Consider the following 142,589-nt stretch of genomic DNA (forward strand, 5'->3'; position numbering starts at 1 on the left):
ATGATGGGAAACTCGCTTCGATGGCTGGCTACAGCCGCAGCAGCTGTCTCATAAAGCTCTGCTCACGCTCCAGCCAACAGAGGCAGGACAAAGAGCCACCCAGTGAGAGCCTGCGTTGCAATTCGCAATACATGGTTTTTCAGTGGATTCTGCTGCCCTGACAGTCTATTTCCTGTAATGTGCACATCCAGCCTCCCTGGCTGACCTCAATGGGAGTTAGGTTCTCCGTGCCCACAGGACAGGGCTGGCCTTACCATGAGGTGAACTGAGATGGCCACCTCCGGTGCCAGACTGTCGGGGGGCGCCACTAGGACCCAGAGTGTAGAAAATTGTGTCTGCTGCAGGTGCCTATGTATTCTCTCTGCTCGAGATGCACAGAGATGGTGGAGTGCTGTGCTGGAGGAAGGAGGGCACAAGAGACATAACAGGCAGGCAGGTGAAAAGGTGAGAGGGAATAACAGAAAGCAGCAGGAGCTGCAGGGAGAGAGAGGAGGAGGAGCCTCTTGTGTACCTCTCCAGCACCCCCAGGAGCCTGGACTGATTAACACCAGCTTCTCAGGGAGCTTCCTGTTTCCTGCTGCTTCCCTGAACCCACTTGAGGAGAACAGGCAGTCAACTGAAATAGTAGGAGCCAGTTAGGCCCTTAAGACGCTGATATCTTCCCTCACTCAGACTCTGCTACCAGCCTGCTTATTTGTCCCCTTCAATTGAGTGTTGAGAGCCACTATAGCTGGCACAGAACAGCCATCCTAGTGAAAGAAGAAAACGCCCCTCTGGGGCAGCATTCAGAAAAAGAAAGAAAGCAAAAAAAGTTTTTCTATCTAAGCAGGAAGGAGCTCTCCTGAGATACACAGACACAAATGTTCATGGTGAACCTTCCAGCCCCAGTGAGGATGTGAGTGGTGAGGAGATGCCTGATCTTCCAGTTAGTCAGAGTGCAGGTGACCTGGCAGCTACTGCAGCATCCATATCGTAACCACGCACATTCCTGAAGAAAAGTGTAGCTCAGAGAAGAGTGTGGTGGAGGCGCAAGAAACAGCTGCTGCTAAATTTAGTTCCTTAAGTCTAAATGATCCAGGACTGTGTACCCATTTGAGCAGTAGCCTGAGGGACTTCCTTGTACTGCATGGGCCACAGCAAGTGAAAAACGTCATGTTCCCCAAAGACAATGAAAATAGAAGCTTCCATCCAACACATTACTGGCGTGAGATTTCCAATGGTGACAAAGTGGAGAGGCCTTTGTATATACTCAAAAACCCAGAATGATGCATACTGTTTTTCTTGAAATCTCTTCCAGTCTAATGTTCCAGCAAAAGAAGCTTTTCTATCTAAGCAGGAAGGAGCTCTCCTGAGATACACAGACACAAATGTTCACGGTGAACCTTCCAGCCCCAGTGAGGATGTGAGTGATGAGGAGATGCCTGATCTTCCAGTTAGTCAGAGTGCAGGTGACCTGGCAGCTACTGCAGCATCCATATCTCCATCTCAAATGGGTGTAACCATGCCCATTCCTGAAGAAAAGTGTAGATCAGAGAAGAGTGTGGTAGAGGCGCAAGAAACAGCTGCTGCTGAGTTTAGTTCCTTAAGTCTAGATGATCCAGGACTGTGGACCCATTCGAGCAGTAGCCTGAGGGACTCCCTTGTACTGCATGGGCCACAGCAAGTGAAAAACTTCATGTTCCTCAAAGACAATGAAAATAGTAGCTTCCATCCAACACATTACTGGTGTGAAATCCCCAATGGTGACAAAGTGAAGAGGCCATGGCTTATGTACTCAAAAACCTAGAATGCTGCATCCTGTTTTTGTTGCAAACCCTTCCAGTCTAATGTTCCAGCTACATTGGGTTCTACAGGAACAAAGGACTGGAAAAATCTGGCTAGAAATCTGGCATGCCATGAGAAGGCAGCAAATCATCAGAGAGTATTCCATAGGTGGAAAGAGCTTGAGATGAGAATAAGGTTAAAGACCACCATAGATGGTCAGCATCAAGAGAAGATTGCATCAGAGTCTCTTCAGTGGCAAAATGTTCTGAAAAGGCTCGTTGCCATTGTGAGAATGCTTGCTACCCAAAACCTAGCACTGCATGGCACTTCAGATCAGTTGCATGTGCCAAGCAATGGAAACTTCCTTAAAATTGTACAGCTGATGGCTGAGGTTGATTCTGTACTCCAGGAGCATCTAAGAAGAGTCACCACCCAAGAAATGGACACACCCCACGACCTCGGAAATACAATTCAAAATGACATCATATTGTTACTGGCAACAAAAGTGAAACAGAAGATTGTGGCAGATCTGAAGTCAACAAGTCATTACTCTGTTATTCTGGACTGCACACCTGACATCAGCCATATGGCTCAACTGACTTTAATGGTGCATGTTGTAACAACAACAGAACCTAGTGAAAATGTCCCTGCAATGGTGACCGTCAGAGCATTTTCTAGAATTTATTGACAGGTTTCAGAGTAGCAGCCCTGTTAGTCTGTATCCGCAAAAAGAACAGGAGTACTTGTGGCACCTTAGAGACTAACACATTTATTTGAGCAGAAGCTTTCATGGGCTACAGCCCACTTCATCGGATGCATAGAATGGAACACACAGAAAGAAGATATTTATACATACAGACAGGGCCGGCTCTAGGTTTTTTGCTGCTACAAGCAAAAAAATTTTTGGCTGCCCCCTACCCCAGCCCTGGGCTCTCCCCCTCCCCCCCCGCCCAACTACCGCCCCAGCCCTGGGTCACCGGTAACTCGCTCCCAGAGCGGGTCATTCAGCAGGAATTTTGGATGTGCACAGAACACAGACAGGATTGGTTCCCATATGGTTACAGAACTGCAGTAAAGTGGAACAATTTTCAGCTTGTGTGACTGGAGGATATCTGGATGCCTATTATAAGACTGTCCTACAGAAATGAGAAAAAGTTGAGATGCCTTTATTATTCTTTTGTTCCATTCTTTGTTTCTATGGGGAATACACTATCACGGTCTTCCTTTTAAACAAATAAAACTAAAACTTAAAAAAAAAAAAAAAGCAATGGCTGTTGAAAATAGCAATTCCAGTCCTAATAACCACTGGGAAGCATTTCTTGCTCAATTTTATCCTACTTTTTCTACAGCAAGTTACAGTGGATCAGTATATTTGATTTGGGGGAAATGAAGTAACAGCTGCCCAAACTGAGCTTGAGCACTCCTGAGTTTTGAGGGGTTCAAATCTGGAAGGCAGGTGCTAGATTCCCTTTCTGAATATTAGCTAAATCTGGAAAGGAAAAGTCAATTTCTGTTTCCATGGCTCAGAAGTGGAAATCCTCCTTGTGCCTGGTACTGTATCTAAAGCTGCCCAGGTCTAGGTCCTCCCCTCCCTTAGTTTTCATTTTAAATTCTAGTGGGATCCACATACCTCCCTTGCTAGGCTTCAGATAGACAGGTGCACTGTCCATTTAGTCCCCGCAATTCCTTCTTTGGGGGAGAGCCCAGGGCTGGGACGGCAGGAGGTGCGGGTGGGGGAGAGCCCAGGGCTGGGGCAGCAGGAGGTGTGGGCGGGGGAGAGCCCAGGGCTGGAGTGGCAGGAGGTGTGGATGGGAGCCAGAGCTGGGGCGGCTGGGGATGCGGGGGGGGGAGAGCCCAGGGCTGGGGCGGCTGGGGATGCAGGGGGGGGGGGAGAGCTCAGGGCTGGGGCGGCAAGAGATGCGGGTGTGGGGAGAGCCCAGGGCTGGGGCAGCAGGGGGTGTGGGTAGGGGCCAGAGCTGGGGTGGCTGGGGATGCGGGGGGGGGGAGAGTCCGGGGCTGGGGCAGCAGGGGAGTGCAGGTGGGGGCCAGAGCTGGGGCATCAGGGGCTGTGGGCGGGGGAGAGCCCAGGGCTGGGGCGGCAGGTGTGGATGGGGGCCAGAGCTGGGGTGGCTGGGGATGCGGGGGGGAGGGGGAGAGCCCAGGACTGGGGCGGTAGGAGGTGCAGGTGCAGGGGGGGGAAGAGCCCAGGGCTGGGGAAGCAGGGGGTGTGGGCGGGGCGAGAGCCCAGGGCTTGGGTGGCTGGGGATGCGGGGTGGGGGAGAGCCCAGAGCTGGGGCAGCAGGGGAGTGCAGGTGGGGGCCAGAGCTGGGGCAGCAGGGGAGTGCAGGTGGGGGCCAGAGCTGGGGCAGCAGGGGAGTGCAGGTGGGGGCCAGAGCTGGGGCAGCAGGGGGTGTGTGCAGGGGAAAGCCCAGGGCTGGGGCGGCAGGAGGTGCGGGTGCGGGCGGGGGAGAGCCCAGGGCTGGGGCGGCAGGAGGTGCGGGCAGGGGAGAGTCCAGGCTGGGGCAATACAAGGGTTGGGGGGCGGCAAAAACCTAGAGCGTCTCTGTTCCTACCATTCACAGCAAGCTGCAGATTTCAGTTCCATACTCCTTCCCCCTCCCTTTCCTCTTGCTAGTGGCCAAGGGAATGCTGGGAAATGTAGTTCTTTCCCTGCTCCAGGGCTGGCTTTATAGGCAGGGAGCTAACCAAGGAACTACAGCTCCCAGGGACCCCTGTTGGCTCTCAGCTCCCATGCTGGATTCTTGCGCCCCTTGCAAATCTGCCGCCCCAACCAACTGTTTGCTTTGCTGGTGCTTAGTGCCGGCCCTGCTTCTTAGACATTCCCTAATTTCCTTACATATCTGGGGTTTCAGAGAAGCAATCTCTAGGTATGATCTGATGGTTTTTCATATCTGGCTTAAGCTTCTCACAAAATAACTGCTCCCTGTTCCCCTCTTTCCTGGAGAACCAGAACACACAGACAAAGGGAAGTTTTTTTCCCCCCAATTTTAAAAAGTTCTAGCCCTCCCATTGGTCTTTTGGTCAGGTGCCCACTCCTTTCCTTTTACCTGTGGGCTTATTAACCCTTTACAGATAAAGCAAGTAGAGAACAACCACCAAGAGGGATTCCATAGCCAACTGGCTGGCTGCATGTCCACAAAAGGGAGCTACCCCCCCTCTCTCATTTATAACAAGCCCTGAGGCTACTCTAACCTGTTCCAAAGTCTGAGCTGGGATCAAAGCCAGGCTAAGAGTCAGGGAAACTATAACTGGCCCCTTGAAGGCCTCTCCTTCTCTGCTGTGCTGAGCACAATTTGGCCACAGCAGATAATCTGGTCTATTGCTTTATAAAGACTCTTTTATGGACAATAAAACTTTACTCCTATAACGTAACTGCGGATACATTTGCATGTGTGTTGATTCAGATTTCTTCTGCATTATGTAAACATCACTCCAGCTCCTATAGCAACAGCCTCCATGTGGCCAATTCTGCCAGTGCTGAACACCTTGTAGTAATCTGCAAATATTTAAATTATACATGATTGGCTTGTCAGTTTTGTCACATATGTTTATATGCAAACGGATCTTATGCCTAGCGCTTCCAGCAGCCTCTGGGAATGTGTCAGAGCTGAACATTCAGTACCGTTTGTAGGTCTTGTCTGACCTGAATGTTAACTGTGATTTCCCCTATGTGAACACTACATCTCTTCTAGGTCTGAAGACCAAGATCAAAATTCAAATATTTAATTTCCTCATTGACATTAATTACAATGGCTTTGTGCTGGAATCTGAAATTAAATTTGTGGCAGCTAAACTTTGTCAGAGCCTACATGACATTGGAAGTGTACTGAAATCTGATTGAAAAGCATTTAGTATGGACCAAAAAAAGAAGGTTTCAGAGTAGCAGCCGTGTTAGTCTGTATCCGCAAAAAGAACAGGAGTACTTGTGGCACCTTAGAGACTAACAAATTTATTAGAGCATAAGTTTTCGTGGACTACAGCCCACTTCTTCGGAGGCATGAAGCTTATGCTCTAATAAATTTGTTAGTCTCTAAGGTGCCACAAGTACGCCTGTTCTTTTTGCAAAAAAAGAAGGTAACAAAAGGTCAGTGGCATGAAGTATTGACGTCTTCAAACATCCCAGAGTTCAAATAAGGGTTGGATATTGAAATAGCCAAATCACACACGACAGAAACACAGTTACAATTAGCGATAGACAAATCTCTAAAGGTTAGGAGAACGTCTCAATCTTTTCCATACTGTGACCTCGTGTCACAACTGAAAAATATTCCAAGCCTCTTCATCTCACCCTGCAGTAAGGGAGGAGGCATATGGCCCCTCTGGACTTGGTCACATCCCTTTCTTGGGGCTGCAATCCCCAGCTTGAGAATCCGTGGCTTAACAGATACAGTTTGGATACAACCGTAGGTCCCGTCCTGCAAAAATATATGCACATGTTTGACTTTACATAGACAAGTTGACTTCAATGCCACTACTCACATGGGTTCCATTCAGCACATGCCTAGGTTTTTGGGGAGGCCTGATTTTATACACTGTTATTTATACAAGTTCGGTTCCTAAATGCTTAGCAGTTAAATACCAAATAATAGCAGAGATTAGCAGTACAGGCAAGGAATGAAGGGTATATTGTCAGATGAGACCGGAAAATAGATGGAGAATGGACGAGATGGAGGAAGGCTGCAAAAGAGAAGGTAGCTCTTACAGCCCTAGTGACAAAAAGATGTGGTGGGGAACAGAGAGGAGAGTTTAGCGGCTTTAAAAGCAATCACACTTTGCCTTGACTCGCACCCTTTGCAAGAACACGTGAATGCGGTTGCATGGGATTTGTGTACTTAGTATTAAGAGAGCCCTGAGGAAAACTTGCAGTGGGAGTAAGAATTTCCTCCTGGCCCTTTCCCAGGACAATCCGTGGCCCTAAGCATATTCCCATATGTCCCCTGTGGCCGTGCTCCTGCTTGGGTTGGCAATGGCAACCAACACCAGAGCCATTTGGTGTGCTGGTTGGCCACCTGCCACCAGTCCTCTTAGGATAGAATGGGTTCCCATCAGGGCCGGCTCTAGGCACCAGCCCTCCAAGCAGGGCCGGCTTTAGGCCGATTCAGCCGATTCGGCTGAATTGGGCCCCGCGCCAAGAGGGCCCCGCGCTGCAGCTCTCCATCCTGCCCCCAGCTCACTTCCCCCTCCTCCCCTCGCCTGAACGCTCTGCCCCCTCCCCTGCTTCCCGCGAATCTCTGATTCGCGGGAAGTCTGAAAAGACGCAGGGGCGGGCTGGCAGCACAAGGTAAGCTGGGGTAGTGGGGGCGCGAGAAGGGCTCTGGGGAGGCATCGCCCGTTCCCGACGAGCACGCAGGCCCCAGCGGCTCTGGCCCGGCTCGGGTCCGGCCCGGCCCGGCCCCCGCGGCGCGGCTTGGGTCGGCTCCGGCCCAGCCCCCGCGGCACGGCTCTAGCCCGGCCCCCGCGGCGCGGCCCTGCTCCGGCTCAGCCCGGCCCCCGCGGCGCTGCTCGGGTCCAGCCTGGCCCCGGCCCCAGCCCTGGCCCCCACGGCGCTGCTCGGGTCCAGCCCGGCCCCCGCGGCGCTGCTCTGGCTCGGCCCGGCCCCCGTGGCGCTGCTCGGGTCCAGCCCGGCTCTGGCCCGGCCCCCGCGGCGCGGCGCGGCTCCGGCCCGGCCCCCGCGGCGCAGCCCGGCTTCCGCGGTGCTGCTCGGGTCTGGCTCGGCCCCAGCCCGGCCCCCGCGGCGCGGCTCCGGCCCTCGCGGCGCTGCTCGGGTTCAGCCCCCCCGCAGCGCAGCTCTCGCGGCTTGGGTCCGGCCCGGCTCCCGCAGTGCGGCTCCGGGTCGGACCCAAGCCCGGCAACCCCGGCCGGAGCGCGGCTCGATTTCTGGGGGTGGGGCTTGCAGCAAGCCCCGCCCCCAGGAATCGGGCCCTGCTCTTGCTAAAGCCGGCCCTGCCTCCAAGCACGTGTTTGGGGCGGCACTTTCTAAGAGGCGGCATTCCGGCCTCCCTTTTTTATTTTTATTTTTTTTTTTTTTTGCATGGGGCGGCATTGCCGGGAGCCGGCCCTGGCCCAGCCACTCGCCCTGCCAGCGGGAGCTGGGATCCGCGCCCCCTGCCCAGCCCGGCGGCGCCCTGTACAGCGCTGCCCTGGGGAGACTTGGCGCGGCAGCACGACCCCATCTCCCTCCCTGCATCCCGGGTGCCGCTTCCCTTCCCCTCCCACTTCGGGAGCCCCTCTCGCGGCTGCTGCAGCCGGGGCTCCCGGAGAGTGTGAGGAGCGGGGGGGGGGGGAAGGGAAGCGGCGCCTGGGATGCAGGGAGGGAGATGGGGTCCTGCTGCCGCTGCCGTGCTGAGTCTTCCCTTCCCCCCCCCCCCGCCGCTCCTCACACACTCCGGGAGCCCCTCTAGCCACCGCCACAGCCCGGGCTGCAGCGGTCACGAGAGGGGCTCCCGGAGCGTGTGAGGAGCGCGGAGGGAGGGAAGTGGGGTCCCCTGGAGCCAAGCCTGGGCTGTGGCGGCGGCGAGAGGGGCTCCCGGAGTGTGTGAAGAGGTGAGCGGCCGGCTGGGCTCATCGGTGCTGAGCAGGTAGCCCCGCAGACGGAGATCCTCGCCTTCCCACCCGCCGGGGCTGAGCCAGGGCGCGGTGAGGCTGAAGAGCAGCAGGTACGGGGGGCTCTCCAGGTCCTCGGCTGCCAGCATGTCAGGGGTGAGGGCGGTGAGCACGAACTGATCCACCTTGGCCACCAGCAGTCAGAACAGGGATAAGAAGAGGCGGGAGGGTGGACACCAAGATCCAGGGGGTGCCCCAAATTTTCAGGTGCCCTATGCAGCCATGTATGCTGCGTATGCCGAAGGACGGCCCTGCCCAGGGTAGCGTCACAGCAGCAGCTACCTGTGCAGCAGGCCAGGTGGCATTTCTAGTCCACGCCTATAGTAAAGGGAGCTAGTGTGTAAGAACTTGGTGAGCCTTCCTAGGAGCCCCTGTCCAGAGTCAGTGCCTCCATCCCAGCCCTGGCCATGGAGCTCTGGACCAGCCGCTGCCCCTGTCCCTGTCCCAGCCCTGGCTGCAGGGCTCTGAACTGGACCAGTGTCCCCATCCCTACCCATGGGGCCTCTGGACCCAGCCGGTGCCCTGTCCCCAGCACTGGCCGCAGGGCTCTGAACCTGGCCGGTGCCCTGGTGTGACACCCTGGCACCCCCTTATTCACCACTGTTCTATAATTAGGATATGTTTTGCACAAAGTATGCCTTGTGAGGTATCATTCTAAAGGTCTTGATCTCTAGACACTAATATCTCGTTGGATTGTATGTGCTATCATCGTATATGAAATTGCTATGTATGTGTTACTGAAACACGTTTTGAGGTTGAAAACACGCACAAGCAGCCTTTCAGGTACAACAGTAACAAGGCCAAACAATGTTAATGGCTTATTGAGGAAATGCATACATGCACAAGAATTACTCCAGGATCTGTGTACAATAGAACCTCTCAGAGATAGCACTACAAAAATGGGAACTCTTTGACCAGGTCACAGCAAAAGAGCTGTCCAGCAAGTGGAGAGAAGAAATAAAAGGAGGAAAATGAAATCATGGGGAGCACTCATTCTCCCTACAACACCACACCTGGAAACATCTAATGAATAAAGACTGAACTGGGGGAAGTGATGGTCCCAGGCTAAAGGGATTTCTAGTAGGGCTGTCGATTAATTGCAGCTAACTCACATGATTAACTAAAAAAAAGTAATCATGATTAATCGCACTCTTAAACGATAGAATATCAATTGAAATGTATTACATATTTTTGGATGGTTTTCTACATTTTCAAATATATTGATTTCAATTACAACACAGAATACAAAGTGTACAGTTCTCACTTTATATTATTATTTTTATTAGAAATATTTGCACTGTAAAAATGATAAACAAAAGAAGTAGTATTTTTCAGTTCACCTCATATAAATACTGTAGTGCAATTTCTGTCCTGAAATTGCAGCTTACAAATGTAGATTTTTTTGGTTACATAACTGCACTCAAGAACAAAACAATGTAAAACTTTAGAGCCTACAAGTCCACTCAGTCCTACTTGTTCAGCCAATCACTAACACAAACATGCTTGCTTACATTTATGGGAGATACTGCTGTCTGCCACTTATTTAAAATGTCTTCAGAAATCTTAAAAGAGCAACATTGAGATGCAGAAACTACAGAACCCAAACCACCAAATAAGAAAATCAACCCTCTGCTGGTGGCATCTGACTCAGATGATGAAAATGAACTAGCATCAGTTCTCTCTGCTTTGGATCGTTATCAAGCAGAACCCATCATCAGCATGGATGCATGTCCTCTAGCATGAAGGGACATATGAATCTTTAGTGCATCTAGCATGTAAATATCTTGCGACGCCGGCTACAACAGTGCCATGTGAATGCCTGTTCTCACTTTCAGGTGATATTGTAAACAAGAATCAGGCAGCATTATCTCCTGCAAATTGTAATCAAACTTGTTTGTCTGAGCAATTGGCTGAAGTAGGACTGAGTGGACTTGTAGGCTCTAAAGTTTTACATTGTTTTATTTTTGAATGCAGTTTTTTTGTACATAATTCTATATTTGTAAGTTCAACTTTCATGATAAAAAGCAACAGAGGGTCCTGTGGCACCTTTAAGACTAACAGAAGTATTGGGAGTATAAGCTTTCATGGATAAGAACTTACTTCCATGATAAAGAGATTGCACTACAGTATTTGTATTAGGTGAATTGAAAAATACTATTTCTTTTTACAGTGCAAACACTTGTAATCAAAAATAAATATAAAGTAAGCACTGTATACTTTGTATTCTGTGTTGTAATTGAAATCAATATATTTGAAAATGTAGAAAACATCCAAAAATATTTAAATAAATGCTATTCTATTATTCTTTAACAGTGCAATTAATGAAGATTAATTTTTTTTAATCGCTTGACAGCCCTAATTTCTAACCCGTGTATGAAAACCTGGGAAAACCGAAACTGCAAAGCAAAGGCAGCTTGTGCCTTAAGAATCTTCCAGCCTTTTTATCACTCAGGGTGAGAATTTGCTAATTCATATCCAATCTATTTAGGATATTAAGCTTAGTTTGCGTTTTTTGTTTATTTGCTAGGTGATCTGCTTTGATCTGTTTGCTATCACTTATAATCACTTAAAATCTGTTTCTTGTAGTTAATAAACTTGTTTTTGTTTTAACCTAAACCAGTGGGCTTTGACTGGAGTACTAGGGGAAAATCTCTGCTTGGTTACCACAAATGTGCATTGTTTTCTTCACAGCGAGGGAGAGGCTGACTGGGTATTAAACCCATATACTGGCCAGATTTGACCAGGGCAGGACAGTACAGCTCTGGGGTCTCAGGCTAGGAAGCTGGTGATTAGGAAGCTGCATGTAACTGCAGCTGGGTGTGTCCCTACCTGTATGTATGCTGGTGAAAGTGCAGGCTGGAGGGCTTTGCAGCTTCTCACAGCAGCACAGTGTGAGAGGGAGCCCAGGCTGGTGAGTAGGGGGGCTCGGTGATACCCCAGTTCCAGGTGGCACCTTGGGGGGATCCCATCACACCTGGCCCCAGCCCTGGCCGCGGGGCTCTGCACCCAGCCGGTGCCCCTGGCCCCGGGGCTCTGCACCCAGCCGGTGCCCCTGGCCCCAGCCCTGGCCCCGGGGCTCTGCACCCAGCCGGTGCCCCTGGCCCCAGCCCTGGCCCCGGGGCTCTGCACCCAGCCGGTGCTCCTGGCCCCAGCCCTGGCCGCGGGGCTCTGCACCCAGCCGGTGCCCCTGGCCCCGGGACTCTGCACCCAGCCGGTGCTCCTGGCCCCAGCCCTGGCCGCGGGGCTCTGCACCCAGCCGGTGCCCCTGGCCCCGGGACTCTGCACCCAGCCGGTGCCCCTGGCCCCAGCCCTGGCCGCGGGGCTCTGCACCCAGCCGGTGCCCCTGGCCCCAGCCCTGGCCCCGGGGCTCTGCACCCAGCCGGTGCCCCTGGCCCCAGCCCTGGCCCCGGGGCTCTGCACCCAGCCGGTGCCCCTGGCCCCAGCCCTGGCCGCGGGGCTCTGCACCCAGCCGGTGCCCCTGGCCCCAGCCCTGGCCCCGGGGATCTGAACCCAGCCGGTGCCCCTGGCCCCAGCCCTGGCCGCGGGGCTCTGCACCCAGCCGGTGCCCCTGGCCCCAGCCCTGGCCACCGGGCTCTGAACCCAGCCGGTGCCCCTGGCCCCAGCCCTGGCCGCGGGGCGCTGCACGCTGGTTTCTAGCAGCAGGGGGCGCTGCAGCGCGCGGCGGCCGGAGTCGGGCTGCCCTCGCACCACACACCTACAGCGGCGCGCGCCGCCCCATTGCCGTGGCTCGGAGCGAGCCCCGGCGGTTGCCGTGGCGACGGGGACAAACAGCGGCGCCAGGCGGAGCGCGCGGCGGCTGCTGGCAGGGCACGCGCCGGGACACACGCACGCGCGCGGCGCTCAGCATGGCGGGCTGGCAGCCAGGTGGGTACCGGGACCTGCTGGGGAGCGGCCCCTTCCCGCCGGCCGCGCTGCTGCTCGGTGTGCGGCTGTACGGAGCGCGACAGCGCCTGGCCATGCCGAGCCTGACCCCGTCCCCGGGGCTGGGCTGGGCCCCGGAGCGTGCCGAGCTCTAGGGCAGCGCGCTGCAGTGCTCCCTTTACACACCATCCGAACCCTGCGTTCATAAGTAGCGCTGCCAAGAGATTAAAACAATGAATGGCAATTAATCAGGCTGTTCACTTTAAATTTATTTTTGATTACAAATGTTTGCACTGTAAGAAGACAAAAGAAATAGTATTTTTCAGTTCACCTAATACCGATACTGTAGTGCAATCTCTTTATCGTGAAAGTTGAACATACAAATATAGAATTAGCTACAAAAATATGTCATTCAAAAATAAAACAGTGTCAAATTTGAGAGCTTGCAAGCAGGGGCGGCTCCAGGCACCAGCACAGCAAGCGCGTGCCTGGGGTGGAAAGCTGTGGGGGGCGGTGTGCCGGTTGCCGTGAGGGTGGCCATCAGGCAGCCTTTGACGGCATGCCTGTGGGAGGTCCGCCGGTCCTGCAGCTTCGGCGGCAGGTACGCCGAAGGCACGGGACCGGCAGATCACCCGCAGAAATGCCGCCGAATCCGCGTGACCACGGACCGCCCGCAGGCATGCTGCCGAAGGCCACCTGACTGCCATGCTTGGGGTGGCAAAAAACATAGAGCCGCCCCTGCTTGCAAGTCCACTAAGCCCGGAGAGTTGTTCTTAGCTATTGCTGTTAAGGTGTGTATGATTCTTTCCATGGGGGCCTAGCTTACCATGTCTGTGCTCCAGTCTTTGGTCCCCTTTTGGATTTCCATGTTTGTAGTGCTAGTCTTTCAGCAATTATTAATGCACTGCTTAGCCAAAGTTTTTCACTTTATTCAGCTCCCAATTAATATCCATTAGGTTTTAAATTACCTGTTTAGCTTGTAACAAATTTTATTTCATTGGAAAAAATTAACTCTGCCATTCACTTCTGCCTAAAACCTACTGGTGTAGGAGCCTTTCCAAAGCCTATGGGTTAAGTTGGCACCTACTGAATCATGGCACCAACCTTTGTCTGACTTAGTGGCACCTGTTTCGATCAGTTGGATAGGGGTCCAATGCATCCTCCATATGATTTTCTGCTGTATTAATCTTAAATGGAGGTCTAAGGAACAGTTCGGAGCACTGGCTAAAATTTGTTTCAGTTGGTTTCAATCCTAGTTCCTCCTCCCATTTCTTTTTGGGGGATTCATGTTTATTTCAAATTTTCTGGCCCAGTGTGCATATAGCGTTGCCATAGATTTTGGTAATCTGGGTAATATTTGGAGGAATGAAAGCAGTTCAGGTGAGTCAGGTTAGCTCAGGCATGGGACCAAACAGATGGGAAAGGGCATGTCTAACTTGGGAATATTGCCACTCCTTCTTAGGCTCTAGATTGGACCTCAATTTTAATATTGTAAAAGGGTGGAATATGTCATGCTAACTAAATTGGCTGATAGTCAAAATTCCTTTCCTAAGCCAATCTGGCCAAATGATGGGGTTGCCTGCTTGTTACAGGGTGCACTCGCCGCTGGTGGAGCTTTCTCCTGGTTGACCTGGGGATTTGCTCTGGCTCGGTGGTGTGCCCTCCTCCGGCAGTGTCTGTACTAGTCCTGTCTCACCCTGCAGCCCCCCTCGCTCCAGGAGCCTCTTCTTCGTCACTAGTCCCTCTGGCCAGGTCACTATGTGGTTTCCCCTTCTGGGGGTTACCCAAAATCCTTCCACGCAAACAGTGTCAGGCAGTCTTTTCTGGCCAGGCACGGATGGTACCACTTCCTCAGTGGCCAGTAGGGGAACCTGAGCCCACCTATTACTCCAGGTTCCACTCCAAGGATCCTACACCTGTGGCCTGCTTTCCCACAGCCCTTGTTGCTCCTTCCCTGGACTCCCTCCTACAAATCCTTTGTCTAGGTGTACCAGCCCCAAACCCTCCTCTCTCTTATTATGGAGTGACTACAGCCTTTCCTTTTCTGCTGCCAATTTCCTGCCTTTATAGCCCCAACCCAGCTCAGACTTCCTCATTCAATCAGGGGATTACTTGGCCACCTGATTCCTCTCAGCCCTCCCTCTTGGGTTAATTGGACCCCTTCTTAGTCTTCATTAACCCTTTGGGGCAAGTGTGGAGTGAACACCTGTCACTGCTATACAGAATTTTGAGTTACCCCCAGGGAGAGGCCTTGCTATGTAGAATGGGATGATTTTTAAAGTTAGTGGACACAGTACTTCAAATATTTCTGGCTGCCACAATAGTTGATAATTACTCTTTAGGAATCGCTAGTAATCCGAGTGCAGTGCATTGGAAAGGGGGGTAAAGGAACAACCAATTCTGCTTCCAGCTGGAGCCAATCTGGGGCTCCATGGCACCAGGGAATGAGCCACTGTGCTGCTTGGCTAAGCATTATTGCTGGATGTAAAGTATAGACTTGGGAAATCTAAATCCACCTGTTCTGCCAGGGAGCTGTAACCTGTGTATGGAGATTCTGAGTTTGTTACCCGCACCCCACAAGAAGGACCTGAACCTGGTGTCGAGTTTGGTAAAATAAAAGGGAGGAATATGACTAGGGAGGGAATTCAGAATAATAAGGATCCTGGGAGGGGCATTCATTGTAAAATATTTATTGCTCCCCAAAGGCAGATAGGTAGTACCTACCACCTATGGAAATGGTTTGCTAACTGCATGATTAATGGGGCTAGGCTAACTTGAACTATGTTTTTAATTTCCCTAGGGAGCAGGATGCCAAGATATCCATGAGGATGGTCTGTTGTGAGCTAAATGTCCCCATAGGAGCCACTTCCAATTAAATCTAATGAGATCTTCATTGCTTCTGATTTATCCCAATTTATGTTTATAGCCAGAGAATTTGCCAATGTTATATATTGTTTGTAGGAGATTTGGAATAGACTGATCTGGATTTGTAATAACTAGGAGAATGTGGTCTGCATCTAGAAGGATTTTTGTCTATTGACTCCCTGATTGGATCCTTTGGTGTTCCCTAATTAGTATTGCAAGTGGTTCTAATGCCAAATTGAATAGGATGGGGAGAGGAGAAATCACTGTCTAGTTCCCTGAAACAGAGCAAAGGAGAGGGTTAGAATAGAACAGTGTTATCCATGAAATAAAGGATTTCCCCAAACCAAATTTATCCAGGGTAAGAAACAGATCTTGCCAGTTCACTCTGTCAAAGGCTGTCTCTGAACTGAGTGAAATGAGTGCATGGGAATTTCTAGAAAGTTGGTGGAATTGCCATAATAATAATAAGTGGATGTGTGTTATCTGAGCCAGGCCTTTTTAAAATAAATCCTTCCTGAATGAGGTGAAGCATTTCACTTATTACTTTTTCAAGTCTCTTAGCCAAATTTTTTAAAGTATTTTTAGATCAGCATTGATTAAAGAGATGGGTCTATAATTGTTACACTTTTGCACATCTTTACCCTGTTTAAGTAGTACGGTAATTAGAGTTTCCCTCAGAATAGGAGGTACCTTTCTTGAAGGCTTCTTTGTAAATGTATAGCAGCATCGGGGCCAGAATGTCTCTGAGCTTTTGATAGAATTCTATTGGTAGGTCATCAGGGCCAGGTGTCTTGCCCAGACTGTTTTCCTCCGTGGCCAGCCTGATCTGCTGCTCATCTGAGATTTGTGGGAGGATACGAGTTTTGATAAAATTATTCAGTTCTTCTGGGTCATTATTGTAAAGAGCCTGGTTGAATTTCAAAATTTGATCACTGATCTCTTTTTGATTAGTAATAACCTGTCCTTGTTCTGATTTGAGTGCTACTAGTCGGGACCTTTGACCTCTCACTTTTAATCAGCATGCGAGAATTTTCCCCGCACTCTCTCTACTGACTCCCAGTACATTTGAGTCTAAAAAGAGCAAATTCAGCTAGTGCTGAAGTCAGTCTAATTTAATTCATACTGAAGAGTGATTGATTTTTTAAAAAGCAACAGAGGGTCCTGTGGCACCTTTAAGACTAACAGATGTATTGGAGCATAAGCTTGCGTGGGTGAATGCCCACTTTGTCGGATGCATGGCACAGGAGGTGCTACAGGATTCTCTGTTGCTTTTTACAGATCCAGACTAACACGGCTACCCCTCTGATACTTGATTTTTTTAAAGATTTTCTTGGGAGGTATGTGACAGAGGGCGGAGGCTAAGTGAGCAAGCCCTCTGATCACATAGGCACTAATTAGGCCCCCTGGAGAAGGCTGATTGGGGAAATATACAGCTAATTAGCTGATCAGTCTGGGGGCTGAGAACCAACTAGCCATCAGCTGAGGCGGCTGTAAAAGAAGACCCAGGAAGGAAGTGAGGGGAGAGGATCCAGTGTGCTCTGTAATCCCAAGGGAGGGAGAGCTCTGTTTCTATCTGGCCCTGTGGGAAAGAGCAGGAAACCACTTGGCTGTACAAGGCTGTGTTGGGGGCAGGAATATAAATAAATAGTGTGGAGATGCTGCTCTCTGGAGAGTCAGAGGTTTCTGGGCATCAGATGGTAGGGATGGCGCCTGCCCCTTTATGATTTGGGGGGCTTGTCCAGGAGCTTGACTGCCCCAGTCGTGCTGTTTGAGAGACACACAGAGGAAACCACTGTGAGGATTCAGCATCTAGATGACGGAGCAGACTCAGCAGTGGTTGGTGGAGCAGCAGGAGCTGCAACAGACCTTGCAGGCCTTCCAACAGTGACCAGTCCCACCACTAGCGAGACCATCCCTGCTGGCCTGGCAAGCAGAGCAACAGAAGAGCCTACAGGAATTTATCAGGGGCAAGCACAAGTGTAGCAGCCGTTGTGTTGAAGACTGGTGAGTCCTGCCGCTGCAGGAAATGTTAACCAGAGCCCAGGGGTCAGACTGTGTAAAATGGCGCCTGCAGATGACCCTGATACATTCTAGTGACATTTGAGAGGGTAGCAATGGGAGCTGGCTGGGACAGAGGGTTGTGGGTCCTTCGGTTAGCACCCTATTTAACAGGGGAGGCTCAAGTGGCCTGTATGGCCTTGAGTGACGAACAGGCCGGGAACTAGGATAGTGTTAAGGCAGCCACATTAGACTGAATGGGCTTGTTTATGGAGAAGTACTGACAGAAGTTTGGGGCTGCAAAGTGGGCTGGAAATATACGGCCCAGGGCACACTCCCAAAGGTTAATGGATTGGGCTACCGTTGGCTAAAGCCAGACATGCAGAGTGTGGGCAAAGTTATGGATAGCACTGGAGCAGTTTCTACAAGGCCTCTGTGAGAATGCCCATGTCAGGGTTCGGCGGTGCCACCAGTGGTGAACTGGAGCCGGTTTGCACTGGTTCGCAAGAGCTGGTTGTTAAATTTAGAAGCCGGTGTAGAACTGGTTCCTAAAGGGGCGGGCGGGTGAGCAAACTCCGGTCCGCAGGCCACATCCGGCCCGTGGGACCGGCCTGCCCGGCCTGCCTGAGCTCCCAGCTGGGGAGGCTCCCCCGGCCCCTCCCCTGCTCCCCGCCCCCCCTCCACAGGTGCTTAGGTCAAATATTTCTTTATTTGGTTCCTGAAGAGTGACCTTGCTTGGGCCTGAAGGGTACGCTTGTGTTCATTTTGGATAAATGTGGTTTGCAGGGTGCTTATGCACAGGGAAGCCTGCTGTGGCTCGCCACCCTAGGAACATTCTAGAGAAGGCCAAGGGGAGGGGGGTGAGCTCAACATGTGGAGTGAAGAACTATGAGCATGTGATGAACAATTCCATATATGGAAAGGTTACATTTGATTGGTTAGAGGTTTGTGTTACGTAACTTGTTATGGAAGTGCCATGTGCTATAAAATAGCAATGGGCAGGGCTCCTTGCTGGAGGGACTCTGCCTGATTTTTGTAGCAGGGGCTCTCCCTTTGTGCACATTGAATAAAGCCTTGTTGAATTGAATCAAATCGCATCGAATTGAATCGCATCGAATTGCATCGCATCGCAGTCCCTTGATTCTGCCCAGCATCTGACTCATTGGAAACCACAAAATCCCAACAGGCATCTGAGTGTTGAAGACAGGAAAGAAAGGAGGCTTTTTTCTGGCAACTAGCAGAAGTTGCTAGATCGCAGGCCCTGGTTCTCATGGGAGACTTTAATCACCCTGATATCTGCTGGGAGAGCAATACAGCGGTACACAGGCAATCCAGGAAATTTTTGGATAGTGTAGGGGACAATTTCCTGGTGCAAGTGCTGGAGGAACCAACTAGGGGCAAAGCTTTTCTTGACCTGCTGCTCACAAACAGGGAAGAACTAGTAGGGGAAGCAAAAGTGGATGGGAACCTGGGAGGCAGTGACCATGAGATGGTCGAGTTCAGGATCCTGACACAAGGAAGAAAGGAAAGCAGCAGAATACGGACCCTGGACTTCAGAAAAGCAGACTTTGACTCCCTCAGGCAACAGATGGGCAGGATCCCCTGGGAGAATAACATGAAGGGCAAAGGAGTCCAGGAGAGCTGGCTGTATTTTAAAGAATCCTTATTGCGGTTGCAGGAACAAACCATCCCGATGTGTAGAAAGAATAGTAAATATGGCAGGTGACCAGCTTGGCTAAACAGTGAAATCCTTGCTGATCTTAAACGCAAAAAAGAAGCTTACAAGAAGTGGAAGATTGGACAAATGACCAGGGAGGAGTATAAAAATATTGCTCAGACATGCAGGAGTGAAATCAGGAAGGCCAAATCACACTTGGAGTTGCAGTTAGCAAGAGATGTTAAGAGTAACAAGAAGGGTTTCTTCAGGTATGTTAGCAACAAGAAGAAAATCAAGGAAACTGTGGGCCCCTTACTGAATGAGGGAGGCAACCTAGTGACCGAGGATGTGGAAAAAGCTAATGTACTCAATGATTTTTTTGCCTCTGTCTTCACGAACAAGGTCAGCTCCCAGATTGCTGCACTGGGCAATACAGCATGGGGAGAAGGTGACCAACCCTCTGTGGAGAAAGAAATGGTACGGGACTATTTAGAAAAACTGGACGTGCACAAGTCCATGGGGCCGGATGCGCTGCATCCGAGCGTGCTAAAGGAGTTGGCGGGTGAGATTGCAGAGCCATTAGCCATTATTTTTGAAAACTCATGGCGATCGGGGGAGGTCCCAGATGACTGGAAAAAGGCTAATGTAGTGCCCATCTTTAAAAAAGGGAAGAAGGAGGATCCGGGGAACTACAGGCCAGTCAGCCTCACCTCAGTCCCTGGAAAAATCATGGAGCAGGTCCTCAAGGAATCAATTATGAAACATTTAGAGGAGAGGAAAGTGATCAGGAACAGTCAGCATGGATTCACGAAGGGGAAGTCGTGCCTGACTAACCTAATTGCCTTCTATGATGAGATAACTGGCTCTGTGGATGAGGGGAAAGCAGTGGATGTGTTATTCCTTGACTTTAGCAAAGCTTTTGATACGGTCTCCCACAGTATTCTTGCCGCCAAGTTAAAGAAGTATGGGCTGGATGAATGGACTGTAAGGTGGATAGAAAGCTGGCTAGATCGTCGGGCTCAACGGGTAGTGATCAATGGCTCCATGTCTAGTTGGCAGCCGGTTTCAAGCGGAGTGCCCCAAGGGTCGGTCCTGGGGCCAGTTTTGTTTAATATCTTTATTAATGATCTGGAGGATGGTGTGGACTGCACTCTCAGCAAGTTTGCAGATGACACTAAACTAGGAGGCGTGGTAGATACACTAGAGGGTAGGGATCGGATACAGAGGGACCTAGACAAATTAGAGGATTGGGCCGAAAAAAACCTGATGAGGTTCAACAAGGACAAGTGCAGAGTCCTGCACTTAGGACGGAAGAATCCCATGCACTGCTACAGACTAGGGACCGAATGGCTAGGTAGCAGTTCTGCAGAAAAGGACCTAGGGGTCACAGTGGACGAGAAGCTGGATATGAGTCAACAGTGTGCTCTTGTTGCCAAGAAGGCTAACGGCATTTTGGGCTGTATAAGTAGGGGCATTGCCAGCAGATCGAGGAACGTGATCGTTCCCCTTTATTCGACATTGGTGAGGCCTCATCTGGAATACTGTGTCCAGTTTTGGGCCCCACACTACAAGAAGGATGTGGAAAAATTGGAAAGAGTCCAGCGGAGGGCAACAAAAATGATTAGGGGTCTGGAGCACATGACTTATGAGGAGAGGCTGAGGGAACTGGGATTGTTTAGTCTCCAGAAGAGAAGAATGAGGGGGGATTTGATAGCAGCCTTCAACTACCTGAAGGGGGGTTCCAAAGAGGATGGAGCTCGGCTGTTCTCAGTGGTGGCAGATGACAGAACAAGGAGCAATGGTCTCAAGTTCTAGTGGGGGAGGTCCAGGTTGGATATCAGGAAAAACTATTTCACTAGGAGGGTGGTGAAACACTGGAATGCGTTACCTAGGGAGGTGGTGGAATCTCCTTCCTTGGAGGTTTTTAAGGCCCGGCTTGACAAAGCCCTGGCTGGGATGATTTAGCTGGGAATTGGCCCTGCTTTGAGCAGGGGGTTGGACTAGATGACCTCTTGAGGTCCCTTCCAACTCTGATATTCTATGATTCTATGTCTTTCAAGACGACTACCTCATGATGGTCTACCAATACCAAATGACGCTGATATTTTCAAACTCGGGTAATTTCATTTTGGATTGGCTTCAACCACAAGCTTGCAGCCCAGAAGAGCACCTATACAACCGTTGCCTATGGGAGCTACTGTGGCTGCCGAACCAGCTGACACCGCCACAGTCTGGACTACGATGCTGACATGTAAGGAAATGTCAGACTGTGGATCAGCAGCTGTGTGCTGGTGCTCAGCATGTGAAACGGACTCTCCCAAGTGAACTTGGTACTGATATGATTTGCCTGGATGGTTTTCACGCCCTGTCCTGGTTTATTGCTGGGGAGATGCAGGATTGCGAGACCCTTCTTGTTGGTTCTGACGTGTACCCAGCTTGTACTGCAGATCAAATGCTTCCTGGTAACAACTTCAGCCGGGCTCTACCTGGCTTGACTCTAGCACTGAGTCAAGCACGGAGGCCCTGAGTGCTCTGAAACTTTATTCATTTGTTAAATGGTGTGAGCAGGTAGGTGGGACCATATAGTTCCAGCAAATGTTGGGTGATACTCCAGGTGTTTGTCTGAAGACATTGAGTTCTTACAACATGTCATGAAAGAGTGTGATGATGCTATAACTCAGCATGTGCTACAAATACTGGAGGAATTTCTGACATGGGGATATGCCCAGTCTCCTACATTCAAGTTCTGGGAGAGACTACTTCTAAATGTCCATCAGAGCAAGAGGGTGATTGTAGGTGAAATTTCCAAATGCAGTGTGCCATGCTTCCATACTACTTTATTGCAAACAGGCCCAACGATACCAGGTGGATACCAATCTACATTCCTGATACGTTAAATCTCTCTGAAGAAGTAAGCAGTGCCTTTGAATCTGGAGAATTTGCTGTGCGTCAGACTCCTGGTTCTTTCAGTGGCGTGACATGGGAACAGAGAAAACTGTCATCAAAGATTCAAAAGGCAGCAGTGGGGTTGATAGGACTGAGAAGAAAGAAGCCAGCCCTTGTCAGAGGGACCCTCACAAGACATGTCCCAAGTGAATATGGAAAAGTTGTAAGAGAAAAGTGGCCTAGCAAGAAGCAATGAGGAAGAACTCCACAAACAAGTTCTTCCCTCTGCACTGAAGTGGGATGACCAGCATGTTGCAGCTCTTAACAACAATGTCATCAACAATATGACAAACTCATTTGACCCTCAATCACATCCAGAGGTGCTTATCAACTTGTCTATTGGACTGCATGTAACATCAACGTACGAGAGTCTCAATTGAAAATGACAGGTGTTGGTGGAGAACATATTGTTACCAGCTTTGCCCGTTACTTTGGGGTACGCTCATTTATTAGGATTACTTTTTTGGGGGGTGGGGGTTCTGTAATTCTATCAATGTACTGCTTGTGTCACTTGTGCTCTCATACAGAGCTCCACTTCTCCTTGCTGCAGGTTCTCTCCCAATGGAGCTATCCTGCAAGAGCAAGGTTCCCCAGGGCTGGGTTCTTCCAACCCCAGAATCGCGCGCGCACACACACACACACACACACTAACAGAGCACGTCTGAGAGGACTGGGTTAATCAGCACTCCCAAGCTGACCCTTTAGATGTCCCTGGACTCAGCAGGCTGGATCGAACAGCACCTCCACGCTGTCCCCCTTATATGTCCCAGGTTCAGCACGTCCCTGTCCCCACTTTCATGTCACAATTGTTCTGCTAGTAACCCACTTGATGAGCAAACTCCACAGGATTTTTGGGTGCTGCAGGGATCTTTAGCTTAGGTACAAGAAGTGTTGCTGCAGAGCGAATGGGGAAACCAAAAAATAACCATGGAGGGTTGTGGGCCGGGTGGGGGGGAGGGGGAAGCAACCAGCTTAATCATGAAAGTTATTTATTGACAGGTGGTAACCACAAGGGAGCCAAACAAACAAAACAGTGATAATATTCAATCTAACTTAAACTTGATTATAAAAGTCAGGTTTAGAAAACTCTAACTGATCACACAAGTCAGGGTCAGAAGGCTATACTTAGAGAGAGAGAGCTGGGTTCTCACCACTCCGTGAAGCTTGAATCGATCAGGGGTCCCAGGTGGTGATGGTAGCTGAGGGTCCGGAGTGCTGGAGACAGAGCCTCCAGCATGATCAGTCAGGAGAAAATGAAGTCCCAGTGGAACTGATGCAGATTTTGGATCCAGGCATCAGAACCCTTACTTGAGCGTGGGTAGGGGTTTTTGTAGAGAAACAACAAGGGAGAACACTAGATTTGTTTATATCTAAACTGATGGCTCAAGGGAGTATACCAAAGTTGTATTGTTCAGGCTAAACATGGGAGCTGATCACTCCTGGGTTTGGGCGGTGTTCCTTGGAGGGAGCTCACAATGCAATTAGGGAGCTTCGCTATTTTGGATACCAATAAAGGATTTATTACTAGAACTGGTCTGATAACTACTGAGCTGGGTGTGTGCAGGCGTGGGTTCATTAACATCTGGAGCAGAGATTTTCCCCCCATCCCTCCATGATGCAGTGCTTCCCTGCTCTTCTGGTCCCAGAGTTCCAGGTGGTTCTTGCCTTGGAATCTCTGTTCTCCATTGGTTCAAGCAGAGGCTGGGGGTGGGGGTGGGGAAGGACTTTCGTGAGTCATACAGGCTGGATACTGTGCCCTGGTTCCCCACGAACACAGAGCTGCTAGGTAACAATATGAAGAGACTTTGTGAGAGGTGCACTTGACTTTGATGGGACATGTAGCTTCTTCAGCCCTGTCAAGAGACCTGATATCAAAACATTTGCAGACATGGCCAAGAAGATCAAATTTAAGTCTGGCAAGGGAGGGACAATCACAGCAGTTGTTAGTCCAGAAATAGTTTTCCACAGAGCCCTGTCCTTAGCAAGAGGCAGAGATGATGTTTCAATGGCAGCTGCTCTTAGTCACCCAGTAGGACCTGTGCCTGCGTCGCTTTCCCATGGAACAGTGAGAAGATCAGACAAAGCTGAATTAGGGAATCAGCTGGAAGTTCAAGCTAAAAGAATCCATGAGCGAAGAGCAGGCTACGAAGAAACCACATTGTACACCAGAGATGCCATGGCTGTCACACAAATGATGGCTGGAGACAAATTCCACACATTCGATGAATTAACTGCTGAATACTTGAGGCAGGGCCTAAAATGATTTCACAAAGCTAATTCTGTAATCGAAGGCTTTGACAGATATGACAAAAGTAACTCTGTGAAAACTGCAGAAAGACCATGCCAGACAGGATCTAAGTTTGGATGCAAGAAATAGCAGGTGATTGGTGGGTGCCCTATACCTTCTTGGAAAAAATTTCTAAACATGGCATCCGACAAGCAGTCACTTGTAAAATTCCTGTGACTGTATGGTTCAAAATGCACCTAAGAGTGTCTGAGCCCCCGCAACACAAACACTCCTTGTTGGTGGCTTTTCCAGTGGTGAAGTAGCAAAGTCCATCACCAGGAGAGGTGCTGAAGAAGCCCAAGACTTGTACAGTACCCAAGAGGAAGTAGACACAAGGATGCCTCTGCATCCTATAGATACCAATATGTCTTTTGGGTCTCTTGCTGTCAAAGAAACCATTGTAATTAAGTCAGCTGATAGATGTTTTGGTCATTGCTGTTCACTTCTTTCAAAAAATGGAACACTGAGATAATGTGTGTATTGAAACAAGCATCATTACTAGCACAACTGACAAGCATTGCTTCATGCCCGTGCATGCAATCTATGACGCACTCACTTTTGATTTCTGCAGGTAACTTTGTGTCATCCCTGTTTGGTTGCGGGGAGGGGAGATCTGTTTAATGTTGTCAAAAGAAAGGGAGCTTACTGCTTCAGAGATCTTGTTAAATTGTGAGAGACAAGCTGCAATTTCTGCAGCAAGGAAGTTGGTAGCAGTGCTGTAAGACCAGAGCGAGGGGGGGAAAAAGGAGACTGAGACCTACATTGTTTGTGCCTCCGTCTGTCCATCAAAAAGAACAGGTCACTGGCCAAACTCCCACCTTGCGAGGACCGTTCTGAACAGCAAGTCAAAAGAGCATGTTGGCAAACACAGATTTGGACACCTTGGCACATAGGTAAGCCAGCTACTGGATCACCAGTGCAACACAGATGGGGAAAATGTGACTAGTGAACTACTTTCTGTATTCAAGGGCCCAATGGCAGCTTAGCTTCTACAGCACCTTATTTGTGCCTCTGCCAGTAGAGGTTGCTCCACAATCATCTGTTCTAACTACAGGCACAATCTTCCCTGCACAGAACAGTGCACGGCCAAAGCAATGAAGACTCTCGGATCCCATGCATTCTTCACGGAGACCATAATGATGAACTAGATGATGACTAGAAGGGTGTATATACACTACAAAATTAGGTCGAATTTATAGAAGTTGATTTTTAGGAAGCGATTTTATACAATTTATACGAATGTGTGTGTCCCCACTAAGCACATTAAGTCAACGGAGTGCAGCCACAGTACTGGGGCTAGCGTCGACTTTCGGAGCGTTGCACTGTGGTAGCTATCCCACAGTTCCTGCAGTCTCCGCTGCCCATTGGAATTCTGGGTTGAGCTCCCAATGCCTGATGGGGTAAAAACATTGTCGCGGGTGGTTTTGGGTACATGTGGTCAGTCGCCCCTCCCTCAGTGAAAGCAAAGGCAGACAATTGTTTCGTGCCTTTTTTCTGTGCATACTGCTTTCAGCAGACGGTGCAGTAGGACTGCTAACAGTCATCGTCCAACCACTGCTTCCGCTGCAACTCTGCTGTCCTGCTCGTGTCTCGATAGCAAATTTCTCCATATTATCTGTCATGGGCTCCCGGGAATGTGTGTTCTTCCTAGGGACATGTGCATGGTGCTAACCGTCGTCCTCCACCGCTTTCACTGCAACTCTGCTTTCCTGGTGCCATGAATCCACCTTGCAGGGCCTCTCGTTGTTCGGTATAAATATCTATTCTAGTGGCATTCGTCGTCATCAACCGCTTCCCCTGCAACTCTGCTCTCCTGCAGACGCCATACCACGGCAAGCATGGAGCCCGCTCAGCTCACCGCTGCTGTTGTGAGCATTGTGCACACCTCCCGCATTATCCTGCAGTATGTGCAGAACCAGAACCTGCAAAAGCAGGCGAAGAAGTGACAACTGCGCGATCACGATAGTGATGAGGACATGGACACAGACTTCTCTCAAAGCACGGGCCCTGGCAGTTTGGACATCATGGTGGTAATGGGGCAGGTTCATGCCATGGAACGCCGATTCTGGGCCCAGGAAACAAGCAGACTGGTGGGACCACATAGTGTTGCAGGTCTGGGATGATTCCCAGTGGCTGCAAAACTTTCGCATGCGTAAGGGCACTTTCATGGAACTTTGTGACTTGTTTTCCCCTGCCCTGAAGCGCAAAAATACTAAGATGAGAGCAGCCCTCACAGTTGAGAAGCGAGTGGCGATAGCCCTCTGGAAGCTTGCAATTCCAGACAGCTACCGGTCAGTCGGGAGTCAATTTGGAGTGGGTAAATTTACTGTGGGGGCTGCTGTGATCCAAGTAGCCAATGCAATCACTGAGCTGCTACTATTAAGGGTAGTGACTCTGGGAAATGTGCAGGTCATAGGGAATCCCATTGCAGCAAAGCCATCCACTAACTGTGGTGGGGCAATAGACGGAACGCATATCCCTATCTTGGGACCGGAGCATCAGGGCAGCCAGTACATAAACCGCAAGGGGTACTTTTCAATGGTGCTGCAAGCACTGGTGGATCACAAGGGACGTTTCACCAACATCAACGTGGGATGGCCAGGAAAGGTACATGACACTCACATCTTCAGGAACTCTGGTCTGTTTGAACAGCTGCAGGAAGGGACTTACTTCCCAGACTAGAAAATAACTGTTGGGGACATTGAAATGCCTATAGTTATCCTTGGGGACCCAATCTACCCCTTAATGCCATGGCTCATGAAGCCATACACCAGCACCCTGGACAGTAGTAAGGAGCTGTTCAACTATAGACTGAGCAAGTGCAGAATGATGGTAGAATGTGCATTTGGACATTTAAAAGTGCGTTGGCGCACTTTACTGACTCAGTTAAACCTCAGTGAAACCAATATTCCAACTGTTGTTGTTGCTTGCTATGTGCTCCACAATATCTGTGAGAGTAAGGGGGAGACGTTTATGGTGGGGTGGGAGGTTGAGGCAAATTTCTTGGCCACTGATTACGCACAGCCAGACACCAGGGCGATTAGAAGAGCACAGCAGGGCATGCTGCGCATCAGAGAAGCTTTGAAAACTAGTTTCATGACTGGCCAGGCTGTTTGTTTCTCCTTGATGAAAACCCGCCCCCTTGGTTCACTCTACTTCCTTGTAAGCCAACTGCCTTCCCACCTTCGATCACCGCTTGCAGAGGCAATAAAGTCATGATTGCTTCAAAATCATGCATTATTTATTAAATCATCACACAAGTATGGCGATAACTGCCAGGGTAGCCCGGGAGGGGTGGGGGAGGAGGGAAGCACCGCGTGGGGTGGTGGATGAGGGGAGGAGGGAAAGACAAGACCACTTCAAAACTTATTGAATGCCAGCCTTCTGGCAGTCCTTAAGCAGTCCTCTGGGATGGAGTGGTTGGGTGCCTAGAGTCCCCTTCCCCCCAGGTTCTTGGGCATCTGGGTGAGGAGACTATGGAATTTGGGGAGGAGGGCGGTTGGTAACACAGGGGTTGCAGCGACGGTCTGTGCTCCTGCTGCCTTTCCTGCAGCTCCACCAGACACACATCAGTTTGATTCTCCCAGTAGCCTCAGCATTGCATCCTGCCTCCACTCATCGCGCTACCGCTATCTCTCATGTTGCTCCCACCACCTCTCACCTCGTTCGTCCCTCCTGTCCTCGTGTTCATTTTCTGCTTTCCTGGACTCTGACATTGTTTGCCTCTATGCATTCTGCTGAGCTCTTTCAGTGTGGGAGGACTACATGATCTCAGAGAACATTTTATCACTAGTGCATTTTTTTTCACCTTCTTATCTGCGCTAGCCTCTGGGACGAGATGATCGGGGTAGCGTTGAAACATTTGCAGCTGCGGGAGGGAAAAAAAGGGAGAGTAGTATTTAAAAAGACACATTTTAGGGAACAATGGATAGGCTCTTTCACAGTGAACCAAGCTGTTAACATTACATAGCACATGTGGTTTTGGTACAGGGTTGCATTTTGCCTCTTATATTGAGGACCTGCTGGTTTGGTGTGAGATCACAGGAGCAGGGCCGGGCAACAGAATTCGGCTTGCAGGCAGCCATGGTAAGCCACAGTCTTTCGGCTTCTTCAACCTTCATAACATGTGGGAATGATTTCAAACAGCAGCGCCCTCCTTTCCCATACCAAGCACCCGTTGGGTTGGCCATTTAAAAGGAGGGGCTGTCCTGGCCATGAATGCATCCCAAGTCTTCAGGGCAAATTAATCATTAAACACGCTTGCTTTTAAACCATGCATTATATTTACAAAGGTACACTCACCAGAGGTGCCTTCTCCGGCTTCACGGAGCCCGCCTTGGGAGGGTTGGGAGGGTATTGGCTCCAGGGTGATAAACAGTTCCTGGCTGTTGGGGAGAATGGTTTCTCCGCTTGCGTGCTGTGCGCTATCCTCATCCTCCTCCACCTCCTCATCTTCCTCATCCCCAAAATCCTCATCCCTATTGCATGAGACTCCCCCGTCCCCCTTGCAGGTGTCCATGGACAGGGGTGGAGTAGTGGTAGCCCCTTCCCCCCCCCCCTCCCCCCGAATTGCCTGCAACTCATCATAGAAGTGGCATGTCTTGGGCTGTGACCCGGAGCGGCCATTTGCCTCTTTGGTTTTTTGGTAGGCTTGCCTGAGCTCCTTAATTTTCACGCAGCACTGCTGCGGGTCCCTTTTGTAGCCTCTGTCCATCATGCCCTTGGAGATTTTTTTCAAATATTTTGGCATTTCGTCTTTTGGAACGGAGTTCTGATAACACGGATTCGTCTCCCCAAACAGCGATCAGATCCAGTACCTCCCGTTTGGTCTATGCTGGAGCTCTTCTGCGATTCTGGGACTGCATGGTCACCTGTGCTGATGAGCTCGCCATGCTGGCCAAACGGGAAATGAAATTCAAAAGTTCCAGGGGCTTTTGCTGTGTACCTGGGTAGTGCATCTGAGTGGAGAGTGCTATCCAGAGTGGTCACAATGGAGCACGCTGGGTAAGCTCCCAGAGGCCAATACCATCAAATTGTGTCCACACTACCCCAAATTTGACCTGGTGATGTCGATTTCAGCGCTAATCCCCTTGTCGGGGAGGAGTACAGAAATCGATTTTAAGAGCCCTTTAAGTCGACAAAAATGGCTTCATCGTGTGGATGGGTGCAGGGCTAAATCGATCTAACCCTGCTAAATTCGACCTAAACTCGTAGTGTAGACCAGGGCGAAATGTCACAAGCGTGATTACGTTTTAATGATACCTGTACGCATTTATTATTAGATTTTGTTTTACCCTTTTTGTTATGATGCTTTGAGGTCACAAAGAAATCTAACTTTATTTCTTGAAAATAATTCATAGTCATTAAACTAACAAAAACAAATGCAAATATTTTACCATGTTGATGGTGTGATTGTTTATCCCCATCTCTATGGTGATGGCACCACTTGACAGCTTGTGTTAAAATAGACATCATAAACTTTCTAATGATGTATTATGTGTAGAAAGGGTAAGTCTCCCAAATCGGTGGCACCTGCAGCGATGAATCTTGGTCTGGTTAGCGGGATGTTTGCTGTGTGACTATACTGGTTTAGTTTACTAGGGGGTTGTCAGGAAGGAAAAAGAATGGCTCCCAGTAAGCCACTTTTCAGCAAGCATTTGAGGGTTGCCAAGAGACGAAGCCAGAATGGGGAAAGGCCTTGGGACGCAGGAGAGCAAAAGGATCCTGACCCGTTTAAAAAGGAACATTCTCTCAAGAGAGGTGGGAGTTGTTTGGGGGAGCCAGGCTAACGCCCAGGCACTTGCTGGGGTATCTGAAGAAACTAGGCCTGCCTAGGTTATCATCAGGGGATGGTAAACCTTTAGGTAAGATACACAGGAAGTGCTTGATGAGAGAACAGCATACATGGAGGAAGGAATAAAGCCTGAATGTTGCACTGTCTTGGGTCTCTCTCCTTTTCTCCTTGAACAGTAAACAGTGTTCATTTCTGTCCTATATCACAAGTCTGGTACAATGTTACATTGATCATGACTTTTGATAAAGCTTGGCATGAATCTGTTTCTTTGTACTATATCTCTTGTTCCAGCAGAGGGCAGGCTTTTCCATCAGATACTAGACACTGGGGTATGGAGCTACATTACTCCACAGCTAAGGTTGTAAGCCCAGTTTTCCATGCACATGCAAACAACTGTGTAACTTCTTCAAAAGATGTTTCTTTCCTCCTCACGTTTTTCATGTTTGGTTTCTAACCCGAGGAGCTGGAGGCTCATCATTTTTTTGCAGTAAGAGATTTTTTTTAAAAGTGTTCTTTCCTTTTTTGGAAAAGCTTCCAGCATGCATGTTTACTTAATAGATACAAAATATAATAACTGAGAGAAGATTGAAATATAACAATGTATTTATTAGTACTTTTGAGACTTTGGGCATAGGACTATTTTTACTAAGGCTGTGTTGAAAATTTTAGAGTTAGTACAGATCAAGGTCTGGTTCTGTCCATTGTTTCACCTTGCAGAGTTATTTATTCCTGTGCAGAACTGGTGTGAAGTGCTCCCAGCTCAGACTGGTGGTGCTTTGCACACACTTTGCACATGGGTAGGACTCCTCAAGATGCAAGGCAATCCCACATTTTTTTTATTTCTGGGATTTATACTAAGATCCCTGTGGAGATTATGGGCCTAATTTTCTTCCTGCACATGGGTGTAAGTCAAGAGTAACCCCATTCCCGTCAGTGGAGTTATGACAGCATAATACCAGTGTGAGCATGAGGAGAATCCAGCCTTGTGGCCATTAGGAGTAATATGTATAGTGGTGGTAGTGCTTGCAGGTTCCATGAGAGCCGTAACCACGGTTTGTGTAACTTAAAACACTCGGCTGATAGCCGATGGGAGCTCTGTGAGGTTGTTGGCTAGAGCTCACGGAAGCTGCAGTCTCAGCTGGGTACCTGAAAGAAGTGGGACTGGGGTGCTCATCATGTGAAAACAGGCACCTGAGGGGCTGGCTCCTGCTTAGGGGCAGGGGCCTTGGCTCGTTGCTGGTCAGAGCCAGAAAGCCATTCCTAACCCTCTCCTCCAGTGAAGAGGAAGCCTGTCTTCACACCAGTACCTGCTTTAGCCTGGTCACAATTATGTGACCCTGTTCTCAGCTCACTCTCTGTGAGAGCCAGGTGCCCCCTCTTTCAGCCTCCATATTCGCAGACTCTCAACCCACTCCAGTCACCGACCCTCATCTCTTCAGTCACAGGACACTCCCCAGTCCAAAGTGACCCTGCCACTCATTCCCCACCCATGCGGAACCATCCAGCCTCACCCCCACCCCAGGGATGACGCTGCTCACAGAATTGGGCGCCTGGCTGATTTTACTTGCACACTGGTCGTGCTCCCTGCAACAGAGGTTGACTGAGGATACGCAGCAGTTAGAGCCCACTTTGGCTTTAAGATCCGAGTGGAGTGTGCAGAGCTGGCAGTTAGAAAAACAATAGTTGGGATTCTCTCCCCCTCCCCTGGCCCATAAGCTTTGCTTGAGTGCAGGGGGGATGGGGCCTGAGTAGCGTCTTAGCCCAATGCCAGCCAGCCCCAGCAGAAGCTATAGCCGCTTGGGGCTTGCTCAAGCATTACAGCCCTGGCGTAAAGTTCTTAACTAGGTCAGCTGGTGCAGGAACGGTACTTCTGCCTCCCTCAGCCCTCCCATCAGAGAATCCCCTTACACCCTTACTTACAGCCCTTCCCAGACAGAATCCGTCCTCTCTGCAGAGCAGCCTGGAGAAGCCAGAGCCATATGTTTTACCTAGAAACTGAGGACAATTGATATGGAAATCAGAGAGAGATAATCAACAGGGCGGGAGCCCTACAGCGATTCTCTCTTTTCTGCAGGGTCGTGTTCCAGAGCAGAACCTTGCTTCAACAACCAAGAGGCAGGGAAGCTCAACGGCTTATATAAATTAATTAAAAAGGCACATTAAAGGGTGTTACTGAATGCCACAAAAGCAAGTCTAGGCACCTCGTCTCCTAGGATAATGTGTACGTCACGACCTCTGCAGTGTACTTATGCACAACAAGGTGCAATAAGGACGAGTCTCCTCTCTGAACTTGAGATTTCCTTGATGGTGTGAAATGACAATGGGTGGGGGAACTTGATGAGGCCAAGGGACAATAGGTAGTTCCTCCCCCAGGAGTCTCTGGCATCTATTGGCCAGCTGGAGGAGAGGGGTGCTAATTGACCAGCATTCCCCAACTCCCAGGGTTTAGCTCAGTGCAGGGGCCATGTGGAGCCTCTTTGAGCTCTGTTTCAATCCCTCGAGTGGGAGATGCTGCGGGTGTGGCCAATTGCCTATTTAGGAGGTCTGGAAAGAATTTTTCTCCCATAGGCCAATTGGCAGAGGACCTGGGAGGGTTTTTTGGCCTTCTTTGCAGCACCTGCAAGCCACAGTGGGTTGAGTAGGAACGCGCTTAGCACCTAACTGCAGTACAGAGGTGCTGGTGTTTATTCATTGCAACTTGCCGCTGGTTTCCAGTGCGATTAAGAGAACAAAGTGAACAGTTTCCAGAGGTAAAAGACCTGGGATTCGGGTAATGGGCCTTGGGCTCATGTGATAAGATGAGACCTTGTGGCCTTTGTGGGCTGAGATCAGGGCTTGTGACCCTCATGGGCCGAGATCCCTATCGTGGGAGGGAGAGTGCTAGGACTCGGCTCAGAGAACTGAATTCAGGGGAGTGGGCTGAGGAGAGCCTACCCCTCGTTATGGGATATAGGGTAACCCCCAATTAAATGCCTGGTATAGGAGAGTGTGGGTGATGGGTGGGTAGTGCCCCTCCCTTGTTTAATAAAAGTTGTAGCCTGCTGTTTAATTCCATGCATGTGTCTGTCCTCATTTTGCTGCTATGTCCATACCAGTTGTCTTTGGGCCACATGGAACATTTATGTAGTCATTCACCTGTACAGCACCTAGCACAACGGGGCCCTGATCCTCGACTGGGGTCCTTAGGTGCCACCTCGATGGAAATAATCATCGTTGTTCATGTAAATGGGAGGAAAGCATGACACGGTTCTGCTCTCTAAGTCTGTGAGACTGGACATCACAACACTCTATCCCCAGCTAGTCTGCTAATACTGTGGTCATAACCAAAGCACCACTTTTCCAAGTCTCTGGGCTACAGGGAATAATCGACTTCACAAGTGTAGATGGAAGGAGCAGGGAGAGTGATATGGCACTCTGTCTCCCATGCCTCCCAAGCAGTGATTCATGGTTGTTGGTCCTCAAAGGGAAAAGTAAGTATTTTTTAAAAAACATCTGATTCCAGCACTGTAGTGATCTCAGGAAAATAATTAAGTAAACCTCTCATTTGGGTGAAGGGGGGGGGGGGGGAGAAGAGTTCACATGTTTTGTTGTTGCAATGGTCTATCTGGGCACAGATTTCTGCAAGGCTGGCTTAATTGTGCAAAAGTGCATTTGGAAAGTTGTCTTTGCACAAGAAAGGGTTAGCAACTTCCTTTTAATGTACAGCTTAAATTATGTAGAAATCAACTAGGAATTGCAAAAAAATCCCAACATTATGTAACCCTTCTGCCCCTCTGAGTTGGCAGCAACAAGGGCCAGGTTCTGTATATAGGGGTTCTCTTTCAATAACGCAATGCAAAACCGTCTCGAGTCCCCACCCAGTAACCTGGGACAATTACATACCACCCCCCTGGGTGCCTCTAAGAGGCAATACTTCCCCTCTTGCAAGCACGGAGTCTGAGTGTAGCAGAAAATGTTTAATAACATGAGGTAAACGACATCAACATTAAATTGGAAAAACACCACAAACAGGACTCATAACACAAACCATGAGCAAAAGACCCACCCCAGCAAATTGGGCTGTGTCCTTTCCCTTTGGTTCTTGACTCCAGCAACCCAAAAATCACCCAGAGTCCCCAAAGTCCAACAACCCCCAAAGTCTCTGTCCCTGGTCAGTGCAGCCCCAGAGTAAAAGGGGGGCATACAGGGTGTTAAGGGGCACCTTACGTGATCCAAGGCCAGCCAGCCATCTCTCCGTGGGGTTCCGCCACAGCCTTCACCACGAGCCAGTCCACTTCCTGCCATCCCACGAACTGCTTTGCTCTACGAGCTGCTCCACTCCGCTCACCAACCTGTGAGCCGCTCCAGCCATCTCCACAAATGGCTTCGCTCACTTAGCAATATAGCTTCAGGCTCCCCCACTATTTAACACAGCACTCGGTGATCTCAGCTCTTTCTTTTGTGATTTCAGCTTGTAGTAGGGGAACCCGAGTGCTGGTGCACCATTGTCCCAAAGTGAATTCAGTTCCGCAGCCTGTATCTAGACTCCTAATGGAATCAAAGTTAGCTCTGACATTCAACAGTGGAGAGAGGGAGTAGTGTAATTGGCATTCCAGGCCCTCAAAAGGGGCCCATACCATCACATACACACACCTATCCCCAGCCTCTGTCAATTCACTAGGTTCTAGAACCCATGCCCCTTGTCTAGCAAGTGCTACTTAATTACTGGTGAGTCCCTCTGTCATACAACAGTTCCACTGGCCTTGAGTCACAGAATCAGGGTAACAACACTTTATTCTTCCTGCCCCAATAACAGAGAAACTGGGGATCCCACACCAGCCAAAGTAACCACTTTCAGTTGTTGTTCAGCTAGGCGAGTGGGTGTGCGTATGCAAACAAGATCAGCCCCTGAAGTTCTTTTCCATCCTCGCCATAATTCACCACCAGATGTCAGGGTAGAGCTTATCCTGACTCTGTTTACAATTGCAATAACAGTGCTCTTTTCTCCTGCTTTGCTCTTCTTACATGCCAGGCTACTGCCTGGAATGAATATTTAGAGCTGATTTCTATCAGTCTGTAAAAAATAGTGTTTGGTAACAGATTAAAAGGATGTGGAACAAATGACAACCTCCGCTATAAAGACTCAAGTAGTGGTGTTGAAATAAGTGTCTAAAGAAATTAATTATAACAACTCACACCATCTGCAGATCGGCTTTTGTTGAGTGCATTGTTTCCCAGTAATGACACAAGTAGGATATCATTTGCTTCACTTCTGCCTTTACAACATACATCACTGTCCCTCGATTTTTCCTATTTCTCAAGCATCTGAGTTCCGAAAATGGCACTATTCCTTTTGCACTTTGTCTTGTACAGTTTATATACTACTACTTACCTAAGGCTCTGAAAAATTCCCTTGAAGTTGCATTTAAAGCACATAATCGTTTATTAGACTTAGCCAAAGAGGGACCTGTACGTTACCATTACATCCAAATGATCCAATGATAATTTCCCACTGTTGCTCATGTCATCCTTCTGCCAGGTGGAGCCAGTAGCAACCAGGGCCGGGTTCAATATCTCGGGGTTCCTTTCCATTTATACAACACAGAACCGGCTTGAGCCCTCACCCAGTAACCTGGGAAATTTACACACCACCCCTGGGCACCTCTGAGCAGGGCCAGCACAACCCATTAGGCAACCTAGGCGGTTGCCTAGGGTGCTACAATTTGGGGGGCAGCGACTGCGGCGGTATTTCAGGGGCGGGACCTTCCGCTGCCTCTGTGGGGGGCGGCATTTTGGGGCAGGACCTTCCGCCGCCTAGGGTGGCAGAGAAGCTGGCGGCGCTCCTGCCTCTGAGAGGCAATACTTCCCTCTCGCAAATCTTCGCAAGCAGGCTGGCTAACCTAGTGAGGAGGGCTTTAAACTAGGTTCACCGGGGGAAGGAGACCAAAGCCCTGAGGTAAGTGGGGAAGTGGGATACCAGGAGGAAGCACGAGCAGGAGAGCGCAGGAGGGGAGGACTCCTGTCTCATACTGAGAAAGAGGGACGATCAGCGAGTTATCTTAAGTGCCTAAACACAAATGGAAGAAGCCTGGGAAACAAGCAGGGAGAACTGGAAGTTCTGGCACAGTCAGGGAACTATGATGTGATTGGAATAACAGAGACTTGGTGGGGTAACTCACATGACTGTAGCACTGTCATGGATGGATATAAACTGTTCAGGAAGGACAGGCAGGGCAGAAAAGGTGGGGGACTTGCATTGTATGTAAGAGAGCAGTATGACTGCTCAGAGCTCCAGTATGAAACTGCAGAAAAACCTGAGAATCTCAGGATTAAGTTTAGAAGTGTGAGCAACAAGGGTAATGTCGTGGTGGGAGTCTGCTATAGACTACCAGACTAGGGGGATGAGGTGGACGAAGCTTTCTTCAGGCAACTAACAGAAGTTACTAGACCACAGGCCCTAGTTTTCATGCAGTACTTCAATCATCCCGATATCTGCTGGGAGAGCAATACAGCGGTGCATAGACAATCCAGGAAGTTTTTGGAAAGTGTAGGGGACAATTTCCTGGTGCAAATGCTCTAAGAACCAACTAGGGGCAGAGCTCTTCTTCCCTGTTTGTGAGCAGCAGGTCAAGAATTAGTAGGGGAAGAAAAAATGGATGGGAACCTGGGAAGCAGTGACCATGAGATGGTCGAGTTCAGGATCCTGACAAAAGGAACAAAGGAGAGCAGCAGAATACGGACCCTGGACTTCAGAAAAGCAGACTTTGACTCCCTCAGGGAACTGATGGGCAGGATCCCCTGGGAGAAAAACACGAGGGGGAAAGGAGTCCAGGAGAGTTGGCTGTATTTTCAAAAATCCTTGTTGAGGTTGCAGGAACAAACCATCCCGATGTGTAGAAAGAACAGTAAACATAGCAGGCGACCAGCATGGCTTAACCGTGAAATCCTTGCTGATCTTAAACACAAAAAAGAAGCTTACAAGAGGTGGAAGATTGGACAAATGACCAGGGAGGAGTATAAAAATATTGCTCAGGCATGCAGGAGTGAAATCAGGAAGGCCAAATCACACTTGAAGTTGCAGCTAGCAAGGGATGTTAAGAGTAACAAGAAGGGTTTCTACAGGTATGTTAGCAACAAGAAGAAGGTCAGGGAAAGTGTGGGCCCCTTACTGAATGGGGGAGGCAATCTAGTGACAGAGAATGTGGAAAAAGCTAATGTACTCAATGCTTTTTTTGCCTCTGTCTTCACAAACAAGGTCAGCTCCCAGAGTACTGCACTGGGCAGCCCAGCATGGGGAGGAGGTGACCAGCTCTCTGTGGAGAAAGAAGTGGTTCATGACTATTTAGAAAAGCTGGACGAGCACAAGTCCATGGGGCCGGATGCGCTACATCCAAGGGTGCTAAAGGAGTTAGCGAATGAGATTGCAGAGCCATTGGCCATTATTTTTGAAAACTCATGGCGATCGGGGGAGGTCCCGGATGACTGGAAAAAGGCTAATGTAGTGCCCATCTTTAAAAAAAGGTGAAGGAGGAGGCTCTGGGGAACTACAGGCCAGTCAGCCTAACCTCAGTACCTGGAAAAATCATGTAAAAGCAGCAAAGAGTCCTGTGGCACCTTATAGACTAACAGACGTATTGGAGCATGAGCTTTCGTGGGTGAGTATCCACTTCATCAGATGTATTCACTCACGAAAGCTCATGCTCCAATACATCTGTTAGTCTATAAGGTGCCACAGGACTCTTTGCTGCTTTTACAGATCCAGACTAACACGGCTACCCCTCTGATACTGGAAAAATCATGGCGCAGGTCCTCAAGGAATCCATTTTGAAGCACTTTGAGGAGAGGAAAGTGATCAGGAACAGTCAGCATGGATTCACCAAGGGCAAGTCATGCCTGACTACCCTAATTGCCTTCTATGAGGAGATAACTGGCTCTGTGGATGGGGGAAAGCAGTGGACGTGTTATTCCTTGACTTCAGCAAAGCTTTTGATACGGTCTCCCACAGTATTCTTGCCAGCAAGTTAAAAAAGTATGGGCTGGATGAATGGACTATAAGGTGGATAGAAAGCTGGCTAGATGGTCGGGCTCAACGGGTAGCAATCCATGGCTCCATGTCTAGTTGGCAGCAGGTATGAAGTGAAGTGCCCCAAGGGTCGGTCCTGGGGCCGGTTTTGTTCAATATCTTCATTAATGATCTGGAGGATGGCGTGGATTGCACCCTCATCAAGTTTGCAGATGACACTAAACTGGGAGGAATGGTAGATATGCTGGAGGGTAGGGATAGGATACAGAGGGACCTGGACAAATTAGAGGATTGGGCCAAAAGAAACCTGATGAGGTTCAGCAAGGACAAGGGCAGAGTCCTGCACTTAGGACGGAAGAATCCCATGCTCTGCTCTGTAGGGACCAAGTGGCTAGGCAGCAGTTCTGCAGAAAAAGACCTAGGGGTTACAGTTGACGAGAAGCTGGATATGAGTCGACAGGGTGCCCTTGTTGACAAGAAGGCTAACAGCATTTTGGGCTGTATAAGTAGGGGCATTGCCAGCAGATCGAGAGACGTGATCATTCCCCTCTATTCGGCATAGGTGAGGCCTCATCTGGAGTACTGTGTTCAGTTTTGGGCCCCACACTACAAAAAGGATGTGGAAAAACTGGAAAGAGTCCAGCGGAGGGCAACAAAAATGATTAGGGGGCTAGAGCACATGACTTAAGAGGAGAGGCTGAGGGAACTGGGATTATTTAGTCTGCAGAAGAGAAAAATGAGCGGGGATTTGATAGCTGCTTCCATCTACCTGAAAGGGGGTTCCAAAGAGGATGGATCTAGACTGTTCTCAGTGGTACCTGATGACAGAACAAGGAGTAATGGTCTCAAGTTGCAGTGGGGGAGGTCTAGCTTGGATATTTGGAAAAACTTTTTCACTAAGAGTGTGGTGAAGCACTGGAATGAGTTACCTAGGGAGGTGGTGGAATCTCCTTCCTTATAGGTTTTTAAAGTCAGGTTTGAGAAAGCCCTGGCTGGGATGATTTAGTTGAGGATTGGCCCTGCTTTGAGCAGGGGGTTGGACTAGATGACCTCCTGAGGTCCCTTCCAACCCTGATATTCTATTATTCCAAGATCCACCCCCAAGTTGGTTGGGCAGTTCCCTTTTCCCCTCAGGTTCTTAAGTCCAGCAACCCAAAAGTCCCTTTCACATGTCCGACCCTTCTCTGCACCCCACTCATAGTTGCTGTTCTTGGTCAGTGCAGACCCAGAGTTCAGAGGTGCATCTGCAGAGTTCACCTCCCGCCCTGGGTGGGGGGTAAAGAGGTACCTTACTCGCTCTGCTCACCGGCCACCTGCTCACTGCTCTCGCCGCACCTCTCCACCAGCTGTCCTGCTGGCCACTTATCACACCTCTCCACCGCCCCCTGCGGGCTGCTCGTCACACCTCTCTGCCAACACCCTGTGGTTTGGTCATCACGCCTCTCTGCCACCACCCTGCTGTTCAGTTGTGATGTCTCTGCTGCCACCCTGCTGGTCACTCATTCGCTTCTGCCTTCTGCCTCTCAGCTGTGACCTCTGTACATCAGTCTCTCAGTGATTTTCAGCTCTTTTGCAGATGTTAAACTGATAAGAACAGATAAAAAGAACAGACACTACACTTTGATCTTAGCCCCATCTCAAGTGATTTCAGCTCTCAGTGATTTTAGCTGTTAGCAGGCAGGGCAGAAAGGTTTCAGAGTAGCAGCCGTGTTAGTCTGTATCCACAAAAAGAACAGGAGTACTTGTAGCACCTTAGAGACTAACAAAATACGAAAGCTTATGCTCAAATAAATTTGTTAGTCTCTAAGGTGCCACAAGTACTCCTGCTCTTTTAGTCCTATCACAGCTGGTTTCAGCTCTAATTGTGCATTTAAAATAACAAAAGAGGCTCCTAATGACGTTTATTTCTGTTCTTTGAGCAGTGGGGAGGAACAGGTTAAGCCAGTCTAGAGAGGACCTGGGGTGGAGGTGGGGTTGTGCAGCCTCCTGACCAGGACTCCTGTCCCCACCCGTCTTACTTTCACAAGGCTCTGACATTCGAGCCCCTGCTTCATGAGGTTCTTTCAACCGAGGGTGCCCCCCATTTGGACAGGTTAAGCTAGCTGTCAGGGAAGCATTCATTCAGACCCTTCTTACACTCGCATGGTTCAAAGAGATACCTGAACGGTTTTTGTTACAACCATTCACCACAGGGAAGTGTGAGAGATGATGTGTACATTGCACTGTAGTTACCTTCAGGATAACTACTAGGAAAACATACCCAAAGCTGTCAGCTAACTAGGCTTAAGTAGTTGGACATGCTTCTTTTCCCTTGCCAGTTATTTTATAGAGAATAAAGTAGAGTCACCTACTTACAATGAATGCAAATAAATGACAGCATAGAATGCAGGTGTTAGCCAGCCTTTTAATACCCACTTCGTTTTTGTTTTCTTTGCAGTTTCTAACTTCTGTTCATATTCAAGTGACAGGTAAGAAAAAATAACCCAGCAGGGATCTGGAAATGCAAGTACATAACTCAGTGTCCTCTTCTGCACTCAGACAGAGCTCCCAGTGTACCTAATGGGAGCTTTGCCTGAGTGTGGACTGCAGGCCTGGCTCCAAGGGGATTCATGGGACTGCGGCTAATGTCATAAACATCAGGAGGAAATGTCTCCTGCAGATGAGGGAAGTTGAATGAGTAAATCAGTTATGATGGCACAACAACATTTCTTACAATGCTGATGTGCTTTTGGAGGTATGTGTCAACTGGTTATTACAAGAATTATTCACATTATTCCAGCGTAGCACCTGCAAAAAAAGAAAAAAAAAAGAAAAATCTATTCCATGATATAGATGCTTGTAGTAGTGTGCAGGTGTGTGGCGCTGATCCTGACCGCCTTTGTGAAAGAGCAGCTTGTGAATCCAGGCAGTGTAATGTAAAAGACCATTCTGTCCCAACTAGAGGAATCTCTTACCAGAAATTCCCATCCATACAAAACTGGAGATGAGCTAGTTTTGATTATAATGCCCACATAAAGAATAGAAATGCATTCATTGTATGCAGAGGCTTTGGACTTACTTATTTTAATTTGTAAAAAAACCCAAATACTACACCGGTATAGTCAATTTCATCATTTCCCCTGTCAATGGGACTGCTCATGTGCTTAAAGTTACAGACTTATTTAAATCATTTGCTGGGCTGGGACTTCAGAGAGTTGTTTTCTCCTGTTTGTGGGAGTCTTTCACTTGACAGCAGAGGAGAGAATGACACTTTTTTTTAAAAACAGGAAAAGTGATTGATTAAAAAAAACACAAAAATTGTGAGTGGAATTCAGGGGCAGGAGTGGGGCATGAAAATACTTTTAACTTATTTCTTTAAAGTGACTACATTTCAAACTGAAGGTCTCCATTTGAGATGTAAATTACAGCCATCCTGTCATTTTTAAAAAAGAGCATACAAGCAGAAGGTCGTCTTGGTGTTTTTCATGCTTCTTGAGAGGAATCTCTTGCACAGAACATATTTTGTGAGGTGATTTGATTCTTAGGAAAACATAAAGCATTACAGTCAGACTTTCCTTATAATCTGTGGAATATAGTTAGAAAACAGATCTAGGCCCATGTACTATATTGTGGATGAGTAAAGGTTAGAGAGATATTAATGAGTCTCTTCTGCTGAGAGGATGCCCAGTAATAATCTCATTTTCAGTAAACTAGTTTATCTATTGTTAAATGTATGCTGTGACAAGGCTGGAACTAAAAATAGTTCTAAATGAAATTGTAATTGGCCCCTTGCTGCTTCTCAAAGGAAGACCTTTGAAGAACAACTTGACTGGGAGTTAAAAAATGAAGCTGATGCTTTGCTCCTTAAAAGACAAGGACAAACCTGGCCATGTTCAGCCATGAGCTGAAGGCACAGGACCAGAGTTTCCCTCTGAAGCTCATGGGATTTGTGCTGATCTTTCCGAGAGCAGAGTTTGTACATGATGTGAGGATGATCGAGCTTAAGTATAATTAGCACGGTCCATTATCTTGCCTCTTGCATCAAGTGAACAATAGACTGCCTAAAAGATAATCTGCTATTGCAGGCATCTTTCCAGCTTCCTGCGAGATGCTGAGCTCCCCCATTCCCACTGACTTCCGGGAGAGCTTACTGTGCTCAGCATCTTGCAAGAAGTTCTCAGCACTTTTAAATCGGGCCCCATGTCCTTAAGAGAACCCAATAGCATAATCACATTGTACATGCATTCTTAACCAACATCTCTCAGACACTGCTCCAGCCCCACCCCTCACCGGCTGTGTTCCCATTGCCAGGCTAATAGAGGACCTGATCTAAAGCCCAGTGACACCATTGACTTTAATGGGCATTGGATCAGGCCCATAGTGCATAATCTGTTATACCTGCTTCTGTTCAATTGCTAAGGGAAGTGTTACAAAGTAAAGGGAAGCCACCAGCCCTCTTCCTGCCTGGAGAAAGGGTTGAATAGACACCAAGGATGTCAACATATGAAATATGGGACTCATGGATAAGGAGGAAGAGTTTGATGGCACTTCATCTATTTTATTGGACTCTTTTGCCACTAACTTCCAGCAAGCAGAGAGGTTGCAAATACTACTGAACTGCTAAATCAATTGCGTGTATCCCTTCCCTGATTAAATATTCAGACTGCATATCCAATCTTGCAACCGCATCTGGGTAAACACCAGTCAAGTGTGCCTGCCCATGCTTCAGACACAGACACTGTATAAACAGACGCAGACAATCTTTTGTTGGGAATTCTTGATCATTCAGTGTAACCATCTTACCTTCTTTACAGTGAAGCTTTTTGGGATAGGGACCATGCATTTTGTGTGTTTCTGCAGTGCCTTGCACCTTGTGGGTACTAGCGGAAACAGGCAAACGACATTAATAATAATAGTAATATAATACATTGATCTTAAATGTAAGCAGTTTAGTGCAAGGAATGTGACTTAATCTATACTTGTAAAGCACTGTGTTAATGGTGTGATTTAATAATCACGATGATGATAATAATGCATACACTTTTGTGTGGTGCTTATTCGGTTTATTTTTGTGTTGGCTGGGAGAATCTCTGACCTCCTAGTCCTTGTGTATTAATATCACATTATTAAAACAATAAAAAGTGCTTCCACATCAGCCCATCTCCATGAAGTCTTAATCCTGAATTTTTCTATACGATTCTGGTCCAGACAGCAGACTACTGTAACAGAAAAAAACTGGATTATGAGTTCACCAGAGAACTGAGCAAAGGAGAAGCTGGACTGAGAGGGAGAGAATTCTTACATCAATACGTGTACTGAAAAGATAGGTAATGTTATAGAGACAATGACTAGCCAGGCCTATTACTTAAAAAAAGAATCAGTGTTCTTCTGTCACGTTGGCTTCATGATGAAAGTCTTTGAGTGACTCAAGGATTATTTAAGGTTCAGAATACCGTAACACCTGCTCTATGCTTGTTTTAACAGTCTGAGTTTTATTGCTCATGTAACCTTGATTTGCGTTTCCTAGGATCCGAGAACTAGCAAGACCAAAGAAGCCTAAAGCAGCTTGGGAGAACTATAGTAGGTGAGTGGGAAAAGTACAAAGCTTACGCTGTATGGGCTTTGGGTCTCAGTGGACAACAGTCAGGTAATAAAAGGTGGAGCGTGTCGAGAATGGGTTTCTCCTGCACTGGTGAGCTGTCTCCATCTGACATCTGGGAAAGATAAAAGAATGTGGCTTTTCGTTACAGTGCTAGAGAATCTAAATTCATCCACAGAAGCTGTGGTTCGGGTCAGGCAAAGACATGAACATGGAGTGCTTACACCTTAATCTAGCGTTGGTTGTGGTCAGGATTACTGTAGTCCTCAAGTTTCACCTGCCACTTGGGTGGCTGTGCATTTTGCTGATTATTGTTCCCCTGCCCGTTTTGGATAGTTGGGAGGAGAGCAAGGGGGGAGACTTATCACCCACCCTTACCAGTGTGTTTAAAGGCTGGGAGATGGCCTCTCCTGAGAGTGGACATGGCTGGGGATGGTGGGATGGAGCAGATCATGCTGTTCCTCAGGAATGGCATTGAGAGGGCTGCTAACATTGTGCAATGATAATGGTTGCAACCAATAAACATGCACGTTGCTCCTCAGTTGTTTTGCAAGTTTGTAAGAGCATCAGAGGCTCAGTGCCAAGCTTAGTTTAGTGATCATCTAACCAGGAATTTTGTTTCCCTTTTGTTCCCTGTTTTAACAGTAGGTTAGAATGGGGAAATCAGGAGACAATTTGGCCGCTCTCCCTGAGTGCTTTGACGGCTCAGCCAACGCCAAGAATTATGTTTCTGGCCAAACCCAAGAAAATTTTCAATGGTGACCTTCAGCGCAGGTTGGTTGTATTCAGGAGCGCTCTTCCTTCTGTTGGAAAACATTCACTTATGAATGTGACAGCTCAGGATTTATTGATAATAATTAATACAAATAAAGGCATGTCAGCTGTAGAGAGGTGAGTCCAGACCATTGGGCAAGGAGAAGAAAGCAGAAGTTTCTGCACTTTCACATCATGACTGTAGCCCAATCCACCATGAACATCTTCCCTCTGAGATCAGCTCAGCAGAGCTGCTACTGAATAAGGCAATTGTTCAATTTTGCCATCTTAAGGTGTCTGTAAGTTTGGCTGAGTTCTGCAATTTTCTGGATGAAAAGGAGCTGCAGAAGTGTAAAGCATTTATTATGAATGTCTCTAAATAGAATTTTTCAATGTTTCCCATCTATTCATCTTTGTGATTGTTTTGGTCACTAAATGTTGTTGCTGAAGTTTTCAACGTGGGACTAATGATTCTGGGTGCTGCCATTTTCAGGTGGCCAATCTGAGACACTTTAAGGAGTCTCATTTTTTCAGAGGGCAGGCACTCAGCACTTTCTGAAAATCAAGCCATCCTTTTAAGGTGTCTCAGGTTGAGCACCCAAACCCAGAGTCAGCAAATCACTAGTCACTTTTGAAAATCCTGATTCTTCATAATAGAAAATCTTGGTCATAATATAATCTCCTTCTAAATGTATGTTTGATTTCCAAAGGGAAATTGGAAAGGTTAAGTTGTACTTAATTCAGGCTCCCTCCAAAACCTGGCAGGCAAGGTAGAAGGGTGGAACAGCTGATGGGCTGTGAGACGGGTATGACTCACGTAATGGGAAGCTGTTGTTGCTGGAGCAACAGTTTGTCTTATTAGAATTCCAGTGACACCAGGTTCAGTCTAGTGCCAATTTGATCTTGGTTTCTGTGTGGCTTGGAGCGGAACGTTGGGTGTTGTATGGTGTGGGACTGATGGTGGCTGTGGCTGTGTAATGTGTGTGGGTGTGGATTGTTACACCCTGGCCCAGGTGCAAGGCCCTGTGTCCTATGCAGCATTAGACCAGGATTTATGTGGCACTGTCCCCCGCCCAACCTCTCTCCCCTTCACTGTTCACCCATTTAGTCAACTGCCTGTCCCACATGTGCTGCCACTTCAAAGGCATAAAGATCCAGCGGCTTGAGGGTAGAAGGAACAGAATCCCACTCCATAATTCGGTAGCTGGTGTGCAGGGCCAGGTGTGAAGACTGCCTGGTCAGAAGCTCTGGGCTTGCTGTCCTCTCCACCTCCCTCCTCCCCACCACTGTAAGAGCACAGGGTTCTCTACAGTGACTTGCTAATTTGCACAGGGCTGTCTTTGACTTCTCCATTTCCCCTGGTCTGCAGGCCCCTGCACCCAAAGACCTTCAGCAAGCCACAGCTGTCCTGAATGCACATGCTGTCTGATGCCCCATGGCTGAGACCCTTGGGAGCAATGCCCTGTGAACTCTTCCAGACCGTAGCCCTCTCTCCTTCATGACCCTATTGTTCCATGAGAAGAAGGAGAGATGCTAATAATGGCATATGCATCCTGCAGCAAATCGTCTACATCAGGGGTCGGCAACCTGCAGCACATGTGCCAAAGGTGGCACGCAAGCTGATTTTTAGTGGCACTCTGCTGCCAGCCGGGGTCCCGGCCCCGCTCAGCCCACTGCCAGCCTGGATGGACGGAACCCCGGGCCGGCAGCGGGCTGAGCGGGGCCAGCAGCCGGGACCCTGGCTGGCAGGGGCTGGCGGATGGAACCCCAGACTGGCAGTGGACTGAGTAGCTCAGCCCGCTGCTGGCCTGGGGTTCCGCCCGCCGGCCCCGCTCAGCCCGCTGCTGGCCTGGGGTTCCGCCCGCCGGCCCCGCTCAGCCCGCTGCCGGCCTGGGGTTCCGCCCGCCGGCCCCGTTCAGCCCGCTGTTGGCCTGGGGTTCTGCCCGCCGGCCCCTGTAAATGTAAAATGTATTACCGGCCGGCAAAAGCTTAAATTACAGTAAATAAATGAAGACTTGGCACACCACTTCTCAAAGGTTGCCGACCCCTGATCTACATTGTGTAAATTCCCCCTGTGTTCAACAAATATCCCTGTGTCACATGCTGATGAAGAGAATGGAAAGATACATGAATTCATAGGGTTGAATTTGTAGCATGGAGTTTTGTTAACATACCAGATCTCATGTGATGATCTGGAAGAGGAGCCAGTACACCAAATGAGGGCATATAGACGAGAGCAGAATATCATCAAAGGAATGTGGCTGTAAGGCAACAAATTAACCAACCCTCTGCCAACAGCTTGCAAGAAGAAAACAGGCCCCAACAAGTGTTATTACTGAGCAGTGTTATTTAGTTCCTCTTTCAAAAGAGGGTTCATCGCATGTACATATTTAAAATGCCCATCTTGAGGTATAGGTGAATGATTATTACCACTATTGCTTATATTGTGGCAATGAATCTTCAGTTTCATTAACATCTGCCAATTGTATTTGTCATAAAAAATCAATGGAGACTCCCTCCTCCAGATGATCATTGTTTTTCATAACTTACGGATTTGTTGGAAAAAGGCAAAGCCAGGGGACAAACTGGCCATATGGATACGTAGTTCAAAGTTGTTCCAGGGAGACAGTGCCCAAGTTTGCAGTTCTCCGATAGCAAAAGACTAAACAATATGTTTTGCTTATCAGGTGCTAATCATTGAAGTCCTTCACCAGTCCCTTCCTAAAGGTTCGCTGTCCCCAGTGCTTTGTAAACCCCAGGGGCCTAACTGGAGATTTTTTAGCGGACGGTTTCTCTAAGTGCTTGTAAGTCTCAATTCATGTTTTGAAATAATTCCCAGAGGGGACTAGGCCAAACTCTGTCAGGGTGTAGAGCAGATTTCTAGCTCCTAAGAAGCCATAACAGCAGTGAGAATCTGTCTCTGCATTTCTTGGGCTGTTGACTATGATGCTCAGTAGCCAGAATAAGGATTGGGGAGGTCACGACAGTACAACTGTATTTGTTTCTCTCTTGCCATTGCCACTAGTTTCTTGTCTCTTTCCTACTCAGAATTAATACAAAACATTGAGTTACATATACAAAACCAAATGCCGGTGTTAAGTAATGTAGGTGGGGTGAGAATAACAGGGCGATGGGGAGAAGCAATTGGGAATCTGGACTCCCGCATTGTAGTTCCATCTCCACCACTGATTTATTTGGTGTGGCCTCGCTGTGTTTCATTTTCCCCATCCTTCAGTGGGGATAATCCTCCCGACTCCACCTACCAAGAGGGTTGTTATGAGGCCAAGTTAATTCCGTGCTTCTGAGGCCCTGACATGAAAGAAGCTATAGCAGTGCAATGTATTATTAAATGTTATACTTTGAAGGATTCTAATTTGCATGCTTCATAAATAAACAACAGAAATATTGTGGGATTTGTATTGTGAAGTAGTTTCTCAAAACTGCCCGTAGAAACGACTACATTTTCACCCCCCCCCCCCACACACACACACACCCCATTGTGCTTAAAAAGTCCTTTGTGCATGCAAGCAAGCAGGTATTTGCATGGCCAGGTCGGGTAATCCCATGTGCAAATACCCATTTGTTTATGCAGTGTACCTAGTTTGAGTGCAGAAATGTGGACTTTTGCATGTGCAATGTCTGTGTATGGATTTAAGTTATCCTAGTTTGGCCATGCATGCCTGTTGTCACTGTTTTAATGAGATTGTGGTCTGGCTGACTGTCTTCATTACTTCGTCCATGACATTCCCAAAGGTGTCTCTTCTTGTACAGCTGTGGCCGGATGTCAGAGATCTGGCAGCGCCCACCGTTGATGGATTTAGCTTTACCGTCGCCTCGAATATTGAAGTTGGCAGAACCTAAAAAATACCAAACAGCGTATTTAAAACAAAGGTAAAAAACGCCACCGCTCGTATTGTGCTCCAGGTGTTTCAAGTGGGTTTTCAGCATAATTAGCGTTCAAAAGCAGTATGTTTGGTTGGAGTAGGAGCAAAACGAACAGGACTGAAAAAGGGGGAGAGCAGAGGTGCTGTATAGCTGTGCTCTGTGTGGCACTTGCTGATGATCTGCAGCTTGCTGGCTGCTGTCATTGTGTGGACTTGCCTCATTCCAGCTGCCAAATTGGGTTGAAAAAAGCGAAGCATAGAAGCATACATGCAGTGCTTTCCTCACATTACCTTGCCATACCCTGAATGGGAAGAGAAGTGGCCTGCATGAATGTGAATGGGAGGGCTGAAAGTCTCTGTATTTGTGTGGCCAACAAACTCCACACTATGAAAATGATTGAGAACCATCCTAGAGAGCACATCATTATGTTGGGGACACCTTCAAGGGCAAAACAGGTGGTCTACTTGGAATAGGCAAGGGCTATAAATGTGAGACAAGGATACATTTACCATAAACACGTATTCGTCTGATGAAAAGAATAGAACACTGGGTCAGATTCAAAGCACGGTCCTGATGTAACAGACCCGCCATAGAATCGACCATAGGCTCTGAGAGAGTGTCTTTGTCTCTGGGTTTGGCTAGATTAGGAAAAGCGGTCAGGATTAGCTAACACATATTAGCTGCCCCTGACTAGGGCTGGCTGAAAATAGTCAGTCCAAACTGTTTTTTTTGACATAAAAATGGGTTTTTGACTAAATTTAAGTTTTTGCAAAAAGCTTCTGCTTTCCATGGAAAAATTTGATTAGCCAAAAAATGGAATGGTGGAAATAGAAGTGTTTCAATCTGGAAATGTTGCAGTGGTACCTTGTGGGAGTTGTAGTTCTGTTCCCTCATGTCTCCATTCTTCTCTATCTACCAGGCTCCCCTGTTGGACTATGTCTCCTGAGATGTACCATTGCCAAGGACTCCATGATACACTGCCTTCCACCTCCAAAAGGGGAGACTTTGTGCAACCAGGGAGCCCAACTTATAGAGGAGAAAGGGAGCATGAGGCATCTGAACTACAACTCCCATGAGGCACCGTGGCCACATTTCCATATAGAATTTTTTCAGTTTTGGACAAATTTTTTGGTATTTGAATTTCTGCCAAAAAAAAAATCTGATTATTCTGTGGAAAATTAGATGAAAATGAGTGTTCTTTCCATTGGAAAAAAGGGGGTTGTTTCCCCAACAGCTCTTCCCCTGGCCTAATGTCCACCTCTTTTCCAGGTCTAGACAAACCCTGTGTGACCATAACCTCCCTTAGCAGCTGCATTCCTCAGCATCTGTGCAGCTGTCAGGCTCGAGGGTGATGTTGGTGAGAATGGGAGACAGGGTGTGAGCAGGGCTGAGGAGATGAGTGACCAAATCTGGCTGCCTTCAGAAGGACATGTGAAATTCACCTGTTCAATATAACTTCCTCACCGCTGCATCTAAAACATCAAAGAGGAAGAGGAGGAAAATGAGGTGACGAGAGGAAGGGGAGGAAAGATAGTGGGGCGGGGGCAGGGGTGGGTAGGGGGAGGAAGAAAGATGAAAAACAAAGAAGAAAGGACTTTCTCTGGGGAAGTAGGGAAACAAATTAAGCCCTGGGCTTGGTTATAACTCTTGGGGAGAGACAGATTCTGCTGTGATGGCCCCACTATCAAGCTCTGGATAGACAGAAACCATTAGAAATGGTGAACCTGATCATAAGAATTCTCTGCTCTGGGTCCATTTAGGGTAGCAGTTAGGGGACAGGGGTAGAATTCTTAAGAGCTTTCCCCTGCAAAGTGCAGTACTGAATGGCTTATCTGTTTTTCACCACAGAGAGATGGGATAACCAGGCTGCAAGTTGTTTGCAGTATAGAAAAAGAAAGGCCCTATTTATGGTGTCTCCCCAGAGAAGCAGAGGCGGAATGTGCTAAGGGAAAAGACAATCAAAACTAGCAACTGTCCATCACCAAGTTTGCAGCACCAGGCCATGCACTGTGTGCACCTTTAAACTGGGAGCTGGAGGAGTTAGTGAAAGTCAATGGGATTTGGGCATCACTGCAGGTCTACTTAGGATGCCCATATTCTTTATTTTCAGCTGCCGTCTTTTGCTTCTTCACCAAGTGAAAATGCTCCCCTTTCCCCTTCCCCCATTTTGTTAAAAAATGTTCCCAGCCTTTGTCCTGAAACCTGAGATTGGGGATGGGCACTATCTTCTCGGGGCAGTTTTTCTATCTTGCTTTGTGATGGGGAGAGGTGTGAGATGACCGGATTTCCCCTCGTCCTCACACAGCAGTTCATTGTCCTAGCTCTTTCTTTTGGTCTCATTCACACAGTCACTCTAGCTCCCTTTGTTCATTTGACCACTGGAGTTATGCACCAGAGCAGCTCAATATTCATGTACAAAGTGGCTTAGACCAGGTTTTGGTGCAGGGCTGATGGTTTTGCATCATGGCGAGGCGCGCAGTGATGGAGGGTTTAGCAACGTAGGTAACAGAGCAACAACTCACTTTGCTTCCCAGTTCCATAATCTGGGGCAATTCAGTCTTGGGGTGGAGCACCCCCGGTTCATCATGTGGACCCCAGATCCCAAGCCTCATGCCTGAGAGAACCCTGCTCATCTCCCAACCCCCTGGGTCCCTCCACAGCCCTCAGGGAGGCAGGAATTAACCCCGGAAATAAAAGCTTCACTCAGCTATCACGCCAGTGGCTTTGTGGGCTGGACAAACCCGCAAATAGCATGAGACCATTTGTGGGCCCATGGGGAGTTTCACATCCTCCCTCCAACCAGAGCACGGTGTACTTAGTCCCCAGAGCCCAGACATACAGACCAGCATTCGCTATTCCAAATAAGAGTCCATCCGACCCCCAGCTCCAGTCTCAGGGCAGGCACCTCCTGCCCCTGGCAGCACTGGCTGGTGCCTGGGTGGGGTGTGAGCTGGGAGGGTGAATCCTGGTCTCCGCTGCATTGCCTGGCATCCATCTCTGTGTCACTGGGCTCCCCGCTGTGTCCAGGTTGCTCCTTCCGCCTTGCCGTGCCCAGGCCCCCAGCCTGCTCCCTGGGCTGACCCCCAGCCTGCAGGTCCAGGCTGCATGTAGTCCTGCTCCCTCCCGCAGCAACATGTGCTCCCGACCTAACCCCAGTCTTCTCCAGCCCCATCCCTGTGCCCGGTGCTCGGCCCAGAGCCCGCCAGGGCTGCAGCCAATCATTTGCCCCACCTTAGGCCAGGCAGAGCTCCTGCTCTGGAGTGGCATTCCCCTCCTGCAATGGGGGGTGGTTTCAGGGAATCACGCCAGCCATGCCTTAGCCAGCAGAGCTCTGGGGCCAGCTCCCCTCTCTGCCCCCCAATTCAATCAGGGCTAGTGGGTAGGACTGGACCTTTCACACTGGACCCATGCCCATGTGGAGTGCGGACTCCACACCCAGATCACTGCTTAGCAGGGTGACGGCTCCCTCAAGCACATACCTACTCCAGATATTTTCACGCACTCCCTAAGTTACACTGTCTCTATGGCTTTGGTTTTATTTACACCAGGCATTAAATGAAAACCAGTTTTAGGGCTGGTTGTTACAGCATCACCACCACAATCCTTGTAGACAAACAACCACAATAATTTTGCAACAATGCCGCTAGTTTAATTCAAATAAACAAACCTATTCTGGGAACACCCTGAAGCTGTGTCCATGTTGCATGTTTGTGTTTTTTCTTAGGCCTCGTAGTTCTCCGGAGTGGCCCATGCCAACAGCTGCACTCACCTGTGAGGCTTCCCAGCGGGTTCTAGAACTTGCGCGTCCCAAATCAGTGCATCCAGGCTTCGTGCTAGACAGAAAGGTGATGGTGATGTTCAACCAAACTGGGAAAGGGGAACCGTCGCTCCCCCCTGTATCAGCTTTCAGCAACAATTTCACTTTGGTTGCTGCAGCCTGAGGTTAGCCATGGAATAGACACAATGGCCGGTTCGCACTACAGAAACAGCTGGAGGGTTCTGCCAGTTCAGGAGATGGGGCACAAGTTGCTTAATATGCTTTTTAATTACTAGGTTAAGAAAGTTGTGCCAGACTTGCCATGGCTGCTCAGCCATACTAACTGACGCCATTTTTAAAGCGTCTTTTTCTTGTAGTTTAGTGGTGACTTAAATGGTAGCCCGTTTGCATGATGTTTTTTGTTGTTGTTGTTGTTGCTTTGGTTGTTGATAAAGATAATAGTGGTGACAGAATACACGTAAACTTCTGTAAGGCTTTTGACTTGGTACTGCATGACATTTTGATTAAAAAAACTAGAATGATACAAAATGAACATGGCCCACATTAAATAGAGTAAAACTGGCTAACTGATAGATCTCACACTGTGACTGTAAACAGGGAATCATCACTGGGTCTGTTTCCAGCAGGGTCTTGCAGGGATTGGTTCTAGGCCCAATGCTGTTTAACATTTTTATCAATGACCTGGAAGAAAACAAAATTATCACTGTTAAAGTTTGCAGATGACACACAAATTGGGGGAGTAGTAAATAATGAAGAGGACAGGTCACTGATACAGAATGATCTAGAACACTTGGTAAACTGGGCACAAGCATTTTAATACTAAATGTAAATGGATACATCTGAGGACAGAGAATGCCGGCTATACTTACAGGATGGGGGACTCTATCCCGGGAACCTGTGACTCCAAAACAAGATTTGGGGGTTGGGGTGGATAATCAGCTGAACATGAGCTCCCAGTGTGACTCTATCGGCAAAAGAGATAAGGTGATCCTGGGATGCATAAACAGGAGAATCTCGGCTGGGAACAGAGAGGTTATTTCACCTCTGTAACTGGCATTAAAGCAACTGCTGCTGGAATCCTGTGTCCAGTTCTGGTGCCCATAATTTAAGATGGATGTTGATAAATTGGAGAGGGTTCAGAGAAGAGCCATGAGAACAATTAAAGGGTTAAAAAAACCTGCCTTAGAGTGATAGACTCCAGGAGCTCACTCTATTTAGCTTAACCAACAGAAGGATGAGGGGTGACTTGGTTACAGTCTAGAAGTACCTATATGGGAAACAGATACTTCGTAATGGGCTCTTCAGTCTAGCAGAGGAAGGTCAAACACAATCCAACAGATGGAAGTTGAAGCTAGACAAATTCAGACTGGAAATAAGGTGTACATTTTTAACAGTGAGGGTAATTAACCATTGAAACCATTTACCAACGGTCATGGTGGATTCTCCGTCATTGGCAATTTTTAAATGAAGATTGGGTGCTTTTCATACAGATCGGTTCTAGGAATTATTTGGGGAAAGTCTCTGGCCTGTGTTATAAAGGAGGTCAGGCTAGATAATCACAATGGTCCCTTCTGGTCTTAGAATCTACGACTCTACATGTTCTCTTTATGTGTTACAGAAATTCCAAAAGACATCTGCTGGGGGATTGAAAACAGACTAGTCTAAGTGGCCAAAAATAACTACAAACCGACATCATGCTCTTGGCTATAGTGCATGATAAAATGGGTTGGGAAAATGGAAAGAGCTGATTGGCTGATAAGAATTCTGACCCCCTGTTGTTGCTAGATAATGCAAACCACATTTGGAATTCATTAGCCATGTTCACATCGGACATACTTACCCACCTGTACAAGGACAGAAGAAAGGGCCAGGAACTGCAGTTCCCCCTTTTTTGATGCTATTGTACAGGAAACCTAAATTGAGAGTGACCTCTGAAGTCTCTCTTCCTCAGTCGGTCAGTCTCTAGTAGGGGGTGAGAGGGTTCAGGCAGGATCTCAGATAACATGAGTCATATTCATTCATGTACATAGTAGGGAAGCAGAAGTGCTTACACCGCAGGAATCACTGGGTGAGATTCTGTGACCTGTGGTATGCAGGAGGTCAGACTAGGTGATCATAGTGGTTTCTTCTGGCCCCAATTATGACTATTGCAAAAAGAGAATTAAAAATCCCATTCCAGTACATAAATTACTCTCGCCTTTGAAGATGCAAGTTAAGAGACCATCCTTTTTTTTTAAAGTATGAATATCTATATTTAACAAATAAATGTTATGACTGTCAGGAAGGAGGATTAGAAAATTGCTTTGTTGTGGGAAATATTACTGTCACAGATCAGGGCAACTACACCTGTATCCCTCTCCATCCTTACCAAGGATGACAGTAGGTTGTAGCTGTAGGTTGACAGCTCTTCAGCAATAACCTCTCTTGGGCAGAGACCTGTCTTTTTCTCCCCCTGACCAGAGATTTTCCAGGCTGCATGGTTTCCTGCCTACACTGTGATATTCCCAGCAAGCCAGACAGCTTAACAGGCCAGTGTCTCCACTTTGCTTTCACTCTGGAGGCTGTGAACAACGTAATTACCACACAGCTCTATCTAAGCAAGCACAGTTATTCTTAAGATGAAAGCATAACAGAGAAAGGTGTTAATGACAGTACTAGAACCTACATGCATTCTCAAAAGCTTACCGAGGCTACCCCCACTCCAACCTCAGGCTCTGGTCGGTGTCAGTCCTTTAAAACCCACCGCTGGGTTTTTGCCATAGTTACACGTTTCTAACCATCTCAGATACAGAACCAGAGCAATCCTGAATAGCTCAGTCTTTCCTGTATACAGCTTGGGCCTTTGATCTTGGCCTCATGTAACAGGCGAGACAAAAGCCCACTCCTCAGCGTGGAGCTTCAAAGAGCTTGGTTTTTGCATAACTGGAGATGGGGAATTTACATTCACCTCCCCCTAGGCATTTCCCAAGAAATCCCCTTCACAATTGTCCATTCTTGTCTGGCACATTGTTCAGTATAGTCCTTTGATCATTCACGCCTCACATCACAGCTGCCCTGCCCCCAGAGAGCTTATATACTATTCTGCCCCACAATAATACTTAAACTTTGCATTTAATATAATGGACCCCAAAGATACTTAAACTTAATTCAGTAAGGTCTTCCAAGATATTGCAGGCCATTGCCACTTCCAGCACTATTACAACACAGGGAGAAACCTGCTTCTGCATTTTACTCACATAGCTTGTTCTGTGAATTCTATTTGGGTGTAGTTCAGTAATTTCATTTCCTTTCAATCAGCTGGCTAAAATAAAAAACAATAACAACCATGAATCCTATTAGCCATAAAAATATGTAATGCTAATGACGTTGTGTATCTGTTCTCTGGATGCTTTGTGCAATAGTTCGACTGTTTATGGTCAATATATTTCTTTGTCACAGTATTTCCTGTCAATGTAGCTGAAAAATAGATGTAGTCTAGGAAAGCAACGCCTCCCTCTCTTTAGTGACTTCTGTTGTGTAACAGTAGGGCTGTATGGGAGGGTACATGATGTATATCAAGTTTATATTTTTGGATGCAGGTGTTTGCCTACTTCATGCCAGCTGTGAATGCCAAGAACAACATTTGGCTGAAATGACAGCTCCCATTCTCTCTCTTTCCCAGATCCAATGTGGCCAGCAAAAGAAGATGAGTACAATACTCATGTCCCCAAAAGGCACTGCAGTCCCCTAGTTGATCTTGCAAAACTCCACTTGCTAAATTGTCAGACAAGCTTCTTTGTGCTTCCTGCCATGCGGTGCCTCCCTCTTGGGAAGAGCTTCCCTAAATATCCACCAAGCCACCTCACTGGCATCCTGCATCGCCCTCCTTTTCCAAGAAGCATACAAAAAAACCCTGACAACGGTCAGGCTGCTGGTATGCTAAGCGAGCCCACTGTCCATCATGCTGACCTGTATTGTCTTTTTGTTTCCTTGCACTCCCCCGTCTGTCTGTGTCCATCTGTTGTCTCTTGTCTTACACTTGGATTAAGTCTTTTTGTTCTGTGTTTATACAGTACTTAGCACAATGGGGTCCTGGTCCATGACTGGGCCTCCTCAGTGCTACCACAATGTAGAGTAATAAATGTAGTTAGATGTTCAGCTCCGTGTGTTTACTCTGTGTGCCGTCCCAGCTCTGCACAGGTAGCTGGCACAGCAGACCTCGAGTGAACGGCCCAATGACCACAAGATCCATCAAGGTGCAAAGGCCCTTGGTCGGGTTTATGGTTAACGAAGCACGGTCCTAGCTCCCCTGATCAATGTCTATAGATACACTAGCCCCTGCACGCCCGTGGCAACGCACCAGTTCAGTGAATGGCGGGACTTCCCATTTCCCCCTCGGCTAGCCAAAGACTCTCCCTCCGAGACTCCATTTTATATATCAATGCAAACAAGTTACATATTGCCCTGCTGATGTAGTTAGGTGCCACCCATCACCTTTTACATGTTGGTTCGATCAAAACATCTCTATCCATGATGCTGTCATCCTGACCTTATATTTCGAATGGGTCAGCGTGTTCCTGTTCTCTTTAGGGAATGTGCTGGTATTGAGGTGTTCTGGTACCACCCTACTGGAATGTGCTTGCATGAGTGCTCTGTGCCTAGCACCTCTTCGGAATGTGTGTTTCTGCAATATCAGCCCTGTTCTTCCCAGATTCTGTGAACAGGTCCTGTCTAGCTCACAGCCTGACTTTGATCACTACTTTAGCTCAGGCCTCAGGCCTTATTCCAAACCTCTGATACAAGGGCTTATGTCTCCGGCTCTCTTCCCACTACATTCCTCCACTTTTTGTCTTTTTATGGGGAGGATGTTCACCCATTGTCCTGGAAAAGCATAATGCATGGACTGAAGGTGACCCATTGGACTAAACACTGTTATGTGGTCACCTTACACATTCATGCCTCATCTGTCCTGTAATTTACACATTCCCTCGTACGACTGATAGATTTTATTTTTTAGTTGTTTTTAGTTCCTTATGGTGGACCTGGGAATGTTAGGCCCAGGACCATGACTGATGTGTGGGATTTAGAGTTGTTTTTTGATAACTTTTGGGCGACATGAGGAGGCCTTTCTACTTAGTTGGTGATTGATGAGAAGGGCTTTGGTCACTATTACAAGTGTATTGTGCTTATACTTTATAGAGTAGTACAGGTGTATAGATGGATATATATGAGGGATTACATGATTATTTTCTTGAATAGATGAATACCAGACATGTTCCCTATAAGCCCTGCTAGAAGGAAAAGGTGGGGAGAACTAATGCATCAGGCTTTAAAGAGTCCCTTGCAGGTTGCTGCGCTTGCAGGTGGATTTTATGGGGCCATTGCTCACCTGTTGTGGTGCATGGCTTCAGTAAATGGGTAGAGGCATTTCCCACCAGGAAAGAAGATAGCCCTGCAGCTGCTAAAATGCTGATGCTAGAAGTATTCCCCAGATGAGGACTGCCACACAGTACTGATTCTGATCATGGACCTGCATTCATTGGGAAAGGATTCCGGACCATGGATACATGGGCTGCTATTCCCTTACCTTTGCACATTCCCTACCATCCTCAAGCTGGAAGGCAGGTGGAAAGTATGAACACGTCTCTTAAAATTGAATTATCCAAAGTGTGCAATGAACTGGGAACAAATTGGGATATGGTGTTCCCATGGGTTCATATGAGAATCTGGAGCCGTCCAAATCGCATGACAGGACTTAGCCCTTCTGACGTGCTCTTTGCCTGTCTGGAAAAACTTGCTATACCCCCCAGATTACTGAAAGCAATGGCAACACCAATCTGGATAAACCATCTTAAACACTGGTTGGGTACGGCCCAAGGGTCTGCTGCAGCAAACCCAGCTGCAGAACAGCAAAAAATGAATCAAGATGAAAACAGTGATATTAAGCAATGGCAAATTGGAAGCCAAGTAATGGTTAAAAGTGACCAGCACCTATTGTCATGTTTCCCCATTTTCTTTTTTAAAATTCATATGGGTCCCCCCTTGCTGGCAATTCATCGGGTCCAAATTTAATCAAACTCTGTGGGGATTTGCAGAGTAGGTATTAAGGGGTTCCCTACCTCATAGTTTTCTGCCATGTTAGATCGCGATTCCTACAGAGGGCAGCTCGTTTACTTAACAGATCAGCGGTTGGGGTCCCCAGTGTAGTTAGATGTTTGGCTGCATGTGTTTCCTCCATACGCCATCCCAGCTCTGCACAGGTAGCTGGCACAGCAAATCTCAATGAACCACTCAATGACCACAAGGTCCATCAAGGTGCGAAGGCATTTGGTCAGGTTTATTGTCAAGGAAGCACGGTCCTAGCTCCCTGGATCAATGTCTACAGTTCTATTAGCACATGTATGCCCGTGACAATGGACGCAGCTCAGTGAATGCCAGGTGGCTTTACCTTCCCGGGAGTCCTGTCAGCCCCCCTCTTCAAGTCCAATAGGCCTTGGTTCAAACCAGGTGTACAAGATAGGTGCCTGACATCAGACCATCTATCCTCTCCTCCACCAGACTGCCAGGTCCTTTACTGTAGGGCCCAGGGCTGGCAGGGATGTGATCAAGCTGCACACACTGCGAGACAGGTCAGAGCAGTGCTCACAGCTGGAGAGGAGCAGGAAACCTGCTGCAGCCTGCCTGGAGAGATGGCCAGAAAAGTTAGGTGCTGAGAGAAGTTCAGGACAAGAGTAGGAGCCGGGGGAAGAGTAGCACGATCGAAGTCTGTGAGGGTCTGGGAAAGCAATACAGTACAGTGGTTGGTGGACCATAAAGAGCCTGACATGGTGGAGAGGCGAGTGGAAGGGCTGATGTCAGGATAAGTACCTTGCACATCTGGTGAGAAATGGCTTTACTGTACTGAGATCCCCTGGGGCCCATTGGGCCTGCTGCTGCACTTTTCCCAGGCCCAGTAACTCCTGGCTGCAGGCCTGGAGACTAAGCAGTTCTGTGCCATCTATACTGTGTGAGGCGTTTTATTCCCCTCTCTTGCTTTTCTTGCCTTACAGATCAGCCTTTGCCCAAAATAGCTTATGTCCAAATAAATCTGTTAGTCTTTAGGTGCCACCGGACTCCTTGTTGTTTTTGTGGATACAGACTAACACAGTTACCCCTCTGATAGATTAGCCTTTGTGTGCCTGGGGCACCCCTGGTGATTTTCCATTGAGCAGGTTGGGTGGCTGCCAGGTACACTCTCGCACACAAACTTTGGAAAGACATCCCCCTTTTCTCTCTTCACTTATAATCCCTGTATTCTCCTCCTATGGCTGCTGTTTATCCACCCTTGAGCACAGTATTGTGAACGCGCCACTGTAAACATTATCTAAGGTCCTTCCTTTCCATTGCCTGCGGCTCCACCAGATGCGTAGCAGCAGTTCCATGACATCCTCGGCCCACCTGTTGTTTCCTCCCATAAAGAAGGCCAACACCCAAACTTCCAAACAACATTCAGTGGGGGTTGGTTTGGGGACTCAGGGTGGCATTTCCAGGGCCCGTTGTTTTCAATGGGATTGGTGCTCCTCAACCACTTAGGCACTTTTGAAACTCCCACCCTAAGAAGAAATTTTTAAGTTTCGTTCTGCGTGTTTCAATGAAGCTTTGTGTCTTGCTGTCTAAGTCTGACTTGGTTACTGGTATGTGTCAGAGATCAAACTTTTCAAATGTAGGCACCTAAAGCTAGGGACCCACCTCCCTGGTTAGGTACCCACATTAAAAATGGCCTGATTTTTCAGACCGCTCCCACTGATGTCAATGGGAACTGGGCATATTCAGCTCCTCTGAAAATCAAACTCTTATACAGGTGCCTAAGGTGAGAAACCTGCCTGTGATAATATTGGCCTCTAACATCTAACAGACCTGTGTACTGGTTTATTTGCCCTCTGTAGGTTGAAACACAAATTACAGACACTGCGAGGATGACTCTCACCCCTCCAAGAACACAACGTCTTGCCCAGCCGAAGATTCAGAAGAATACTTTGTGTTACGACCGGGGAAGTCCCGAGTCCATGATCCGTCCAGTAAGGCAATGGGGCTGCAGCTCCTTGGTGTGGAGGGCCTTCTTCTCATTGATGGGCTGTCATTGGTCTCCCTTAGATGACAAAAGCAGACAATGCTTATGCATTCAGTGTATAAAAAACAGCTTCAGGCTTCACAAGCCAGTATCCTCCTCCCTGCCCGCAGAGAACCGCTGGGCAATGGTTCTGGTGCAATCCCGGGTCAGGCTGGATCCCGGGCGCCTGGCACATGGTGCTCAGATACCCTGAAGATGTGCAAGGCATGAACACGAGGCAGCCGGATAGATGGCAGGTGGGTGGGTAGGTAAGAGATAGACAGGCTGGAGGAGAGCGGGCACTGCACAGATCCTCTCATTCTCCTCCATGCATAAGGGCCCAGAGAAGCTGCTCTAGCCATTAGGCTGAAGTAGCTGCTGCAGAACAGGCCTGCAGCCAGTCTGTAGCCTGGGACAAGGATTCTTTCTCCCACCCATGCATTTGTCTGGCACCTGACGTGGTGCTCAGGCTGGCACTGCACTTGGCACTTACCCCAGGAGAAAAAGGAGCAGCAGTACAGATCCATTTGAAGCTTGTCCCGTTTATGGGAAGAGGGAGATGCAGTGGTTAAGATGGAGAGTGCACCATGCAGGGCAGCGAAGGTGATGCATGGAATGAAAGTGCTTTGGCATAGGATAGCCTGACAAGCCAGGGTGATCTAGTCCAGGGGTTCTCAAACTGGGGGTCATGACCCCTCAGGGGGTCATGGTGGGTCGCAAGCTGTTAGTCTCCACCCCAAACCCCACTTTACATACAGCGTTTGTAATAGTGTTAAATATTTGTAAAGTGTTTTTAATTTATGGGGGGGGGGGGTCACACTCAGGCTTGCTGTGTGAAAGGCGTCCCCAGTACAAAAGATGAGAACCACTGCTATGTGATCTTGGGCAAGTCACCTCCCTTCTCTGTGCCTCAGTTTCTCCTCCCTCCCCTGTCCACGTAGACTATAAAAGTTCTCTCACTGCGTATGTGCCGTGCCCAGCACAGCAAGGCCTGATGGCTGTGGGCACCCCTGTAATACTAAAGATAAGACCAACGGTGCTAGGAGCTTGGACAAAAGAGAATCAAGTCCAGGGCCAGGGTGTTAGTGGTTGGGATGATGAGGAAAGGGCGGATTTCAGAGCTACTGATGGGAAAGAACCAGCTGTGAGAGGGAAATGAAGGAGAGGAATTCCCTCAACTCCAGACCCTGCCCTGGTCCATTCCACAGACTCAGACTTCAGTCTCTAACAACCCTTGGCTAGCTGAGATCCTGCAGTGAGACTAGTCTTGGGAATGGTTCTTTCCCCTCACCCCTAACCCCCTCCCGCACCCCAACTCCCTGCCCCAGCCTGGTGAAAGTGAGTGAGGGTGGGGGAGAGCAAGTGACGGACGGAGGGGGGATGGAGTGAGCGAGGCGGGGCCTCAGACAAGGGAGGGAGGGACAGGGTAGGGGCAGGGTAAGGGTGTTTGGGTTTGTGTGATTAGACAGTTGGCAACCCTATCGTGCTGTGACGAGGGGATTGGTAGCGGGACAGGCAGCTAGGGGAGCTGGCGAGCTCTGATAGGGATACTTTAGCTCTCTGGTGGGTGTCAGGCATCTCCACTCTGCCCACCTCTGTTCAGTGTCTGTGTGAGGAGCCAGTGGGAGGGTCAGTGCAGAGCTGTGTCTGCAGTACCTTCAGTATGCCGAAGGGTCAAGCGACCCTCCCCAGCATCTAGTGCCCCCAGTAGCCGGCCTGGGCAGGGCCAGAGCCTCTCCTCTTCCAGCCACGCTGCCCTCCTGGGACGCTGCCCAGGCTCCGCTCCTGGGGGCTCCGGCTCACTCAGCCACGGTCCCCAGAAGCGGAGCCTGGGCAGGGGGCAGCCTGCCGGGCACTCTCCCAGTGGCTCTGGGGCCTGGCTGCCAAGATCAGTTGAACCTGCCAGGGGGAGCTGGCGCAGTGGGAGGACAAGGCCCCCCCCACCCCCACCCCGGTAATGGTGGACGAGGAGTGGGCAGGGGCCCTGGGGTGGGGTGGGGAGGAGTCACGTGGGGAATTCAACTGCCCCCCTTTAGCTGGTGCCCCTTTTGGTGTCCCTACCACGAGTCGCCTTGATGCATCCAGCATTATAACGGGGCCATGTAGCCCAGGCCAGAGAGTACGGTGGCATGTTTCTCTCCTGGTCTGGGCAGGACTGGCCATGAGGTTCATTCTTGCTGAGACTGAGCCTATGATGGCAGGTTGGGGGAAGCAGTGCAGGTTTAGCAAAGGCACTGTCAGCCCCTCTGATTGAGGGGATGGGTGCAGCATTTGTCACTTGGGTGTATAACTTAGTAGGCTTGGTAGACTCCCAGCCGCTTCCCTAGGATCAAATAACAGCAGTGGCCAGGCGGTGTCTGGGCAGGAGGCTCCAGCCTTTTCTCTTGTCTGTGGACTTTGCTACCGTGATCCATGCCTTTGTCACATCTCGCCTGCTCTGCTGGGCTGCATTGGGTACAAATCCCTTTGGGAACAGAAGGGTTTATGAAGTGGGGTCTCCTGACAGGAGAGTATGGCACTGGGCTGCAGATTGGCACTGGCTGCCCCATGGCTTCCTAACATTCAGCCCAGCACTTCACGGCAGAACGCTCCTTCGGCTTGAATCTAACAGCTGTACTTTCAGGACAGAACTCTTCCTGTGGTTCCTCTCACAGGTATCTAGGTCTGCCCAGCAAGCAGTAGCAAATGTTCGGACACTAGAGTTGGCTAAAGCAAAAGCGGTGTCACCTGAGTATCTGCCTGCCCGTGACACTGAACGGCCAGTGACAAAGGCAGCAAAGCACGCAGTGACTACACCTAGGATTGAGGAACTGTCCCAGCCGTGCAAAAGGTATGTGCTCACCAAAGGGGCTCGCTAAAAGGAGAGGTGAGAGCACTTTTCTTTGTCGTCGTTCCTGTGTCTCACCAGCTGGGTCTATGGCCATTTCGTACAGAATATGGAAATGTATTAAGCAGAATTAGTTCTTGTAGAAACCCAAAAGCTAGTTTTGCTGTTAAACAGCTGCCATTCCACCCCAGAGATGTTTGCATGTTAGTATTGGAAGAAGCAACTCGTGAATTGGACTGTTTATATAGTTGAAAAGTGCTTTTAAATTTTTTGAGATGGCAGAGCTGGGAAAACCACTCTGGATTATGAATTTAGCACATTAGTTAGTAAATATGTTAAGACAAGTAAGGCTAATGTATCATACAATGCTCTTTGTTCATTTATGTAGCCTTTGTCACCTGTCTGGAGTGGCTCACAACTGTGAGTGCCAAGTATCAGAGGGGTAGCCGTGTTAGTCTGAATCTGTAAAAAGCAACAGAGGGTCCTGTGGCACCTTTAAGACTTACAGAAGTATTGGGAGCATAAGCTTTCGTGGGTAAGAACCTCACTTCTTCAGATGCAAGTAATGGAAATTTCCAGAGGCAGGTATAAATCAGTATGGAGATAACGAGGTTAGTTCAATCAGGGAGGGTGAGGTGCTCTGCTAGCAGTTGAGGTGTGAACACCAAGGGAGGAGAAACTGCTTCTGTAGTTGGCTAGCCATTCACAGTCTTTGTTTAATCCTGATCTGATGGTGTCAAATTTGCAAATGAACTGGAGCTCAGCAGTTTCTCTTTGGAGTCTGGTTCTGAAGTTTTTTTGCTGTAAGATGGCTACCTTAACATCTGCTATTGTGTGGCCAGGGAGGTTGAAGTGTTCTCCTACAGGTTTTTGTATATTGCCATTCCTGATATCTGACTTGTGTCCATTTATCCTCTTGCATAGTGACTGTCCAGTTTGGCCAATGTACATAGCAGAGGGGCATTGCTGGCACATGATGGCATATATAACATTGGTGGACGTGCAGGTGAATGAGCCGGTGATGTTGTAGCTGATCTGGTTAGGTCCTGTGATGGTGTTGCTGGTGTAGATATGTGGGCAGAGTTGGCATCGAGGTTTGTTGCATGGGTTGGTTCCTGAGTTAGAGTTGTTATGGTGTGGTGTGTGGTTGCTGGTGAGAATATGCTTAAGGTTGGCGGGTTGTCTGTGGGCAAGGACTGGCCTGCCTCCCAAGGTCTGTGAAAGTGAGGGATCATTGTCCAGGATGGGTTGTAGATCACTGATGATGCATTGGAGAGGTTTAAGCTGAGGACTGTAGGTGATGGCCAGTGGAGTTCTGTTGGTTTCTTTTTTGGGCCTGTCTTGAAGCAGGAGGCTTCTGGGTACATGTCTGGCTCTGTTGATTTGTTTCTTTATTTCCTTGTGTGGGTATCGTAGTTTTGAGAATGCTTGGTGAAGATCTTGTAGGTGTTGGTCTCTGTCTGAGGGGTTGGAGCAGATGCGGTTGTACAGCGCTTGGCTGTAGACGATGGATCGTGTGGTGTGTCCGGGGTGGAAGCTGGAGGCATGAAGGTAGGCGTAGCGGTCGGTGGGTTTTTGGTATAGGGTGGTGTTAACGTGGCCATCGCTTATTTGTACTGTGGTGTCTAGGAAGTGGACCTCTTGTGTAGATTGGTCCAGGCTGAGGTTGATGGTGGGGTGGAAGCAATATATACCTCTAGACCAGTGGCACAGCTATGGGCACCCGCATGGCCCCACAATATGCCAACATTTTTATGGCTGACCTGGAACAACGCTTCCTCAGCTCTCGTCCACTCACGCCCCTTCTCTACCTACGCTATATTGATGACATCTTCATCATCTGGACCCATGGGAAGGAGACCTTGGAAGAATTCCACCATGATTTCAACAGCTTCCACCCCACCATCAACCTCAACCCCTAGGTCCTTTTCTGCAGAATTGCTGCCTCGGTCCCTAGTCTCTAGCAGTGCATGGGATTCTTCCGTCCTAAGTGTGGCAATATATCACCACCTATTACAAAATGTTCTGTGAGCTATTTTGCAAAAATAATGAAATTTTAGTACTATGGGACCTTTCAATGACACCTGCTATTAAATCTTGGCTGAGAGATGTGGAGAGGTCACCAGTGATTTGTGCAGAGTGTAAGGGGTGCAGTTTGAAGGTCTCCTGAAAACAAGCTCTTATTGTTAGTAGCTGTAGATTTAGAACTTAGGCTCCAATTGTTAAAACTGAGGGAGTCTTCAGAAATCACCGTGCCACAATTCATACTCCTAACCCATTCTTCTTCTCTGTTCCAGGCCCACTGCGAACCTTGCTCAGTTTGATCCAGATGCCTTTTTAGTAAAGGAGTCTGCTAAGAAGGCAGTTTGCTCCAGCAGGCTTCAAAAACTAGCACGCCCTATTGAGCGCTGAACCCCTTGGCTCTTAAGTTCATTAAATCCTTAGAAGATTCATGGCTGTCTCGTCTGCTGTCCCCATCCCCAGTGTGTTTGATTACATGTTGTAGACCAGGGATCTCAAACTCAATTTACCTTAGGGCCAGTGCCAGTCCTCAAATCCTCCCAGCGGGCCAATGTCACTCACGCCACCCAGAACCCACCCCCCAAAAACTCCACCCCCCACCTGCCTAAGGCTCTTGGACGGAGTTTGGGTGGGGGAGGAGGTCTGGGGTAGGGGTTTGGGGTGCAGGCTCTGGGATGGAGTTTGGGGGCAGAGGGTGTGTGGGAAGGGGGTGCAGGCTCCAGAAGGGAGTTTGGGGGCGGAAGGGGGTGTGTGGGAAGGGGTTGCAGGCTCTGGAAGGGGGTCGGGGGTGCGGCGCTTACCTGGGACTCCAAGGCAGGCCGGGGGACCTCCGTGCGCTTCTTCCCCTAGGCACTGCCCCCACAGCATCCCATTGGCCACTGGGCTGCAGGGAGGGGCTGGCAGCCACTGGAGCGAGCAGACAGACGCTGCTCAGCTCTGCTGCGCTGCTGGGACCCCTGAGGAGAGAGCACCCGGGGGTGACAGGTGGGGCCAAGGGAGAGACCCAGGCCCAAAACTCCTGGGCCACATTGGGGAAACTCGCGGGCCGGGAGTTTGAGACCCCTGTTGTAGATAGACTGTATGCTTGGGGGAGTTTGAATAAAGAAGAGGTGGGCGATCTAGGCAAAAGCCCTCCAGTGATTCAACTGCTGCTGCCTTTAAATACGTTGTGTTTCTACCCAAGTTCTCAATTAAAAATGTGTCCAAAAATAAAAAAAACTCAGAGTATCTCTTTGCACTATTAGGGCTGGGTCATACTCCCCATGCCCTGAGTTCCTTTGCTTCGGAGTGGCGCTCTATGAGAGGATTTCTTCCATGAGTGCTATAGCCCATCCAACTCCACATTTTTTATACTCACATTGCCCTTATATAACATGTTTTAGTTTCATCTTCATGGGTGGGCCCAGAACCACCATGGTCTGCAAAGACATGCCATTCGCTTCGCTGGGAGGCACCTACAACCCAATGCAGAAATCCTTTCTCATGGTTTTCGTAAGCGATTTCCAGTCGGGGTGAATTTTTTTTGGCAAATAGTTTATTCACCAAAAAATGCAGTTTCAGGTTCACTGAAACTATTTGCAAATTTGGGTTGAACTCAGTGAATAGTTTTGGCTGGAAAAAAAAAGGAAAACATATTCTGAAAATACTGAAGTGAAACATTTTGATTTTTTGTTTCAAAATGATGATTTGTTTAAAAATTTAGCTAGATTTAGCTAATTTCCCCCGAAGTGTAAAAAGCTCCCAAAATGAAATGAAATATTCTATTTTGAGTTGAACTAAATGTTTTTTGTTTAACCCAAAATAAAAAAATATATTTTTCTTTTAGGGTGAGAAATATTGAAAAATTGTCATTTTGGGTTTACCCGAAACAAAACGTTTTTCTGTTTGTTTTTTTTCAGTTTGGCCACGGAACTGAAAAATTAATTATTCAACCAGCTCTATTCTCCATACCTTTGTGAAACAGTTAATTCATGCTTAGGATAGATTTACACTTGGATTACTTTGTAAATGAAGGATATTATTTGTATATTGCTACTGTAACAGATGAAAGGCATGTGTATATGCTCAAGTGTAATCTGTTCTTTGCTTTATGGACTCAAATCCCATATGGAATGCCAATAGGTGTGGAAGAGCACATATTTAGGGAACATAAGAATAGCAATACTGGGTCAGACCAAAGGTCCATCTAGCCCAGTATCCTGTCTTCTGACAGTGGCCAATGCCAGGTGCCCCAGAGGGAATGAACAGAACAGGTAATCACCAAGTGATCCATCTCCTGTCGCCCATTGCCAGCTTCTGCCAAACAGAGGCTACGGCCACCATCGCTGTCCATCCTGGCTAATAGCCATTGATAATAGCACCCCTTAGCGATGCAGTTATTAAAGGGGGTACTAGTAAAGAGGATAGGAAAGAAGCTGATAAAGTACAGGTAGAAGGAACAGTCAAATGTAAAAGCGTCCCATTTAAATATGAGCTGTGAAGGAAAGCAACTGAATATTGACAAAATGTATAAGTGCTTATATACAAATGTTAGACGTCTAAATACTAGAGTGAACTGGCGTGCCTGGCAATAAATGAGCATGTTGATATAACAGGCATAACAGAAACTCGGTAGGATGATGATAATCAATAGGACGTGGTAATACCATAGTATAACATATATAGGAATGACAGAGTAGTTTGTGCTCGTGGGGGAGTGGCACACTGTGGGTATGTCTACACTAGGTCGAATTTATAGAAGCCGGTTTTATAGATATCGGTTTTATACAATCGATTGTGTGTGTCCCCACATAAAATGCTCTAAGTGCATGAAGCTGGCGGACCACGTCCACAGTACCGAGGCTAGCATCGACTTCCGGAGCATTGCACTGTGGGTAACTATCCCACAGTTCCCGCAGTCTCCGCCGCCCATTGGAATTCTGGGTTGAGATCCCAATGCCTGATGATGCAAAACAGTGTCGCAGGGGGTTCTGGGTACATGCCGTCAGGCCCCTCCCTCTCCGTCAGAGCAACGGCAGACAATCAATTCGTGCCTTTTTATCTGGGTTACCTGTGCAGACAACATACCACGGCAAACATGGAGCCCGCTCAGCTCAGCTCACCGTCACCATCGGCTATCTGGGTGCCGGCAGACGTGGGGCTGCATTGCTACACAGCAGCAGCCCCTTGCCTTTTGGCAGTAGACGGTGTACTAAGACTGATATCCGTCATCGTCGTATTCCAGTTCAATCAGAGGCACCTGGGCAGACATGCTTTGTCTCCTGGAGACTCAGTCCTGCCGGCAGTCCTATGAACCGTCTTGACAATGATGGCTAGCAGTCGTAGTACAGTATCTTCTGCCAAGCACCCAGAAGATGCCGAGGGCTATCAGTCATGCTGCATCGTCTGCTGCCAGCTTAAGATGTAAAAAATAGATGTATTCATTTGCTTCCCCCTCCCTCCGTGAAATCAACGGCCTGCTAAACCCAGGGTTTTGAGTTCAATCTTTGGAGGGCCATTCTGTGTGACAGTTGTTTGTGTTTCTCCCTGATGCACAGCCACCTTTCTTGATTTTAATTCCCTGTACCTGTACGCCATGTCGTCAGTCGCCCCTCCCTCCCTCCGACAGTTTCGCACCTTTTTTCAGACCAGATGCCACAGCACTGGGATCATGGAGCCCGCTCAGATCACCGCGGCAATTATGAGCACTATGAACACCACGCGCATTGTCCTGGAATATATGTAGAGCCAGAACATGCCAAAGCAAAACCAGGACCAGCTGAGGAGGCGATTGCAGCGCAGTGACGAGAGTGATGAGGAAATTGACATGGACACAGCCCTCACACAAGGTACGGGCCCCAGCAATGTGCAAATCATGGTGTCACTGGGGCAGGTTCATGGCGTGGAACGCCGATTCTGGGCCCGGGAAACAAGCACAGACTGGTGGGACCGCATCGTGTTGCAGGTCTGGGACGATTCCCAGTGGCTGCGAAACTTTCGCATGCGTAAGGGCACTTTCATGGAACTTTGTGACTTGCTTTCCCCTGCCCTGAAGCTCCAGAATACCAGGATGAGAGCAGCCCTCACAGTTGAGAAGCGAGTGGCGATAGCCCTGTGGAAGCTTGCAACACCAGACAGCTACCGGTCAGTCGGGAATCAATTTGGAGTGGGCAAATCTACTGTGGGGGCTGCTGTGATCCAAGTTGCCAGGGCAATCAAAGACCTGCTGATATCAAGGGTAGTGACTCTGGGAAACGTGCAGGCCATAGTGGATGGCTTTGCTGCAATGGGATTCCCAAACTGTGGTGGGGCGATAGACCAAACCCATATCCCTATCTTGGCAGCGGAGCACCAAGCCACCGAGTACATAAACCGCAAGGGGTACTTTTCAATGCTGCTGCAAGCCCTGGTGGATCACAAGGGACGTTTCACCAACATCAACGTGGGATGGCCAGGAAAGGTACATGATGCTCGCGTCTTCAGGCACTCTGGCCTGTTTCGAAAGCTGGAGGAAGGGACTTTCTTCCCGAACCAGAAAATAGGCATTTCAACATCCCCAACGATTATCGTGATCCTTGGGGACCCAGCCTACCCCTTAATGCCATGGCTCATGAAGCCGTACACAGGCAGCCTGGACAGTAGTCAGGACCTGCTCAACTATAGGCTGAGCAAGTGCCGAATGGTGGTGGAATGTGCATTTGGACGTTTAAAAGCGCACTGGCGCGGCTTACTGACTCGCTCCGACCTCAGTGAAAAGAATATCCCCATTGTTATTGCTGCTTGCTGTGCGCTCCACAATATCTGTGAGAGTAAGGGGGAGACCTTTATGGCGGGGCGGGAGGTTGAGACAAATCGCTTGGCTGCTGATTACGCGCAGCCAGACACCAGGGCGGTTAGAGGAGCACAGCAGGGCGTGGTGCGCATCAGAGAAGCTTTGAAAACGAGTTTTGTGACTGGCCAGGCTACGGTGTGAAACTTCTGTTTGTTTGTTTCTCCTTGATGAACCCTCCGCCCTGCCACCTGGTTCACTCTACTTCCCTGTAAACCAACCACCCCACCCTCCCCTCCCACCTTCGAGCACCGCTTGCAGAGGCAATAAAGTCATTGTTACTTCACATTCATGCATTCTTTATTAATTCATCACACAACTAGGGGGATAATTGCCAAGGTAGCCTGAGAGGGGTGGGGGAGGAGGGAAGGAAAAGGACACACTGCAGTTTAAAACTTTACCACTTATTGAAGGCCAGCCTTCCGATGCTCGGGCAATCATCTGGGGTGGAGTGACTTGGTGGCCGGAGGCCCCCTCACCGTGTTCTTGGGCGTCTGGGTGAGGAGGCTATGGAACTTGGGGAGGAGAGCTGTTGGTTACACAGGGGCTGTAGCGGCAGTCTCTGCTCCTGCTGCCTTTCCTGCAGCTCAACCATACGCTGGAGCATATCAGTTTGATGCTCCAGCAGCCGGAGCATCGACTCCTGCCTTCTGTCTGCAAGCTGACACCACCTATCATCTTCAGCCCGCCACTTGCTCTGTTCATCCCGCGATTCAGCCCGCCACCTCTCCTCTCGTTCAGATTGTGCTTTTCTGTAGTCTGACATTGACTGCCTCCACGCATTCTGCTGTGCTTTTTCAGCGTGGGAGGACATCTGGAGCTCCGTGAACATATCCTGAGTCCGCCGTTTTCTCCTTCTAATCTTTGCTAGCCTCTGCGAAGGCGAAACATTTGCAGCTGGTGGAGGACAAGGGAGAGGTGGTTAAAAAAGACACATTTTAGAGAACAATGGGTAACTCTTTCACGTTAAATTTTGCTGTTCACATTACACAGCACATGTGCTTTAGTTACAAGGTCGCAGTTTTCCTCTTATATTGAGGGCCTGCCGGTTTGGTGTGAGAGATCACTCACGCAGTGCCAGGCAACAGAATTCAGCTTGCAGGCAGCCATGGTAAGCCACAGTCTTTTGGCTTTTTTAACCCTCATAACATGTGGGAATGGTTTCAAACAGCAGCGCCCTCATTTCCCATACCAAGGACCTGTTGGGTTGGCCATTTAAAATGGGTTTGCAATGTAAAAGGAGGGGCTGCGGTTTCCGGGTTAACATGCAGCACAAACCCAACTACCCGCCCCCCACACACCCCCCCCCAATTCTCTGGGATGATCCCTTCACCTCTCCCCCCCCACTGCGTGGCTAACAGCGGGGACCATTTCTGTTCAGCTGAGCAGGAACGGGCACCTCTGAATGCCCCCTTAATAAAATCACCCCATTTCAACCAGGTGACCATGAATGATATCACTCTCCTGAGGATAACAAAGAGAGATAAGGAATGGATGTTGTCTGCATGCCAGCAAACACCGGCACCATACGCTGCCATGCTTTGTTATGCAATGATTCCAGACTACGTACTACTGGCCTCTCGTCGTAAAGTGTCCTACCATGGCGGACGGGATAAGGCAGCCCTCCCCAGAAACCTTTTGCAAAGGCTTTGGGAGTACATGAAGGAGAGAAGAACAGGAGTACTTGTGGCACCTTAGAGACTAACAAATTTATTAGAGCATAAGCTTTCGTGGACTACAGCCCACTTCTTCGGATGCATGAAGGAGAGCTTTCTGGAGATGTCCCTGGAGGATTTCCGCTCCATTCCCATACACGTTAACAGACTTTTCCAGTAGCTGTACTGGCCGCGATTGCCAGGGCAAATTAATCATTAATCATTAAACACGCTTGCTTTTAAACCATGTGTGATATTTACAAAGGTACACTCACCAGAGGTCCCTTGTGTGCCCTCAGGGTCTGGGAGCATGCCTTGGGGTGAGTTCAGGGGTTACTGGCTCCAGGTCCAGGGTGATAAACATATCCTGGCTATTGGGGAAACCGGTTTCTCCGCTTCCTTGCTGTGAGCTATCTTCATTGTCTTCATCATCATCATCATCTTCCGTGTACCCCGAACCCACTTCCCTGTTGCGTGTTTCTCCATTGACGGAGTCAAAGCACACGGTTGGGGTAGTGGTGGCTGCACCCCCTAGGATGGCATGCAGCTCCACGTAAAAGCAGCATGTTTGCGGCTCTGCCCCAGACCTTCCGTTTGCCTCTCTGGCTTTGTGGTAGGCTTGCCTTAGCTCCTTAATTTTCACGCGGCACTGCTGTGCGTCCCTGTTATGGCCTCTGTCCTTCATGGCCTTTGAGATCTTTTCTAATATTTTGCCATTTCGTTTACTGCTACGGGAGTTCAGCTAGCACTGATTCGTCTCCCCATATGGCGAGCAGAACCCGTACCTCCCATTCTGTCCATGCTGGAGCTCTTTTGCGATCCTGGGACTCCATCATGGTTACCTGTGCTGATGAGCTCTGCGTGGTCACCTGTGCTCTCCACACTGGGCAAACAGGAAATGAAATTCAAACGTTCGCGGGGCTTTTCCTGTCTATCTGGTCAGTGCATCTGAGTTGAGAGTGCTGTCCAGAGCGGTCACAATGAAGCACTGTGGGATAGCTCCCGGAGGCCAATAGCGTCGAATTCCATCCACTCTACCCCAAATCCGACCCGCAAAGGCCGATTTTAGCGCTAATCCCCTCGTCGGAGGTGGAGTAAAGAAACCGGTTTAAAGGGCCTTTTAAGTCGAAAGAAAGGGCTTCGTCATGTGGAAGTGTCCAGGCTTAATTCAATTTAACGCTGCTAAAGTCGACCTAAACTCATAGTGTAGACCAGGGCTATGTGACAGAAAGGATAGCGTCAAATAAAGTAAAAATCTTAAATAAATCAAACTGTCCCATAAAATCTCTATGGATAGAAAGAACAGAATTATCAGACTCAGATGGCCCTGATATATTGAGGAAGAGTCAACACAGCTTTTGTAAAGGGAAATCATGCCTCACCAATCTGTTAGAATTCTTGGATGGGGGTCAATAAATATGTGGACAAGGGGGATCCAGTCAATATAGTGCACTTGGACTTTTAGAAAGCCTTTGACAAGGTCCCTCATCAAAGGCTCTTAAAAAAAGTAAGCTCTCATGGGATAAGAGAGAAGGTTCTGTCTTGGATCAGTAACTGATTAAAAGATAGGAAACAAAAGGTAGGAATAAATTATCAGTTTTCACAATGGAGAGAGAAAGCAATAACGGGGTTCTCCAAGGATCTATCCTGGGACCTGGGCTATTCAACATATTCATAAATGATCCGGAAAAGGGGATGAAAAGTGAAGTGACAAAGTTTGCAGATGATAGAGAATTACTCATGATAGTTAAGTACAATACAGACTGCGAAGAGTTACAAAGGAATCTTACAAAACTGAGGTACTGGGTGACAGAATGTCAGATGAAATTCAATGTTGATAAGTTCAAAGTAATGCACATTGGAAAACATAATCCCAACTGTACATACAAAATGATGGGGTCTAAATTAGCTGTTACCACTCAGTGGCTAGTTCTCTGCAAACCATTGCTCAATGTGCAGCGGCAGTCCAAAAAGTGAACAGAATGTTCGGAACCATTAGGAAAGGGATAAATAATAAAACAGAAAATATCATAAAGCTACTATATAAATCCATGGTACGCCCACACTTTGAATACTATGTGCAGTTCTGTTCGCCCCATCTCAAAAAATACATTAGAATCTGAAAAGGTGTAGAGAAATGCAACAAAAATGATTAGGGATATGGAACAGCTTCCACATATGGTGGTATTAAAAAGACAGTAACTGTTCATCTTAGGAAAGACACAACTAAGATGATAGAGGGTCTATAAAATCATGAATGGCTTGGAGAAAGTGAATAAGGAAGTGTTGTTTACTACGTCACATAACAGAAGAACTAGGGGGACACCCACTTCACACAGCGCACAGTTGTCGTGGAAAAAGTTACCCAGGCAATATTTTTGATCAGAGACTCAAGCCTGAGGCCTGTTTATTGCAATAGATATCAACGCGCTGGGGTAGCAGTCTGAGAACTACTACTCTGATCCAAAGTACAATTTGCCTTTTTAAAGCCGAAAACCGCAGTTATATTACACATTGCACGTCATTGACAGGAATAGGAGAGTCTTTCTGGTGGTTTTCGATACTGTCATTTCTTTGCATCATTTGGGGTGCCTGTTACTTAAATGATCCAGGCAGGGTACAATTACATAATGGGGTATTTATGCAATTGGATTGGGGGGGGCATGATTAGTTAATTTAGATAATTACTGCATTGCTTATTGCTTTACACAAGCGGTTATTATATTTCGCCAGCCATGAACACCCACTTTATTATTGCTGCAGCTGGGGCTTTTCATTCTTTTTCTCCCCGCCCCCCCCTCCTCTGGTCATAACCTTTGATAGTTACTGGCAGAGAACATGACACTTAGTTTGGATCAGGCCTGTGGCCTGCAGCGTGGGCCTATGTCGATTTAAAGCCTAAACTAATAGGGCTGGCTAGATTTTTCCCCACACAGTCAATCTATGGAACTCCTTGCCAGGGGATGATGTGAAGGCCAAAATTATAACTGGGTTCAAAAAAGAATTAGATAAGTTCATGGAAGATAGACCCATCAATGGCTATTAGCCAAGATGGCCAGGGATATAACCCGATGCTCCAGATATCCCTAAACCTCCAACTACCAGAAGCTGGACTAGACAACAGGGAATGGATCACTTCCAATTTCCGTGTTCTGTTCATTCTCTTGAAAGCACCTGGCAGTATCAGAAGACAGGATACCAGGCTAGATGGACCACTGGTCCGATCCAGTATGGCTATTACTATGTTTTAACAAAGTAGGTATTCACCCATGAAAGCTCATGCTCCAATACATCTGTTAGTCTATAAGGTGCCACAGGACTCTCTGTTGCTTTTTACAGATCCAGACTAACACGGCTACCCCTCTGATTATGTTCTTAAGCACCCTCAGCAAATTCGCAGATGACACTAAGCTGGGGGGAGAGGTAGATACGCTGGAGGGTAGGGATAGGGTCCAGAGTGACCTAGACAAATTAGAGGATTGGGCCAAAAGAAATCTGATGAGGTTCAACAAGGACAAGTACAGAGTCCTGCACTTAGGACGGAAGAATCCCATGCACTGCTGCAGACTAGGGACCGAATGGCTAGGCAGCAGTGCTGCAGAAAAGGATCTAGGGGTCACAGTGGACGAGAAGCTGGATATGAGTCAGCAGTGTGCCCTTGTTGCCAAGAAGGCTAACGGCATGTTGGGTTGCATTAGTAGGAGCATTGCCAACAGATGGAGGGAAGTGATTATCCCCCTCTATTCAGCACTGGTGAGGCCTCATCTGGAGTACTGTGTCCAGTTTTGGTCCCCCCATTACAGAAGGGATGTGGACATATTGGAGAAAGTCCAGCGGAGGGCAATGAAAATTATTAGGGGCCTGGGGCACATGACTTACAAGGAGAGGCTGAGGGAACTGGGGTTATTTAGTCTGCAGAAGAGAACAGTGAGGGGGGTATTTGATAGCAGCCTTCAACTACTTGAATGGGGTGGGATCTAAAGAGGATGGAGCTCAGCTGTTCACCGCCCCCTCCTCTTTTTTGGCGAAGGGGTGAGAAAGTTGAAATGTGGTGTGTAAAGGTGTAGAGATACTGCTGTGTATTGTGGAGGGGTTAAAATACTGTAAATAAACTCTGCAGTGGGGTTTACAAGCAAGGGCTCTGTGTGGCCTGTGTTGTGGAAGAGGTGGGGTGCAGCACGCTGCCCCATCACAGTCTCTCCCATCCTGGATTGAGTTCTCTAACTAGTTGGCTATTGGGCATAAGAGGTGAGATGGGGGCTGGCACTGCTACCACCACCTTGGTTTTTTGCAAGACGGGACCGATTTGGCTTGGGTGCCTGGGTCCAGCAGAGGGTTTGTAGCTGTGAATCCCAAGCAAAGGAAGGTGCCTCCTTCTAGCCCAGAGTTACCCCCCCTACTTCCCTAAGAAGGTGGGGTTTAGGCCACTTCCCTTCTCCTCACTCTATTCTATTGGGTAGGTTCAGTGAGGAGCTCCCCAAATCCTAAGAACCGGTTCCCTACCAGGTCTTCGGTGGCACTTTGGCGGTGTGGGGGGGGTCTTCACTCGCTCCGGGTTTTCGGCGGCATTTCAGCAGCAGGTCCTTCACCCGGAGCGAGTGAAGACACCCCCCCCACTGCCAAAGTGCCACCGAAGACCTGGTAGGGAACTGCGTGGTGAGTACAAGCCCCACGTGCCTGTCTCCCCCCATCCCACCCCTCCCACCCATCCAACCCCAACCCATGTCCTGCCCCCGACTGCCCCCCTCAGAACCCGCAACCCATCAACTCCCCCGGCTCCTTGTCCCCTGAGCACCCCCTCTCGAGACCCCCCACCCTAACTGCCCCCCAGGACCCCACCTCCAAACCACCTTGCCCCACTCCCTGTCCCCTGACTGCCCCGACCCCGACAGACCCCCGCGACTCCCATGCCTATCCAAGCCCCCCCTGTTCCCTGTCCCCTGACCCCCCCTCCAACTGCTCTCTGCCCCTTATCCAACCCCTCCTCCCAGCCCCGGCCCGGCCCCCTTACCATGCTGCTGTGTAAGGAGCTGCGCGGCCGCTGGACCTTGCAGCCCCACCCCCTTACCATGCTGCTCAAAGCGGCAGGAGCTGCAGAGCTGCCCAGAGTGCTGGCGCCGGCAGTGCGGCGCGCTGGGGCTCTGCAGGAAGGGGGGAGGGGCCGGGGGAGCCTCCCCAGCTGGGAGCTCAGGCGGGTCGGGCAGGACGGTCCCACGGACCGGAGTTTGCTCACCCGCCCACCCCTCTAGGAACCGGTTCTACACCAGCTTCTAAATTTAACAACTGGTTCTTGCAAACCGATGCAAACCGGCTCCAGCTCACCACTGGGTAGGTTGGGCATCTCCCCTGCTCAGCATGCTGGCTTTTGTGGCTCCCATTCTTGGGCACTGTAATGCTCCCTGTGTCCTGGGCACGGAGCCTAAGGGCTGGTCTACACTGGGAGGGTGGGGGGGGAATCGATCTAAGATATGCAACTTCAGCTACCAGAATAGCGCAGCTGAAGTCGACGTATCTTAGATCGACTTACCTCCCGTCGTCACGGTGCAGGATCGACGGCCGCAGCTCCCCCGTCGACTCTGCTTCCGCCTCTCGCCCTAGTGGAGTTCCGGAGTCGACGGGGAGCGCGGTCGGGGATTGTTCGCTACCCACCAATCCGGCGGGTAGTGTGGACGTACCCTAAGTCAAGGCTGGAAATTCCACTGAGCGGTAGCGCAGCTGCCGTTAGATGCTGCAAGGCTGATGCTCAGTCACCTTCTGGCTCTAGCGTTGAGTGCGCCATGCAGCGCCCTTTAAATCTAGGGCAAAATATTGCCACCTTTCTGGGCTATATTCATGCTCAGTGTTTGGAAGGTGCAGGATGTTCAGTGTTTCTCCTTGGCCTCAGTTCTTAAACCTCCCCTCCCCCCAAAAAACCAACCTGCTGCTTTTCTCTCTCCTCCGGTGACTCCGACACCACTGCATCATTTAGACCAACTCCAGCAAGGACAAGTGTGATATTGCTTTAAATACAAGGGCCTAGGACGCTAGGACTCCAGCTATTTGTGCTGTAACTCTGCTCCTGCGTGAATTCTAGCGTTTGCTACTCCCCATGGTGATGTGAAGCATCCCAGAACTGGGACGAGCCATTCCACATCTCTTTGAAGGGATGGGATTCAGACCATTGGCGGGGAATAAATATTTAGCACTCATGGCAGCAGCCAGATTGGGTCCTCTTTGAGCTAGGAAAGGAATGCATGTCAGCCAGTTAGGGAATAGCAGAGACTCCACTCCCGCCTGTCAGGGAGAAAAGCTTACACCGCACTCAGGCCTGTTGGTCTGACACTGCAATAGTTCTTCCCTCGCACTTTCGTTGCCACACTCCCAAACCTACCCCACCCCGTTGCTGTGGGCCAGCACCGCTAATGTTTAGAAATCTCTATGAAAACTGTGAGCAACATGATCTCGCCTCATTCAGCACCCTGCCCCCTAGCTGCCTCAACTTCCCTGCTCTCAGGCTTTCAAATCATGTCCCAGATGCTTGGGCAAGTCAAATATCCCTTCCAAGAGATGGTATTAAAACACCCCAGGTCAGCTAAACAGAACAGACACCCGCAACTTCATGCTGGGCCTTTCCTGGATTGCTAGGGGGTGCCTTACCAGGGCCTTGCCCTGAGCAACTCGGAGCGATAGAAGGGAGACCCCCCGTCACTAAACAAGGGCAAGTGTCCAATCCCCTCTACGCTGTCGGCTTGTCAATACCCCCTTTCCCAGAGCCGGCTCGTTCTCCTGAATGCTTCCCTCAAATGCTCCCTTTCAGGAGCTTCTGCCCCTCCCGGCCGGGCACTTTTACCAGCCCCTCTCTCTGGGAAGCATGGGGAGCCCCTTCCCCAGTCCGCTCTGACTCTGGCTCGCCTGTACGTTCCCCTTTCTCTTTGTAGTGGGACATCAAGCCCCAGCTCTTTCTTTCAGCCCCCACAGCTCTCTGCTCAGGGGAGCGCTGCCAGCCCTGCTCCAAAGAGGCCTCCTAGGGCCTTCCTGGGCCTTCCTGGGCCCCCTCTCACGGGCAGCTTTGCCTGGGGCTACCATCGCGTGATGCCTGGTCACCTGCCCCAAGTCCAAACCCATCACGTGCCTGGCAGACGGGCTGAGCCCAGCCCCCGCCCCGGAAGGACCAGGCTACCCTATGACACAGGTTTCTGGGCTGGATTCACAAAGGGATGTGGGCACCTAACTGCCTTTTTCGGTAGCCAGTTCAATATTTAGGTGCCGCTGATGTTCCCAAAAGCCCTGCTCAGCCGCCATCTCAATGCCCACAGGCGCTAAGTTCACCTGGTGGGCAGCCTTGTGTGCCTAAGTCCTGCTGCTGCCCCAGCAGGGTGCTCCAACCAGGCAATTCCCTGCCTCTCTCCTGTGAGGGACCCGCTCTGGTAGTGTGCTCCGATCTCACCCAGCCAGGTGAGTGGGGATGTGCCCAGGCGTCAGGTGGGCAGGCTGCTTGCTGGGGAGAGGGAAGATCCAAATTCAAGTCCCTGCTCTGTCTGCTTTGGAGAAGGGACTTGAACCGGGCTCTGGCATCTTCTAGTTGAGGGCTCCAGTCGCTGGGTTAGAGTCAGTCCCTCCCTTGCTTTCTCTGAGCCAGGTGAATGACTTTAACAGGAGAGACTGAGCCATCCCCTCCCCTGACTATCCCACAGGCCGGTGCCCAGGGCCTCTCCTGAGAGCTGGGAGCCCTGGCTGTGAGTCCCTGCTCCAATCAGCCAGAGCAGGGCTTGAATCTGGGTGTCTCACAGCTCGGGGGGGGCGCTGGCTGCTGGCTGTAATGGGAGGGGCCCCTTTCTGCTCTTTTCATGAGAAGGGGCTGAGCGTGGGGGCCAATGCCAGGAACAGGTTCATGACTGAGGTGCATGATCTGAGACAGACCCATGGGAGTTAGGTGCCTGCACCCCACCACCTTCCTCTGGTTAGCTTAGGTGGCTCCTGCTTTGAGATTCCCTTTCTTAGCCACTAGCTCTCCCCATGCATTGTATGGGGAGCCTGGGCCCCTAACTCAGGGCTGGAGGAGTGCCCAGGCGTTAGGCTTTCAAATAGCACAATGTTAAAGCGCACCAGGAAGCCAGCCCTGCACTTGCGACCCCCCCCCCCCCAAACCTGTCCTGTGACCTCCCTGGTGGTCACAACCCCCAGGCTGAGAAACACTGCTTTGGCTTGACTAAAAAGCAACAGAGGGTCCTGTGGCACCTTTGAGACTAACAGTTAGTTAGTCTCAAAGGTGCCACAGGACCCTCTGTTGCTTTTTACAGATTCAGACTAACACAGCTACCCCTCTGATACTTAGCTTGACTAGTGACTCTCACCAGTACAGTGGGAACTGAACTTTTGGGTACACTAATGATTCCCACCCCTTGGTTTGGTCTAAAGCAGTGGTTCTCCACAGAGCCCCGGCTCTTAAACAGAGCCGAAGAGTCGGGGAGGAGCAGAGCCGCAGGGGCTGGAGCCTCCAGCCGCCGGGGCTCTGTGTAACTGACACAGTGTCAGTTACACAGAGCCAAAGAGGAGCAAAGCCTCCAGCCCCTGGGGCTCTGTGTAACTGACATAGTGTCAGTTACACAGAGCCCCAGCCGCTGGAGGCTCTGTTTAAGAGCCGGGCTGCCCGAGAGCTACCGGCTTCGGGCAGCCCCCTTGCCTCCGGACCCTGCGCCCCCAGCCGGGCACTTCCCCTCCCAGGCTCCGGCGGCGCAGGGTCCGGAGGCACGGGGGCTGCCCGAAGCTGGTAGCGCTGGGGCAGTCCGGCTCTTAAACAGAGCCTAAGAGGAGCAGAGCCTCCAGCTGCGGGGGCTCTGCTCCTCTTCGGCTCTGTGTAACTAATACAGTGTAAGTTACGCAGAGCCGCCGGAGCCCCGGAGGGGAAGTGCCCGGCTGGGGGCGCAGGGTCCAGAGGCATAGGGGCTGCCCAAAGCCTGAGCGCTACCGGCTTCACGGTTTGCTGGGCAGCCTCCAGACCCTGCACCCCCGGCTGGGCGCTTCCCCTCCCGGGCTCCAGCTGCGCTGGGGAAGCGCCGGCTGGGGGCGCAGGGTCTGGGGGCTGCCCGGGAAACCGTGAAGCTGGTAGCACTGGGGCAGCCCTTTCCCCCTGGCTGGGAGTGGGAGGGAGGAGGGGGCGGAGTTAGGGTGGGGAAGGGGCGGAGTTGGGGCAGGGCTAGGGGTGGGGAAATGGGCGGGGCCAGGGCCCGTGGAGGGTCCTCTTTTTTTATTTATGAGATATGGTAACCCTAGGTTAGAAAGAAAAAGTTTGAGAACCCTGGTAAAGCCAAGTCATCTCAGTAACTGCATTGCCACACGTCACTTCCTGAGCTTAGAAACTGGAGGACAAATAATACCCATCCAAAAGCTTTTTAAAAATACAACAGATGGGACAAAACCCCTCCGGTCATGAAACTGCCCCGGGGTCTGCCATGTGCAGAAGGCCTGCAAAATAGCCAGCAACCTTTTAAAGACAGTTATTGTGAAAGGGAAGAAAAGATCTATGTTGTCATAGTGAATGCTTTGGATGGGCTGTGAGTGAGGTGGTGAGCATGTGCTAAGAGTACCCCATGCTGACAAAAACAAGCTGAAGAATGTGACCATCTACTTCGGGTTGTTTGGCTTGGCATGCGGGTGGCTGGATGGGGGTCATTGGGTGGGGGCTCGTTTGGCCTTGAACTGACTTTAGTGTGACCAGAACACAAATATTTTCAATTTTAACAGAAAGTTTTAATTTTATTAATACATCAGAAAAATATTCCTTTTCATTTAGTGACATTTATTAGACACACTTCAGATAAAATCAAAGGTTCTTGGCATGATCTAGTAATTATGGATGTCCTCAGTTCTCCTCTGTGGTGACTTTCAATGCTGTGTGTTGAGTTGAGCAAGCTCAGGTTAATGACACATCTGGTTTTCTGTTCCGGGAACCTAGAGAATGTTAATGCTGGCACTGAGTGTGCATACGGGGATCAGAAGAAAAGGAAATTTTTCACACTATCATTCTGCCTTTCGTAGTAGCTTTGCTCAGAGGTCCTTAACTGGTTCTGCTCTGTGCAGCTGACATTACATTTATACGCCATATGGAACTCTAGTCCACACAGGGTACAGCTGCTCTCCTCTTAGCCACTGTAAAATACGTTACAAGAGCTGTATAAACTTAGATATCATTATTTTTTTTCTGGTTATGTACACTTTAAATAAAACACCATGTTAAATAGCAGGATGTTACTTTGGATCATAAAATCTATTGTGAGAAGGAAAAGCAAAATCAGTTGTTTTCAGTGCGTAGGGAAAAAGCGAGTCATCTTCCTTAGTCTCTAACAGATCCACACTCTGAAGGGAGCCCTTCGGATTTTCTCCACTCTGCAAGGCGCTGCTTAAACCATTTCTAGAGAACAGAGAATTGTACAAAGATGAATATTTTGAAGGAAATTAGAATGATGAACTTAACAACTTCTTTGCATTGCTATAACTTTCTATTTCATTGCAATCACACATAAGGTAAAATTTTTGGAAATGCCTATGTGATTTAGGAACCTAAAGTCCACCAAAAATCAACAGGAATAAAGTCCCTAAGTCAGTTAGGTGCTTTTGACAGTGTTACCCATAGTCTTACATTCCTGCTTTCTAAAGACTCTGTCAGTAGGATCTAGCTTTCCAATAGTCTGACATCACATCCAGATGGATGCAGGATGGGAGAAAGCATCAGAGAGAATGAGAGATGTGGCTGTCTTGCAGCAAGGGTTTGCTTTGATACCAGGTGTGCAGTGGTCCTGTGCTCCCAGTTAGTGTAGACATCAGAGAGTGGGGAAAGGAACGTGGGTCACTGGACTGAATCTTTTACATATAAAATAGGTCTGAAAGCTCCCTAGGGCAGGGACTATAGCCCTAATCCTGCATGGGCAAAGTACCTGCAGGCAGCTTTGTGCACAATGGGAGTTGGTGTTTGTACATCTCCAAGCACACAAATAGGGCTTGGTTGGCAGTAGCGAGTACAAGTGTATGTGCATATTGAAGGCTGTGATCACAATGCACTTTAATATAAGTGTGGAAATTATCTTCACTATCGGACTAAATTCTGTCTTTTTGCTGCAGATTTTGCAGGACAGATAATCTAAGTCACATTTTTAACACTGGCATTTTTGATTTTCTAATTCACAGAAGTAAGTATTGCCTAAATGGCCAGAATATGATTGGCACTGCGTGAGCTGCAATGCTGGAAAACCTGGAGTAGTGAAACTACCCTCGTCCTCCAATCCAATGGTGGGACCAACATATGCTTTAGATGACAAGGGTGGTAATCAAAGAGGAAACTATTTCAAAGTGCACAAGGAAGAAGCAGAACGGCTCTCTGCAGATATAAGTACAGTTTGGTTAAAAATTTAGATCCCTGTGGTACAGGTAGGCTATTTTCTAGGTTCTGCACCTTTAAGAGTAAAGTGAACTCCCTAGCCTGTCTGGAGGGGCGTGCCCTGTGAGTTAGCCCAAGATGGCAGCTAGTATAGAGTGAGTCACACACACTGTGCTCTCCACAGGAGACTGCATATTGTTTTTTCTTTGTTTCCTGTTTCCCTTAATCTAAAATAAATCATCCCCAGTGGATGCCTACTATACAATGTTATAATGCCTCAGCTCTGCTGTATTCCCTTAGTGTTTGCCTTTGCCACCTTTTAACACTTACATAATCAAATGTGTACTGTCAATAAAAAGCCAGCAGCTGAAATAAGTCATCCATACGGACAGTCCAATGTTGCTCTTTGTCTGTGAATAAGCACAGCACTCCTATGCCTGTGATCTACTAGGTTGCTGTTAGCAGTTATTTTTGGAGCTATTGTGGTCACTAGAAACACCAGCGCCACAACACTTTTCCTAAGAGCATTGTAGCATCATTAACAGGGATATCTTGGCCCAACTTCAGCCTGGTAACTAGCTACTTAAACTTCTCCCTGTCAGTTCAATTAGATGGACTGTTTGACATGTCCTGTGCTAAACAGTTGACTAGTTACCACTTTGGACTTCAGCAGTAATCTCTCTGGTGTCTGACCAGTGACTGCAGGGCAAGGCAGATGGAAAACACTGATATTAATAGTATTAGACACAGTACATGTGCTATGTAACTAAAACCTCAGTCTTGATTTATTACATAAACAACCCTTTTTGCAAATATCCTCAGCTCTGTAGGAGTATTTCAGGTTCAGGAGCAGACAAGCTTGTCTATGAAGGTCACATTTTAATGTGCAGTAATTTTCACAAGAGAGACATGGGTTCTGTGTGCCCTTTGCCCTGTGTGGTGTTTGATCGTTACTTTGTAAAGAAAGAAGAAGTGAAACTTCAGAGCCATAGCACATCTCTAACAAACTAACACACAGCAGCGCCTCTGCCCAGCGTCTGATGTCACCGTTTAACCAGGGAAATAAGTCTCTTAAGGGGAGACTCCAGTGAGGAGCATGGATTCTCTCTTGTAGCTTGTTTTAATCAGGAGATCAGCATGAAGAGGCTTGTGTGTGACTGATTCCCACCCCGCAGCAGACCTGGAACCAGCAGCGCAGTGTGGTGTTAGACATAAAGACCTGCACTGCTCCCCTCTGAAGTATTACTTTCACTCACTGATGTTAGTTGCACTCTGGGTAAACTGAAGAGGGAGAAGGAATGAATATTGCACCAGCGCCACTTACGCAGGCCAGGCCAGAGACTGGTCTCACTATATTTACACCATTGTGACTCCATTGACTGCAATGATACTTCTGAGTTACATGGTGTGAGATCTGAACTGGGCCCTTTCCATTCCACTTCCCCTGAGCTCAGAGACAGCCTGCAGCACCGGGCTATCTCCCCTTGTAAGTATTCTCACACTTCTTATCAAGCTGTCTGGACCGGGCTATCTTGATTATCACTTCACAAGTTTTTTTTCTCTTACTTAATTGGCCTCTCAGAGTTGGTAAGACAACTCCCACCTGTTCATGCTCTCTGTATGTGTATATATATCTCCTCAATATATGTTCCATTCTATGCATCCGAAGAAGTGGGCTGTAGCCCACGAAAACTTTTGCTCTAATAAATTTGTTAGTCTCTAAGGTGCCACAAGTACTCCTGTTCTTTTTTGGGGGCGAAACCGTTTTCCTGGGGTGGCTTTCTCTTTAGATGCAACTTTGGCAATTATCAAATGGAAATGGCCCAGTGGGTGCTTCGCTGTTCCACCCTCCTGGGTCTGCTCATTGTGCTTGGTCTCTGCGCTATGTGGGGCTCATCTGGCCCCCTTCGCTGTACTGGCCTCCCAAGACCTTAAGAAGAGAAGTAACAATCATAGTCTCGCTTTTCAGCCTGCAGGAGAACTAATTTAGTATGATTGGGTGTATCTGTGTGTGTGTGTGTGTGTGAGAGTGAAACACTTACTGGGGGAAGCTGTCTAACAGCTGACGTTTGTCTTTCATTGTGTGAGTGGCTAGGTCTGCAGTCACTCTTATCTCTGGTGGGAGTGAGTCTAATGTAGACCTAGCTGCTGGGGATGATCTGTTTCCTGGCCTCATGCGCTTGCCTCCTATTGGCCAGCAGTTCTGTGCTCCGGTAGGATGTAGCTGTGGTGCAGAGCAGAACACCAGGACTGTGTGTTCTCAGTGACCCGTGCTGCTGCATTGTGTGTATGTGTATGGACTGGAACGTTCTCAGGGCTGGTGGCGTCAGCCCTAGAGAGAATGAGCTGCATCAATTCAGCCTTGAGCTGGCCACGAAGGCATGGATCACTGTGGGCAGATCTCTGCCCAACAGCACGGGGCACCATCTTCTGGCCAGCCACGGGGGGAAGGGAGTATAGTGGGGTGTCCTGGCTGTATGGGCATTCAAGTGCACAGAACAGGCCAAGAGTACCGCTTGGCCCTGGCCTGATCTAACAAGGTGAGGGCAGGGCCCCAAGGTGGCGAGGAATGGAAAGGAGGAAGCAAGCTCTTCAGATGGGGAACTTTTCCACTGAAATGATCTGAATGTGGGAGAGCTAATGTCTCCTCACACAGCCCTAAGGCCTAGAGAAGAGTATGGCAGCTGTCTTGGGAAGTAGTAGTAGCCCTGTTCTCCCTCTTCCCCTATATATTCACAGGTCTTCTCCAGAGAAGAATGAAAACAAACACATTCGTAACGCCCAGGGGAGGAGGAGGAGATACTCAGCCCACGCTGAGCGTGTTAGTAGGTTACACCCAGAGTATCGGCCTGCATGTCCTTGTGTCTCTGGGTACTGAATGAACTCAGGCTGCAGTGTGCCTGGGGGAAGCTCCTGACTCTACCGGCTGTCCTGACCAGAGCTGGTTCCGCAGTGCGCAGGAGCTGTGCTGGTGCAGCGTCAGCCTGTCTGCCCTGCTCAGCCCTGGGAGCGAGCTCTGGTCCCAGATAAGGGAAGATCGTACTGGAACCAACCACAGGCCTCTGACCTCGGGTCAAGGCTGGAGGCAGGGCGGCTCCAGGCACCAGCTAAAGAAGCAGGTGCTTGGGGCGGCCAATACCAAGGGGCGGCACTCCGGCCGCTATTGGGGCGGCACGTCTGGGTCTGTGGCTGGCAGGGTAATTCGGCGGTGGGTCCCTCAGTCCCTCTCGGAGCGAAGGGCCTGCCGCCGAATTGCCGCCGAAGAGTGGAATGGCACGATCGCGCTGCCGCGGCTTTTTTTTTTTTGCCGCTTGGGGCGGCAGAAAACCTGGAGCCGGCCCTGGCTGGAGGCTGTGGTGGGCCATGTCATGCTGCTAATGGTGTGCCATTCTGCGGGAGGAAATGTCTCTCTGACCTCAGCGGGGAAGCTCCGGCCATGCCCATTGCCAACCAAATGCTTCCGGGGAAGGTGTAAAGTGCAACTAGCCACCAGTGCAATGCGCTCCCCGAGAGAGGGAATGGTTCCTGGCCCTGGAGCCCCCCGATGGATGGCTAACCCTGGAATGGCAGCCCTGCCGGGCACAGCAGCTGTGTTCTTCTGGCTGGCCCTCTTTGCCTTGCAGCTCTCCAGCCCAAGCTACTCCCACAGGCTAATGAAATGCTGCATCGCAATTTATTCCCATGGTTCCTTTTAAACCAGTTGCTTTTCTAATGTCCCTGGTGCCCTTTCATCCTGGTGCTAACAGCAGGCAGCTGCTACATGTGGCTGGCTAAAGAGCAACACATCAAGGGGCCTTTAAGGCCCAGCTCTGCACTGGGAGGCAGCACTGAGGTGCATGGCACCAGCTTGTGCCATGGGGAAGCTGTGCCTAGGAACCTGCGTGCTGGGGGACTGTGTGCGCTGCACCATCCCTAAGGAGAATGCCGCATGCTCTTCCCGGTGCACCCAGCTAGCCTGTGCTGGCCGGGGGCTCCCTGACGCCATCTCCTCCCTGCCCTCTCGGGGGGTGCTTGGGAGCACAAGCAGGAGGGGTGGGTCGGAGGCTTTTTGGGTATTCCCCTCCCGCCAGCGCCTGCTCACTTTTGCCTTAATCCATATCGTAAGATGGCAGGATTGTCTCTGCCTGTGTCACGCTGAAGCCTCGAATGTCTGAGCCAGCGAGAAGCAATGGCAGCAGTGACAAGCCTGGCTGAGAGCTTTTTGTTCAGAATATCACCAGGTTCAATCAGCCCTGGGATTTGCGGCCTGCTGCTGTGCAGTCTGTAAGTTCTGACTTTATGCATGACACCTGGGTGCCAGCATGGCCTTTCAGCTACGCACTAACGTTACAGTGATGAGCTCCAAACCGTTACGTGAGCCGGGCCCAGGGCCGCCCAGAGGATTCAGGGGGAGCGGACATATAAGAGGTACCACCCGCTGCGGTGCTTGTACTCACCGGGCGGCGCTCTGAGTCTGCGGCAGTGGTGGGTCCTTCACTCGCTCCGCGTCTTCGAAATGCCGCCGAAGACCCGGAGTGACTAAAGGGCCCGCCGCCGAAGACCTGGACCACCGCTGGGTGAGTAGCCAGGGAAGGGATTCTTGGCCAGGGCTCGCGGGGACCCTGCGGAGCCCGGGGCCTGGGGCCAATTGCTCCACTTGCCCCACCCCGGGCAGCCCTGGCCGGGCCTTGCCCCAAACACACGTGGCTCACAAGTAGGAGAGGTGCAATAAAGCAGTGATGCCGCGAGTGAGTGTGTGTCTGTGTGAGTCTGTCCCAAGCAGTTCCCCAAGAACAATCTATGGCCTGGAGTCTCTCAGCCGTGAGCGTGCTGTGTGTGTGGACAATCCCCCAAAGACTCTGTGTGCATGCACAGCGCTCCCGGGACAGTCTGGCCCACCCCTCAGTCCTGACCCTGCATCCTGCAGCCAGCCTGGCAGCTCCCGCCGCCTATTGAAGGAGCTTCCAGGGTTTGTTTGACCCCTTTTAGTCCACAGAGAATTCAGCTGATGCGACTGGTCTGATCTAAAGGGACAGGAATGAGGACACAGAGAGTTAAAGGGACCACAAAGCTGCCGGCTGGGGGTGGGGTGGTAAGACTGAGAGTAGGTGGGAAAAGGAGAGAACAGCCAGCGGGAAAGGGGCCATTGTTAAGGTGCTGTAACTGGACAATGCAGGCCAGCAGTGTAAGTGCAGAGACAGCCAGGGCTGCTGCTGGGAACCCACAGTGGAGCCTGCCAGCCCAGCCTGGAGGGGAAGTGACAGCTATTCAGCCTCCCCAGGAGAGCGAGCGGGAACAGGGAGAGAAAGAAACATGCTTGAAAGGAAGAGAGAGAGAGAGAGAGAGAGAGAGAGAGATGCCAGACAGTGAGCGAGAAAAGGGGCGGGCCAGGCAGGCTGGTGGGAAGGGACGGAGCCCTGGGGTAGCAAGGGCAGGTGAAGTTCTGGGGGAGCAGGGCTGGGGAGGCAAATGAGGCTATGGGATGGAGTAGGGGAGCACTTATGGGGATATGGGGGGTGGGATGGGAGCAGGGCCATGGGTGTGTGTTGAGCGTAGGGTATATGGGGCTGTGGCATGGGGCGAGGAGTGGCGGGGTGGGAGTCTGGTGTGAGATGGACAGCATAGTTATGGGGGAGAGCGGTGAGATTATGGGGCTGTGCTCTAGACAGCAGGGTTATGGCAGTGTGATGCAGCTGTAGGAAGGTGTGTTGTGAGATGATGAGCAGGATTATGGGGCTGTGGGGTGGAGTGGGTCAGAGCTGTAAGGTTATGGGGTGAGGAGGGAGTTATGGGGTGGGTTATGGGGTGGGTCAGAGCTGTAGGGTTATGGGGTGAGGAGGGAGTTATGGGGTGTGGTGTGGAGTGGGTCGGGGCTGTAGGGTTATGGGACGAGAAGGGGGTTATGGGGTGTGGTGTGGAGTGGGTCGGGGCTGTAGGGTTACAGGGCAAGGAGGGGGTTATGGGGTGGGTCGGGGCTGTACGGTTATGGGGTGAGGAGTGGGATTATGGGGTGTGGTGTGGAGTGCGTCGGGGCTGTACGGTTATGGAGCGAGGAGTGGAGTTATGGGGTGGGGTGTGGAGTGGGTCAGGGCTGTAGGGTTATGGGGTGAGGAGTGGGGTTATGGGGTGTGTCAGGGCTGTAGGGTTACGGGGCGAGGAGGGAGTTATGGGGTGGGGTGTGGAGTGTGTCAGGGCTGTAGGGCTACGGGGTGAGGAGGGAGTTATGGGGTGGGGTGTGGAGTGTGTCAGGGCTGTAGGGTTACGGGGCGAGGCGGGAGTTATGGGGTGTGTCAGGACTGTAGGGTTATGGGGCGAGGAGGGAGTTATGGGGTGGGGTTGTGGAGTGAGTCAGGGCTATAGGGTTACGGGGTGAGGAGGGAGTTATGGGGTGTGTCAGGGCTGTAGGGCTACAGGGCGAGGAGGGAGTTATGGGGTGGAGTGTGTCAGGGCTGTAGGGTTACGGGGCGAGGAGGGAGTTATGGGGTGTGTCAGGGCTGTAGGGTGACAGGGCGAGGAGGGAGTTATGGGGTGGGGTGTGGAGTGTGTCAGGGCTGTAGGGTTATGGGGCAAGGAGGGAGTTATGGGGTGGGTCTGGGCTGTAGGGTTACGGGGAGAGGAGGGAGTTATGGGGTCGGGTGTGGAGTGTGTCAGAGCTGTAGGGCTACGGGGTGAAGAGGGAGTTATGGGGTGGGGATGTGGAGTGAGTCAGGGCTGTAGGGCTACGGGGCGAGGAGGGAGTTATGCGGTTGGGTTGTGGAGTGAGTCAGGGCTGTAGGGTTACGGGGCCAGGAGTGGAGTTATGTCATGGGATGTGGAGTGGGTTGGGGCTGTAGGGTTACGGGGCGAGGAGGGAGTTATGGGGTGTGTCAGGGCTGTAGGGATACGGGGTGAGGAGGGAGTTATGGGGTGGGGTGTGGAGTGTGTCAGGGCTGTAGGGTTATGGGGCGAGGCGGGAGTTATGGGGTGTGTCAGGGTTGTAGGGTTACGGGGTGAGGAGGGAGTTATGGGGTGGGGTGTGGAGTGGGTCGGGGCTGTAGGGTTACGGGGCGAGGCGGGAGTTATGGGGTGTGTCAGGGTTGTAGGGTTACGGGGTGAGGAGGGAGTTATGGGGTGGGGTGTGGAGTGGGTCGGGGCTGTAGGGTTACGGGGCAAGGAGGGGAGTTATGAGGTGGGGTGTGGAGTGTGTCAGGGCTGTAGGGTTACGGGGCGAGGAGTGGAGTTATGGCATGGGATGTGGAGTGGGTCTGGGCTGTAGGGTTACGGGGCGAAGAGGGAGTTATGGGGTGGGGTGTGGAGTGTGTCAGGGCTGTAGGGCTACGGGGCGAGGAGGGAGTTATGGGGTGGGGTGTGGAGTGAGTCAGGGTGTGTGGGGGAATGGGTTTCTGGGCCGAGGAGCAGGGCTGTGGGCGCTGGGGCACTCACCAGGGTCTGCTCTTCGGACAGCCCTGCCTCGGCTGCGATGAGGCAGAGGGTAGTAGGGTCTGGGTGCTTGTTGACCTTGCTGAAGTTATACTCCAGGATCTCCAGCTGCTCCTCCGTGGGGCCCATCGGCTGCTCGGTGGCCATTTCCTCTGCACAGGGCACTGGGAGAGGGACCTGGGGAGAAGGGGGTTCTTCCTGAGCCCAGAGCAGAGAGTGAAGCTGCGTCCCCTCCGGCCCTGTGCTGCTGGTGCTCAGCTCAGCCCTTGACCCCCAGTTCCTGCCTGTCCCCCCACAGCCAGCTCTGCCCAGCAGCCAGAGCGGCCGTGTTAGCAGGGCACCGCTGCCGTGCAGCGCATGCAGCACCTGGTCTCTGAGCCCGGCGGGGCCTGCGTGCGCTGGGACTGCAGCACTGTCAAACGCCAGGGGAGTCTCATGCTGGGGGCTGTCCCAAACCAGGCTAATCTGAATGAGTCAGATTTAGTGCCCTGGCTCATTGGGACCCCCCCGCAAACACCTTCATCCTAGGCAGGGGAGAAACAGCCGCCAAAGATACCTGAATGGAGTAACCACCCTCCCGATGCACAGGCCCAGTGGGCTAGTTAATGCGAAGCAACCCGCACCCAGGGCAGTGCTCAGTCTGCTACTTGTAAACCAGTCAGAGGCTCCATATCATTGTATACCCTGTTCCCACGAGCCCCTTCACGGGTAACACCAGGAGCTGCTTCCCCGTGAGCAAAAGCAGTCATCCTTCTGCTGGGAGCTGGCACTGACCCTTCACCGCGTGGTAGAGGGGACAGACTATTGGGCAGTGTGATGACAACTGCTCAGCCCAAAGATTAGCAGAAAGGCATAACTGGAATTGTTTAGGGGGATCTGGAACAGAGGAAACGGGGGGAGAGTGTTAGCGAGTTCCCCTCACTGTGTATCTGCTTGAGATGTAATAGCCTGTAGAGCAGAAAACACCACCTCTTCCATGCTGAGTCTGGGCTCTGCTGGGCAAAGCTCTTTCGCCATGTTTACAGTTCCAGCAGACTCCTGCAGGGCCGATTCCTGATCAGAGCTCTAGGCGTTGGCATCGCTCGCTGGGGATGTTACAGGAATGTGCATGACTCTAGTTATAGCACTGGGAGAGCCAGTCCTCTGGATCCCGTAGTGCCCTGCAAGCCTTGGTAACAAATTAGTGCATTAAGGGTAACTGCTAAGGGGGAAAAATGCATTGTGCTTTTTGATTGTCTGAAAGGTTTTTTTATGGCATGCTTTTTTCCTTGGGTGTATCAGCAATAGAAGGGCTTCCCTGCGTGGCCGGACTCCTTATAGAACCACTGCATTGGAGTGTGACCTATTGGCCGTGATTAGAGCAGCGTGGGAAATGATTTCCCTTCCCAGGAGAACTGTCCAGAGTTCAAAAGACATTTCTGTCTCAAAACTGGCAGAAAAGTCAAAATGTCAAAAATTTTCACAAACTGAAAAATCTGCATTTTGTTTCAGATTGGGTCAATTGAAATGTTCCATTTTGATTTTGATCTTTCTCTGAAAACCTTTTTTTAAACTATAAATTAACTTAAAAGTTGACCCAAAGTCATTTTAAACTGAAAATGGGATTTTTCATTTTGAAAATGTCAAAATGGGACATTTTTGACAATTGTGATTTTTCTCCCAACTTTTTTTGAAAGGGGAAATGTGTCAAACCTGCCCCTTTCCCAGGAGACGTTTGGGTTTTGACAAACTGGAATTTTTCCAACAAAAAAAGTTATGTGAAAAATTCCCACCCAGCCGTACGTGGGACATGATAATGGCAGGACAAGTTTTGCTCCCTCGGGGTCGGTGGGAGCCTTTCCAACCTCTGGGTGTGCATAAGGAGGGGACAGAAGAAAGCAAACAGGGAAGGGGGCTCTGTCGCTGTTTGGAGGGGTGAGAAGGACAGGATGGGGGAGGGGGGTGGCTGCGGATGTGAGGCGGTTTGTGTGAAGCCTGTGTATGAGTTCCCCTGAGGGAGTTGGCGTATGTGTGTGTGACTGGAGCTGAGGGTGACCAGAGAGCAAGTGTGAAAAATCAGGACAGGGGTGTGGGTAGCAGGCGCCTATAAAAGGCAAAGCCCCAAACATCAGGATTGTCCTTATAAACACAGGCCAGCTGGTCACCCTACTGAAACTGGGGCCAGGGGGAGGTGTCTGCATGGGTGGGTGGATTTTCGGGGGGAGGCAGTGTGAGATTTTGGGGTGGGGTCTGCACAGAGAAGATGGGAGCAGCACAGAGAGGTTGGAAAGGGGCACATAAGCGCAGGAAGGAGCACAGAGGATCTACACATGGGGAAGGAGGTTTAGCCCGTTTTCTTGAATAGAAAGTCTAGGCCCAAAAGGATTCACTAACTAGCCATGCTTGAAGCAGGGCTGGGATGCAATGGATCCAGCTGGCTCCCACCATGTCTATGTTGAACAGTCCCCTTGTGCCCCCATTCCATTATTTCTCCTGCAGGTCCACCTTGGCGTGTCCCAGTCCTGATTTTGGTCACTGCACATGCCGACTCCTGGTCTTTCCCATCCTCTTCCCCCATCCCTTGTTTATTAGCATTGGTAATGGTGTATGGCCAACATACAGACCTGTCCTCAAAGATTTAAGAATATGAGGAACTTTCCTCACATGAGTAAAGCTCCATTGGACTCAATTATTCACATGCTTAAGTCTTTGCAAATGCAGATCTTTAGCTTGCAAGCCCCTTAGCACAGGGACGCTCCAGTATTTTAGTTTTTGGTCCGTTAAGTGTCATGTTCTCCTATGTCACTTCAACAAATGAGAAGGCCGGGGCAGATTCTACTGTCAGTCAAAGCAGTGCATCTCCCCACGCATCCCAGGGCCCCATGGTTTGTTCTCAGTGATCCCCACAAGTACTTTATAGTTCTACTGGACAGCTCCCGCTGGGCTCTCAGGGGGATGAACATCCATTCCCAAAGAGCCCAACCTACACAGAAGGAATGCAGTCCTCCAGGAAAGCATCAACTGAAGTGCAAGATTTTCCACACCTGAGATCACCTTGGGGAAACGTTACCCAGTGAGCTTCCAAGGCAATACATTTTCTTGGCGCCTAAACGACTCCGACACAACGTTTGAACTACTGATTGTGGAAATATTTCTTGTATGTACTAAGCCTGAATTTCCCAGGCCCATCTTCAGTTTCATTGCTAGGGGATTTCTGTAGTATCTTGACACACTTCTCATTCTAAGGCTGAGCAAGTCACACTATTTCACATGGTTGTGACACGTGTTCATCCCCTGTTAGAGAACTGCAAAACAAATGTTTGTTTGCTAGCTCTTAGACACCAAGAGGACATAGCTGCATAAACTCTAATCTTAACAGCTCCAAAAGCATTCCTGTGTTCTCCCAGGTTACCGTTCTGTTCGTAGGCCCTAGTACACAGAGTTGGGGGCAATATTTCATGCAAAACCTTTGTTTGCCCAAAAAAAAAAAATGCAGATTCGGGTCAGCCAAAACAATTTGTGAATTCAGTAAATTGTTCTGGTTGAATTTTTTTTTCCCTTGGAAAGGATGGAACAGTTTGTTTCAGCAGTTTTGAAATGAAATGTTTTGACTTTTCATTTCAGAAAGGCAGTTTGTATTGGGATGTCCCTTGGTCACTGGGCAGGTGACCTGCAAAGCGCTGACCTCTGCTACCACTCAGCAGAGGGGCAAAACCCTAATTTGTGCATCACTCTACAAGCTGTTGCACAGGCAGGGGATGCAAAGGCCACCTGAGGCCCAGGGCTGTGGAAATGTGTCCTGGCAATGTGCTGTCACCCGAAGCAGTGCAGGCAGAGTTGTGTGATGTATTAGTATTGCTCTCCAAGTACCACCGAGAACCGCAGTAAAGGAGTCAGAGCTCTTAGCTGCCCCTGTGCCTGGGACATCCCTCCTGAGCCAGGGCCAGCACATGCTTGGGGCGGCACATTTTCAAGGGCGACATTCTGGCCGTCTTTTTTTTTGTTGTTGCTTCGGGCGGCTAAAGCCTAGAGCCGGCCCTGGCAGCAGCAGCGCGTCACCCTGGGGCCACTGCGGTTTGCGTCAGGGAGCAGAGCCCGCACCTTGTGGCTGGGCTGGGCAGGCTCCTAGCGGGGGACACTTGGGCTGGGGGCCGCCCCCCGGGGCACACGGAGTCGCCTGCAGATGAGGCAGGGCGGCTGCCCCCCCAGCGCGGCAGCCGGGGCTGGGCGAAGCGGCCCAAGCTGGCCAGGGACTGTGGCAGGGTGGCCAGAAGCAGCAGTGGGGCCAAAGAGGGCGGGGCGCTGCCGTGTGGGGTCTGCGTCCCGCTCTCCGGGGCTCCACTCCCTCTGGGGCTGCCCTGTCCTGGCTCCTCAGACCCCTGCCGGGGCAGTTCCCCGGCTCTGCCGTCCCGGGTCCTGGCCGGACCTGGAAGCAGAAGCCCTGGCTGGAGGGACCCTGGGCTGAGGACCGGGAGCCCCACTGCTTACCCCGACCCTGCCAGCGCCGGACCGGCTGGAGGCGAGGGAGGAGCGGGCGGAGTCAGCACTAGTGGCGTGAGCCCAGCACTGGGGCGCAGGGGCTGCAGGTGAGGGGTGAGAGCCCAGGGCTGGGGCGGCAGGGGGTGCGGGTGGGGTGGGGGTGAGAGCCCAGGGGTTGGGTGAGAGGCAGCCAAAAAGTGTTTTGCTTGGGGCGGCAAAAAACCTAGAGCCGACCCTGTCCTGAGCCCCTGGCCTATACAACTGCACCTGCCTTCACATCCATCCCCAAGAGCCACATCTTCCCTTGGGCCTTACCCTGCCCCAGCTGTCATCTAGGGCATTGCCCCCAAATGTCCAATCAAACATAATGTCCAGCGACCCTGATTTCTACCCTGGTTCAGTCCAGCTCTATGGCTAGAGCTGGACCCTATATAGAAGCCGCGTTGTAGCCTAATGTTGGATGATGGTTTGGGGGCTCAGTGTAACAGTCAGGCTAGACAGAAGGAACGAGCTGTGGCAGGCTTCCCTTACACGGGTTGCACGTGTCACGGTGGGGAAGTGGGATACCAGGAGGAATCACGAGCAGGAGAGCGCAAGAGGGGAGGACTCCTGCCTCATACTAAGCCCTGGTCTACACTACGAGTTTAGGTTGAATTTAGCAGTGTTAGATCGATTTAACCCTGCACCCGTCCACACGACGAAGCCATTTTTGTCAACTAAAAGGGCTCTAAAAATCGATTTCTGTACTCCTCCCCGACGAGGGGATTAGCGCTGAAATCGACATTGCCGGGTCGAATTTGTGGACGCAATTCGACGGTCTTGGTCTCCGGGAGCTATCCCAGAGTGCTCTATTGTGACCGCTCTGGACAGAACTTTCAATTCAGCTGCACTAGCCAGGTACACAGCAAAAGCTCCTGGAACTTTTGAATTTCATTTCATGTTTGGCCAGCGTGGCGAGCTCATCAGCACAGGTGACCATGCAGTCTCAGAATCGCAAAAGAGCTCCAGCATGGACCAAACGGGAGGTACTGCATCTGATCACTGTTTGGGGAGACGAATGCGTGCTATCCGAACTCTGTTCCAAAAGATGAAACACCAAAATATTTAAAAAAATCTCCAAGGGCATGATGGACAGAGGGTACAATAGGGACCCACAGCAGTGCCGCGTGAAAATTAAGGAGCTCAGACCAAAAACCCAAAGAGGCAAACAGCCACTCCGGGTCAGAGCCCCAGACATGCCGCTTCTATGATGAGCTGCATGTCCATGGACACCTGCAAGGGGGGAGTCTCACGCAACAGGGATGAGGATTTTGGGAACGAGGAAGATGAGGAAGTGGAGGAGGATGAGGATAGTGCACAGCACGCAAGCGAAGAAACCATTCTCCCGGACAGCCAGGAACTGTTTATCACCATGGAGCCAATACCCTCCCAACCCTCCCAAAGCGGGCTCATGGACCATGAAGCCGGAGAAGGCACCTCTGGTGAGTGTACACCTTTGTAAATATAAAACATGGTTTAAAAGCAGGCGTGTTTAATGATTAATTTGCCCTGAAGACTTGGGATGCATTCGCGGCCAGTACAGCCCCTCCTTTTAAATGGCCAACCCAACGGGTGCTTGGTATGGGAAAGGAGGGCGCTGCTGTTTGAAACCATTCTCACATGTTGTGAAGGTTGAAGAAACCGAAAGACTGTGGGCTTACCATGGCTGCCTGCAAGTCGAATTCTGTTGCCCACCCCTGCCTTTGTGATCTCTCACACCAAACCGGCAGGCCCTCACTATAAGAGGCAAAATACAACCTTATACTGAAAGCACATGTGCTATGTAATGTTAACAGCTTGGTTCACCGTGAACGAGTATACCCATTGTTCTCTAAAATGTGTCTTTTTAAATACTACTGTCCCTTTTTTTCGTCCCGCAGCTGCAAATGTTTCAACGCTCCCCCTATCATCTCCATCCCACAGGCTAGCGCAGATAAGAAGGTGAAAAAACCGCACTCGTGATGAAATGTTCTCTGAGCTCATGCAGTCCTCCTGCACTGAAAGAGTGCAGCAGAATGCATGGAGGCAAACAATGTCAGAGTCCAGGAAAGCAGAAAATGAATGCGAGAACAGGAGGGGCAAGCAAGATGAGAGGTGGCGGGAGCAAGATGAGAGGTGGTGGCAGTGCGATGAGAGGAGGCAGGATGCAATGCTGAGGCTACTGGGGGATCAAACTGCTATGCATCTGGTGGAGCTGCAGGAAAGGCAGCAGGAGCACAGACCGTCGCTGCAGCCCCTGTGTAACCACCCGCTCTCCTCCCCAAGTTCCATAGCCTCCTCACCCAGATGCCCAAGAACCCGGGGGGAAGGGGACTCTGGGCACACAACCACTCCACCCCAGAGGACTGCCTAAGCAACAGAAGGCTGGCATTCAATAAGTTTTGAAGTGCAGTGTGGCCTTGTCCTTCCCTCCTCCCCCATCCACCACCCCACCTGGTGCTACCCTCCTCCCCCACCCCTCCCAGGCTACCCTGGCAGTTATCACCATACTTGTGTGATGATTTAATAAATAATGCATGATTTTGAAGCAATCATGACTTTATTGCCTCTGCAAGCGGTGATCGAAGGTGGGAGGGCGGTTGGCTTACAGGGAAGTAGAGTGAACCAAGGGGGCGGGTTTTCATCAAGGAGAAACAAACAGAACTTTCACACCATAGCCTGGCCAGTCATGAAACTGGTTCTCAAAGCTTCTCTGATGCGCAGCGCTTCCTGGTGTGCTCTTCTAATCGCCCTGGGGTCTGGCTGCATGTAATCAGCGGCCAGGCGATTTGCCTCAACCTCCCACCCCGCCATAAATGTCTCCCACTTACTCTCACAGATATTGTGGAGCACACAGCAAGCAGCAATAACAATGGGAATATTGGTTTTGCTGAGGTCTAACCGAGTCAGTAAACTGCGCCAGCGAGCTTTTAAACTGGATGCTCTAGCACCATTCTGCACTTGCTCAGCCTATAGTTGAATAGCTCCTTACGACTGTCCAGGGTGCCTGTGTATGGCTTCATGAGCCATGGCATTAAGGGGTAGGCTGGGTCCCCAAGGATAACTATAGGCATTTCAACATCCCCAACAGTTATTTTCTAGTCTGGGAAGTAAGCCTCTTCCTGCAGCTGTTCAAACAGACCAGAGTTCCTGAAGATGGGACCATCATGTACTTTTCCTGGCCATCCCAAGTTGATGTCGATGAAACGTCCCTTGTGATCCACCAGTGCTTGCAGCACCATTGAAAAGTACCCCTTGTGGTTTATGTACTGGCTGCCCTGGTGCTCCAGTCCCAAGATAGGGATATGCGTTTCATCTATTGCCCCACCACAGTTAGGGAACCCCATTGCAGCAAAGCCATCCACTATGACCTGCACATTTCCCAGAGTCACAACCCTTGATAGCAGCAGTTCAGTGATCGCATTGGCTACTTGGATCACAGCAGCCCCTACAGTAGATTTATCCACTCCAAATCGATTCCCGACTGATGGGTAGCTGTCTGGCGTTGCAAGCTTCCAGAGGGCTATCGCCACTCGCTTCTCAACTGTGAGGGCTGCTCTCATCTTAGTATTTTTGCACTTCAGGGCAGGGGAAAGCAAGTCACAAAGTTCCATGAAAGTGCCCTTACACATGCAAAAGTTTTGCAGCCACTGGGAATCATCCCAGACCTGCAACACTATGTGGTCCCACCAGTCTGCTTGTTTCCTGGGCCCAGAATCGGCGTTCCATGGCATGAACCTGCCCCATTACCACCATGATGTCCAAACTGCCAGGGCCCGTGCTTTGAGAGAAGTCTGTGTCCATGTCCTCATCACTATTGTGATCGCGCTGTCATCGCCTCCTCGCCGGCTTTTGCAGGTTCTGGTTCTGAACACACTGCAGGATAATGTGTGAGGTGTGCACAATGCTCACAACAGCAGCGGTGAGCTGAGCGGGCTCCATGCTTGCCGTGCTATGGCGTATGAAGGAGAGCAGGACAGCAGCGTTGCAGCGGAAGCGGTGGATGATGACGGATGCCATGAGAATGGATATTTATACCGAACAACGAGAGGACCTGCGAGGTGGATTCATGGCACCAGGAGAGCAGAGTTGCAGCAGAAGCGGTGGATGATGATGGTTTGCAGACCTACTGCCAGGGCCAGTGCAAGGAAGTTTTGCGCTCTAGGCTAAACTTCCACCTTGTGCCTCCCCCCGCAGCCCTGCGGCAGCTCCCTGCTCCCTCCCCCACCCTGAGGCGCCCCCCCCCACAGAGCCTTGTGGCATCTCCCCACCCCAGCTCACCTCTGCTCCACCTCCTCCCAGAGCACGCTGCCCCTGCTCTGATTCTCCTCCCCTCCCAGGCTTGTGGCGCCAAACAGCTGATTGGCGCCACAAGCCTGGGAGGTGGGAAAAGTGGAGCGGCCGCTGCGCTGGGAGAGGGAGTCTGAGCCACACGTGTCAGCGTGCCACCAGCAGCCCAACCCAGGAACGCTGTAAAAAAAATTGGGGACACTGCTTTTTGGCGCCCCCAAATCTTGGCGCTTTAGGCAACCGCCTAGTTTGCCTTAATGGTGGCACCGGCGCTGCCTACTGCACCGTCTGCTGCCAGCAGCACCCAGGACATAACAGCAGCGGTGACGGTGAGCTGAGCGGAGCGGGCTCCATGCTTGCCGTGCGTCTGCATGGAAAAAAGGTGCAAAACGATTGTCTGCCGTTGCTTTCACGGAGGGAGGGGCGACTGACGATATGTACCCAAAACCACCCGTGACAATGTTTTTGCCCCATCAGGCATTGGGAGCTTAACCCAGAATTCCAATGAGTGGCGGAGACTGCGGGAACTGTGGGATAGCTACCACAGTGCAATACTCCAGAAATCGATGCTAGCCACAGTATTGAGGACGCACTCCGCCGACCTACTGCACTTAGTGGGGACATACATGATTGACTGTATAAAATCGCTTTCTAAAGATCGACTTCTATAAATTCGACCTAATTTCGTAGTGTAGACATCCCCTGAGAAGGCAGGACAATCAGCAAGTTATCTTAAGTTCCTATACACAAATGCAAGAAGCCTGGGAAACAAGCAGGGAGAACTGGAAGTCCTGGCACAGTCAGGGAACTATGATATGATTGGAATAACAGAGACTTGGTGGGGTAACTCACATGACTGGAGTACTGTCATGGATGGATATAAACTGTTCAGGAAGGACAGGCAGGGCAGAAAAGGTGGGGGAGTTGCGTTGTATGTAAGAGAGCAGTATGACTGCTCAGAGCTCCGGTATGAAACTGCAGAAAGACCTGAGAATCTCTGGATTAAGTTTAGAAGTGTGAGCAACAAGGGTGATGTCGTGGTCAGAGTCTGCTATAGACCACCAGACCAGGGAGATGAGGTGGACAAGGCTTTCTTCAGGCAGCTAGCAGAAGTTACTAGATCACAGGCCCTGGTTCTCATGGGGGACTTCAATCATAAGTGCTGATTCCGTGGGTGCTCCAGGGCTGGAGCAACCACAGGGAAAAATTGGTGGGTGCTCTGCACCCACCGTCAGCTCCCCGCCCCAGCTCACCTCCGCCTCCTCTCCTGAGCATGCCACCGTGTCCTGCTTCTCCCCACTCCCAGCGCTTGCGCCATGAAACAGCTGTTTTGCGCGGCAACCCTACTAATTGTTCCCTGTTTGTGAGCAGCAGGTCGAAAAGAACTCTGCCCCTAGTTGGTTCCTAGAGCACTTGTACCAGGAAATTGTCCCCTACACTTTCCATGTCCCAGCAGGACTTGGTACAACCCCCCAGGCCCACAAACCAGGCAGCTCTTTCAAGGCTGCCAATTCTGGTGTTTCATTATCTGGAATCTGTTTGGGTTCTGTTTCCAGGGATGACAGCAGTTTGTTATGGCTGGTTATGAAAAGGCGTTTGAATTGTGCAAGATACGCCCAGTAGTAAGTGGGTCACCCTGAGCTGACAGGTTGTGTGTGGTTTGATGGGCTGGGAATGCATGCTTCCGAAGGGAAGAGAGGGGCTGTGCTGGAAAGGGAAGTGGTTTGACCAGGAGTCCTGCCTGGCTCTGAGTTTTGTACCTGGGGACTCGGAACCCTCCATAGTGCTGTCTTCACTGCATTGGGCTTCCTGGTGTCAGAGATGAACTCCTAGCACCCGCTTGATCAGCACTGGGCCTAATGGGATCTGTGAGTGAGCTTTTAGATGGATGTAAATAGAGCTGTGGGCCCTCAACAAGCAGGACATCTATGAACTGGGACTGTGGGGTGTGCCATACCGCTGATCATAGAGCCACAGGGTTACACGGGACCGCCAGGGTCAGTCTAACCCCCTGCCAAGATGCAGGATTTGTTGTGTCTAAACCATCCGAGACAGGTGGCTCTGTCCAGCCTCCTTTTGAAAACCTCCAGTGAAGGAGCTTCCACAACCCCCCCGAGGCGTCTGTTCCATTGTCCTACTGTTCTTACAGTGAGGAGGTTTTTCCTGAGATTTAATCTAAATCTGCTCTGCTGTAGTTTGAACCCATTGCCTCTTGTCCTGCCCTCTGTGGCAAGAGAGAACAACTTTTCTCCATCTTTTTTATATCAGCCTTTCAAGTATTTGAAGACAGCTTTCATATCTCCCCCTTAATCTCCTCTTGTCCAAACTAAACATGCCCAGTTCCTTCAGCCTTTGCTCATATTGCTGCATTCCATCCCTGTGATCATCTTTGTTGCTCGCCTCTGGATCCCTTCCAGTGTATCCACAGCCTTTCTATACACCAGTGACCAGAATCGGACAGCTTGGGTTTTGCTCATTTTATTGCAAGTAAATATACAGTGACTGTTATTCCCAAATAAAAGGTGTTCTGAGGACTCTGAGTGCTGGGAAATGGGGAAGATCCGCCTGCAATGGTGACCAGGGAATTTAAAAGTTACGTTCCTGAAAGATGGACATGGCTAAGGTTTTAATGGGGGAGAGGGGGAAGCTAGAGCCACGTTTCTAGAAAGGTCCCCATGGCATCTCATGGGAGCTGGCCTGGATTAGTGCCATGGACAGCTGACTGCCCCACCAGCTGAGGGCAAATGGCCTCCAGGCATAGGTGAACTTGTGGAGGTGGAAATTCCATCCTCCCCGTTCCTACTCCCCTGCTCCAAAACACAACTAAGATCTGGCTTGAACTTGCTGTGAAAAGGCAGCAGATTCTGACTTCAGAATCAAACCTTGTATCCTGCTTTGTCACCACTTATTGCTAGGAATATTGGCCTCTCGCAGGAGCCCCCTGTAGCAGCTTTGTTTTCATGTCCCAGCAGGACTTGGTACAACCCCCCAGGCCCACAAACCAGGCAGCTCTCTCGAGGCTGACAGTCACAGTCTCTAAAGTGCCGAGGTCTTATTGAAAGCAGATGGGACTATGACTCCTAACTGCCAAAGTCCTTTCTGAAAACGGGGCAAATGCTCGTAAGTCACAGAGGGGCTTTTGAAATGCTACCCTCTGTCTCAATGCCCTTTGAGCTTTCTGCTGCCCACACCCTGTCTGGAAACTCCTGTTGGAGCCACTTCTGCAGAAGGCAGCATTTGCTAGTGAAATCATTGTTTGGCAATATGGAAAGTGGTTATAAATAGCACTGTGCCCCAGCTGTGCAACCTCCAACATCACATGTCTCATTGGTTGAACACTGACGGTAAAATGCATTGCTCAAACACAGAGCTTCTTTCCTGTGTTTGAGAACGCTGCAGGACAGTAACCACCCCCATAGCTCTGGGATGTACCGAGGTGTGAAATGGGTGGGACCAGCTCATTTCTCCTTTTTACGAAACAAACGAATGACCAACAACTCGCTTACCGACCTCGTGAGAGTAGTAGAACATCATTGCTTGTGCAAACTTAATTACTGCCACACCCTCACTAGTGACCCACACAAACAAAATGAGTAGCATGCTTTTCTACTGTGTCCTCCAGCACCCAGCTACAGGAAAGCCAGTGTGGTCCTGCCTGATCAGCAATGTGGAGTACTTTGCATAGAAATCTGAGTGACTCCAACAGAGCACGCAGTCGAGAGACAAAGTGGGTTTGCCTACCCGGCAGTGGGGAGACAGCACATGGAGACATACCTGAGCCAGCTTGGATCTAGCCAGCTCCGAGACAGCTCAAGTGACGATAGCAATGAAGCTGTGGCGGCAAGGGCAAGGGCACGGCTAGCCCCATTCGGGACTTGGGTGTGTAGATAAGCCGCTTGACCTAGCTCAACAGTAGCTCAGATACTGTATGTGTAGACATGCTGCAGTCATACCTCTTGGCTGCGGTGTAGACACAGACCTGCTGCAGCTTTGACAGGAGGTAGTTGTGCGAAAAGATAGTGGCCCCAAACTGGAAACCTAAATCTGGATGTAGGCTCCTTAATTAAAATAGCCTGATTTTCAAAGGTGCTGAGCAGATGCCAATGGGTAGGGTTAAACAAACAGCCCGAGGATGCCTCTGCCCAGCATAGGCTGAAATTTAGGCTGGCGAGCAAAGGACAACCCGGCTGATTGTAACTGCCTTGTGGGGGCTAGAAGGCAATAAATGGTCCTGCGAGTACCGGAGCACTGGATTTGCCAGGCTGGCTGAGTCCATCCCAACGCCTGGAATTGTCTCATTGGCCGCTGCTGTAGTTTGCCGAAGGCCTGTTCCCTGCCTGCCATCCGGCAAGGGAGCGGGCTGCAAACCCCCATGCTTCTGGCTGAACTGGAAGGAGCAGGGAAGAGTGAATTCCAGCCCTGGCCTGGAGGTGGTGTCCCGTGTGCGCCCACAAGGGGCTCCGCTCGGGAAAGGGGAAGGCTCTCCAAAGAAGTTGGCGCTGGTCATGCTAGACCAGCGTAGGCTCCCCTGATGAAGGAGCAGCCCCCCAGTGACCCCTGCACCTACAGTCATTGCCCCAGGCACTCTGGGCCGGAGCCTCAGCGCTCTGAAGCAACCGCTTGGCCTCACTCTCCCAGCACCACTGGCTACAAGGCTGATGTAACGGTCTTCATGGGCGTTCCCCTGGCCTAGAGGAATCGCCGCCTCTCCACCATCTCCGTCGTGTGGGGTGAGGAGCAGGGGGCAACGTGTCCCCTCCCAGACACCAGGCACCTGTCTAAGCACCTATATAGCTATACAGGCCCCATTCCCATGCAGTCTGAGCACTCGCGCTGCTCAACACATTTGCCCTCCCAACACCCCATGGGGCAGGGCCACACTGTTAGCCTCATCGCACAGGTGGGAGCTGGACCACAGGGGAGAGTAAGTGATGAGCGCAGGGCCCCAGGGAGTCAGGGGCAGAGCAGGGGCTGACCCAGATCTTTGCATCCCTCTTTCCTCTGCCACCAGCTGTTTGGAAATGTCCATCTGTCTCTCTGCCCCATCTTCAGACCTGCTCCAAAACCGGATATTTCCAGCTGTGTCTGTCTCTAATTCCCACCTCACTCTGCTGTTCTGCAGCTCTGTGGCTATGGGCATGGCCCAAAGGAAAGCTGTCGTGCCTCGCCGAACAGCGGAGTTGTGTTGGTTCCTCCCCCAGGCCAGCTCTCGAGCCTCCCACTGCGGAGATAGGGCTGGTTTCAGTGTAGCACGGCTGTCTAGTATCTGCTTGGGCACGCAGGGCAGGCTAGACGGGCGTGCCCTACGTGTGTGTCAGCTACAACCCTAGCCTGGGCAGGTCGTCTGTGCTGTTTGGAGGGAGATATGAGTATTCAGGAGGTGTTTTCCTCCAGCTCCCACCCCCTCCGGTCTCTACTCTCATGTCCTCCCTATTGCCCCTCTGTCCTCGGCTTCCACTCTTGCCAGACCCCGGGCCTGGAACACCGCCCTCCCCTCCTGCTCCGTGTTCAGATCCTGCATGGGACATTCTGTTGAGCATCACTAATCTCACTGCTTCAGGCTGGGGACCGTGCCAGGTTTACAATGGCTCCAGTGGCTCCATGGAGCCGGGTCCGTGCTCCGCTTCCACTGCGCCCTGAGACCCCGCAGGCTCCCCCTGCCACCACTTGCTCCTCTCGGCCTGCCTGCCGGCTGGCTGAGGACTCCTCTCCATCCCCTGAGCCCACCCCCTGGTCCTCTTAGCCCCAGTGCACCTCTGGTTCTGGGCAGTCTCGGCTTCCCACCACCTGCGGGGCCCCACTGTCTCCCCAGAGCTGAGTTGTCTGGGACTGGTGCAGAAGCCTGGCCAGTCTCAGTCGCCCGGGTGTGTGTGTGGGGGGGAGACAGTGCAGAAGGCTTGGCTGGGCCCCTCCAGGCAAGTACGTCTTGAGGGACCCCGGCTGGGGCAGGTCCTGGCCTGGCTGATCACGTCACTCCCAAGGGGCCAGAACGATTCCAGGCCCTGCCTGCGCCAGCTCAGCCCGGCAGACACAGTCGTCTCCCAGCAAGGCTGGTGAGTGTGGCCAGGAGGCAGGGCTTGGGGGAGTGGGTCTGTGGAGAGTCTGGGGGGTGCTGGGCTGTGAAGGGGCAGGGAGGTCTCCTCATGTGGTCTCCTCATCTCAAAAAAGATATATTGGCACTAGAAAAGGTTCAGAGAAGGGCAACTAAAATGATTAGGGGTTTGGAACGGGTCCCATATGAGGAGAGATTAAAGAGGCTAGGACTTTTCAGCTTGGAAAAGAGGAGACTAAGGGGGGATATGATAGAGGTATATAAAATTATGAGTGATGTGGAGAAAGTGAATAAGGAAAAGTTATTTACTTGTTCCCATAATACAAGAACTAGGGGTCACCAAATGAAATTAATAGGCAGCAGGTTTAAAACAAATAAAAGGAAGTTCTTCTTCACACAGCGCACAGTCAACTTGCGGAACTCCTTGCCTGAGGAGGTTGTGAAGGCTAGGACTATAACAGGGTTTAAAAGAGAACTGGATAAATTCATGGAGGTTAAGTCCATTAATGGCTATTAGCCAGGATGGGTAAGGAATGGTGTCCCTAGCCTCTGTTTGTCAGAGGGTGGAGATGAACGGCTGGTCATTGCCTGTTAGGTTCACTCCCTCTGGGGCACCTGGCATTGGCTACTGTCGGTAGACAGGATACTGAATTAGATGGACCTTTGGTCTGACCCAGTATGGCCATTCTTATGTTCTTATGAGGATCTGTGTGTGTTGGGGCACTAGGGAGTGGGGGTTCTATGCGGGGTGCTGGGCAATTGTGGTGGGGCGGTGGGCAGGGGGGCGCTGGGCAGGGGTGGTGTTGTGCAGGGCGCATTTGTGTGGTGGGTCTGGGGGGGCACTGGCCATAGGAAATCGGGGGGTGTTGGGCACACAATCGAGGGGAAGGGCAAACTGGCCACACAGGGCCAGGCAGGCCACTGTGCTTCTGGCAACTGCCAGTTTGTAAATAGTGCCCTCGCATTGGGCGGGCCCCTGCCATGCCACGCCCCATTGCCTCTGGCTGGCCCCTCGCTCCAGGGACTGGCCTCCCCGCACCATGCTCCATTGCCTCCATGGGGGCCCACAAATATGTTTGGCATCGGGCCCACAAAAGGTTAATCCGGCCCTGGGCTGGGCCTTCATCTAGGGCGATCTGGAGCCGGTTTGGGGTGCAAGCTCCCTTGGCAGGGCTGGGGCCAGCTGACAGTACTCAGTAAACAGTCGTTCTTTAAAATGTGTTAATTTTATGCAAGCTAATTTGCATATGAAATTTAACACGTGCATATTTGTTTCCCTAGTTCAGGTTTATAGCTGTTCGTTTCTTTTAGCAGTCTCCAGTGAGTGAGTGGAGCCGGAGGCAGCTCCGTGGCAAGGCAGTTTCCAAAGGGAGGGATACCCCTGCAATGACTTCAGGCTGTTCAGTGTTCACCACCCGTGATCTCTGGCCTCAGGCTGCCGATTCCCTTTCCCTCACTAGCCCCAGTCCGAGGCTCCCCCAGACCTCGGAAAGACGCGGTAACCTCAAGCTCAGTGGGTGTGTCTACACTGCACACTAAGCCCAGGCCCGGATGCAGGTTTGAGGCCATGCCCACTTCGGTCCGCACAGAATCAGACACTCAGTATGTGGGTCTTAGGACCCTGTGGAGGGGGCCAGAGCCTAGTTCCTGCTGTGACTCAGGGCCACGCCCTGTCACTTTGCAGCATGGATGCTGGTCTAGCCGCAGATCCGAGTCCGTAGGGCTGTGCAGTGCCGTGTGGATGCATTAGCAGGGCTGTGAGACCAGGGTTGGCCCCTATGCCTCTGTGTAAGACTTTTCTCAGTAATCCAGGAGTAATAAGAGTTCTGAGGCACCACGTACCTGTCTTGCCATGTACACTCCGGCTGCAAAGCCAGGTTTTAATGCAGTGTGGATGCTCAAGCTTGGGCTTGGAAATGCTGCGTTCCCAAGATTGGGTCCCCCAGACTTAGTGTGCAGTGTAGATAGAGGCTATAGAGCCCCCAAAGGCAGAAGCTTTCAAATGGTTCGTGTCCTGGTCTCTGCTGTTGGGAAGCTATTTCCCGGGTGTACGTGTGTTCTGTGCCACCCACAGCGGCTGGGGCTACCTGAGGCTTCCCTGAAATTCTCCCCCCTTTGGTGCCATCAGTGCTAGCACTAGTGCAGACTCTGTGCCTTAGTCACAATTTTCAGCAGATTTGCTTAAAACAGTAGTTTTTGCTTTTAAAATTGAAGTGTTCAAAACATTTTTTAAAATGTCAGTACAATTTTTTGATTTGGGGATAAAACATTCCTTTATGTACGAGGCTGATGGATCAAAATTGGCAATTAAAAATCCCCACAAAACAAAACTGAAAAAAGAAAATTAAGAAACAGTCAATAGAACAAACAGGCTAAATATTTTCATTTAAAGTTTCTCATCTAAAGTTTCTTTTTTTTTTTTTTGAGGAAAATGTTTTTTGGAAAATTCCCTGAGCAGGGCTGGGGGTTTGGAGGGGGGAGAGAAAGGGCCAAATTTTAAGACATTTTTTTTGTTTTGAGAAATTTTGACCAGGAATTTTCAGATGCCTCCTAAACACTCAGAAATGTTAGCGCATGTGAGTCAGGAAGGACGGTGGTGTTGCCAGCATGGGGGGACAAGCGCTGAGGTCCTTGTACAGGACTGGGACCTCCGCAGGTGTCAAGCAGCATTGCTCCATTGACGTCAGAATTCAAGGGAAGGGGGCGCTGACACCACGAAACTCCCCCTGCTGAGGAGCTGGCCAAGGACTCCAATGGAGTTTACTCCAGCTGGGGATCAGACCATCGAATCCAATGGAACTACACTGATTTACACCCGCTGAGGATTGGGCCCTCCAGTTGTTTGCATCCACGAGGGCTGCCTGACAAATGAGTAAGAATTGCCCTCTAAGATTTTCGTCCCATGGCTCCAGTAACGTTGGGGCACAATGGGGCATGGATTGGCACACACAAAACTATTTCTCATGGAGGTGAAACATTCCTGTTTGTCCTTCCGCTATGGGCCACGTGGTGAGAGATGCTCAGCATGGGCTGACCCCACAACTCCCAGGGAAGTCCAGAGGAGCTGAAGCTGCTGAGGAGAGATAGGCACCAGCAGTGTGGGGTTGGCCCCTATGCCTCTGTGTAAGACTTTTCTCAGTAATCCAGGAGTAATAAGAGTTCTGAGGCACCACATACCTGTCTTGTCATGTACACTCCGGCTGCAAAGCCAGCGAGTTTATACCCAGACCTGAATGAACTTACCACCCTCGCCATCTTGCCTCCAGTGAGAGCCACAAAACACGAGGGGCCAGATCCTCAGGGGCTGTAAATCAGCAGGGCCCCTGATTTAAAGTAATTCTGAAGTCAATAGGATGAAATTCAATAAGGACAAATGCAAAGTGCTCCATGTAGGAAGGAACAATCAGTTGCACACATACAAAATGGGAAATGATTGCCTAGGAAGGAGTACTGCGGACAGGGATCTAGGGGTTATAGTGGATCACAAGCTAAATATGAGTCAACAGTGCAATGCTGTTGCCAAAAAAGCAAATATCATTCTGGGATGTGTTAGCAGGAGTGTTGTAAACAAGACACAATAAGTAATTCTTCCGCTCTACTCCACTCTGATTAGGCCTCAACTGGAGTATTGTGTCCAGTTTTGGGCGCCACATTTCAGGAAAGATGTGGATAAATTGAAGAAAGTCCAGAGAAGAACAACAAAAATGATTAAAGGTCTAGAAAACATGACCTATGAGGGAAGATTGAAAAATTGGGTTTGTTTAGTCTGTAGAAAAGAAGACTGAGAGGGGACATGGGAACAGTTTTCAAGTACATAAAAGGTTGTTACAAGGAGGCGGGAGAAAAATTGGTCTTCTTAACCTCTGAGGCTAGGACAAGAAGCAATGGGCTTAAATTGCAGCAAGGGCGGTTTAGGTTGGACATTAGGAAAAACTTCCTAACTGTCAGAGTGGTTAAACACTGGAATAAATTGCCTAGGGAGGTTGCGGAATCTCCATCATTGGGGATTTTTAAGAGCAGGTTGGACAAACTCCTGTCAGGGATGGTCTAGATAATACTTAGTCCTGCCCTGAGTGCTGGGGACTTGACTAGATGACCTCTCAAGGTTCCTTCCAGTTCTATGATTTCACTGGATTGATTTACACCAGCTGAGGATCTCACCCTAGATTTCCAAGTGGGGGTATTAAAGTAAAGGACCAGTCAGATAGAACCCACCCAATGCAAGCAGGTGTCACTCTGGGGCTCTGCCAGGCGTCTGGGGCCAAATGGCAGGCTTCTGCATTGGGAAATGTGCTAACGGGGCAAGTGATTTGTCATATGGCTAAACAGCTACTAACTGTTAGGGGATTTAAAAATGAATGTAAAGAAAATAATGTGGGCTTTGCATAAGCCAAGTCCTACAGAGCAGGGCTGCTGGGTTCATGTAAACCCAGATAGCTTTGTAGTTGGATGGACTTTGAAAATATTTCTGCGGAGCCACTTAGGTGACTATTTATATGATTTTTATCACTGTATTAGCTGTGCATCTCCCAGTATTTAATGTGTTAATCCTCACACCACCCCTGTGAGGTGGGGCAGGGTCATTATCCCCATTGTCCAGATGAAGAACCTGAGGCACAGAGAAGCTACATGACTGTGGCCAAGCTGGGCATCTAGGTTGCATTATAAAGCATCTTTCCTCTCAAAGGGGCCCCAAGCTGTAGTCTGCATCCTGCAAAAACACATTGTTCACTTAAAGAACCTGAGCTGATTAGCTCTGGTTCCACAGGCAGCGGAATCACGGCTACTGAACATGGGACAGACCATAGTCTTCATGCGTAGGGTTGGTCCTGACAGTGCAAGCAGGGCCGGCTCTAGGTTTTTTGCCTCCCCAAGCTCCGAGAGCGCAACTGGTCAAGCGAAAAGAAAAAAAGAATGGTCGGAATGCCGCCCCTGGAATTGTGCCACCCCAAGCACGTGCTTGCTTTGCTGGTGTCTAGAGCCGGTCCTGAGTGCAAGCAGCAGAAATGGCTGGATCTCTGAAGCCAGGCCAAGCGCTTCCAAGGCACCTAGCACCATAGGCTCAGTGATTTCAATGGGAGTCAGGTGCCTCCATTTCTTTGAGGTTCTGGGCCTTAGTGTCTGAGTGCCAGATTCGCCTGCTACCTGCAAGCTATTGCCAAAGGCTCATCCTTTATGCAATAGATAATATTGTGATTTCAACTAAGTACAACCCAGCTAGTTTCCTGCCTTGCTGAAGTCGTCTCAAGCACAGGAAGCAGAAATCTCGGTTCTGGTGCTCAGATGTTCTACGCAATGGTCATACAAAGGGTTAATGGTGTTCTGTGCTGGCTTCCTAGCGAGCAGTTACAAACAACAGCTATCCTCACCGCCGGTTCATTTGAACGCTACGCGCAATATCTGGCTGGTGGCTGCTTCTGTCAATATTTACTGATCGGTAAATCTCACTGGAAGTTTGGCCTCTTTTTAATATTTCCTGCTTTGCTAAGCTGCAGCAGCGCTGCCTAACCCCAGTGCTGTGCTCCGTCTCACTGTCCTCCCTGCTATCTAGTCTGCAAACACAATCGCTCAGTTGTCAGGGGCTCTGCTCTGACTGAATGTTTAAGTGGCTATTTTTAGATACCCCTTTTTCCTGCCGCCGGGAGGATCAAAACAACAAACCACTAGCAACCAAAAGGCGAATGGGAAAAGCTGAAAAGCCCCCAAAGCATGTCAGTCCCTTTCTCTGCTTCAGCAACGTGTCCTGGTCCAGGGCTCGGTTCTGCCACCTTTACTCTGGCTGATGCATACCGTACTTTTGCTGGTGGTCCTGCTGACACCAGTCATCACTGGTTCTGAAATCAATGGGCGAGAGGGGCGACACACACACTACGGTACCATTCACTGTAAACAAGGTGACCGAATCTGCTCCTTACTACATAAACTATCTTAATCAGTGATCATGTAAAATAGTAACGTGCTGCATCTAATTAATCTCCAGCTGGCTTCAGCAGCTCCATATTTATAGCAAAATATCTGGTAAAAGCAGAAGAAATAATAATCTGAATACAACAACAGCCAGCAGAGCCAACTCCCTACCTTTTAACACTGCAAAGTGCGTCAACACCTGGTACTATTACATGCCTCTTTCTGCACCTGGGCACTTTCTTCCACCAGTACTTGTGCCAGTGTGGCTCTGGCCCTCATCCCCACACCCCTCTGCTTCCCTCTTGCTGCAGCTGAGGCCGTGACAGTCCTCAGTTCCACCCTGGGCTCTCACTAAAGCCAGTGCATTTAGGTCAAAGTTTGCACTCACCTGGAGATGTAAGTGACCGGATCGTTCTCAAAAAGCCAGTGTCCTACGCGCCTGTTTAAGTAGCTGCGCGGGCGGTTGCCCCTGATAACAAGCCTATTTGTGTGTGTGACAAGAAGGTACCTGAAAAACCTGCAGCACACTGTCACCTGGCTGGCTGTTCAGCCACACACACTGCTGGTAATTCAGGTTTGGCATTCAGCTCACCGAGGCAGGAACGTCCGCTCTTATTCAAACCCACCGGTTCTAGAGCTCGCACAAAGCCTGGCGAGAACAGAGGCTGAGGATACTTGGCTTCCCTCTCTGCGCCTGGCTTCTCGCTAGCTGCTGCAGCACTTCAAAGAGCACGCTGTTGATGTAATGAGTTCCCCTGGCCATGTGCCAGGCTGGTTGTCATTCTGACGATTGTCTAATTAACGCACACTTGTTTCCCTTTAGGGACAGAACGTACACATACCATATAGAAGGGAGGGGATGGCAGGTATGACTCACCCACAGCTCCACCACAAGCGCTGGTAAATCTGTTTTCTTTCTCAGTGTGTCCTTCCTAGCTTTCCCGCCCTGACATCTCTTTTCATGGCACTTCTGCACCCAAGTTTGTGCCTGTGCATGTGTATAATTGTCTTGCTGTTGGCACGCTGCACTCAGTTATGCCTTGGAGTCCCCTGCACACTTCCCGAACTCTCCTGGGTGGGCAAACTGGAGCAGGGGGACCCTTGGCACTGTCCCCACAATATACAGGCCGGTGTGGCTGAGTCAGCATTGAGGGATCACTGTGCAGGTGGAATTGCCATCGGAAGATTCCCCCCACCAGTTCTGGAACGGAGGCCGGTGAGGTCTCTGGCCTATGTCACATGGGGGTCAGACTGATCACAATGGTCCTCCTGCCCTTGGAATCTGTGACGCCTTCTGAGCTCGGATGAAGCCAGAGAAAATTGTGCATCAGTCACAAGGGCTTCTAGGGCTCCTCGTGGAGACCGCGTCGCACACACCACCCTTCCCATGGCTGTGCTGACAGGCACCATCTAGCTCTGCAGAGGAAGGAGCCAGTTGGGCCTCCTGAAAATGACGACCAGCGTAAGGAAAATAACAAACTCCAGCAATGGGGTAAAATGCAAATGCAAACCCTGCCCATTAAAAGCCCCCAGCCATTAAACCTAGTGGTAGTTGGGGGTGCTGACCTCTTATTACCATCGACTTGGGTTCCAGGTGCACTAAGTACACAGGCTAACACTTAGTGAGCCTGGCTGCTAGAGCTCTGGGGTGCCCAGATTGAAATACTGAGGGTACCTGGAGGTCCAGTGGGCGTCTGCTTGGGCACCAAACACTGGAGGCCCCTAAAATCAGTGGCTACGTTTGACCATATGGTCCTTAGCATCTGGCCTCTGCTGCCGTGAAAGGTGTCTGCCCTGCCGTTGGAGATTGCCGATGGGCATCTCTAGTGCCCTTGCTGAGGACTTACCTTTGGTTTTGGTTTCTTGCATTCCGTGGTAATGCCCCTTTGGCTGGGTTCCTGCCAGAGCAAATTAGCAGTTTATAACTGGCTTTAAACTGCCCTCTAACCACAAGGATACTCTGGTGGTTAAGGCACAAGGCTGAGTGCTGTAACCATCCGCGGTCAGTTCCTGGCGTGGCCACGAACCTCCTGTGACCTTGAAGTCCCATTGGCCTGGTTCAGCCTCTCCTGCAGAGATACCTTTTCCGTGGGGAGTCTGAAGAGAGCTCCATAAGGAATCCCTCACTTGGATGATTAAGCATAGATGGCTCTAATGTTACTTTGGAAACAATTTGGGGGGAAGGAGGAAATACATTAGCAAAAATAATGCGATTTAGGTGTGAGTTTTGCACCCTCTTGCCCTCAGACTTTTATAGAAAATTGGTAACAGCTGAATACCTGCAGAGAGGCACAGTACATGCCACTTCTGCAAACTCCTACATCCAACTCCATACTCCCTCTGGCGTGGTGATGGGAGGATGAAGATCTCCTCTGGGGTTGTTCCTGCCTCACCAATGGATGTCTGCAGAGTGCCCAAGTGTTCTGTCTGTTGTGGGAATTTTCTGGTCTGTTTTTTGTAATTTCCGTCGGTTTAGGGGTTTGTGTTCAGCAGTGCTGGGAGTGAATAAAACTAAACATTGACTGAGTGAAAGGGCAGAACTGATGAGTGTTGAAGTGCTGAGAAGGCTGGAGGGGAAAAAAAGCCTTTGGTTAAGAAGCTTGTAGCTGCAAACAGGAATGCAAACTTTTCCTTTAAGGAATAGCAGAGAGTTGGTTGTCAGCCAGCTGAGTTGCAAATTAGCCAATCAGAGGCAGCCAAAGCAATCCATGGTAATCTGACAGCACAGAAAATATGCTGTAAATATCAGGGAAAGGCTAAAATCTCCTTTCCCAGCCTCACAGGCTGGTTTGAGATTGATGTCTAAGCCCTGGGGTTAAAAGCATCCAAGGACAGTGCTTTAATACCCAGTACCTGCAGCTGCCCTCCCATGGGGTTTTATTACTGTACTCTTTACTTATAGATACATTGTTCTTGCCCATGTTGCTTCACCACTAGGGGATGTTTCCTCAGTAATTTCCATGGCCATGTGCTAATGCTTCACTAGATAAGTTTCTTGTGTTTGACCCTGTAGTCCTTACTTAGGCAAATTGAGTTCAAGCAGAGTTTTGCTGGCTCAATAACTGCAAATTCAGTTGCTACTAAAACTCTAATGGAAACGTAGTGAGAGCTGGGTTAAATGTACCGTTTCATAGACTGTTCCCAGGTTTAACAATGAAGTTGCAGAGACACGTGGCAGGCCACGGAATATGTTGGATTTTGCAGGGCAAATTCACTGGTGCTCTCAGACTGCTTTGGGCCACCCCATGGCACAAGGAACCATGAGCCATGGTTTGTGCGACTGGAGTGGGGCAAGACAGATAGTGTCCTGATGAGTCTTCCCCTGTCAGTACAGTAACAGGCTCAACACCAAAGAACAGAGAGAAAAATAAGTATGCAAATGACTGGGGTGCCCTTGGAAAGCAGTGACTCTGAAAAGGAGCTTGGACAAGTAACCACTGAACATGAGCTGCCAGAACAATGCTGGGACACAAAGGCTCATGTGATCCTCGGCTGTAGAATGGGGCGTAGTGTGAGCAGGAACGGGGAGGAAGATGGCATTGGTGAGCCCGATGCAGGGCTATTGTGTACAGTGCTGGTGTCCCCATTGAAAACTGGACAGGGTGCAGAAAAGAGCCACAAAAATGATTGTAGGCCTGGAGAAAATGCCTTACCATGAGCCATTTGAAGAGCTCAGTCTCTTAGTTATCAAAACGAAGAATGAGATTATAGACTAGAAGAGCTTTCACACGGAGAAAATACCAGGTACTAAGGGGCTCTGTGATCTAGCAAAGGAAAGCAAAACAAGACCCAATGGCTGGACGCTGCTGCTGACATATTCAATTTAGAAATAAGGCAATTTGTTACCAGTGAGGGAGATGAGCCATTGGCACAAACTCCCAAGGGCAGTGGTGGATTTTCCGTGTCAGTGTCTCAGATCAAGACCGGCTGCCTTTCTGGAAGAACTGCTGTAGCCAACCACAAGTTATTGAGCTCAGTACAGGGGGAACTGGGTGAAATGTAATGGTCTGACTGGATGAGCTCATGGTCCTTCTAGCCTTGAACTCTATGAACCTGCCAGGTGGAGCAGGCACTGTTTGCAATACAGTGGTAATCTAGACACCTGATAAAACAAGCTTTGCTTTTAAATCTTTGTAAACAGACTTCCAGGGGCAGAGCACCTGGTCCTACACACTTTACTTAGGCAAAAGGCCAGTGCCCCGTGTCCTGTTTAGCAGCACTGCCAGGCGAGTAGAGCGTGGACAGCCTTCCCAGTGAGAGACTGGTGCTAATGAGCAGCTGCTGAAGATATGTCATGAAGATTAGCTGGGGAAGTCGGGCGCTCAGCAGAGCAATAGAGGTGTCTAAGCAACATTCACACTTGGAGCAGTCCATCTTGGAATGGGGAGGGGATTTCTGCAGCAGTGCCTTCACAAGCCACAGTAATATGTAATGCATATATATATGTGCACACAATCATTATATAAATTGATCATGTATGTTTATTATACATTTATAATGTATAGTTAACGGTAATAACAACTTAATCTTTTACTTAGTGGGACTTCTGGCAATCTTTGCTTTCAACAATTCCCTTGAAGTTTGGTTTGTGTTCAGTTGTGCTCACATGCAGCAGTTCTCTTAAGTGTCTGTCTGTCAAAACGGATCGGTGCTTGGATTTCACATGTTTTGAGTGTCGAGAAAACAGTCTCACAAAGATAGGTCGAGGCAAACATCGAGATTAATTTTAGGGCCGCAACTCTGATGTTGGTGTATTTGTCTTTTGGTACAGATTTCCAGAAAGTAAGGGTCCCCTCTGTCTCCTGAACAGATTTCAATCTGTCATCTTCCAAAAGTTCTATTATTTCCATCTGGGAAGTTGTTTCATCAGTGACTAAAGGGGGCTTCAGACAATTGGCTTCAGCACTAAAAGGGTTAGTCAGAAATCTGATTTGAGGTCTTTTCTCTGCAAATCTTGGAATCTTTCCTCAAAATTGTCCTTAAGATCTTTAATCACAATCGCATACCTAGTTGTGGTCCGTTTTAGGGGTTCTGCTGCATCTTCTTTTGATCTGGCTGGAAGTTGTGATGTTGAGGGAAAGTGTGTCAGCTCTCCCTCAAGCATTTGTCTATGAAACAACTGCAGTTTGTTCATGAATGCAAATATGCCTTGCACTAGATCAGACAGCAACCGGAATTGTCCTTGTAAGTCCACATTTAGTTTATCCAGTCTTCATCCAGTTCTTCAATTAGATTTTGAAATTGTCTGTGATTGAGTGCATTTCACAATGTGCAAGACAGGTTTCATGACGTGATCAAATTTGAGACTTTTAGATACCCGTTGCTCCCGATGAATAATACAGTAAAATGTCCAAAATTTGGGAAAGCTCTCATCAGACTTACAAAGCCCTACTAATCCATTCACAGATCTGCACATGGACGGAGTCCGTCCGTTGCAATGGTAATGAGCTTCTGTAAAGGCAAGTGGCTTTTCGCAACTACCAACATCAATGCCTCCCTGAGATCTTGTCCACGAGTTCTGTCCTTTAGTGACACAATATCAAGGAATTCTTCCCGTACAACACAGTCGTCAGACACAGTCCAGAAAAATACCAATAGTAAGATTTATCCTGTACATCGGACGACTCGTCCAAAGTGATGCTCAAATATTCACACTGCAGAAGTTGCGAGCGCAGTTGCGATTTGATGTCACTGTCCAGGCCAGACATTTTCTTCTGTAGATTCTCGTTCTCTGGTGACAGGATTGAAATCACATCAGTGAGGCACGTTTTTATAAGCTCTCCTTCAGAATAGGGCTTTTTCGCATGGGCTATGTGCCAGGCCACATAATAGGAGGCTAATGTTACAGTCTGCGATCGGTTGGCAAATCTGTGAAGTACTGGGCCTCTACATCTGTTTGTTTTTTCAAAGTTTTCAGTTTTGAAGTGCGGAGTTCAGAACCTCGTGAGAATTCTTGATCCATATGTGCATGGCTAGAAGCGAAATGACGCTGCAAGTTTGAGAGATACACGTCTGGCAAAGAAGACACATGGCCTTACTATTACGTTCAATGAAAAAGTACTTATTCTCCCACTTCTGTTGGAAGCCTCGATTTTTCATCTGTGTATTTTCTTTTCTGTTTGCACTTGCCTTCCATTGTTAGATGGTGTAAGAAAAATTTTGATTAAACATTTCCACACCTAGCTAGTCACTGTGTGCTTTATTCAAGGAGACACCGGTGCTGGCCAGGGGGTGCTAGACCCCTGACTCTGTTCCAGGCCCCGCCCCCACTCCACCCCTTTCCCCAAGTTCCCACCCCCATCTCTGCCCCACCTCTTCCCACCCCCTCATCTGAGTGAGCTGTGTCCTCGCTCCTCCCCCCTCTGAGCCTCCTGCAAAACAGCTGATTGCGGTGGGCGGGAGGCACAGGGAGGGAGGAGGAGGCACTGATGGGGAGGGGGTTGCTAGTGGGTGGGAGCCGCTGGGGGAGGGAGGGATGGCTGATAGGGCTGCCAGTAGGTGCTGAGCACCCACCATTTTCCCCCAGAGTCGGCTCCTATCAGGAGCCACATATCTTCTGAAGGGCTGCATGCGGCCACAGGTTGTCCCCTCCCCTTCCCCCCACCTAGAGAGTGTGGAACTGGTCTACTTTCTAGACCTGTCAGTTTGGCACTGCAGCAGCAAGAAGACCATCTACTCAATTTGGTATGGATTTGTGTGTGTCTATTCCTAGCACATCAAAACTTTTCAGAACTTAACTCCCCTTACCCCTAGCAACTGTGAGTGGGAGCTCTTCTTCTTTATTGCTTCCTAGGAAAGGAAGGAAAACCCTAATGTGGCAGGAACTCTTTTCCTTCACCTCCTGATCTGCAGCAAGCAGGCCACTGATTTGTAAGGACAGGACATTAGGCAGAGATGTATTTCATTTAACAAAGTGTTATTATTATAAACTTAGAGTTATTATTTCAGCAATATTCCTCTGAACGCTAGAGCTGGTCAAACATTTTCAGCTGAAAGATTTGTTTTGACAAACAATGGCTTTTCAATTACAGAGCAGTTTTTGCAAAACAATTTTCAGTTTTGTCAAAAACTCAGGTTTTTCGTCAAAAATATAATCCCTCTAAAGCCAACTTTTATTTTGTTTTCCAGTTGTTGAATCCATCTCCCGAATTTTTCATCTTTTGAGGGGAGGTTAACGAGAACCTCCAAAATTTCAATGAAAACTAAAAGTATTTTATTTTCATATTTGTCAAATAATTTCCTGACCAGCTCTACTGAATACTACTGTCTGAAATCAGTCAGATGTGATTTTGCAGGATGTAAATCTAGTGCCATTAGCTTTGTAGTAGGTTACACATAATTGCTGTGTGTGGGATGCTCAAAGGGGAAGGTTTGAATAATTCATCTGATGAGTCATCTCTCTTTCCATTGAAAAGCTCACAAAGGAGCATTAGGAGATTCGGAGGATCAGTGACTGCTACCCTCAGAAAGTTTCTCTCACCAACAGAAGTTGGTCCAATAAAATAAATTACTTATCCATCTTGTCTCTCTAGTATCCTGGCTGGGACCAACACGGCTACAACACCACTGCATACCCTCGGAACAAACACTCTGAAATAGGCCTTCCTCAGAAAAAGCCTGCATCTTATGTACTGTAGCCAGGCCAAATTCTGCTCTCAGTTATGGGCTTGCAAGTCCCTTTGAAATGATCCTCTGAGCAGTCCCATTTGGGTAGTCCAGGGACAGATGCTTGCACTCACGTAATGGAGAACAGTATTTGGCCCTCTCTACAAATTGTCTGCTTGGGTAACATGGGACAATTGCAGGATTAAGGGCAGAGGGAAAGTTGGCCAAGTGATCTTAACTGAGTTTCTCCATACTTTCAAATGTTTGCTTTGTTTTTAACATGGAGCCTGCGCCTTGATTTCCAGGCTCCCTAATGTTAAGTTTCTTGTTTTTTCAGAAATCTACTGTAGTATTTGATGGCGTTCCCCCCTGAAGTAAGTGATATTGGGGAAAACAACTTAACTTCAGATGAGCAAAGTTTCTGTCTGGGGATATAACTGAGAACTGCATCCCTCCCTGCACTGGCAAAGATACAGCTGCAGGAGTCATCAGTCCTTCTGTGTCTGGGCATAATGCACTAAGCCCCCACTGGGGCCACCAGGCTGTTCTCAAGGTGAACTATGCCTTCCTGTGACACCTTTGTCCTTGGCCACTGTCAGAGACATGCACAGGATGGATTAGGTAACCCACAGGTCTGTTGCTGTATGGCAAATTCTAGCTCATGGCCACAGTGGTTGAATATTACTAGGACTCTACCAAATTCACGTCCATTTTCATCAATTTCACAGTCACAGGCTTTTAAAAATGATCAATTTCATGGGTTCAGATATTTACCCCTGAAATTTCACGGTGTTGTAACCCTGGTGGTCCTGATCCAGAAAAGGACTATGGGCTATTGTAGGTGGGGTCATGGGATTGCCCCCCTCACTTTGGTGCTGCTGCTGCTGCCAGAGGTGCTGCCTTAAGAACTGGGCAGCCGGAGAGCAGTGGGCAGCGCAGATGGGAGGGTCACATGGCATTGGTGGGGGTCATCACTCTTTTGGGAAGCAGGACATGGTCGGAACCCCGGCTGGGGCACCCCCAGCCCTACCCCTCCCCAGCAGATTTCACTGTGGAGATCAGATTTCATGGTCCATGATGTGTCTTTCATGGCTGTGAATGTGGTAGGGTCCTATATATTATCCTATATATTACTGGCCAAATGTTGAGCAGAAGCACAATGACCTCTTTCATGTCCTCTCAATCCTCTTTTCTGGGTTTCTGTTTCTTTAGTAAGATTTTATTATTTGACAAATAGCCTGGGTTTCACTGCATGGCCTATCCCAGAGGTTACACAGGTGGATGCAAATTTCCCCCAAATGTCCCTTGCCCCACAGTTAGGAGCGCACCTTTCCCTCTGCCTTGCCATGTGAGCCATAGAGTTTAAAACCAGAAGGGACCACCACGTCATCTAGTCTGACCTCCTGTATATCACAGGCCACCAGCCCCAGCTGGCACCTGCACCTTAAACCCACCTGCTCGGCCAGCTTTTCATACAAACGAGTCATCTGCTTGGCATTTCCAGTTGTAAGCTGTGCCAAATATAGATTCTTTCCCCCAACACCTTTAGGGATTGCTCCTGAGTGACTAAAACGCATACAGAGTCTGCAGCTCCCTGCCAGGAGACATCTGACAATGCTGTTGTCATCCTTAGGCACAGCATGTCCCAGCAGGTCCAGGAAGCATGCTAAATATCACACATGCACATGTGTGAGTTGGCTGCCTTACTCAGCTCACAGAAACATTGGCTTCTCATTGGAAATCCTAAGACCTGGAGAAACACTGTAAGAGGTAACAGACCATTCACTTGGTCTTGGAAAGTTGGGCTGCTTGCCAAGATGGGAAATACCATTGTGGTTCTAAAAGGCTCCGCCAATGGGTGATCCTTATCATGATGTTCCCATTACACCTCTGGTGTTTAGGGCAGCGACGAAGCTCCTTGTAAGGTAACTCCCTTCTCTTCATGTGCCAATATATTTATGCCTGTATCTGTATTTTCCACTCCATGCATCTGAAGAAGTGAGTTTTTTACCCATGAAAGCTTATGCCCAAATAAATCTGTTAGTCTTCAAGGTGCCACTGGACTCCTCGTTGTTTTTGTGGATACAGACTAACATGGCTACCCCTCTGATACTCCACTCCTATCTGTTTCTGGCAAGTCTTTCAATGGTCCCACAGCTGTGCCCAGGTTTTTCAGCTCAGCTTCCACAGCTCTTCACCATGTTGTTTTTGGGCGGCCTCATTTTCACTTGCCTTCAGATGTCCATTTATTGCTACTCTGGTGATGGAATAAGTTTCCATCCAAAGCACATGGCCAATCCATCTCCAATGCCTCCTGGCAATGATGGTGCTCAGATCCTCTTGGCTGCACTGTGTCCATAGATCTTGGTTTGAGATTGTTCTGGGCCAAAAGATAGGGAGGATTTTCCTGAGGCAGTTTGTATGGAATGAAGACAGTTTGGACATGTCATACTTTCTCATTCCCAAGCATTCTGCACTATAAAGTAATTTTGAAAGTACACAGCTCTGATAACGCTTGAGTTTGGTTTTGGTTTTGGTTTTGTATGTTGATGATTTCCAGATTGTATTTAAGCTCCTGAAAGTGTTCCTGGCTTTATTGATATTGTTCTAGATGTCCCGGCTTGTTCCACCTCCTGGCTGATCGTGCTTCCCAAGTGTGTGAATGTTTCTACATTGGTGAGACCATAATCCTCTATCTGTACTGGTGATGGTGAGGCAATATTAAAGGCCATGATATCTGTCTTACTGCTGTTGATTTTCAGTCCAATTTGCTGGCTGAATGCGTTGAGTCGAGTTGTTTTTTCTTGTATATGGTTTTTGGTTTTTCTTGCCAATAGGTAAGGCAGATGCGTTTTTAGACACACTGAGCTGTGAGACTCATTACAACGTGCTGAATAGCTCTGTTAAAATAAATCCCATACCAGCGTCTCCATGATAGAGCCTGCATTTTTACAGTGTTATAATGCAGACACAACCAATCTGCTACTGGCTGCCACTGGGTATATTTGGCAAAACAGATGATGTTTATCCTTCTGTAATAAGAATTAACTTGGCAGATTTGTGTTACAGGACAGCTTTACTGAAAGAATAACACACCAGTAGACGTGACCCATAACAGACAATATAGGGCCAGACTCTGCCATCCTTGGGTTTGCAGAGTACCCTGTGAGCAGCCCCATTTAAACCAGTGTAGATATCATGGAGTACAGTTCTACTCTGGGTGAGCAAGGATGGTAAAAATCTGGCTTAAAATGGTGATGATAATGCATAATCATTTATATTTATTTAGTGCTTTTCACCTCCTGGGGTCCCGAAGTACAAACTTCCAGGCCAGTCAGTAAGTCAGTAAGTTACATTTTTAATAAAACAAAACAACCAGAAAATCTGGACACACTCAACCCCAAGTCAACCTTAACTCTCCTACATAGCCCTCATCACCATTCATCCCCTTGCTTACCACTGCAGGGCACAGATCCCCACTGGCCCAAAGAAAACTCCACACACTGGCTTGTAAATTGCCAGACCAGCCACTAATTAAGACCCAGAGACCAGATGCTTTCCAACCTTCACCACCTGGGCCAGAGACCGCAACACCTCACATTTTATTCTTAACGCATGGCCCTGTACTTGCAGAATCTGTAAATTCCTTCGGTCCAGTCCATTTGGCTGGTGGAGTTTGCAGATTCCATCAGCTACACTCGCAGAGTTAGTAAAGTTCATGAGGCATAGGAAGAAATGTCTAAATATCCCCAGGATGGAGCAGAGAATTTACAGGCTCCAATGTTTGTAACAATTTATTCCAGAACGAACCACCCAGTCCGATCCAGCAGGAGCAGCAGTGGAAGTAGACAAGGTTTTAACTATCTTAAGTGAAATCCTGGCCCCATTTAAACTGATGAGAGTTTTGCCATTGACTCTAGCGTTTCACTTGAGGTTGTTTAGCCTGGCCTAGTATCAGCTGACTACCCGACTTGTGCTTAGTTCACTAGCACACAGAGCTTCCCAGGCAAGTCACTCCGTTTCCCCAGTCGTACAGTCTGTAAACTCAGTCTGTATGGAACCTTCACTATAACATTCACTATCACCAAGTGCCATGAGCATCTCACTGGGGCGGTAACACAATGGCCTTCTGCAGGAGTGAGAGGCAGCCAGGTAAATAAAGCCTACACTGAGCTTCTTATCGCCGCTTCATGTTTTCTTCCCTCTTTAAGGTGTGGCTCAGTTATTCTTGATCTCCATGTTGCATAGCTACACCTTCTGAAGTGGGAGAGCCCTTCACACTGGAATGTCGAAGGGGAACTTTCCTTTTATGACCTAGAAATGCCTTGCAATTGAATTCCAGGTGATGAGGAGGCAGGTGCTTTTGCATATGCAGTTGTTGGCAGCTGTGATGGGCTGTGGCAGGCTCACTGGAGGGGCCCTCCTTTCGATGTGGGACTTGGCTTTAATTTCCTCTGATAGCCGTTTCTGTCAGAGCTGCTTGTGAAGGAGGCACTTGGGTTAATGTGGCCTAACGATGAAAGATGTGCTGATCAGAAAGTATGAACGGGAAGAGACGAAAAGGGACCTTGTTTGGCCACGTTCTTTTTATTAAATTATATTTTTCTTAGATGTTAAGACCAGAAGGGATCAGTAAGATCATCTAGTCTGACCTCCTGCATGACACAGGCCAGAGAACCTCACCCGGTGATCCCTGCATAATTTTCATGTGACATACTATTCATGCCCACTGCAAGAACTTTCACAGGATTAGAACCATTCTAAGCCAGGATCTTACCCCTAACCCAATAAACCTCTTTACATTGCAAAATGCAACAAAATCAAATACAGTAGGGTGTAGCAAATTGCCTTTTGATAGCATGTCAGGTAGCACTCGACATGTTACCCTTTTATTACATATTACACACACATATTTTGCCAGTGGGTTTCACAGCTATTTGCTGACAGAAGAGGAATGGTGAGACTCTGGATTCTTGGGTTCCATTCCAGGCTCTGGAGGGAGTGTTCTCCAATGGGCACAGACTCTTCTGCCCATTTCCCACCAGCTTGACCCCTTCTGCCCCAGGTCAAAGACACTGTCTTTGTCTCAGTCCTCACCTACTCAGTCCCAGTCTCCACTCCTCAGGCTTATTAACCCAGGCCCAGTCTCCTGGTTGAGCATTGTCTCACTGTACAAGTCCCAGTCTCCCCCGACTCCCAGTCTCTCCTTTCCTCACACCCAGTCCCAGGCTCCTGCCCAGGCAGTCCCCATTCCTCATTCCCCACACCGTATTCAATCTGTCTCTCCCATGCACCTCCTCCCTGGCTTGTCTCAGTCTGTTTGTCCAGCCAGTCCCAGTTCTCCCCCAGCACCCATGATCTTTGTCAGATCTGTCGACCCTCTCCCTCTTCCCCTGTTCCTCCCAAGAGTGGTTCCTAATGCCAGTGTCTTTGTCCAGCTAGTCCCCTCTCTCACCTCTGCCCCCAGCTCTCGTCTGATCTCTGTGACCCCTCCAGTCAGTTGGGGTCCCAGTCCTGCTCTCATTTCCCTCACTGGCACCAGTCCCAAGCTCTCTCTCTAACTTTCAGGCACAGTTTCTCTCCCTGCTCCAGTCTCAGGCCATGTCTCCACTACAGCTTATGTCAGCATAACCACCCCCCTAAGGGATGTAAGTTAAATCGACCTGGTGTGCACAGCGCAATGTGAGCGGGAGAGCTTCTCCAACTGACGTAGCTACTGCTGCTCGCAGAGGTGGTTTTATTATGCCGACGGGAGAGCTCTCTCCTGCTGGCATAGAGTGTCTTCACCAACATGCTGTATGTGCAGCCAAGCCCGCAGTCTTACCGGCCTCTTTTTCCCAAGCTGTTCCTTTCCCCCTCCAAAGTCCAATTTTTGTCCCCTCTGCATTCAATAAATAAATCTGCTTCCTCCTACACACTGCCTGCATGCCGGCGACTATCACGGAGCGACTGACAAGGCTCCCTGCACTCTATTCCAGTGCCCAGCCCCATCCTGACCCAGAGCAGAGGTGGCTCTAGGCACCAGCACACCAAGCGCGTGCCTGGGGTGGCAAGCCGCGGGGAGCAGCCTGGTGATCGCCGTGAGGGTGGCAGTAAGGCTGCCTTCGGCAGCTTGCCTGCGGGAGGTCCGCCAGTCCCGTGGTTTCAGCAGCAATTCGGCGGCGGGTACGCTGAAGGCGCGGGAGTGACAGACCTCCTGCAGGCATGCCGCCGAATCCGCGTTACCAGTGGACCGCCCGCAGGCATGCTGCCGAAGGCTGCCTGACTGCCGTGCTTGGGGCGGCAAAATACATAGAGCTGCCCCTGACCCAGAGTAATTGGGAGCAGAAATTATAGGGAAATCCTGTAGCCTATAGGCTGGTGCATGCTCAGATACACTGTGGGGATGGCACATGCAGAGTCTAGGCAGCTGTGAGGGAACTGAGCATGCTCAGTGAGGATGGACTCTTTGAAGATTTTAGCTGCTAAAATCGATGGCTCTGCTGAGCATATATGAACTGTGATTTTCCAAAGGCTCATAAGTTGGCCAAATTTGGGTTGATTCGCACAGGGATAGTTAAAGGCACATCCCGGACACAAAGGCTACCCCCTTTCAAATTTCAAACTCCCGCTCCAAAGCGTGGGGGGAGCACTACAGCATCTCAAAACACACCAGCTGGAGACGTCTGATCGATACACACGAACGGCAGTGCAGGACTGCATCTAGGAGTGGGAGAACTGTGTGATTCCACCCCAGAAAAGAGAAGGCCTGAGGCCAGACCCCATGGGGGATGGCACTCGGAGACCAGAGAGGGTACACACTGCAGACGTGCAGCTAGCTCTGCCACTATGGCAAAAATCATGAGAGCTCTTTCAGACTGAAAAAGCTCTTTTAGGCCATTTTAGAGGTAATTCCTTTAAATGTTTTCTCCCTCTACAGCGGGAGTGTCAGCTAAGCCTCCTGGCTTTCCAGGAGGAAGGATGCCTGAAATAGCACCAGTTCCTTCTGCAACCTGTTTGTCTAGAAAGTCTGTGGCAAGTGTAGGGCACATGCTGGCATGGTGCAGCGTGAAGGTGGTAGAATTATTCTTACCATTAATTTAAAGCACCCAGAAGAATGCAAGACACTTAATAAAGAACATTGACAGGCATGGTCCCTGCCCTGAAGCTCTTACAGTCTAAACTGTGGGCATGCCAAAGCAAGCAAGCATTACAAACACAGAAACAGGTGACGGTCTCACAATCCCTTCCTTTCGACATCTGACCATCTGGCTGGTTCTGCTAATGCAACACCCAGCAAGGAAGCTAGATCCGTGCTAGTGAACAGTCTTGGTTGCAGGCGTCCCAGAGGAAGTGAGTGTTGGGGAGGGATTTAAATGAGGGCCAGATGGTGGCTTGGGGGACTGGTGTGAGGAGGGCACTCCAGGGAACAGGACAGCAGGAACAAAGGTGCAGAGACACCTACGGGAGAAACAGCCAAGCCTTGGGTCAGGCTGGCTATCTGGGAGAGCACAGGGTGAGCTTGGATACAGAACAGTGGAGTCCAGGGATAGGGCACTAGACTAGGAGGATGCAGGACCCCTGAGTTCTCTTTCTGGGGCAAGTCTCCTCTAGGGTGACCAGATGTCCTGATTTTATAGGGACAGTCCTGATTTTTGGGTCTATTTCTTATATAGGCTCCTATTACCCCTTACCCCCTGTCCCAATTTTTCACACTTGCTATTTGGTCATCCTAGTTGCTTCACTCTCTAGCCTTTTGTCTCCCCTCCTGCCTTTGGTTGGACTTGTCCATGTCAGCCCTATGGGGAAGGGGTGGACTCTATTTTTCAGGACCCAGCACAATGGGGCCGTCTCACCTGGGGCCTCCAGATGCTACTGTCAAACACACAGTAGCGTCAGCTGACTAGGGCAGGGTGGAGTTATGCAGCATTTTGAAGGCAAGGACAAGAAGAGGGAGCCAGTGGCTACTCAGGAGTAATGTAGCCATCCCGAAGCAATGCTGATAAAACTCTTCTATGACACCACACCGTCGTGCAGCCCACAGCTGGCACACATGGACACACATTGCTTACACGCGTGTTTCATAGCATACCAGTCATTACAGGGGCTCTCAGAGTTGATTGTGCAGGGCTTGAAGGCTGGAAGCAGCAGTGTTAGGCACCAGAGTTGTTGACTCGGAATTGATGCAAGTGCAAGCTTAAGCATTCCATCCTGCATTGTTTGAGAATCGACGTCAGTTTCAACCATCCCAGAATAGCTGTAGGGAGATGCATGATCTCATTTGCAAGGGTAACTTGTCAAAGGCAGCAGAAGTGTTGCAATTACCATGCCTGTCACAATAATGCCATAGTTACAATAAACAAATCCAGGTGAACAAATTACAATGACATTTTTAAAGTACATCTTGTTCCCTTTTTCTTACAGTTATTATTGGTTCCAATGGCATTCCTGCAAGATTAGACCTTTAGCCATGAAGAAGTTAAACACCATCTGCCTTTTACACACGGAGAGACTGAAGCTCAGAGGTTAAATGACTTGACCAAGGTTACACAGCAAATCTGTGTCAGAGCGAAGATGGAAGACATGCCTCCTGCCTCTCAACAAATGGCTATCCTCCTAGACCACACTTCCTCCCAGGCAGCCTGTCTAACCGTTCCTTAGGAGCCTCGATTCCCCAGCCTGCACATTCTGTTGCAGATTACCTGTCCTCTGCTACCTACACTGGCTTCCCACAGAATATCAAATCAAGATCAACATCTTTGGGCTTGTCTTTAACGCGCTCCATGGCCTGGGCCCAAGGTATCTAAAAGAGCCTAAAGCTCTAGGATGAAAATTGTGGTGGACAACAAGGCTGCTCTGGCCCAAGAGAAGTCTCTACAATAATGGTAAAGCTCATCTGTGCAGGGGCTGGGCCGAGACTGAGGAATGAACTCCCCAGGAACTAAGAACCATCACAAACCTCCCCACCTTTCACTCCTGGTGCCAGGCGCGCTGTGCCAACTTGCCTTCTCTAATATAAACATATAGCAACATATGAATCTAATCTAATCTCTCTCTATATATATATATAAACACATATGAAAAAAATATTCCAAAAGAAAACATTTCACTGCACACCCTTCGCCCCCTGGGGAGAGGAAGAGAGAATAAACAACGCATGACAGTGGTTAGTCGTGTTGCTCAGTGCATTATGGAAGGTGCTTCGATACTATGGTGACGAGTGCAGCATAAGAACCTATACACACTAGACCAAAAGAAACTGTTCAGCAATGTTGGATGCAGGGAAAAAGGACTCGTGGCAGAGTGTCCAATACAATTTTTGTGGCTCTGCAAACTCACCATGGAGATCCCAGCTATGTACATGGTATACACCAGACTGACTGGATCTTTCCTCTGTAAAGCATTTTGAGCAGGATCTAATCACACTAGCCCCAGACAGAACAGGACGAGGTATATAATATATATAACTAGTGTTCTACAGTTGAGCAGGTGAACATAGTTTGTTACCAAATTGTTTACTTAGTTCCACTGAAGACAACAGGAATAATCCCACAAGTAAGGGCTGCAGACTCCGGCGCTACGTGTCTCTGGTTAATAGAACTGGCCTGATAGCTGCCTCTGAAACACTTCCATCCTGCCTTTGCTGGCAGCTCCCTCAGCCAGCTGGAAATGTTCCCGGTGTCTGAGTGCCCCCATGTGCCTGTGGAGAGAACTTGGAGGCAGCTGAAATTGGCCTGCTCACATGCAGCGCAAGAGGGCTTTGTCTGCTCTGCAGACGCCCAGGACTCTGTGTTTGCTCAGGTTTTCAGTAACCTTTTAAAGACACAGGCAGGTTTTTACACGTTGCAGCACGAACCGGATACCCGTGTTATGGCAGTTTACAATTGCTTCTCAGTGACAATAGCTGCCTCAAAGATCAAACATGGTGCTGGGCCAGGGTCACTGCTCCAGTAATTAAGAGGCATTGGGGAAAACCCATGGGGAAGTTGACCACTGCAGCAACCAATATGAGTGGTCTCTTGCTTCTAGGACTCCCTGTCTGATAGGCTGATCCCCAATTGATAGCAGCTCCTTAGAAATGTCCAAGCTGGGTGTTCTTATCCTTCTCTTGTAGAAGTGGAAATGGAGACCCAGAGCCCAAGTTCACAGTGAGTCGGGGCACTGTTGGCAAAAGAACCCTGGTCTCCTGGCACTTAGTTTCCTGCTTCTAGCCCTTGCATATGGTCCCTCCCGGTTCAACGTTAAAGATTTCAGGGCTTGAAAACCCCACTTGCCCAGGGTGTGTAGGGCTCTGTCCTAGGGTTACCATATTTTAATTTAAAAAAAGGAGGACTCTCCGGCTCCGCCCCAACTCCATCCCTTCCCCGCCCCCACCCCCGCCCCTTCCCCAAAGTCCCTGCTCCAACTCTGCCCCCTCCACTGAACGCTCCGCCCCCCTGTTCCTCCCCCTCCCCTGCTTCCCGCAAATCAAATGTTCGCGGGAAGCCTGAAACAGGGAGGCAGCAGGTAAGCTGGGGCTGGGGCTGGGCGCGGCCCAGTCCGGCCATCCCGGCCGAGCGGCTCCCTCCGGCAGCCGGCTGGCCCAGGCCAGGAGGCTGTGGCCCCAGTGTCTCCTGCCCGGCTCGGCTCGGGCCCTGGGGTGCCGGCCCTGGTTCCAGCCCGCCCTGGCCCCGGCAGCCCCAGCAGCCCCGGCGGCGCCGGCCCCCAGCCCCAGCAGCTCCGGCCCCCGGCCCCAGCAGCTCCGGCCTCAGCAGCTCCGGAGGATAGCTAATGTGATGCCAATTTTTAAAAAGGGCTCCAGAGGTGATCCCAGCAATTACAGGCAGGTAAGCTTGACTTCAGTACCAGTCAAACTGGTTGAAACTATAGTAAAGATCAAAACTGTCAGACACATAGATGAACATAATTTGTTGGAGAAAAGTCAACATGGTTTTTGTAAAGGGAAGTCATGCCTCACCAATCTACTAGAATTATTTGAGGGGGTCAACAATCAGGCAGACAAGGGGGATCCAGTGGATATAGTGTACTTAGATTTCAGAAAGCCTTTGACAAAGCAGGAATTGGTCCTGCTTTGAGCAGGGGGTTGGACTAGATGACCTCTTGAGGTCCCTTCCAACTCTGATATTCTATGATTCTATGATTCTATGACAAGGTCACTCACCAAAGGCTCTTAAGCAAGTAAGCTGTCATGGGATAAGAGGGAAGGTCCTCTCATGGATCAGTAATTGGTTAAAAGATAGGAAACAAAGGGTAGGAATAAATGGTCAGTTTTCAGAATGGAGAGAGTTAAATAGTGGTGTCCCTCAGGGGTTTGTACTGAGCCCAGTCCTATTCAACATATTCATAAATGATCTGGAAAAAGGGGTAAAGAGTGTGGTGGCAAAATTTGCAGATCATACAAAACTACTCAAGATAATTAAGTTCCAGGCAGACTGCAAAGAGCTACAAAAGGATCTCACAAAACTGGGTGACTGGGCAACAAAATGGCAGATGAATTTCAATGTTGGTAAATGCAAAGTAATGCACATTGGAAAACATAATCCCAACTATACATATAAAATGATGGGGTCTAAATTAGCTGTTACTACTCAAGAAAGAGATCTTGGAGTCATTGTGGATAGTTCTCTGACAACATCCACTCAATATGCAGCGGTAGTCAAATAAGTGAACAGAATGTTGGGAATCATTAAGAAAGGGATAGCTAATAAGACAGAAAATATTATATTGTCGCTATATAAATCCATGGTATGCCCACATCTTGAATACTGTGTGCAGATGTGGTTGCCCCAACTCAAAAAAGATATATTGGAATTGGAAAAGGTTCAGAAAAGGTCAACAAAAACTATTAGAGGTATGGAATGGCTGCCATATGAGGAGAGATTAATAAGACTGGGACTTTTCAGCTTGGAAAAGAGATGACTAAGGGGGGATATGACAGAGGTCTATAAAATCATGACGGGTATGGAGAAAGTAAATAAGGAAGTGTTATTTACTCCTTCTCATAACACAAGAACTGGGGGGCACCAAATGAAATTAGTAGGCAGCAGATTTTAAAAAAACAAAAGGAAGTATTTTTTTCACACAATGCACAGTCAACCTGTGGAACTCCTTACCAGAGGATGTTGTGAATGTCAAGACTATAACATGTTTCAAAAAGGAATTAGATATGTTCATGGAGGAGAGGTCCCTCGATGGCTATTAGCCAGGATGGACAGGGATGGTGTCCCTAGCCTCTGTTTGCCAGAAGCTGGGAATGGTCAACAGGGGATGGATCACTTGATTACCTGTTCTGTTCATTCCCTCTGGGGCACCTGGCATTGGCCACTGTCGGAAGACCGAATACTGGGCTAGATGGACCTTTGGTCTAACCCAGTATGGCCATTCTTATGTTCTTATGACTATTAAAACTCTGATGTTAAATGTTAGAAGATAGGGCCAAAGGGGTAAAATAAGAATATGCCAGCACAGCAGTGTATAAAACCAGAATGTATTTTGAGTATTTTAAAATGTACACAGGGCAAACTATGCAGGAAGAGATCAATAGTTTCAGTAGACGTGTGGCCAGGTTGGTAATGCAGACTCTGCTTTCAGAGTAGTTTGTAAAAGGTCATTTTCTGGTTCCTCTCAAACTGCAGTGAGTTTGTTGTCAGATGATGTTGACAGACACAGGCCCTTGGGAGAAAGAGGAAACGACTGTCAAACTTCGGACAAAGACGGGCAAAGTTCCTTTTAGCTGCTGTGCTATTTATCTGACTGAAGACTGAAAAACCAGCGCCATCCCTAAGGATATGCAGAGCTGGACAGGCTTGACTTCAGCGCATTCTCTGAGGGGAAAAGGGGTGTGGTTTGAGCAGAGACTAAGGCCTGTCTACACTGAGGGGAGAGGGGGATCGATCTAAGATACGCAACTTAGATCTACTCACCGCGGTGAGTAGGAGGAGTGACAGCGGCCGACTCACCGCAATGAAGAATTGTGGTGAGTCGACTGCTGCCGCTCCCCCGTCGACTCAGCCTGCACCTCTCGCAGCAGTGGAGTACAGGAGTCGACGGGAGAGCGCTCGGGGGTTGATTTATCACGTCTAGACTAGACACGATAAATCGACCCCCGCTGGATCGATCGCTGCCCGTCGATCCGGCCGGTAGTATAGCCATACCCTTAACTAAGACAGCTTTAGTTCCAACATGAGCTCTGACACTGATTCCTACCCTGGGGACTAGGCAAGCCCTAACTCCTCCACCTCTGTGAAAATGAGCATAAGATTTGCCTGTCTCCCAGCAGCATTGTGTGGGGTTAGTGTTTGTAAAAGGTTGGGGAGATGAGCAGCAGTAAATGTCACTGAAAGTCCAATAGGAGACTGCAGGGCAACAGTGACTATTATGTTTCTAATACTCCCGTCACTGTCACAATTTTGATATGCAGGGAAAGTCATAAGGCTCTAAACACTGGATTTGTACACTGCATATTTATATTCGACATTGGTGAGGCCTCATCTGGAGTACTGTGTCCAGTTTTGGGCCCCACACTACAAGAACGATGTGGAAAAACTGGAAAGAGTCCAGCGGAGGGCAACAAAAATGATTACGGGGCTGGAGCACATGACTTATGAGGAGAGGCTGAGGGAACTGGGATTGTTTAGTCTGCAGAAGAGAGGAATGAGGGGGGATTTGATAGCTACTTTCAACTACCTGAAAGGGGGTTCCAAAGAGGATGGATATAGACTGTTCTCAGTGGTAGCAGATGACAGAACAAGGAGTAATGGTCTCAAGTTGCAGTGGGGGAGGTTTAGGATGGATATTAGGAAAAACTTTTTCACTAGGAGGGTGGTGAAGCAGTGGAATGGGTTATCTAGGGAGGTGGTGGAATCCCCTTGCTTGGAGGTTTTTAAGGCTTGGCTTGACAAAGCCCTGGCTGGGATGATTTAGTTGGGATTAGGTCCTACTTTGAGCAGGGGGTTGGACTAGATGACCTCCTGAGGTCCCTTCCAACCCTGAGATTCTATGATTCTAAGGTGCCCAACACCTTGACTGGTGGGCACCTAGTTCATATAGTGACATGAACATTCCCCATCTTACAGTACTTTGAGTACAAATTGAATTCTCTAAGAATTTACACATTAATCCATTAATTTGAGTTACAATTAATTAAAAATGTGTCCTTTAAGAAATTTAGCCCTCTGTTTCAGGCCTTTTTTTTGTTCCAAATGATGTTAATAATGGCAAAACAGACTTCAGATTCCCATACAAATTCCATGTGAGAACAAAACCTTTCCCTTGTATTTTAATTGGTGTCAGAGGCAGATGGCATTCTGTACGTTTGCTCTCCGGGATGTGACCCCTTTCAAATATCATGCATGCATCACATTCCATTCCCGAAACCCAGATTAAGATAGTAAATGTGAGTCCTACAGAGTGGGGGCAGGGAAGGGGGAATGAAGGGCAGAAGCCTCCTTCTGATTGGCTGTCTGTCTCACCTCCTCCAGGGGCAGGGCAACCAATCAGAACTCAATCTCCCTCTCCTCTCTTCTGCCCTCCTGTGAGCAATGGGTTGGCTTCTCTGCCACCCCCCCTCCCTCCTGCAACTGTCAGCACACCCCTGGAGGGGAGCAACCTGGAAGGGGAGCAGGGACCCTGCTACAGCCCCCCAGGGTTGGGAGGGGGGCTGAGTGTGAGGTGGAGGAGCTGAGGTGGGGACAGAATGGGTGGTAGCTGGGGGTTGGTGAGGCTGGACTGGTGGAGGGTGAGGACAGAACTGATGGGGGCTGGGAGGGAAGAACTGATTTGGAGACTAGGGACAGAGGATTGATTTGGAGGTTGGGGGGCAGAATTTATTGCTGGGTAGGGGACGGGCAGATGTGGAGGTGAGAACTCCTGCAGCGGGGGCCAAATCCTCCTAGCCAATACATTTGGGAGCCTAGGCAGCACTAACACACTCTCTCTCTCTGGGGATGTGGCAGACAGACTGAAAAACAATAGAATCTCTTTGTAAATAACCACAGGTTTGGGGGCCAATCTCCTGATGCATTGGGGTCTGACTCATTTATTTTTGATCTCTTGAGTTGGATACTCTGAGTGGGAAGACTATTTTGGGAATGAGAAGAAATGATTAATTATTAATTGCTTATCATCCCAAAATATTATCCTCAAGTGCGTGTCACTTTCTCCACTGAGCATGCTTTCGTCCAGAGTTCTTATATTTAGCGTTAATGTTAGTTTCCACTAATGATAATTCTGCCACAAAAGACAGATCATGATCTAACATTAGCCACCGTGGTTGATTTAAGGTGTGGGTAGCCTCTTAAGGAACCAAATGGCACAGCTAAGCTTTTTCCATCTCACACCAGGCCAGAGTGTATACAGAACTACTGGGTGGGAACCACCTTACAGTAGGGCACATTTGGAATACTAAGTAACAGATACAAATCTGACAACCTCATGCCTCCAGTTACCCAGGATTTTTAAGGGTCTTGTATGACAAGTGAGGCTGTTTTTATCCCATATAAATTGCATAATAAGCCTATTGATTTCAGCAAAGAGCAGGAGAGAGGCCTTGAAAGGCAATAGGCAAATGATATGAGTCATTTTGGGCAGATATTCGTGTTGGCTATTTCTATTCTCCCCAGTAAATAGAAGGAGGAGATGCCACCTCTCTACATCCTTGAAAATTTCTTTTAATAGATAGTCCATATTTATAGAAACAATTTTGGGAAGATTAGGACAATTTTAACACCTACATAAGTTGTTTCCTTGCATATTTGAAATGGGAAAATGCTGAAACTGAGAAGGTTCTGGTCCTTTGGATATATCCATTGCTTGTGATTTGTTCCAGTTACTGCGAAAATCAGAGACCTTTCCAAAAATACGAGCTACATTCAATAATGGTGGAGGTGATGAGGACAGAGTCTTCCACAGGCCCCCTCCCCCCAAGTTTTTCCAAATAGAACTACCGTGTTTTACAGCAGAAAGTGGCCTTCAATCTACTTCAATCTTCAATCAACTGCTAGCACCAACAGATAACTGGCTCTGACTAATTATTCAGTAACTTCTCTACCTTACTGGGTAACGGGGTCTCTTTGAGCTGGATGGATCCCACACTAGGAGCACATGCACCCCAGGCACAGGAGATTGCAGTCTTTGAACAGCAGGGTCTGTTGGGCTGTGCCTGCATTGGGCATGTTCTTGTGCCCCCCCCCCTCCCCTCCACAGGAACAAAGCGATCCCTCAGTTCCCTCATTCATTCAAAAGCCTAGATAAAGGGGACTCCACAAAGGCAGGGCTATAGGGTGGGTTGTGGGATCTACTCCGAGAACCTCAGTTACTGTAAGGTGAGTAACCTTTCTTCAAGTCCAGTGGTGCCCACAGCTGTACGCATGCGATGCACAGTGGGTACCATTGGCAGGGGCAGAGCTGTTCCCATGGCAGCTACCAGGAGGAGAAGCACTGGACATCCACTACCCACTCAGGTCTGGCCCCGCCGCACCTCCCCCATTCTGACAGAGGGGTCATGGGCCCAAACCTGAGCAGTACTGCAACCCCTGCTCACTCAGTCCTGGCCCCGCTGCCCCCACATCATGACAGATGGACCGGGGGCCAAACCTGAGTGGTCAGTGAGGTAGCCAGGGCTGCTTCTCCTTGCCCCTGCCATGGGACTGTATCGTGCACCCGGGCTCACTTGGGGGCCTGGATGGCCTTGCCCCACTTCCAGCAGACTGTGTCCCCTCCTCTCTGACAAAAGGATTTGCTAAGTGTCAGCCCCAAGACCTCCTGCAAGGATGAGGAGCTGCGGTGAGGGCCTGTGTGAGGGATCCGGCTGGGAGAGGGGCAGTGGGGAGCCCTGAGGGGCGAGCAGAGGCAGACATGATGGGCTCTGCCTAGGCCTCAGGGATGGGTCTCGGTGGGTGATTCAGTTTTGTTTCCTTGCTCTGGACAGGATTTTGTTGGAGAAGAAACTTTGGGCTGGAACCCGGAGGGGCCATGTGCGTACCAAGTGAAAAATTTCTGGGGGTGCCCCTGTTCAATTCTGCAGCTGTGTGGTTCCAACTCTAGGAGACTGACAAGCAGAGCCCCATCTGGAATGTGGGATTGAGGGTCCTGACTGGCACTAACTAAACGATTGTAATGCTGACCTACCAAGCTTGGCATCCGCTCATGTGGCCAGATCAAGGGCACATTGCTTAGAGGTTTGCTGCCATGTTAGATTGCGATTCTTACCACGGCAGGTTCGCTTACTTACCAGATCAGCGGTCGGGGTCACCAGTGTTGTCAGATGCTACCGGTGTGGTGCTCTGCGTTCTCCTATGTTGATATCACTCGGCTGCATGCGTGTGTTCCCTCTGTGTGCTGCCCCAGCTCTGCGCAGATAGCTGACCCAGCAGACCCGAAGAGAACCCCCAATAACCACAGAGTCTAGTAAAATGCAAAGTCATGTCGACTAGGTTTATTGCGACCTTGGACACAATTGCAGTTGTGATTTGTTCCAGTTTCTTAGGTTTCTTAGCCTAACTCAGGGCATACTATGAGAAAGTGCCTCTTGGCAAGGACTCGGCTCAGTGGCAGGACTTTCCACTGCCCCTGTGGCCGGACAAAGATATCCACTCAGGGATGCATTCTTATACACAGATACAAACAAGTTACACATCACTCCTGACGTATTGAGGTGCAACCCCTCTACGTAGCAAGGTACAACGCCTCTACGTAGTAAGGTGCCGCCTCTCACCTTGTACATGTTGGTTCAATTAAAACAACTCTATTCATTATTTTACCCTTTTGCCTGTCATTGGGATGGGTCGGCCTGTTCCATGTTATCTGTGGAATGTTCCAGTATAGTGTGTTCTGTACTTTAACTTTGCTAGGTGAATATATATTTATGCAATATCAGCCCTTTTCCTGCCAGCTTGTGAGCAGGGCCTGCCTCTGGCTCACAGCTTAACTTTGCTTTATGTTAGCAAAGTCTTGACCATTACTTTAGTGTAGGCCTTAGGCCTCATACCGGGCCTCTGATACCAAGGTTTATATCTCAGGGCTTCCTCTTACTACAAGGGCTAAGCAGGCCATTGCCATGCTGGAGATGAATGCACTGGAGCTCTAAAATGAGAGCTCTGATCTGTAGTGCATGAGAGAGACGTTCGCCTGACCTGTAAGAGCTGAGAGAGGAAGGGTCCCTGCTGGATGGAGGAGAAAAGGTGTGTCCTGTGATGGAGATGAGGAGTCGACACAGAGAGGGGGTGCTGTCTTTTGAAGTTACACACAAGTGCCGAGCGTAGAGACATCAGTGCCTATGGCAGTGCTGCAGATGCGGTTACGGAACCAGCAGGTACCAGTACAGGGGTCAATGCTGATGCCAGTACTGATGTTGGCATTTGCCATTTGTGAGCATTTTCAGGCATGGGTACCACCTCTGCCTTGCACTTGTTCAGGGCCAAGTCAGAGGCTGAGCCAGCCTCACTTGCCCGTTAGGTGAACAGGCTTAGTGACTTGTTTCCTGGATGGTGAAGGTTTGGGCCTCTCCTTATGGGAAAAGGAGGACCTGTACCCATAATCATGTCTGTCCCAGGTCTGGGATGTCCATTGATTCAGGGAGGAGGTGGTACTGGTCTTTGGTGCTGCAGTGATAGTCGGTACTGAGGCAGTCTTCTGTGCCAGATCTTTGCCTTACAATACCAAGGATTTTTTTGGTGATACTGACCCTGGGAACTGGGAACTGGCTGGCAGAGACTTAGCAGGGGGTACATTGGTGCTAGCTAGCAAAGGATTCACTATTCTCTGTCAGCAATACATATCAGGCCTGACAAACTCACTCACCCACTACATTGCTTTCATAATGCTTATCCACAAAGTGTCTTGTAAGGTATCAAATGAAAGCCAATGACATGCTGCTCATTAATGTCATTGACACTATATAAGAAACTGTGCGAAACAATAGCAACATGTATCAAGTCTGTAACAAGGCAGCGTGGACAAGCCAAGTTTGCTGCCAGACAAGGCATGTGTATGCCTCTATCACTCTCTCTGATGTAAATTATGCATTGTAAAGCCAACACAATGGACATCCTATTTGCATGTGAAGTCAACAGGAAAACAGGTTGACAGGGGATGTGAATACACTGGAGAACAAGTACCAGGGGAGAAAAGTCTTAAGTTGGGGGTTCATTTCAAAGGTTTACTGGACTGTAAGAGGAAGGCAAATGGGAGAACAAAAAGGACAGCAGTTTTTGTATCCATAAGCAGTGGATCCCAGCCAGGGGTGTTCATGACAATGTGAGGAAGTGTTAGAAAGGTGAAAAGCTGGATGGACCTTTGGTCTGACCCAGCATGGCTGTTCTTATGTCCTTAAGCTGCTTTAGACAAGGATTTTAGCCTGTTAGGTTTAGACTCTAAGAAGTGTGCTATACCCTTTGTTTTAAACATAACCAGGGCTGTTTCCACTTCTTGTCCTTATTTACTAGGTCTTAAAGTGTCTCCTTAGATAGTAAACTTACACCTGTTTCACTCTTAATGTATTCCAGAGCTCGATTGTTACAAAGGACCCAATGCTGAGGTGTGCCAGTCAAGCTGCGTACGCTGCTCTCGTTGGAGACAGCTTAGCTGATTATTTCCAGGAGTGTCTAGCAACAAGGGATAGATGCTACAGAGAGGACGCTGGCAGAGGGACTTGGGGGTTGTTGTGTCTGTTTAGGAGGGACAGAGGGCAAGGTGTGTGGAGAGCCAAAAGTCAGGGCTTGTCGGTAGCCAGAGGCTTTGGGTTTTAGGGAGCTGAGCTACAGCAGACATCATGCAATACTGCTTCACATAAGGGCAGGTGGTGAAGAGGTGCCTCAACTCGGAGGAGCAGCAGAGGGTAGATGTATCTTGGAAGCTGAAGGTTGCTCTTGGGGGTCTGAAGTTCACCTCACACTATTTGAGGTAATATAGCTTCAAATAGGTGTCCCTGGAGTTGTTCTTATTCAGAACCACCAACACATGTCTCTTACCAAGACACTGCAGACAGTAGCTGTGGCCATGAGGGAGTGGAATTAAACTGGCACAGGGCAGAGGTTTAAGTCAGAAGGCTTCAACTCAGTCTACTCTTCAAACCCATGGCAAAATGACAAACTGTTGGCACCCACCCCCATGGCTGGCATGGCCACTCTTTCCTCTGTAGCACCCCTGCTGCTGGTCACTCTCATCCTGTGATGATCCACCTTGTCTCAGAACTTGACTCTCTGGCCAGGTCACATTTTAGTCCCAGCCCATCCATGGTAATAAATGTACAGAAAAGTTTTCCCAGATCTGAAGAGTTCTGTATAAGCTCAAAAGCTGCCTCTCTCACCAACTGCAGCTGGCACAATAAGAGATATTACCTCCCCCACATCGTCTCTCCAAAAGTACAACAGTCAAAAAATGCCCTGATTTAAAAGATTCTCTGACCCCTCTTGGACTACTCCTTAGCCTCCCCATTAGACTTAGTCCTCTGCCCCATAATTCTTACACTGGGCTTCTATGCCCCTTTCTCAGTGCTGGTAGGAGAATCCAGGCTCACCTCTGTCCTGGCCCAGGGACCCTGTATCAAGTAGCTACATCTGTTCCTTCATACACAGTGCTGTTTCCCTGGGCCACTTCTTATCTCCAAGCCCCTTGTGCCGCTTCCCTACAGCCTGAACATAACACAGCCTCTGCTCTAGGTCCCAAGCCTTGGGCTTCTCCCTAGGTCCTCCCAGCTCCATCATTCTCTGCTGGAATGCTGGCCCTTCATAATGGCTTCTTTCCAGGGCCCATCACAGGGATTGATTTTGTCCATAGCCTCTTTCTGTCTGCCTTCCCCAGGCCCTTCCAGAGAGGGAACTCCTTACCTCCTCTCACCTAGGTGCCGCTCCTGCATCTTCACCATAGCTTCCACATCCTTATTTTATGAAAGTGACCCAGCTCCTCTCCAGCTGGGTCTAATAAATCACGCCTGACACACTAGGTGCAGTAATGTGAGCTTGTTAACTCTTTATTCACCTATATGGAGCAGACACCCCAGCAAAGAAGGCTAGAGGTGCCCAGGGACAAATTTAGTTTAGAGTGTTTGGTTTTCTTGGTGTTACCAGAACAACATAATAAAAGAAGCTAATATTTTGAGGGGAATTACCCCTAACTAATGCTCTAGAAGCAGATTTGGCTAAGGGTAATAGGTGGACACTACTTGTTCTGTTTAGCTGCTATCAGTGATAAGAGGGAACCAAGGGATGGGTGCAGCTGCTCTGCTCTTTGTGCCCTTGGGTGGTGGGGGTGGAATTAGAACATTCAGGACACTGAAGTGGTCCAACACACACTGCCCTTCCAACGATTCTGAGCTTGGATACATGCGGCACATGCGCACTTCGAGGGGGAGCCATACTGACATATATTCTAAGAATGTATTTTTATTGGCCTGAATTTGTGTTTCTTGTTCATTAATTAACAAGGTTCCCACTTCCAGGGTATGACAATTAAACTATTTAATAATCACCCTATAAAACTAATGTGACAGTTTAACAGTAGAAATTTTGGTCAGACAACTTCTAACTAAAAAAAAAAAAAAGATTCAGAATCTTCCCTGAGAAGGATTAAATGTAACAGCTAATTTACTAGTTTATGCCTAGATTCTGCATTGGGATTAGCTAGCCCAGGAAAAGTCTTATTAAAGTGAATGGACTCCCCAATGGTGCAGTGATCTATGCTAGCAGTTCCTGATACAGCATCAGGGCTTAGACTATAATATGTTCCTCTCTGGGGCTAAGTTATATTATATATAAAATCAGTATCATGTAAGATATCAGCTTAATGCATTTCCACCTTAGTGAAGTTCTTATTTGATAATAGTGAGAACTGAATGTGGGGAATGTTAAGTTGGCACTTTGCTTTTGCTACCGACTAATGCAGCAATAACAAGATTTTTTTTTCAAAGTAAAATGGATTCATACATCAAAGTGAAAAGTGTACATAAGTAGTTTGCAGTGTGTAGACTGAAAAGCTAAAATAGGTGTAGCATAAAACTTACTGTACTGACAATTAAAACAACAATTAAAGCCACAGGGCTTTCAACAACAGAATCAAATGGTTACAAAACAAGTTTAAGCATTGTGGGCAGCAGGGAAGCTGTATTCCCACTAGGGCCCACACACCATCAATAAGAATCTGTATGCAAATTCAGTGTGGAAAAAGACAGTCCCCTGCCTATAGCAACAAGCAGAGATCTCAGGGGAGGTAAAAGTTTTTTGTAACTAGAACAAGTTATCCTGGCTTTTTAATTAAAAAAATAAAATAAAAAACCTCCATACCAGGGACATTGCAGTGGTAGGGGATAATGTAGAACATACAGCAAGTTTAGAAATTTGGTCCTCCAAGTAAAAATTATGCCACACCTAGGAAGGTTAGACACATGGATGATGTAGCAATGGTATAGTATAACTTGCCAGATCCCCACATACCAAGCTGCCTCAACCCCTCCAGGAAGTAACAATGCCATCTCCGACAAATTCTATATAGACAATAAAATCAAATTAGATTCAGAAATCTTCAATAGTGTAGTATATCTTCCCCCGCCCCAAATATATAGACTGAGCATATAAAGGAATCTTACAGGTTCATTCATAAACATTAATACTATTTTAACAAAATAATGGTATTAGGTGTATTCAAAAGTGGTATAAGAGCAAAATAGGCATTTTATTTAATTAGACTAAACTACTTAGAAGGCAGATTTAAGACATTGTTTCCTCTTCAGATTGGCTTTCATCTGTTCCATATTCTTCAAAGTTTAATACTATCATATTAGCAGTATCCCTTCCAGCTAATTTTGACATCCCTCCTATTTTCCCTGTTACCAGAACAAAAAAAAAAAAAAGAAAAAACATTAGAAGATGGATTCTAATGGAGTGGCAAACAAAAAACAAAAACAAACAAAAAACCCACACCACACACACTTTCCACAGTGGAGTTGTATTCAGTTTCTTTCTACATCTTACAAGTAGAATCACATTCAGTGATATTTTCAGTAAATCTTACTGCAAAACTACAATATAAAGTTTTATACATCATGCTTAAGTGACTTACTAGAGAAAGCCTTACTTTTGAATTCATCATCCATGCAAGCCTTGATAACACTTTATAAATCTGAGTATTAACTGGTGATAGAGAAAGCTTAAAATGAATGCCAAAATGTCAATTATCCAAGAATACTATCTTGTACAACAGGCTCACACTCCCTGCAAAGGGAGCCAAATTTAAACCTTGCAAAACTGCCTGGCCTCATCCAGAAAACCACTGGAGTACGGTGGTGGCAGGGGGTACAGCTTCTGAACTGTGTATTCTCATTTTAGTAGGTTCCCCCACCCTTTGACACTTGTATCCCTCTCCAGGGTTTTGAAGGGAGATCTTAACTCTGCATTCCCTGGTTTGCTAACATTAGAGTTTTGTTTTGGAGTACATTAAATTTGCTTCATTTACAAATCAAGTTTTTCTGACCACACTGAAAATGAGAAGAGTTAGGGTCAGTTAAGCAGCCTGGGAAATGAGAGTCACTACTTTATGTGCAATGTTTGTCATACTTCAGACAAAAAAAGATAGGAGGTGTCAGTTACACAATTACCTGTTTGAAAGGCAAAGTGCACACTCGTTTGGATACGTGTGCCCATCAGTCCCACAAACCGGATTAAAGTTCTTTGGACATCCAGGCAAACCATACAAGTAGCATTTTGGCTAGGGAGGAAACAAACTTATGAAACAGTCTAGGATAAGCAATTCCAAACAGCATTTTGGTAACCTCCCAGATTAAGCAATTTAACAAATCCTGCCATCTTCCAATGGCATACCAATGTACTTATATACAAAATAATAATCAACATTTCATAAACATTTGTGGAGGGGTTGTGAGATATTGCATCTCTTTACTAGTTATGTGGAAATTTATCACTTCAGGCTTCACATACTAATTGCTCCCTACCATCACTCAGCTAAATACTTAAATTGCTCAATAGTCAAGGGGGCCTTAGTCATTGCCAAAAAAAAAAAAAAAAAAAAAAAAGGACTTTTTTTTTTACCTTGGGATAACGAACACAGGGCAGCTCTCCCAAGCAGGGCCACATATTTACTGCCTGGTAAAACTGAAGTGCCTTATCTTCACTGTGTTTACCTCAGGATCACTCATGGACTTTAGTTACCCTGAGATTTAAAAAAAGCCACCCTAGCATTTTTAGCAGTGAAGACATGGTCACTTATTAACAAATCAACAGCTTACTGTAAGATGGAGTCCATTCAAAATCATGTTAGTATAACATTTTAGGGCCAGAATAGGAGTTTTTATAGTGAGAATAAGCTATTTGGAGCTAGCTATCTTGCT

The 142,589-nt window shown here is 49.2% G+C and overlaps 3 protein-coding genes across 5 annotated transcripts in view; 1 reads left to right on the top strand and 2 right to left on the bottom strand.

The window, feature by feature from the left end:
* Positions 1 to 12,244: 12,244 nt before the first annotated feature.
* THEGL (theg spermatid protein like) lies at positions 12,245 to 65,318 on the top strand. The gene is made up of 9 exons (XM_054031004.1): positions 12,245 to 12,273; positions 40,257 to 40,287; positions 43,326 to 43,382; positions 44,043 to 44,171; positions 47,922 to 48,041; positions 51,760 to 51,880; positions 59,718 to 59,849; positions 62,536 to 62,711; positions 65,006 to 65,318. The coding sequence occupies exons 1-9, from the start codon at positions 12,255 to 12,257 to the stop codon at positions 65,118 to 65,120; spliced, it is 900 nt and encodes a 299-aa protein (XP_053886979.1). The 5' UTR covers positions 12,245 to 12,254; the 3' UTR covers positions 65,121 to 65,318.
* A 15,572-nt stretch (positions 65,319 to 80,890) lies between these two features.
* HOPX (HOP homeobox) lies at positions 80,891 to 111,397 on the bottom strand. Of its 3 annotated transcripts, none has more exons than XM_054030763.1 (3): positions 111,261 to 111,397; positions 89,947 to 90,120; positions 80,891 to 81,582 (listed from the first exon to the last, which is right to left on the bottom strand). In XM_054030763.1, the coding sequence occupies exons 2-3, from the start codon at positions 90,088 to 90,090 to the stop codon at positions 81,505 to 81,507; spliced, it is 222 nt and encodes a 73-aa protein (XP_053886738.1). In that variant the 5' UTR covers positions 90,091 to 90,120; positions 111,261 to 111,397; the 3' UTR covers positions 80,891 to 81,504. The 3 variants fall into 3 exon arrangements, with proteins under 3 accessions (XP_053886738.1, XP_053886737.1, XP_053886739.1); XM_054030762.1 differs by having other exon boundaries at positions 111,057 to 111,395; XM_054030764.1 differs by lacking the exon at positions 111,261 to 111,397 and adding an exon at positions 110,840 to 110,910.
* A 27,797-nt stretch (positions 111,398 to 139,194) lies between these two features.
* SPINK2 (serine peptidase inhibitor Kazal type 2) overlaps positions 139,195 to 142,589 on the bottom strand; it is a 5,064-nt gene continuing 1,669 nt past the window's right edge. Inside the window, exons 3-4 of the mRNA XM_054029514.1 lie at positions 141,840 to 141,949; positions 139,195 to 141,068 (exon numbers count right to left, since the gene is read on the bottom strand). Of these exons, the coding sequence (XP_053885489.1) occupies positions 141,023 to 141,068; positions 141,840 to 141,949 (156 nt within the window). The 3' untranslated portion in view covers positions 139,195 to 141,022. The remainder of the gene's footprint in view (positions 141,069 to 141,839; positions 141,950 to 142,589) is intronic.

Source organism: Malaclemys terrapin, chromosome 5, assembly GCF_027887155.1.
Source record: "Malaclemys terrapin pileata isolate rMalTer1 chromosome 5, rMalTer1.hap1, whole genome shotgun sequence".
Taxonomy (NCBI): domain Eukaryota; kingdom Metazoa; phylum Chordata; order Testudines; family Emydidae; genus Malaclemys; species Malaclemys terrapin.

Bases quoted from the DNA above. Each gene is read 5' to 3' on its own strand.
- THEGL (XM_054031004.1), top strand. The intron at 44,172-47,921 runs GTTGGTTGTATT...CTTCTTGTACAG, and splicing joins AATGGTGACCTTCAGCGCAG to CTGTGGCCGGATGTCAGAGA. The intron at 51,881-59,717 runs GTGATGGTGATG...TGCCCTCTGTAG, and splicing joins GCTTCGTGCTAGACAGAAAG to GTTGAAACACAAATTACAGA.
- HOPX (XM_054030763.1), bottom strand. From the start codon at position 90,090: ATGGCCACCGAGCAGCCGATGGGCCCCACGGAGGAGCAGCTGGAGATC. The intron at 81,583-89,946 runs GTGAGTGCCCCA...TCTGTTCTCTAG, and splicing joins TGTCCGAAGAGCAGACCCTG to AAATGGTTTAAGCAGCGCCT.